The 122675-nt window shown below is 42.8% G+C and overlaps 3 protein-coding genes across 3 annotated transcripts; all 3 read left to right on the plus strand.

The window, feature by feature from the left end:
* The first annotated feature begins 6035 nt into the window (after window positions 1-6035).
* Window positions 6036-46086, plus strand: enpp2l (ectonucleotide pyrophosphatase/phosphodiesterase 2-like). The gene is made up of 25 exons (XM_069680966.1): window positions 6036-6274; window positions 10161-10245; window positions 10734-10883; window positions 12641-12766; window positions 12854-12914; window positions 13141-13238; window positions 14588-14667; window positions 14864-14983; window positions 16147-16202; window positions 17060-17125; window positions 19841-19913; window positions 20000-20108; window positions 21103-21228; window positions 21317-21348; window positions 21502-21629; window positions 22134-22212; window positions 22487-22574; window positions 22709-22881; window positions 22990-23050; window positions 24037-24176; window positions 24728-24869; window positions 24962-25039; window positions 27231-27363; window positions 27702-27855; window positions 43241-46086. Exons 1-25 carry the CDS (start codon window positions 6257-6259, stop codon window positions 43409-43411), a joined length of 2547 nt encoding a protein of 848 aa, XP_069537067.1. The 5' UTR covers window positions 6036-6256; the 3' UTR covers window positions 43412-46086.
* A 6908-nt stretch (window positions 46087-52994) lies between these two features.
* LOC138608383 (venom phosphodiesterase 1) lies at window positions 52995-90437 on the plus strand. Its single transcript, XM_069680961.1, has 25 exons — window positions 52995-53030; window positions 55354-55441; window positions 58368-58502; window positions 58677-58802; window positions 59286-59346; window positions 60618-60715; window positions 62967-63046; window positions 64114-64233; window positions 65815-65924; window positions 66125-66190; window positions 66274-66346; window positions 70525-70633; window positions 72310-72432; window positions 75285-75316; window positions 75578-75705; window positions 76827-76896; window positions 77097-77184; window positions 77709-77881; window positions 82189-82234; window positions 82397-82551; window positions 84148-84283; window positions 86363-86440; window positions 86524-86656; window positions 88919-89075; window positions 89966-90437. Exons 1-25 carry the CDS (start codon window positions 52995-52997, stop codon window positions 90137-90139), a joined length of 2595 nt encoding a protein of 864 aa, XP_069537062.1. The 3' UTR covers window positions 90140-90437.
* A 16361-nt stretch (window positions 90438-106798) lies between these two features.
* Window positions 106799-111154, plus strand: tnfrsf11b (tumor necrosis factor receptor superfamily, member 11b). Its single transcript, XM_069681468.1, has 4 exons — window positions 106799-106831; window positions 107280-107685; window positions 108815-108997; window positions 109924-111154. Exons 1-4 carry the CDS (start codon window positions 106829-106831, stop codon window positions 110247-110249), a joined length of 918 nt encoding a protein of 305 aa, XP_069537569.1. The 5' UTR covers window positions 106799-106828; the 3' UTR covers window positions 110250-111154.
* The last annotated feature ends 11521 nt before the right edge of the window (window positions 111155-122675 follow it).

Below are 122675 nucleotides of genomic sequence, written 5' to 3' on the forward strand. Positions count from 1 at the left end.
TTTCCCAGAGCTGTATATCCGATAGTCGATCCCCATCACATGTGGAGTCCCTCAGGGTTCAAATCTTGGGCCGCAGTTATTCAACCTGTACGTGCTCCGTGTTTTCATTTCACCACATGACTGTTGCCCCTTAGAATCACTCTATCGATGTTTTCAACAAGTATAAAGCAATATTTCTTATTTCTTATTTCAGTTAAACAACGACATGACAGATATCTTATTCTGTGACGAGGAGCAAAGAAAACTGTTGGTTCCCGTTTATCAAAACAAGAAAGACAAAACCAAACTTAGACTTAGATCCCAGATTCAGTAACTGCATGAAGGCAATGACTGAATAAGCGATTTATCATCTCAAAAAGAGGAACAATCTGTGGTTTCATACCCAGACGACAGTTAAAGTAACTGATTAATCCATATTATTCTTATTACTTCCTTTTGTCTGGCATATTCTGAAGGCTGTGCTGAAAAGACAGTCTGCAATAAAGAGAGTAAGAAGAAAGAAAATATATAGGATAAAAAAATATGAATACATAATGTGAAGTTTCTAGAAATGCCCATAACGTCCAAATGTTCCCTGTGTGGTGATATAAGACATTTATGTTAATTGGCACATGTGAGCGCTGGAACAGGCTGTCCGTGTGTATGTGTGAGTGTGTGTGTGTATGAGTGTGGGTGTGTGTTTGAGCATAGTGAGGCAAATATTAACTTTGTCCAAAGTACATTACTGTTCCGGAATTACGATGCACAAATGTCAGCAGAGTTAATGTATTTGAGTTCTATCCCACTCTGAACTTTAAACGCTCTGCAGAAGCACGTTTGGCTAATCACATGCAGTTTAAGCGCCATTAAAGGCACTTTTCACTGCAGAATGAGACATTAAATGTGGCTGGTTCTGATTCAAAGTGGTCAGGGCAAGTAATGCTGAGTTTCTAGAGCTCAGATAACAGCTAACAGACAAGTGAATGACGGAGATTCATCAGAAATATGACGCTGGACATACTGAGTTGACTTTTTCCACAGTTTTTATATCTTAAATTTTATATCAGAGAAGCAAAAATTCTTTTGAACACATCCTTTTTCCAATAATTCCAATTGGGATTGATTTAAAATGAGTTTCATGACAATCAGAGCTTTTAGAAATGCCTTCAGCCTAAAAGTCACATTTAAGTCACACATCATACAATCTACACGTAAAAAAAAAAGTAAAACTGAAAATAAATGTGAGTCTTACTTGCTAATTCTGTATACTGGAAATAAATCATCTTTCCACTTTTGGCCTTTTTGCTGAAAGTTCGTCTGACCCCGAGGAAATCACAAATCACTTTGCCCGCTCCAATATTTTTAGGTTTGCACAACAGTTTGTTGAATATATTATAGCAAAGAAACGCACAACTTAAAGTGTCAAACAGATGCACTAGACACGACTTTGCATCTCATACAGATGCACAAGGTAGTTTCTGTTTTTAGTTTCTGCCTTAAGGTACCCTTCAGCCTCTGTTTCTTCCTTCTTAGAGGATCCCAATCACATGTGGAGTCCCTCAGGGTTCAATTCTTGGGCCGCTATTATTCCATCTGTACATGCGTCTTTTCACAGCTATGCAGACGACATTCAGATTTATTCAGCAAGTTCAAAATATGACTGTTGTCCCTTAGAATCACTCTATCATTGTTTTAAGCAAGTATAAAGCTGGATGCAGCAATGTTCTTCAATTAAACAAAGAGAAAGATATCTGGGACAAGGAGGAAATAATGCTAGTGTCTGTTTAGGTACCCTTCAGCCTCGGTTTCTTCCTTTAAAACACTCTGTTAATGTGAATCAGTCTGGTGAAATTATGGCACAAAAACTACCAAGTTTAGGAAACATTACACGAAATAATAACTTTTTGACTTTTTGGGTCAGCACAAATTTTGATTTAACATTTATGTTCCTGCAGGCTGCACAGCGGTGCAGAGTTTATTGGCGTAGGAGGTTCCTAAATCAAATCCCGGTTCAGACGTAGTGGGCCTTTTTGTGTGAAGTCTGCATGTTCTGTGTATGCGTGGGTTTCCTCCGGGTACTCCAGCTTCCTCCCACAGTCCAAACACATGCTCGTTAGGTTCACTGGTGACTCTAAAAGTGCCCGTAGGTGTGAATGTGAGCGTGATGGGTTGTCTGTCTCTGTGTCAGCCCTGTGATTGAATGGCGATCAGCCCAGTGACAGCTGTGTTTGGCTCCAGCCCCCCAGGTCCCTAAACAGGATAAGTGGTACAGATAATGGAGGGATGGATGGGACTCACACCTTCGTTTGTGGGTGAAAGTCTTGTGCTGTTTGACCCATCCAACAAAGAGGACTTCAATAGTCTTCTATGTCACCTGCCTTCCTCGAACAGTTGCTCTGAGCATCTACTTCTGCTGTGAATGGTTCCATATTGGCTCAGGATTACGTGGGTTATATTCAAATAAAGGTGCATCACTTTACTGCAGATAGAATCATTTCATAGGTATGAACAGCGGAGGAGAAGAGCCTCCTGGCTGTGTGGTATCTTCTTAAAAAGTTACAGCATTAAGAAGTTTTTTTCCCCACCATCATCAACTTCAGTCTGAAATTCTAAGGAAGTTTAGTCTGCTTAGATTCCAGTAAAAACTATGCAGATGTAAGCATTGCTTATAAAGTTACAGCATCTGCTCCTCCCTTGTTGCATCACAGTTGTTTCTGCTTTTTTCTGTCTGACAGCTTTTTACCAGGAAATAACAAACTGTATGGCGAGCTGACAAAGGAACTTTTACTCAGAGAGGCAACAAAGCAACCGTCTTTGTGTTTGATAACGACACAGATCAGACGCTGCAGCTTGATGATTCGTTTATTCGTTTGCCAAACAGATTTAGCACTTTTTCAGTCACCATGTTCCTTGTCTCAGTTGTATGAAAAGCAACAAATTTATGCTTCAAACCAACAAAGCTACAAAGAGAAAAACTTGTTTGTATCCACATTAAAAAGTCTGCAGTCTGGCGGCGACTGAGGTCAGAGGAGAGAGGCCTAATGTCTGCGTAAGCTCGTCCTCGGGGCCTGAATCTCCTCAGTGTCTTTGCTTTGATCCACGATGACATCGCGAGAGCTTTGAGTCTGAACAAATGTGATGTGTGGAACTTGTCCGAAGCTGTTCATGGGAAAAGTATTAAAAGCTCAGGTGATTGGTGTAGATGTTTTGTTGCTTGATTTTCTCTCCTGTCTGTTTGTTTCAGAGTGAGGATGTTGTCCAGCACCTGTTGGAGCGTACTTGTCCACACCTGGCTGATAGTTTGACCCACATGGAGTCCAGGTGCATGAAACCCAAGCTGCAGCCCGACTTCCTGCCAGGATCAACCCGCTAAGCACGGCCTCAGGTGATGGGGGACACGTCGACCAATCAGATTGTCCTGTGGCTTATGGAAGGTAATCTGTGCTGGGGGGCAGAGTGTGTGTCTGCTTCACACACGCTCAGGATGAAAGGTTTTATCATTCCACATCTCTCTGTATTCAGCCTTCATGTCGGTGCATATCTGTGTGTTTGTATTCTGCATGCGGCCTCTGTGTGTGTGCGTGCCCGTGCATTGGTGAGTGTTTGTGCCTGTGTGTGGTCTTTGTAAGATGAGGATGTTTCCCCTGAGGTGGTGGATGTACAGATCACTTTCAAAGCACAGAGATTTGTCCCCCCCCCATGAACAAAATGTTCCCGGCAGAGTGCAGCCTGTCAGAGGGAGCGGAGCCTTTAAAAGCCCTCGTGTGTTGTGATAGCAGCGCTGTGAAAAGAAGCGTGATGCTGCGGCTTTCTGTGGTATTCTTCCAGAATCACAGAGCAGACAAACATCGTATGAGGGCTGGTTTCTGTCCTGCAGAGAGCTGGAGCGGAGGTATTTATCTGCTGCAGAGGCGGCTTTGAACAGAGCAGCCTTACTCACAGTGAGGTGTCTTTGTGTCTGTTTACAGAGCAAGGTGATCACATGACTCCTCACGGCTCAGCTCACTGTTAGCTCACTGCAGGCTGCAGGTATATTTCATATCATCTCATCCATGTCTCACTTTGTTTTTCACTCTTCACTTCCTGTCACTATCGTGGGCGATGGTAAACACATATTACACACTGATTAACGGCCTCAGGTCACCACCACACTCCCTAAAGTTTGTTGGGCACGTCCACCTTTATGTCGTCCAGCCCGACGTCACCACATCCGCTACAGGTTTCAAATGAGGAAGACAAACGTTGGATCTTTGTTAGCTAGCTAGCACAACAACTGTAGCAGGAGCTGGACGTTTTTCTTTCTAGAAAACTTTTATCGAGGATTCAAACTTCTGCTGCAACCTTTAAAACCAGATTGTTACCATGTGTTGCGACATCGTCGTTCAGTAATCAATGGTTTAGTCCACATACCATTCTGATATATTGATTTGTGGACTTGTGGTCGCCATCTTGTTATTTGGAACAAAACGGACCTAATTCAGACAAGACACTGGCTACGCATTGCTACATGCGTTGCTGCTTTATCCTTGTTGACAGGTCGTTGGTAATAACGTCTCAATCACAGGTTAACCAGAGCCCTGCACATCCTGCTGTATCCTCTATGTGTCTCTAAATGGGAGCAAAATTCACTAAATGAACTAGAAATTAAGACCATAAACTCATTAGGAACATGTTTACTGAGGGAATAAATCAGGAGAGAAGAAGGACCATCTTCAATGTCTTTTTAGCCTGTGGGGGTTACGGCCAATCTTGAGCCTTCATCGACACATTTTGCATTCATATTCAGATGTCAGTTTACAGCATAGACTGTATAACAAGATGGCCGACATGACAGCTCCCTGAAAATGAAGCCAAACCCTCTCTATCGCCCCCTGCTGACTGGCTGCAGTATAGCTCATAAAGCCCGCCTCCTCCATGTTAACAGATGGGACATGAGTTAAACTATGAAATCAAAATACACGTCAAATACATTTTTCTCAAACATGGTTTCTGTCATTATAGTTAGTTCTCATCATGCTGATTTATGTCAACGTGTTCATTTTTCTGACAAGTTTATTTTTAATTAGTTATTTGATGCTGTAAAAAGGATGATTGACAGCTCTGTTGACCAATCCGGCTCCTGCAGCCAATCTGTTCCGATTAGCAGAGTGGAGGAAACGTAACTAAAACAATCACAACAGTCATTGAAGCAATAATATTTGAAATTGCCGCCATAGCTGTGGAGTAAGTTCTACAAACAGCTCGTGGTTTCGCTCATTCTATATTCCTACAACACCCAGCATGCATTGCGCCCCTCCCTCTGAAAAGAACGGCCCAGCGAGAGACGCTGGAGTGAAATAGTACCGTTTTCTCTGCAGGCGACGGCTCAGAGCGGGACAGAATCTGAAATACGACGAGAAAATATCGGTGGATCGTCTAAAAAAATCTTCAGGTCTGAAGTCTACATTTCAAACCTGATGATTTTGAGGAAGTGTAGTTCAGCGAGCTCTCCGGCCTCCGCCAGATGACGTGTTTATGTAGTCTGGCGGAGGTTTTCCAGGGCCCATTGGAGAAGCAGATAGCGTCCTCCAAAGGCACGGAGTGAAATTCCTACCATAATGACATTAGCTCCCCATGATAGCATGATAGGACTGAGGTTGAAAATCGCCCCCTGCTGGTAATTAGAAAGAATGCAGGTTTTAGGCAGTTCTCAAAGGCTACTTCCTCTTCATATTATAACAAATCCCTCTAAACTTTCTAACACTCAGATGTCGCTCTTTACTGCAGTAACTCATCTCTGCATGAAGCCTGTGAAGTTTCTGCATGAACTCCTCACCCACCAGAGACATGTGGAAGGTTCTGTTGTTTTTGTTGTCAGCACTAAAACCTCCATATTCCTTTAAGACAGCCTGAACAGTGGACATTATACAACCTCTGTTCTCCCTCCCTCACAGTGCCCCCATCTCTCTCTCTCTCTCTCTCTCTCTCTTTCTCTCTCCCTTCAGTTCCTTGCTGCTGACTGTGTTGGACTCCGGAGCGTCACCCCGACCTCACTCTTGTACCAGAGCGCAGCTGTCACCATTACTTCACGCTTATTGGCCCGAGACCGAGAGAGGCAGCGGCAGAGCAAAGGCAAACAACTGGAGAGAGAGAGAGAGAGAAAGGGGGGAAGAGAAAGAGAGAGAGAGTTGAACCTCTGCTCCATCGATCCGCAGAGGCGCACAGAGGAGTTTCTACCGGACGTTGGCCACAATTTCTGCGCTTTCGCTTTTTTAAGGGGGAATGCCAAAAGTGGAACATGCTACTGGAATATCTGGTACGGTAAGACTGTGTCGGTTTGTTTGTTCGACTCGCGTGTCGCTTTGTTTTAGATTTCATTTGAAGCGTCTCCATGTCCCCCTCCCCTCCTCCTCCTCCCCCCGTGTCGCGCTCGTGCGGGGCTGACGTATCGACCTGCGGGTGAGAGAGCTGCACTTTGCCTCACATCAATGAAACCTCGAAGTTTGGACGCTTACCTGAAGAGGTGGAAATGACATAACTGTGAGAGGGGAGATGAATTATGGAGCAGCGATGACTGGCTGCTGTTAGTTCGCTCTGAATGACTGAGTGTGTGACGAGGAGGAGGAGGATGATGATGATGATGATGATGATGATGGAGTTGTTCTCTGTCAACAGTGACACATAGGTTTGCTAACCTGGGGGAGGCAGAGCACAAGCTGTAGGTTAATGGTTACACTGTGAACTGTCCGTATTAACGCTTGTCAGGGTGTGACATCATCATCATCGTCGTCGTCATGGAGACCTTGAGTTATTAGGATCAAGGACGACACCTGAGAGGGAAGATTGACATGCTAATCCTAAGAAGGAAAAATCCTGCATTATATTCATAGAATAAAATAGTCTGCCTGTGTGTAACAGAGATATTAGTGCCATGCTGATTATATCTGATGCCCCACTGTGCACCTCAGTTACCTGCATAGGTATTGTACTGTAACAGAGAGGGATTACAGTGTGCATGCAGTGTCCTGGCTATGAGGGATGTAAGACAATCGAAACTGATTCTCAAAAACAATGAACTAACTTTTATTCGTGTACATACAAATGTTCTTGGCAGAGGGTAAAAGGTTGTGAACCCGTCTCATTTCACTTTTCACCTCCTTAAAGACGGTCGAACGCATCTTTTTCTTCTCTTCTTTCTGTTTGTTTTTGTGTCGTTGCTTTTGCATGTTTCTGCTGTGCAGCACTTGTGTTGCTTGCTACGGAAGCCCTAAGCTGACATGCATCCAGTGATGAGAAGTTATGACAAGTTGTTGTTTTCCCGAGATGTCAACTTATTTATCTCGAAATAACATCGCTGCACCACCGTGACGTCAGATGATCACACCTCGTATCCCCAGAGCTGCAAGAGCACCAAACAAACACAGAACAGGCTTAACTGACCTCATCAGTGTGGGCGATGGCAGCATGTCCTGCCCTGTAATATCACAGTGAGAAGAAAAAAGAAAATGATCCCGTTATCACGAGAAAACCAGCTTTGTTATCTCGTCGAGATCTCGAGAAAACAACCAGAAAGTATAAGTAAATAAAATGTACGGACGCACACTGAAAAAAATTGCGAGTGCGATAAACTTAGCAGAGGATATTCTCAGTAAAGTCTACAAACAAATAAGCATTTAGTTTAACCAAGAACTTCTTGTGAAGAAGAATTTTACCCATGATTCATCAGTAAAGTTTACTGGGAAATTTTGGTGGCTGGACCGAGTCTTTGAGTAATATGTACTTCTAAAAAAGCTAGCTAACAAGTTCCACACAGAAAGTCTTTGTAATTTTTATGCTTAAATTCTCTCAGAAGTTTACTTACCATGGTGACTTTTAACTATGTCCAGCAAGTTAGAAGTATTTTTTAAATTAGTAAAATGTACTCATGAAAACTTAATTTTGCTCGTAGAACTTCACAAGAAGTTCTTGGTTAAACTAAATGCTTATCCGTATGTAGTCTGTATTGAGATTATCCTCTGCTAAGTTTACCAAGAATTTCTGTGTGGAAATTGTTACCGCGGTTTTTGAAGTAACTCCCACTTGTTTTCAGTGCATGTCCACTTAGGGCTTCCGTAGCTTTCACAGCTTTGCGGAGAGAAACCCCAAATCACGAGATGGCACAGCTGTAATCTACCTTCAGGCATTTGACTCTTCCACTCCAACGTACCAATGTAAAGGGAGACAAGATGACGTCCAAACTGACTGCTTTTATAAACACAGAGAACACGGGCAGAGAAAGAGGCGGAGCCGTAATGGATCCACTGAATATTCTGGTGATATATCGCGATATATTGAATCAAAGCTCCTTTATTGTGATAAAAAAGTCACTATCCCTGAGAGTAAACTCAGGAGCTCAGTCTTCTTCAGCTGATGGTTGAGTTTAAGCTGAAAGTTGTTGACACACCTCCTGCTCAGGTTGGGATGTTTGGTATGGAAGCCTCAAGATAGAAAAGTAAGTCAAGATCGCGAGAAAACAACCGGAAACTACTCGTTATCAGTGCAGTCAATAAAATGTATAGATGTACGTCCGCTTAGGGCTTCTGTAGTTTGGAGCAACAATCCAACAAGTCTCTTAAAACAAAGTCTGTGTGACCTTTTGTAAAAGGTCAAATGTCTCTCTGTGTCATCGCCCGGTTGCATTAAGTGGACTTAATAAAAAGTGATAGCTTGTGTGTAAACTTACAGCTAAAAAGGACGACGAAGCTTAACAAAGAATGAGAATTAAATAATTTAACTATTATAGAAAAGCCGACGATCCAGTTATTCAGCTGCAGCGAGGAGGTAAAGACTCTGTGACGTTTGTCTTATTGTCCACAGGACTCAGGTTAAACTAGCGGCTCTATTTTCATGAAACTTGGTAGAAGTTTTCAACACGGTCCAAGGAAGAAGAGTTCAAAATCTGTAGTGAATCAGTATCTAGCATCTGTAGTTTAAGTAGTAGTTTGTAGTAATGTGAGTTGTAGAGTTGCATATGAAGTGCTTTACGACTGGACGACCGGCCTTGGCAGAGGAGTGCCCTCCTTACTGCTCATATGAACCCTCTGATTTATCTTGTGACCCATTTGGCAGTCCTTACCTGTAGGTTGGGCAACACTGCTCTGGTGTTTTACAACAAATGATTCAGTAGCTTGATTCAGTTCTTCTGGGTCTCAAATGTGTTCCAGGCGACTCCGGGAGGTTTCTTAAGAATATTAGTTCAAGAATCGGGACAACATGTGTTTAACATCAGTTAAATGTGAGTTATAGCTGAATCTCTCTTCCTGTTAGAAAAGGCAGCGAAGGCATCGTGAAGCCCTGATCAAGAACTTCCTTATCTAACTGCAGTATAAGGCCCGCCTCCTCCATGTTAACAGATGGGACATGAGTCAAACTATAAAATCAAAATACACGTCAAATACATTTTTCTCAAACATGGTTTCTGTCATTATAGTTAGTTCTTATCATGCTGATTTATGTCCAAGTGTTCATTTTTCTCACAAGTTTACTTTTAACAAGTTATTTGATGCTATAAAAAGGAGGTGTGGCCTCATGATTGACAGCTCTGTTGACAAATGGGGCTCCTGCAGCGTTCTGTTCCCGAGTAGCAGAGTAGAGGAGGAACGGCGAGAGGAGACGTAACTAACACTAACACTACAGTCATTGAACTTTCCATCAGCGTGAATATCTGCTTCAGACCGACACGAGAAGCTGCTCTGCTGCAGACTGAGCCCACCTGAGGGCTCCAACACGCCAAGGACACAAGGTAAAGGTGTGTGTGGGTAGGAGGAAGGGGCGGGACGGGCTCCATAGTTCTTACTCTGCAGAGTTCTGCAGATCCAGGCCTGCTGGTTTATCTGTATGGGTGAGTGCAGCCCTTCTCTCTCAGAGCTATAAAAAGAGTGGACTCACACAACACTTAACTTTTCCAGGCTGCCCGCTGACCTCTGACCCCTTAGGTGAGACGTGAACATGAATGTGTCAGAGGGGGAGAAAACAAACTCCTTGTTTGTGCTGCGAGGTATCTTTCCAGTTAGCATCCTTGTGAAGTGTCCCTAAACAAGACACTGAGACGCTGCTCGCCTCAGAGCTGCTGCTGAGCCTGACCTTTGACCTTGATGTGCAGAAAACTGCATAATGAATGCTGTAAAGTCCGTTTTGTAATGTGTGCTCTGTGTTTTCTGCAGGTAGTGGTGGTTTTCTGTCTGTGGGGCACTGATGTCGGCAGAGCTGATGTTATGGGAGGAGACAACCCAACGATTCATATTAAAGGTGAGAACAGGCAGATCGAACTGACAGAAGTCAGATGTTTTTATTTGATTATTTTATCATCTTGTGTCTTTATGATATTTAATAAGAGGTGTGTTTCTCCTTCCTGCCAATGTGGGCTTTTCTTATGTGCATGTCTCTTTACCTGCCATGCAGACTGTTACAAACTCACAGCTGACCAAACACAGTTAAGAGGCTGTGTGTCGCAAACAATTTAGAAGCACAACTGAGATGCATATTTTAAATGATGTCCAGATGATGCTCCTAAAAATCAACTGATAACAGCATGTTCCAGAGTTAATGAGGCCTAAATATCAGCGTATTCTGGGTATAAGTGGAAAGTTTGTTTGCATGTTAAGACTGCAATAGATACTTGCAATGATATGCAGTTTGCAGTTATTGGAATTGAACTTGCATGTATACACTAGATGGATGGTTGTGCAGATGGATGCAGTGTGTCTGTCTAAAATGTGTCCCTCTCCTCCCTCCAGACGTCTCAGAGTGGGTCAGCTCAGCGGGCTCCTGCAAGGGGAGGTGCTTTGAGCTGGAGGAGGCCAAACCTCCAGGATGCAGGTGTGACAATCTGTGTAAGACCTACTACAGCTGCTGCACCGACTTCGACGAGCACTGCCTGAAAACAGGTCAGTCTACTGTCGCCTGGTCGCAATCCCTTCCCCCCATTTTTATCTCCTTTAACACTTTATCATCCAACGAGAAGGCTGTGTGTGTGTGTGTGTGTGTGTGTGTGTGTGTGTGTGTTCATGTTACCTGATGGCCTGCAGTGGGGACGATGTACTTTTATCTTCAAGGACAATCTGCTGTTTTTCTGTTCTGTTTTGCATGAGAAGATTAAATGTGTCATTACTTTCTTACTGTTTGTGTGTTCAGACTGAAACCCTTTCACAGCTTGTTCCTGTCAGCAGAAGAATGAGTGACATCTTTGGGCTCGTAATTTATTTGCTTTGGCCGATGTGATCGATCCCCTCCGACCTGATTAAAGTCGGGCCAATCACAACTGTTTATCCAATATGGGGCGGGGTTAAGTTCTGTTAAGGCATTTTGTAAGCAACAAAGATGGCCGCAGCTGATGTGAAACGTTCTGAATCTGCCAGTACATCAAACAAAATCACATAGACAATGTGTTAGCTCTTCCATCATGTCAGGCCAAACATCTGTGTATCATGTGCGCTAAAGCTGGGCTTACATCACGTAACTTAACCTGTTATTTTAAAGATCATTTTAAGTTTAAAGGGCCCTTTTGTTATTTTTTAACCCTTGTATCTCTAGCTATGCGACTGAGTTAAAACCAAAAACGTTCACATTTAACGTGTATCCCGCTTGAGAGTCCGCCAACTCGTTTGAATTGACGCGCAATGCATCTCGGGATACGTTGGGCCACGAAGGATGCGTCCGAGGGATCCTTCGTGGCCCGGGAAAAGGAGCCTTTGAAATGGGACAGCCTTCGACGCGCTGCTGTGACGCAATCGGCCTTCAAATACTTTGTTTGAAGGATGCAGCCCCTGAATTGGGACGCTGCGTGGATTCGTTGGGGACCATTTTCAGTGACAGATTATTTTGATTCTCTTGTGATTGTTTCGGACAGCCGGACGGTGTGTGTGGGTTCAGTGAAAATAAACTACCGTGTTTTGTGTTTATCGTTATGAGGTAACATTTTACAAAAGGCAACAGCGTGTTTTTAATGGTTTTTGGACAATAATGGAGCTGGAGTTTTATCAGGCTTCGGATACACACCGAATACTTTCTGGTGTTTGATCTTTTCATGAGATCTGTTTACAATAAGTTTCCACAGCTGGCAGGGAGGAGAACTGTGTTTGTTGTGGAATATTTTCAGATTCAGTTTGGACCCATATCCTGGCGACATCACCAACAGTAAGCAGTGGTCATGGTTACATATTTGCTTCTTAAGCTGAGATAGCACCCAGCTGTCAACAGTAGTTCCGATCCTTAGAAAGCTCAGTGTACACAACACGATAAGTGCTTTCTGCTGCTGAACAGAGGGAAGCTGCCCCAGGAGCAAATGCAAATTAGCATCTGATGCTCGTTTAGCCGTTGGCTGGATGAGAGTAAAATCTTGAAAATTGCATCTTGAAAACATTAAGCACACAAGGCCGGGACGCTTTCCAGACTGAAACAATCTGATGATTGTAGCTCCAGAGTCCTACAACCATAAGCTACTTGTGTGTGTTTTTAACGAGCTCTGCTTCCCTTCTAATCGGCTCATTTCTAACAGACCGTAGGTGCCTGAGATCTAATTAGTCACAGTTCAGTGTGTTCATTCATGCTGCTGATTATAAGGTTGTCAGCCTCACTGCGAGCCTTTTAAAGGCTATTGTACTTAAGTATCGTATCACAAGCTCTCCTCCTTCCTGTGTCTCAGCGGGAGGGTTTGAGTGCATGCCGGATCGCTGCGGGGAGGAGAGGAACGATGATCACGCCTGTCACTGCTCGGAGGACTGTCTGGAGAGAGGAGACTGCTGCTCCAACTACAAGTCGCTCTGCAAAGGTACAAATGATGTCATGCAACAGTCAGGAAGTGAGAGTGAATGTGCACACGGCAGGTAATGAGTCTGTGCTGTTGTTTCCATGCGAGGTGAGACTTCATGGGTGCAGGGAGACTGTGAGGAGATCAAGAGTCCTGAGTGCCCTGCAGGGTGAGTCTGACGTCAAACTCCGAACCATAAACACAAGAGAGTGTGTGCTGTTCAAAACACGCTGAAAGTTCATATTTAGTTTTGTTATGTTAGAGAGTAGGCTGTTGAAACTCTGTAAGGACTTTATAATGATAATAAAGAATTGAAAAATAAAAGATTTTTCAACAAATTTCCATTTTATATGCAGATGTTAAATGTTGTCTTTTTACCTGGTTGTTCTGCTCAGCTTCATCCGTCCTCCCCTCATCATGCTGTCTGTCGACGGCTTCAGAGCCTCCTACCTGAAGAAGGGCAAATCTGTCATCCCCAACATACAGAAGCTCAGTGAGTCTTTAAGTCGTTTTTTTAGTTTTGTAGGTGTTTCAGTCAAGATGTAACTCGGCTGATAACATGATTCATCTGTCAAAGTAAGACTTTAATCAAGGTTTCGTTGAAGTACTTAAATGGTAATTCTTGTTATTTTAAACTCAAGCCCTATTTTACCTGTTGGGGTCTAAATGACGAACAGGAACTAAAGGTTTTGGGATTGTTCCGGTAGATTCACTCAGCAGCTGTGAAACAGGCTGTAACGGCTGCATCGTCATCTGTGCAGGTACATGCACCTGGTCAAAGTGCGTCCACTAAATGTTCTTGCTGTTTCCACTGACAGGCTCAGATTGTGTTTGACAACATTACAGGAGGGATCCCTACAGAGAGAGACCTCTTTGTTACAGAGGATGCCGGAGCCGTAATGTGCTTTATGTCGGTGTTCACGATCTTTTGTTTTGTGTTATGGTTTAATCACTTCCGGTATTTGGCACCTGGTGTGGTTTCACCTTTATCTACCTGCTGAGTTGGGTTGTGGGAGGCAGACAAAGAGGGTGAGTGGGTTTAGACATTTTCTATTGACCGCCATCGTTGTCATCATTGTCATATTTATCTTTGTTTTCAAGTTATTTTTTGCTTTTTGATGGTCTTTTGTCTAATAAAGGTTAGAACTTATCTGGACTTTGGGTTGCTCTTTGGAAGGATACTCGTCACAGTAACAAGCCCACATCTTTTCTCTACAGAGAAAGATGCTTTGTATGACCCGAAACACCCGTTACATCGCTCCTCTGAAAGCTACAAACATCCACTGACAGTTATTTAAGTCTTCAGAACACCGGAGCTGCTGGTTTACCGCTTCCTCAGTTGGTTAGTTTTTGTTACAGTTTGATGTTGCGGTTTTAAATTGGATCCATTGCGATGTTTTTTAAAAGCCACAATAACACAAATCGAGGCAGCTGTGGATCAGCAACTTGCGTGCTCTGGGATTTAAATGGTTATTTTTGGGCAGTCCGCTGGCTTTGAAGAGCGCGATCAAACGTCTGTTTCAGGTTTCAAACAAGCAACAAAAAGCTCTCTATCTGCAGGGATCCTTTCTGTCATGTTGTCACACACTTAGAATAACAATCTGAGCCTGTCAGTGGAAACAACAAGAACTTTTAGTGGACGGACATTTAATTGGATTATGTTGCAGCCATTGCAGCCTGTTTTGCAGCTGCAAGCTGGAGAAATCTAGCAGAGCAACTCCAAAACGTTTTGTATCTTTTATTCATTTGACCCCAGAATCTGTACACAGAGGAACCGGGTATAAAAATACTTGAGTAACACTTTGAAATATGTTTTAATGCTGAACATGTGTTTGCCTTTAGGAACGTGTGGTACGTCGGCGCCGTACATGCGACCCGTCTATCCAACAAAGACCTTCCCAAATTTATACACCCTCGCCACCGTAAGTGACAAAACTCTGAATGATGGGTTCAGACCTTCAGCGTGTGATACCAGAAGCAGGGCTGTAAATGTGTACTCCCATGTTTGTAGGTTAAGTCAACACGTTATGCCATAGTCATGTTCAGCCTGCTAATGTTGTGACGCTGCTGCAGGGCCGGTGTTTGATATTTTAACTGCAGTGATATTTCCCTCTGCAGGGTCTGTACCCAGAGTCCCATGGGATTGTGGGTAACAACATGTACGACCCGGTGTTCAATGCCACCTTCAGCCTGCGTACCAGAGAGAAACTGAACCACAGATGGTGGGGGGGGCAGCCTGTGAGTAAACTCTACGCCTGTGATTGGACTGAACATTTTGTGTCATGTTTAATTTGACGTTAGCTATGATGTGGAGTGATTTATCTCAAACTTACTGTGCTGGTAATAGTTGGTTGGAAGGTTTCACAACTGTCCTAACTATGAACAAAACCAAACTTACAGTAAATCGTGGCAGACAGAATGTATGCACCACGTGTGTTACTGGAGGATACCTGTAGAGGGCGCAGCAGAGAGCTCAGGCCGTATGAAACTACCGTATGTGCGGGATGTAAACAACAGACATGGCGACACTCGAGGAGGTTCCTGTTATGTTCACTCTGAGATCACGGCAGAAACTGTGACAGAACACACCGTCTGCTCCGTCCCCGCTCCGTCTCTCCAACATGTTCCTCCGTGCTCGGACGTAACGCTCCCGGACTTGTTCCCATTTAGTTTTGCAGGTTTCCACGTCGACTTCTAAAACAGAACTTATCTGTCTGCAGCTGTTTGACAGGCATGTTTGTCTCTGTGCAGCGGCAGCGACACATCGTACAGATGTGGATCTTTGTGGACTCGGTCTATCAGCTTGTCTTCAGAACTTTCTGCCATTGTTGTCCCTGCTGCTGTGTTGACCGGGTCACATCCCCTCTGCCTCTACACTGCCCCTACTGCTCATGTGCAGACCGCGTAGCGTTAATTTATGAGGACGTGCACAGCCGACTCTCCAAACAGACGCAGGGACCGCGGGGCAGCCATCATGCGCACGCGAACGAGTAGTTAAAAGCAAGTTTATCTCCGGCTTTATAATTTGTTGCCAGTTTTGCTACCAGTTAGTGCAAATGTTTTTTTATAATGACTTGATGATAGCGTTTACCCAAATCTAAATATTTAAGTAGCTGCCCAGCGCCGTAGACTCACAGCTTGAAGGTCTCTGGTTCAGCCATGAGTTAAACTGAAAGACTGTGTTGACAAAATGACTAAATTGGCAACTTAATTGTAATTTAAAGCAATCCAAATCAATCTCAACTCATCTTAACATTTGAAGGCAGCCTGAAAACTAACATTTTACTGTGTAGTACGTAGTTATACAATCTCAGGAGGACTGTGGGATTGCACTGTGGGATTAATATATCAAAGGGACGTTAGCTTCCTGCTAACCTCAAGCTTCTTCTCTGTCTCTACAGATCTGGATCACAGCAGAGGAACAAGGAGTGAAAGCCGGCACTTTCTTCTGGCCTTGGTACTTAAGTTAGTACTGGAACATTTTTCAATAGCTTCACACGCAGCTCTGGAAACTCACAAAACCCGAGGACGCAGCGGCATAAAGACCACGGGGAGTTTAGGAGGCAAATATATGGGTTATAATATAGTGTACATTATTTATCAATCATGCTGCAGAAGATGCTCCCTGGTTATAAATGCAGTTGTTGTTGTTTTATAGATGAACAAAGCAGCATATATGAAACATGAATGGGAACTAAAACCTGTGTGTAACTTGACTTCAGAGGATTCTCAGAAGCACAGAGGGACATTTGAACTCCAGCCAAACCTGAGGCCGTGTTTACACGGACGAGGACACACCTGAAAACCCAGCGTTGCAGGACTCGATCCTCTCACACACTTTTGAAAAGTTTCCTGAACTCTGAAATGCAATAAGACTGGAAATCCCAGCAGGAATATCAATCAGTCTGCGTTCTCTTCATTTGACCACATGACAGCACAGACGGATCGCTTTCAAACACATCTGCATATCTGTGACCCCATGGTCACGAGGTTCACAGAGGCTTGGAGCTCGTCACATCCTGAGACTGACTGACAAAGGCCCCAAACACACTTTAAACAAACACACGCACACACACACGGAGAACAATACCCCCACACACTCAGACACAACAGAGCCCATTGAGACTGAAAGCAGCCGAAGAAGCAGAGTGTAGAAAAACAAAGTAAAGACAAAGTTAATTAGGCTTATATTTGTACGGGTTAGTTAACACCTTTAGAAAGGACTCTTTGATAATAGTCTGTGTGTGTTATTCGTGTCATGCAGAACATAACTTCCTTAACCTCTAAATCATCGTCGGCCATGTTCTGTTTCAGGGTGATTCCCCTGGAGAGGAGGATTTTGACCATCCTGCGCTGGCTGCATCTGCCCGATGATGAGCGGTAAGTCTTTGCACTTCATATAGGCCATACATTAACTTTATATAACATGTAGTCAATGTGAGAACACCAAGTGGTTTTTTGGAGCCAGAAGTGAACAGATGTGGACAACAAACAAATGACAATCTGTTCTTGATCGAAGATTTCATCCTTCCAACGTCTACACCACTTATCCTGTTCAGGGTCACGGTGGGGAGGAGCCTATCCCCGCTTTCATTGGGCGAGAGGCGGGGTTACACCTGGACTGATCACCAGTCAATCACAGGGCTTACACATAGGCTGGGTTCGAAATGCCGTACTATATACTACATACTATATACTACATACATACTATATACTACGTACTATATACTACATACATACTATATACTACATACTACATACATACTATATACTACGTACTACATACTACATACATACTATATACTACATACTACATACATACTATATACTACATACTATATACTACATACATACTATATACTACATACTACATACATACTATATACTATGTACTATATACTACATACATACTATATACTATGTACTATATACTACATACATACTATATACTATATACTACATACTACATACATACTATATACTACGTACTATATACTACATACATACTACGTACTATATACTACATACTATATACTACATACATACTATATACTACATACTACATACATACTATATACTACGTACTATATACTACATACATACTATATACTACGTACTATATACTACATACATACTACGTACTATATACTACATACATACTATATACTACGTACTATATACTACATACATACTATATACTACATACATACTATATACTACGTACTATAAACTACGTACTATATACTTCATACTACATATCACATACTACATACATACTATGTACTACGTACTATATACTACGTACTATATACTACTTACATACTATATACTACATACATACTATATACTACTTACATACTATATACTACATACATACTATATACTACGTACTATATACTACATACATACTATATACTACGTACTATATACTACATACATACTACGTACTATATACTACATACATACTATATACTACGTACTATATACTACATACATACTATATACTACGTACTATATACTACATACATACCACGTACTATATACTACATACATACTATATACTACGTACTATATACTACATACATACTATATACTACGTACTATATACTACATACATACTACGTACTATATACTACATACATACTATATACTACGTACTATATACTACATACATACTATATACTACGTACTATAAACTACGTACTATATACTTCATACTACATATCACATACTACATACATACTATGTACTACGTACTACATACTACGTACTATATACTACGTACTATATACTACATACATACTATATACTACGTACTATATACTACATACATACTATATACTACGTACTATATACTACATGCTACATACTACATACGTACTATACACTGCATACTATATACTACATACTATATACTACATACTATATAATACGTACTATATACTGCATACTATATACTACATACATACTATATACTATTTACTATGTCCTGCATACTATATGCTATATGAATGTTGCTGCTGTCCGTCATTTCAACTGTCGCTGTGACGTTCCAGCGCTTTGCATTGTGGGATACAATAGGCGAGGTAGACTGGAGATTTTTTCTGAATCAGTACGACATCCGGGTGTTTTTGGCATCCTGCACATTTTGCTTTTGTTTGCATACTGCATACTACACTTTGGCCAAATCAGTACGTACTGCTAGTATAGTATGGCATTTTGAACTTAACAATAGAGCATGTCTTTGGACTGTGGGAGGAAGGTCTTTATTCTCTCCTGTAGATGGTTCGGATGGCCGAGGTGATTTGTTTTCTTTCCAGTACACAAATTCTACTTCATCTCCACGTCTACCTCTTCTGTGTGTAAAGTGTGGACTTTACCACCAACTTATGACTAAACTACAGTTTGCAAAGAGCCGAGTTCATTTTTGCTTAAATTGTATTTATTTTCGTTTTTTGCAATACTTTTTAAAAGTTTCATTTGTTTGTTTTAGGCTTGTTATGTCTAAACAGTTGTGTCTTTTTGCTGTAAAGTATTTAATGAAGTGTTAGATTTGGAGCTCTGGCTCCGCTGGACTCAGAAACTGTTCATGCTCACACTCAGTGGTCTGTGTGTCGGGGTGTGTGTGCAGCTGCATGAACAAGTTATGAGCTTGTGTTAGTTTAACTGTGTGTATGTATACTTAAGAGTTTATTACTGTAATGTGTGATGATGTGATGTTCATTTACATTTTAAAGTTTAACATGGAGTGTCTGCCAAAGATCACAGAGCACACTGGTTTCTATAAGTGCAGTGTGTTTTATATTTAGGCTGTGTGTCTGTGTGGACTGAAGTGAGGACTTAAAGATTGCGGTTGTTTTTAGTCCTGAGGAGATGCTGGGTCAGTGAAGGGCTCACCAGCTGATAAGTGCTGGTGTCGCTCAGTGAGGCAGCAGATTCAGTGTGAGTCGAGGTGACAGACTCGCTGCCAGAAACAACAAACTGAGAGCAGGTTTTATCTTGTTTACTCGTCCTGCTGACCTGAAACTGTCTCACACCTGAACCATTTTTTAAGGTGAAAATCACGATTCAGTCGCCTGTGTCGTTTCTCTCCAGGCCGTACGTTTACGCTGTCCACTCAGAGCAGCCCGACACCTTCGGACATCGACTGGGGCCGCTCAGCAGTGAGGTGGGTGTGACAGTGGAGCTGCACAGAGTGTCAATCAAAGCGTGCTTTATTCAAGTATTTAAAATCTGCTGTTTGCCTGTCTCCAGCTGGACAACCCTCTGAGGGAGATCGACAACATCATCGGTCACCTGATGAACGGCCTGAAGCAGATGAACCTGCATCGCTGCATCAACGTCATCATAGTTGGAGACCACGGTAGAACAAGCATTTATTCTTTGGATTCTGCATGTTTTACGTTACTTACACCTGTTTTATTTAGTGCAGTATGTCCTGTTTTTACAAGAATGAGTAAATACATGACTTCCAATAAGAACTAGATGCAAACACAGACTATAAGAGTGTCCTCAGCAGAGTGCAGGTCTGCCCCAGCTGTCTCCGGCTGCATGATGGAGAGGACAGCGCCCTGTCTTCCTCCTTCTCCTCTCAGAAAGCACAAAAGGATGTCTGTCAGTTGTCCCTCCTGGCATCCGTACAGTCAGGACGGCTGCATAGACAAAAAATAAAGTGATTTAATCTTATTATTCCTGCCGGGTTTATAAGGTATATAAACACTGCAGGGATATGAGCAGTGGAGTGACATGTGCTGTTTTGGGTTGATTAGAGACCAGTCGCGCTGCTGCGTTCTGGATCACCTGCACAGGTTTGAATGTGCATGCAGGAAGGCCTGCCAGGAGGGAGCTGCAGTAGTCAATGCGTGATATTCTGAGAGCCTGCTCCAGCAATTGTGTCTCCCATTTAAGATAGCTTGCCAAAGCTAGCATAACTGGCTTGTTTTTAGCTACGGGAGATAAAAATCTCACCGGGTACTGCAGAATCATCACTGGGTCGAATGGAGCCACACGCTGCTGACCGAAGGCTAACCTGTGGTGGGTCCATTTGTGGGACCGCTGTCGCCACCTCATGAGATGTGGAGCGACAAACACCTCATTTCCTGTTTTTTTCATGAAGTTTAATTCGTCCATCAATGTTTTTTTTGTACTCAAGCCTGCTGGTGGTGATAAACCTAAATCTGTTGCCTGTTAAACATGTAGAAGATGTTTCTGGAGAGTAATTTTAAGTATTTTAAAAACTTGGCACATGAAAACAAAGGAACAAAACTGTCCGTATGTGCAGAAAAAAGTGTTTTTAAATGTAACTAACCCTCAATAATAATAATAATAATACTAAGAGGACCCATTCTGTCTGTCAGGTATGGAGGAGGCCCACTGTGATCGCACAGAGTTTCTCAGCAGCTACCCGCTCAACATAGACGAGATCACTCTGGTCCCTGGCTCGCTGGGCAGAATACGATCGCGCGACGCCAAATCCACCACATGTAAGACGAGAGTGACTGGACGAACATCACAGAGGAGCTGAAGTTTTCTAAAGAAGTACATCTGGTTTCATTTTGTTTTTCTTTCCAGATGACCCGAGAGTTGTGGTTGCAAACCTCACTGTGAGTACGACAACAAAACACCCACAGTCACAACACAGACACAAACCAGACTCCATTTCCTGTTAGTTCTAAAACTGTGTTTGTGTGTGTGTGAGAGAGAGAGAGACAGAGAGAGAGAGGTCAGGTCGTTCAACCCCATATCTGCTGTTTTAGTGTAAAATGCCGACTCAGCACTTCAAGCCATACCTAAAGCAACATTTACCCAAGAGGCTTCACTACGCCAACAACCGCAGGATCGAGGACGTCCACCTGCTGATGGAGAGGAAGTGGCACATCGCCAGGTAAGCTGGGAAGCACTCAAAGTGATGTTTTTATGTACATAAATAATCACTTTATCTATGCTGAGAAATAAGAGTAAAATAACAAGACACAAAGGAAACTCCTTTAGCAGTGTTTTTACATAGCATCCGGGCACTGAGCTTCCCACACACACACACACACACACACGGCCCTTTTCCAGCCTGCCAGCTCCGGCGTTTACACTGACACTGTTACTACCTCCGATCCCGGCGACGAGGAGGAACGACTTCGCCCCAGCATTCTGCCTCTGTCCGCTTTACATGAAGACGATGAGGAACAGAGGCGTGTTTGAATTGGCTTTAAGCTTTTTGAGGTCTTCTGCAGAGATTTTTTTGGGATACATTCTTAGACGTGGCCTTCTTTCACCGAACACTGACAGAATTTAAGACGGTTTGATTCTGCAGATATCTCAGCAGGAATGATTCTGCTCTCATCGTCTCTGGTATCTCAACTTTTCGGTTTATTTGTGTTTTGTTTTTTTTCAGGAAAATGCCAGAAAAAATTAGGTCTCGATGTGGTTTCTTTGGTGACCATGGCTTTGACAACAAGATAACCAGCATGAGGGTCTGTGTAGTTCAAAATCATCTTTAACTTTAAGCTTTATTTCTGTCCTGTATCGTAAACGGTGATGAGATGTACTGTGATCGTTTACTATAATACACTTGAAATAGCAACTTAAGTTAAACCTAAACTTCTTTCAAGCAAACACGGTTTCTTTCACTTTATGGAGCTCTTCTGCTGTGATTGATTAACGGTTGAAACAAGAGAAAAATGACTGATGCACAAACGTCTCTGTAACCGATCGAGAGACTGATCTAACTTTACTTCCGTCATGCAGACCATTTTCATGGGTCATGGACCGAGCTTCAAGTTCCAGAAAAGTGTGCCGGAGTTTGAAAATATAGAATTATACAACGTCATGTGTGGTAAGAATATTATTATTTGTCTTTTCAGATGTGCAGAAGAACTGCAAACTGGTCAGGACTTTAGTGATGATCACTTGAGTTCAGCCCTGTTATCATGTTGGTAGTGTTGAAGCGTGCCTCTCTCCCCCTCTCAGACTTGTTAGGGTTGAAGCCGGCCCCTAACAACGGGACGTACGGCAGCTTGAACGACATGTTAAAAGATCCTCCATACCTCCCGAGCATGCCGGAGGAAGTGACAGAACCGTCACCGGCCTTGGATACTGTTGCTACGGTGACCCATGACCTAGGCTGCAGCTGTGACGATGAGGTGAGGAGCACGGTGATCATCTCTGACTTTTAGCTGGATGGACTTTATTTGCAAAAACTTAAAGATGCATTAAATCAATTAATCGTCATCTGTGTTTTTCTGTTGCAGAACAAAGTGGAGGAGATTATTGAAGCCTTCACTCCTGCACCGGATGGAGTCTACAGTTACAGTAGGTCTCAGGATAAATAACAGTCGAGAAGTCCTGGCATAGGCACCGTGGACCTCTGACCAGCTCTGTTCATATAGCAGTAAATTATTCCACTTCTGAAGCTGGTGATATACTCGCTTTTAATGATGGAGCGTCGGCTGTGCAGCTCCTCAGAAATGTACGCTACGCGGTCGCTGAAGTTGCAGTCTGCACATGAGCAGTAGGGGCAGTGTAGAGGCAGAGGGGATGTGACAGGGTCGACACAGCAGCAGGGACAACAAGGGCAGAAAGTTCTGAAGACAAGCTGATAGACCGAGTCCACAAAGATCCACATCTGTACGATGTGTCGTTGCTACTGCACAGAGACAAACATGCCTGTCAAACAGCTGCAGACAGATAAGTTCTGTTTTAGAAGTCGACGTGGAAACCTGCAGAACTAAATGGAAACACGTCCGGGAGGGTTACGTCCGAGCACGGAGGAACATGCTGGAGAACTCACAAAAGCTGTTGCTTTGTCTGATCTCCTCGAGTGTCTCCATGTCTGTTGTTTACATCCCGCACATACGGTAGTTGCATACGGCCTGAGCTCTCTGGTGCGCCCTCTAGAGGTACCCTCTAGTAACATGTGTAGTGCATGGACGAGTATGTGAACAAGTATGTGAACTTTTAGCTCGTAAAGGAACCGCTAACAAAATAATCTCCCTGTAGAACAAGCACTGACATTCACTGCAAAACTGGGACATGACCTCCAGTTTTCACCCATAATCTGTAACTGACATCTTTTGGTAACTTAAAACAATACTGCACAGCTTTGTATCATTCGGAGGAGTCAGGTGAGAATACAAAGAATATTAAGTGACATAATCCTGGAAAGTACCTGGTTAAACTTTTATTTTATTTGGTTGTTTTTGGTTCTCTTTGCTTAAATGTCGTTCTGGGTCTATGCAGTGATTTTAGCTGTGTGTGTGTGTGTGTGTGTGTGTGTGTGTGTGTGTGTTTTTGTGCAGACAGTACTCACCTCCCATTTGGTCGCCCAGCAGTGATGTTCGACACTCAGTACAGTTTGCTGCATCATGTGGAGTTCATCAGCGGGTACAGCAAAGAGCTGGTGATGCCTCTTTGGACGTCATACGCGATGCCGCGACAGGTACACACACATACTACAGGGGACTATTAGTCTACATGTACCAAGTGTGGACGCCGGTTTCTGGTCAGTTTAGAGAAAACTCATTTGAATATAAATGTTTATTGTCAGATCTTTCCCATAATCGTACTATGAGGGGTGGAAGTGACAACAATGTAATGATAAAAACGGGGTTGAAAATGCTCGTGAATTAAAAAGTGAAGCGATGAATGATCGAGGTTTCTCTCTCGTTCCTGGACCTCTTTCAGCCGCTGCCTCGCGCTCTTTCATGCGGTTAAACTGGGTGTCAGGTTGTAAAAGTCTGATGCAGGCCGCGTTACTGACACACAATCAAAGTGTTGTTGTTTTTAGTGAGTGACAGGGCGTTTGTGTCGGGGCAGAACCTGACGGAGCCGCACAACACAAACATGTCTGACACCACAGGTCAAAACAAACTGTGTCGCTATGACTGAACATGTTTGTCAGACGTTAACGGGAATGTGCAGGTTTATAAGGTGCAGCTGCTCACACGTGGGGACACACACACAACGACATTCTAACACTGTGCTTCTCAGGAGGACCTGACTCCTGTTCCAGAGGTTTCCCCCAGCATTCAGTGCGTCCGAGTCGACTCCAGAATATCAGCTGAACACAGTCAGAGCTGCACCACCTACAGCCAGAACAACCACCTCACCCACGGCTTCCTGTTCCCGCCAGGTAAATCTGCAGCACGATAAAGCGTGATGTGATCTCGTTTCTCGTGTAAAATCTCTGCACAATAAGAGCATGTTTTGTGATTGTCTTCTTAGAGCTGGCATCTTCTCCAGAGTCCAGATATGACTCTTCGCTCATCACCAACATCGTCCCCATGTACCCGGCCTTCAAGAGTGAGTCACACACTTCATTTACACTCACAGATACAGCTCGAAGAGTCATCTCTATTTACGGATTTTACATAAAATACATTCATTTGTAGTCCGAGTAGTATTGACCAATCACGTATCAGTAGGCTTCAGGGTATTCAGGAGAAACAGTCAGTGTGGAGAGCCAAAGCAGGCGGAACGCAATCCGCCATAATAAAACCAACTGCCATCAGCTTCATCTGACAGCGACTTATCTTCCTATCGATCTCTATAAACAGACGTCTGATGAAGTTCAGCTGACAATCTGCAGATCAAACATTCAACCCGAGACAAATTCTCTGGATGCTGCGTCACGACAGCCGTTCAGCGTTCAGATTAGGGCTGTCAACGAATATTCTGAAGTCGAATATATAATCGAATTTTAATAAAAAACGGATATTCGGATATTAAAATTAATATTTGATTTGACAAAAAATCAGCACTACCGCAGCTGTTTGCGAGCTCGCAAGTTCTCGTATGTCCTCACGCGCACTCTTGGTTACGGAGCATCATTGAATGCATCACAACGTCACTAAGATACATAATAATAAACTTTAGTCTCGCTGACGATGTTGGAGAATTTAAATAAAAATAGATATTCGAATACTTCGAACATTTGTGAGTTTTTTTGAAGGAATAATCAAACGTCATTTTTGGCCAATTTTGACATCACTCGTTCAGATTTCCCGACTTCCTCGAACGCATCAGAAATGATGGATCGACCTCCGTTCAACAAACGTGTCATTTGAAAGAAAATCTGTTTGTTTTTCAGCTTCATACCGCTGAAGTAAGCCAGAGTGCAGCCTCTGTGTAACTTACTGTTTACCAATGACTGTATATACAGATGGACAACGCGTCTCCATCTGCTCCCATTGTACGAAAGTGATGCCAAAACAGCCCCTGTGATAGGCGCAGTAGAGATCGGCGGGTGGCGCCGCCGTAGCCACTTCCATGAAATGTTTGCAGTCGATCCCAGAGGACATATCGTCATCAGATGATAGTTGATGGGTTCCGAGATTGCTGAAACAGAGAGTGAGGCACACACTGTTGTTGTGTATACTGGACGCATCAGTAAAGAAAGGTGCAAAAAGTACTAAACAACGTGAAGAGAAATGAAGATAATGATCGGAAAGTTTGGACAAAATAAGACATCATGTCAGAGACAGTGTGGTCCGGGGTCTTCCCTGACCTCCAGAAACATGAACATGCATTTCCCTTACACCTTGAAGGTACCATGTGAAGCAATGTCCATATATTAACCACTTTTTAAAGACATTATGAAAAAGGATCTAATGACACAGAAGAAATGAGTCCTTCCTGGTCTTTCTCAGCTTGTTTTCTACTAAGAGAGATGAGGACGGTGTCATTCGGCTCTTTGCGATTATCAGATTTTTGTGTCCTCTCTCTTCCCGTACACCAGCAGCAGGGAGTCGTATCACATGAGACAGAGGACAGGAGTGATGTCAGGTCTGAGCGAGGACCGCCTGATACCCATTGTTTGTGTAGAGAGAGGACTTATCAGGACAAAACACTCTCTCTCTCTGAATCGCTGTCTCATGCAGATCATGTATCACTGTTGTCAGCTCTGAGTCTGTGTGGAGACTTTATTGTTGGCCTTAAACTGACTGGTTAAATCTCGATGTTGAAGGACAATGTTTAGTCATTTTATTTTGAAAAGATGATTTCAGTCTCGTGTCTTTTAATTGGAGTAAATGCAAACTTAGTGGCGGCTCGTGGAGGAGGTCACACTGCCCTATGAGGGATCAAAAATACACAATAAAGATTGTAAAGAACATTTGTGTTTTCCAGCCCATCTAAGGGAGCTCAACAGACTTTTTCCTCCCCTCTTCCTGCAGCTTTCCCCCGAGCGTACTTAAGAAGCGATTACTGGGATTAAATTTAATGGGTTGCTTAATCATTGACGTGCAGTTTTGGGAACGCTTTTAAAATAAACGTATTAAATAAAATTAAATGACACATGCTCTCTCAGGAGATTCCTTTAGAGAGGAATCGTTTTTGATGTTTTCTCATCAGGTCATTTTCAAAGTGAGTGACAAACAACCTACGAAATCAGTCTTTTATTCAATGAACAGATACTTGCAAACAGTTTGATTAACATTTTATCTTGTTTATCTAGTTTTTTTAATTGCAGCATCTCACCTCTTTCTGTCTGCAGGAATATGGAGTTACCTGCAGGGCACGCTGCTGAGGCGCTATGCAGAGGAACTGAACGGCATCAATGTCCTTGCTGGACCCATCTTTGATTACAACTACGACGGCCTCAGAGACACCACAGAGACGATAAAAGAGTAAGTGTCATGGTGGGGAACTGGACCGGAAAAGCAGCCGCTTAGCTCCGCCTACCCTCTCTGGCAGACCAACCACTGCTGGCTGATGGAAAACACGTCACTAACTGGGCGCCGCTTGTGATTTTTGAATGTCGCCACAGACACCCAGTCTGTAATAATACTACATACTGCAAATGCAAAGGCTTTCATCAGTGCTTCATGCTTGGTGTAAAATACTGTGTTGTTATTAATACCCCACCTACACCTTTCACCAATGTCTATTAATGTGCTTCTCCCTCGATATTCCAACAAAGACCAGCACCCAGCTTCTCCTCTCTCCGCCCTCCCTCTCTGTCCAGGTTCACGACTGACGCCCTGCCCATCCCCACCCACTTCTACACGGTGGTGACGACCTGCCAGGAGCTGAACCAGACTGTGGACGAGTGCGACGGGGAGCTGCAGGCCCTGTCCTTCCTGCTTCCACACAGACAAGACAACACTGAGGCCTGCAATGTAAGTTCCACTCACTACCAGCAGGAGGCAGCGCTGTCCTGACAATTTCTGCTTCTGCTGCTCCACATTTCAGAGGCAGAACATTTATCTGAAAGCTGCCAGAGTAAATTTGATCTTAAACAATTCAAATATGTTAAAATCAACAAACTTTTGGTTTCAAGAAAAGGTTGAAAATTGTCTCTTAAAACAGTTAAGCAATGAGTATTTCTTATGCATGATTATTTACAGTCTAATTCAATAATATAAAAGTATATCTTTCGCGTTGGCTGCAGGGAGTGCTTTCACTTTTGATCCTGAAGCACATTTTCTGAAGAGACCTTTTCTGGGTAACATAGCGTGTAAACTTTTGGACTTTCTGAATCCTGCGATATCTTTGTGAATGATGCAGAAAGCATCTCTGAGCGTGTCTGGCGCCGGTTTGAGCTGGCACATGCTGCTCGTATCAAATAACAGAAACAAAGTGTTCATGACAGACGACGGCGGTGAGTCACAGCTCGTTTCCTCCATGTGTCAAACTGGATCATTTGTGAGTCATTGACTCGTTGCACATTCCAACACTGTTAGTGTCAATATTATACTGATATCGACATCAGTACTGAGGCTGTACCTGGGCTTTGAATTAAATAAATAAAAGTAGGTTTCTGAATTAGTTATGTGTTATTAAAATAATCAATAATTGCGCACCTGCAACCTGCTTGGTAAAAAATCTTTAAAGCTCGGTGTGTGTTGATTTTGGCGCCCCCTGTGGACAAAGCCGTACCTCGTATCTCTCTGGTTGGTGGTTTTTAACAACAAATCTCATCCTGCTTTCTTTAACGCTCATATGTATCACTCACTTTAAACTGTTTCCCTTTGGAAAATGTAAAAAAGGCAGCGTGCAGTAAATCGCTTCGTCTGACATCTACCCCCCCAGAAGCAACATGTGTGTGAGGTGTGAGGTGTGTGCTTCAGACACACACACACTTTACACTGACGCCATTACGCCTCTGTTACTGCCTCCGATGCCGGCTCAGAGGCGGAACGACTTCGTCTTCCATAGAAGACGAAACAGAGGGGTACTAATCCTTGTAAAATGGGCTACTGTTACCTGATCCAGCTATCTGAGTCAATGACCTACTGATATCGGATATCAGTCCTGGATCAGAGCACAAGTGAAATTTCCTGAACGTATCGATGACCTCGTAGCTCTCTCAATAGTTTAACCAACATTATGAAAGAGGAGATCTCAGACTGGCTTTTGCTCGTTGGTGAGAGAGTGAACTCCACCCCCAAACTTACATAATGTCGCTCTAGGAATTCCCTGCTTTTCTTGGCTGAAGCCTCCGTGAGAGTCGAGAGTGTTGCTGCTGCGGGCGATAAACATACCGCATGTTTAGACAAATAATGCAAACATGCACACAGTGTAGATTAAACTGTTGCTCCACTTTAAAGAGAGAAGCTTTGTTGTTAGCAAACAGGAAAGCCCTCACAGTGTAAACATGTCAGGACAGGATGGATTAATTGAACCTAAAAGGCCACCATACTCATGCAAGGCTGCTGTGAAACCGGGTCATTTATTTGTCTTTGTTTAGGGAGTAAAAATAATCTCTTACATAAGCTTTTTTTCTCTGCACAACGTTGGCTTTTTCTTGTTTTGTACAAAAGATTTGATCTGCTGAAAGAGTTCCTTTCACTTTAAATGAACTATTTTTAAACATGTGGGACTATTTTCAGCGGGGGATTCATCCACATTTGGTGCACTTTGGTGACACGTCTCACTGTCATAAAGTCCCCAATCCACACGACCACACCAGGACGACTTACTTTCATTCCAACGTGTGAGTCTCCCTGTTTAGTTTCAGGTCGCAGATGTAGTCGAGTTAGCTACAGCTGCTGTATTTCTCTCTGACTTTGCCGAAAAAGAGAAAGCAAAACACGCCTACCCCGATTCCTCATGCAGAGCCGAGGTTATCTCAGCAATGACGGGGAGTGTTCTTTTTCAGGAAGTCATGATCGGAGTCACGATAAGAATGTGATCGTGGTGCCAGACAAGACATGCCTGATGACTATCTGCCTGCTGCATGCTCCTCTCTCAGCGTATTAAATACATGTTTCTTTAATGTTTCAGCGAAACCATAAAGACGTATAATATACAGTCAGTTCATGCTGAAGGAAAGCCGGACACACCTTATTTTAATTCTAAACTGTCCTGAGTTCTGCAGAACTCAGATGTGCATTAGAGATTAGAGACGCCTCCAAATGAGTCACATTTCTTATCTGTATCTTTTGAAGCCACAGACACCCACAAGTGTCTGTGAACAAAGTAGAAGTCATTTTCTCAAATTTCAAGAATTTGAAGCTGAAAGTTGCAATTTATGATACAATATTAATGCAAATTACAAACTAGTCTTTGTTCATAAGTTGGCTTGTGGTTTTTTATTCCAGGAACATGGTTTTGATAATTTGCAGCTGACGTGTTAAAGCTGAGAGAAAGCCTAAAACGCAGCATGTCAATGAGGACATTTCAGCGCAGAGCTGGGTTTTAGTTCACACGTTAGCGATTATCCTAGCTTAGCATAAAGGCTGCTTTCACATCTGACCGCTTTGGTCCGTACTTTCGGACTTCACTCACCCGGAAAGTCCGGGTCTTTTGGACAGGCGCGTTCGAACTCGAACTTGGTGCAGACCAAACGACCATCCGTGGTTCCACCAGAAAAGACGAACTCGGTCCGTTTCCAAACGAACCACGGACCGGTTTGATTCAGGCAAGACCATAAACGGACTTAAAGTAGGATCTAATGTAGGAAGCATACCAAAACACAGTGCATTGTGGGTTGTTAACGGATGTTGACTCTTGCAGAGACAGCCACGCAGCCAGGCAGCAGGATGAGGTATTCAAAGTGCTCAGTGAAAAACTGAAGGAGAACTGATCGATCTGTGGAACAATGTCCGATAAAAGTAATAACTCAGACAACATTAAAGTATGTGATTCTCTCTCTTCTTGTTCTCTCTCTGTGCGCGGTGAGTTTTACCACGTGGAAATTCTGACCAATCAGAACCCAGAACTTTTGGTCCGCTGCTCAAAGCTGCCGTGTGAACACAAACCAAACTGGAGGCAAAATGTAACATTGTTTGTTTGATCAGAATCAAAGACCAAATTGTTACAGACTCAAGGTGTGACAGCGCCGTTGTTGGATTTGTACCCAACCATCATGCAAGGTGGGAAGGTGAAAGCTATCACCATCCCACTTCATTCACAGCCAGGCTAGCTGCTTCCCCTGCTTTAAGTCTTTAAGCTAAGCTAGGCTAATGACCTCCTGTCTCCAGGGACACACTTCAAACACAGACGACAGTGGTATCAGTCTTTTTATCACATGAAGGAAAATAAGTGTCATCTGACAGAAGTGGAACCAACAACTCCCAGTGACACTTCTTGCAATCAGAGTTCAAACAAGGTGACATTCGACAGGCTGACTCAGACGGAGTAATTCCAGTATACTGCAGAGGAAACACCAGCAGAGGGAGGCCAAGGCTGCAGCTGCTCGTGTGATGAAACTCCTGCTCCTCATGGCTCATTTCTCTGACACCCACACAGTTAAATGTTCTCCTTTCACAAAGTAAGTAATATATAGTTTCCTTTTGAACTTCTGCATGCGTATCTTGGATACCAGGGTTTCCACAACACTGGCTTCAGACGACTTGTTATCTAAAGTACTTTCTCTGTGTCCCGTTACCAAGGGAAAGAGACAGGAGGGAATCCTCATGTTTCCAAAACATCTCGGCTGCAGCAGACCGAGGCATGCAGAACATAAACTGTCCTACATTTCATACGTCTTGGAAACATAGTCGACGTCAGTGATTCAGCCTGATCAGGAACATGAGGCAGTCAGATTAAAATCGGTAATCGGTTCATAGCCTGCAGCTCATCTGGAAAAGTCTGCACAACAACCATTTTAATCTATAACATCTCTGAACAGTAAGATTTTTTATATAAATTCGATTTGATTACATCTAAACTTTAATGTACCGAATCTTTACAAACAGATGTACATCACACAATGCATAAGAAGTTTTAGGCAACAAACGTCTTAAAGTCTGGCCCGCACTGAAAGATGTTTAAATTTTCACAGATGTGTAAAATGGAAGCGAGTCCACACACGACGACAGATAATGGCTGAACAGTTTTTGCGTGTGGAGAGCAACGATCTGACCCAAACAGTACACCACGCACTAACAGATTAATTCACCAACAACCAGAGTCCGACTCTCACAGCTGGAAATCTCACAGAATCTCAGGCGGTCAAACGAGACTTTAGAGTAAACAAACATGGCGGACGACGGGCAGGAAGAATCGGCGATGATAGTGAAAAGAGAAAAGAACAAACTGTGAATGAAGAGGTGGAGACGGCGTGAACACAGGCTGTACATGTTACTTTATGCTGCACGTTTGCTTTTGTTGCCATGGCTACGGTTGTTGTGCTTCCTCCTTCAGTCAGTCGGTTCCCCCCACACAACAGGATATTTTTAAATGGGTCCATGACGTTCCTCTGATCAGACCAGGGGAAGTAAAACCACTCTTAACATCGGTCACACAACAGCAACATCTGGAGAGATCATCTTTAGAGCCATCAGAACATCAGGACTTTGCTTACTTTAGTCTGAAGGGGGGAATCAGGCCCCAAATCAGCTTCATCATCTTGTAGTGTTACCCCGCATTAGTAGATTGCTTGAACCTGCAGCCATGAAACAGACTTTAATGGCTGCAACGCAATCCCTGCAAAGAATTGTCACTTACAGCCTCTCACTAGTAAAAAGAAGCACTTTTAATGGATATACTTAAATCTATTGCATTTTCTCTGAGGATTCAGGCTCTGCAATATTCGTTCTTTTGACTCAGAAAAAAAATTCCCCTACATCAACATAAAACCCACAGAGTGGAGAGCCAGCTAAGAGGTCTTCCCTGAAGCCAAGGAACGTGACCTCTGCACTTGTGTACTTAATTTTAATGTGAACCAGAACCTGCTGGATTACAGCCAGCCTGTTTGGTGACTGTCAGCTGATCTACTGTTCCAAACTGTTTCTGGGGAATCACTTCCTCAGACCCCAGGCAACAAAGCCTTTGTTGAAAATGAAACCTGGAAACTTCTTGCTGGGATTTTCCTGTGCAGCTCCCCTGAACTGGAAGCTGCTCGAACATTAACGTGGGTCTGGAAGGATAATGTGCTGCAGTACCTGCTCTGCCAGGAAATGTCAGGTCGATCAAACACTGGGTTTCCTGCCAGGATGCCTTCCAAGTACGACTGCAAAGATATTTCAGTGATCTGTTCTACGTGGGGAATCCTCTGTTTACAAGATCTGCTTGGTTGAAGTGCTCAATGACCTTCAAAGAAATGTGAGGACATTCGTGGAAGAAGTGTTGTGCAAGAGCGGGGTCTTCTACCGGTCACGGAGTCCCCTGATGGCAGAGGAGGATGCTTGAAATCTCAATCCCGTACTTTAATTTACACCGCAACGCACCCAAATGACTAAACTTGGAATAATTTCACAAAACATTTTGAGGAACATGTTTGTGCAGAAACGCTCCCATGTCTCCTGGAAACAAAACTAATACAAACAACAACCAGTTACTGCTGTAAACAGAAATGTTACTGACTTGCTGAAAATGAGAAAAGTAATAGAGTGTGTAATGACGCATAAACAGTCCTGACACTTTGTTTTTGTTAACCATCAGTACTGCTTGATTTCAGCCTGATACATGGTCTGCATCAAACCGTATTATAAATGTTTGTCCGTCGCTGTGAGATATGAAATTAAAATTGCATGTGGTCTTTTGCGAAATTAGTCAGCACGATCATGGAGGAGTCAATGCCTGACTGGTGACCGTGCATTTGTAGTATAGCTTTGACTGGGGGCTAGTGGATATTCCCAGGAAAAATACCAAGCATCCTCGTCAAGAAATGGTTGGTCTGCTGGAGATTAAGTGAAAGAGGTGTTCTGTTTTTCTCTGTGCCAAGGAGAAAGATTACTACACACAATTTAACTCAAATTTAAGTACGAATCCAAAGAAAAAGATACAAATTTATTTTTTAATTCATACAAGCTAAGCATTATAAAACTTTATTACACAGCTGTGTTAAATACATGACTGTTGCTATGAAGAACAGACCGTTGCTAGGTATGCGGCTCTAATCACACACTCTGGAAGACTAACTGTAATCATATCAATCCGGCGAAAGAAGTCCGGTAAATTTGACGTTGGTCTGTTTACAGAGGGGAAAAAAGAAAAGAGAAAAACCAGCGGAGAGAAAGCAATAAAGGTGAAACGATGCGAAAACTGAAGGCTACTACAGAGAGATCTGCAAAACTGAAGCCGGCACATTAAGTGAACATTAAAAAGAACACAGTACGGGATACGGCGGTGTTTACAGACGGGAACGTCAACAGACTCTGACAGTAAAGAGACAGAAAACCTCAATCAGGTGCTGCACTGATTCCTGCTGTCCGGTTCACCGTGATTTACTTCACCAGCGAGCTCAATTTAACATGAGTAATAACAGCTAGCTTAGCTCATTTTAACGTGAGTAATATCGGCTAGGTTAGCTCATTTTAACGTGAGTAATAACAGCTAGCTTAGCTCATTTTAACGTGAGTAGTTATGGCTAGGTTAGCTCATTTGTAGGTGAGTAATATCGGCTAGGTTAGCTCATTTTAACGTGAGTAATAACGGTTAGGTTAGCTCATTTTAACGTGAGTAATAACGGCTAGGTTAGCTCATTTGAGGTGAGTAATAACGGCTAGGTTAGCTCATTTTAACGTGAGTAATAACGGCTAGGTTAGCTCATTTTAACGTGAGTAATAACGGCTAGGTTAGCTCATTTTAACGTGAGTAATAACGCCTAGGTTAGCTCATTTGAGGTGAGTAATAACGGCTAGGTTAGCTCATTTCAAGGTGAGTAATATCGGCTAGGTTAGCTCATTTTAACGTGAGTAATAACGCCTAGGTTAGCTCATTTGAGGTGAGTAATAACGGCTAGCTTAGCTCATTTGAGGTGAGTAATAACGGCTAGGTTAGCTCATTTGAGGTGAGTAATAACGGCTAGCTTAGCTCATTTTAACGTGAGTAATATCGGCTAGGTTAGCTCATTTTAACGTGAGTAATAACAGCTAGCTTAGCTCATTTTAACGTGAGTAGTTATGGCTAGGTTAGCTCATTTGTAGGTGAGTAATATCGGCTAGGTTAGCTCATTTTAACGTGAGTAATAACGGTTAGGTTAGCTCATTTTAACGTGAGTAATAACGGCTAGGTTAGCTCATTTGAGGTGAGTAATAACGGCTAGGTTAGCTCATTTTAACGTGAGTAATAACGGCTAGGTTAGCTCATTTTAACGTGAGTAATAACGCCTAGGTTAGCTCATTTGAGGTGAGTAATAACGGCTAGGTTAGCTCATTTCAAGGTGAGTAATATCAGCTAGGTTGCTATGGACGCAGTTCTCACTGTGAGTGTAACAGACTATGTTTAACCAGAAAACAGAAATATAATCATTTTTTAATTAATAAAATCATAAACAAGCTTAGTAATAGTGTTTGATTCACATTCAAACCTGATTAAGTTGAGAGAGGTTTGGAGTATGGTTTAAATTTTGTTCAATATTTATTCTTATCATTTTTATCAACCCAAGATCTTCCTCTTAAAAATGTTTTAATGAAATCAAAAGAGGTAAAAACGAAACGCCAAAGTACGGTTTACATTTTCTACTTACCTTTGTAATTTTAAGTGCCTTCATCATTTCAAGTGTTAACATATACAAATTATTGATTTACATATAGAAATTATTATTTGGTAAGTGAAAAGCTGTGTAATAGGCGGGATAATGTCTAGTGAGCAGGTTGTTATAGCGAAATGGAACCCCAACACAGTGAGACATTCCTATTTCTGTTTTCTTTACTCAAGTAGAAGTACAGATACTTGTGTAAAAGAAGAAGTAAATGTGAAAAAAGTATCAAAGTATAAAGCAAAGTGTCCCTCTGAATGACATTTCTACCGACTGTTTCTGTGCAAAACTCACTGAACTCACTTTCTTTAATTGCTGGATGTCTGCAGGATTTGACATCATACACATGACAAAAAATATAATATAAAATAAATATATAATACTTTTCTCAAACTCTGAAGGACAGAATCACAGCTGCTGTTGATTCACTTGCAGAGCAGCTGCAGCACAGCCGGACACTTCCTGCAGACAGTCACAAACAGTGCAACTCAGTCCGAAACCGAAATCTCTCCTCGCGTTTCTGACCTGAATGAAACACCATCACAGGAGGATGTTCACTCCGTGTGTAGGTGTGTGTTCGTGCGACTGCTTGCAAAGATAAGTGCATCGGGCCACCAGCTGTTTTGATTACAGGTGGCGTGCAGACCGCGAGCGACGGTGGGCACATGTGTGGGTGTTGAATTTGTTTTGGAAAAACACATCAAATGTCACGACATGCTTTGATCCACACAGTCTTTTGTTTGAGGCTGGCTAACAGTTTGTGGATCATCATGCAGTCTTAGATCACAGAAACTCATATTGTACCTGAAGCATCACATGAGGTGAGATTAGAAAAACGTGTCACGCAAATTTTCTTTCACATAGTCGGTCTTAAAAAAAACCCATTGTATTTAATCTTTAACATCCTGCAAGTCAAACCTGAGAGAAATATTTCATTTTAAACATTAAAAAAAATATTTTAAAATTAAGTTTTAATGGCATGCAGCTCACAGCTGGTTCTTTAAAGTCCCATCAAGATCACCGAAATACAAATGTTTAAATACACATTTTAAAAAACTTTTTTTTTTGAAGATGAATCAGTCTTTGTCTGGGAATCTGTGCAGAACCTTTTGGTCGGGAAAAGAGCTGACTGTCTTCCTGTGATGGTCCTGTTCTCTATTTAAAAGAAACGTATTGTCTGTGCTGACGAGAGCTAACGTCATCACATAACAAAACACTGCTAACTGCTGGAAGGAAGCTGCATAGCGTCCTCGTCATAAGTCTCCCTCCTTGTTTCCTGTCAAAGCTTTCTGTCCAACAATAACTGTCCCTGTTTACATTTTCAACATGTGTCAAAAAACTTGTTCCCATGTTAGCATGAATCAATGAATCCAGCAAATTCCTAAAATATCACAGATTTTAGCTCTAGGCTGCAGATAAGATACCTTTTTGTTAGCAATGCTAGCTGTGTGGCTGCAGAGATTTAAATATGTGGCAGCCGATCAGTGGCTCGACCACCTCAGTCCAAACACCCAGTTGATCCATCTTAATGACTTTAGTGATCCCCTGACTGTTCATGTAGGCTAACACCCACGGCAGGTTGACATTGTTTAGTCCTGAAATAGCTCAACAACTACTGGATGTGTTAGCATAAAAGGTGGTACAGATATTCATGTCCCACTTTTAGTGAATTGTAATAAATGATACTCTAATTTTTAATCAAGGGCTTTAAACAATTCAAAATATCGTTAAAAAATTCAAGCAAAATGAGCCGTGTGTCTCGTGAAGAAGCCATAAGTAGCACAAGATCGTTGTTGCACCACAAAACCAGCAAATAAGGAGGTCTGACGCACAAAGTGTCCTGCACAAGCCTTATATTATCCAAACTTTGTAGACTGCGGTCAAAAGGACATTTTATAACTGGAGTCAAGTTCGTCCTTGTGTCATGGAATCGCAAACACGTGCCATCTTCTTTGTTCAAGCCTGTTTCTCTTTATATTTCGCTTCGTTTCATCCAAGATTTCCCTGCTGACAGGCCTTAATGTGATGGAGTCTGTGGGTTAGGCCCATGTGTTGAGGTTTCTTCTGAACAGCAGTCACATCAGATGCTCAACAGCTCCTCTGTTATTGAAGGTCGAGTTCTTCCATGGCCGGAGAAGTGCTTGCAGCAGCATAACTTGTAATTTCTATTGTTGAAACCCACAAACGTGATTATAGCCGTGACTTTTGCACCTCAGCACTACACAAAAAGACATTTTAGCTGCTTTCAGGCTGTCCGATTGAGCTTTGTTCCTGTGCAGAGTGATTCAGTAAAGCCTGAAGACCTTCCGGAAACCTCCATCTGAGGGAGGACATACACACTTAACATTAACTGATGTCAGTGCTGCAAAGGGAAAGCACGAAGTGGAAGCAGAGGCTTTTACATGTTTAGGTCTTTTTGAATGAGATAGGGAGTCCTGGGAATTTGTACGTATGTACGTAAGCTGTTCAGTTTAATTTCACTGGAAGGAAATTATCTTACAATTCAAGGAAGTGATACAAATGTGCAGCAGGTGCATCACAACACATGCTGAGTATTTATTCTAATGTCTATCTCTGGACTTTCTGCTCCGTCTTTCTAGTTAATGGAGATGAGGCTCCGTATTTACAGTCTCCAGCATGACACCACATGACTTTCTTGAAATTCTGCCACATTTTGCAGTTCCTCAGTATTTGTCTTAGCAGGGACCTTTGTTTGAGACTCCTGATGTGTAAAGCTTTATAGTATGAGCCAGTGTTCACAAAGGTAACAGACTGATGGGAAGAACTTCTCCTCAAAGTTACCGGGAAGCTTTTGGTAACCTCTGCTCTAAAGCTGCAGATGATACACATTAAAATAACTGTGCAATCTGGTTTCTTTAGAAGCTAAACAGGCCATTTGGGAAGGGAAGTCAATGAGACATCCAAATAACAAGAAGCATCAGTATTAGAGTCTTGTAGTTCTGTTTACAGGACATTTGTAATATGTTTGGAGTTTTTTCCAGGGTTTGAAAAACATTTTAAAAGATAATCCCAAATTTGGAAGATGGAAGTTGAAGCGCAGACTTTCTGGTTGTTTATTAACAGAAAGGTATCCCATGAAACAGCCTCTAATTCCAGGACCAAAAAGAAGTATAGTTTAGTCAGAAGTAATATTTCACAGAAAAAGCAGAAGCTTTCTCAAAGTGGATTTACACTCTGACCGACCTGAAGCTAGTTCTCACTTCTTCATTTTAAACTTGTGACCTTTGTTGCCTGTTAAAAACATGATGTTTTGCTCTTCTGTGTGAACTCTACAAACTTGTGTCTAAAGATCCCCTCCAGTGAAAATCAGTTTTGTAAACATCTCCATGTGGTGTTCTTCGTGTGCTACAAGTCATATCAGGGACAACATCAGCATCATCTCCATGGCTGGGCCTGTACTGTATCTGCAGTGTACCAAGGACAGGCTGAACAACACATGTTCAGATTGGCAGGTGTGAGACGTCACAAACCTAATGGACGGGGTGACGCTATGCACGCTATGTTCACTCCAGAGTCTGTTTTGTCCTGTTACGTCTGTTGTGTTATGTGGTCTGATCGGGAAGCCAAGGAGTCATCTGTTCTGTGTTATTGTCCATTTGGGTTGCAGTTGACTTGATGTTGGGAAGGCAGTGTGCAGTGCTGCATAATGAAATAATCAATGATTCCACTCTAATGCACTAAAGCTAAAAAAAATCAATATCCAGCTCAGACAAACTGAACTCAAAACCACTAAGTCTGCCCGGAACCTGGGCGTCATATTGACGACCAGCTGACCTTTAAGGTTCATGTGGCCTCGATTGCTTGGGCATGCCGATTTGCCCTGTACAACATGAGGAAGATCAGACCCTACCTGTCAGAGCATGCAACACACCTGCTGGTACAGGCTCTCGTGATATCACGCATTCCTGCATGCACATTCACACCTCTGCAGAGGATCCAGAACGCAGCAGCGCGACCCAAAACCCATATCCCTCCACTGGCTCCCAGTCGCCGCTCGCATCACATTCAAACCCTGTTGCTCGCTTAAAAAACGGCAACAAAAACGTCTCCTGCCGACATGAACGCCCTCATCCAGGTCTGCACTCCGTCCCGCCCACTACGCTCTGCCAATGAAAGGCGGCTGGTACTCCCATCACAACAGGGCTCTAAGTCTCTAACTAGACTCTTCTCCTCAGTCGTCCCCCGGTGGTGGAACGAGCTACCAAACTCCATTCGGCCTGCAGAGTCCCTTTCACCTTTAAGAAGAAGCGAGACACTTTACAGAAAGAGCAGGGCTAGGCCGTACGCTTTGTTATGTTATTTAAGGAGAGGCCCGACATGAATCACCACGAGGAGCACTTAGCAACATTCGGCACATTGGCCTTTTAACAGGCTATGCTACCTCCCACCTGTGGCTACTTATTGACACACCCACACAGATCCACAGCCGTAAATTAGATCAAACATCACAGTGTATTTATGTCTCCATGGCCGGCTCAGAACCGATGACAAAGAACGGGAGGACACAAAGAGTTACTTCAAAACAATAATTAACAAATCAACCCACATTATGAGTTGTGGGAGTCAGTGAGTCAGTGGTGCGAGTGTGTGGACATTGTTTCTTATGCACACAACACAAGATTAAGGAGCGTGGCCTAATGGGGAGCAGACAGTTCTTCATCTCCCGTCCAAGACAGATTGAGGGATGCTTAAGTAGGATCGGGAACACCGGGTCCAGGCGTCTTATTCGTGCCGTGAGAAAGCAGCCTTGTCCTCTGCCTGGCCTTCTTCTCCTGAAGCACTTATCCATGATTTATTGTGTGCCATGACTTTACCAGTTTGGACCTGTGTGGAAACATTTTGTCTCACTTTCTTTCCTGTCATCTGCCGTCACTGTGCTGCCTCACATTTAAACGAGGAGTTGGTTACTCAGTGTGTGCGTAGTTTCCAGGTTGGAAAGATACCTAGTTGCTTTCTGGCGGAGATTTACATGCAGAAAATACCACTCCTGTGTCTTAATTTGAAGCAACAGCTGCTGCCCATTAGCTTAGCTTAGTAACCAGGAGAATGTTTACTCAGCTCTGTTAAGACAAGACAGCATTCCTTAAGTTCGGTCGTTATGAGAAAACGAGAAAACCAGCTTTGTTATCTTGAGATAATGAGATAAATAAGTGGAGATCTCGAGAAAAAAGCCGTTGTCACGGGAAACAAATTGCAGAAAATGTATGGATGCGTGTCTGCGGCCGACCGGAATGTCGTGGTGAAGAAAAAGCTTTTGACTTACCGGTCGATCTACGTTCCAGCCCTCACCTGTGGTCATGAGCTTTGGGTAGTGACTGAGGTTTCCTCTGCAGGGTCTGCAGACATCCCGAGGGAGCTCTACTCCGAGCTCCCTCGGGAGCCATCAAAAGGAGCCAGTTGAGGTGGTTCTTGCATCTGATTAGGATGCCTCCTGGGCGCCTCCCTTTGGAGGTTTGCCAGGCATGTCCAACTGGGAGGAGAACCGGGGCAGACCCAGAGCACGCTGGGGCAATTTTATATCCCACCTGACCTGGGAATGCCTCGGAAATGTGGCTGGGGAGAGTGACGTCTGGGACACCTTGCTTAGCCTGCTGCCACCGCAACCTGACCACGGATAAGCGAAGAGAAAATATTCCTCTGCAGATTTTAATGATGGTTGGAAAAGAAAAAACGCCCTTCTTCTCGATATCCTCAGGGCGGGTGGTTTTTAAGTTCTTCGTGTCAGATTGGTGTAAAGGTTAAAGACTGAGGAATCATCAATGACGCATCATTGTTCCCCGAAATGACGGATGCCAAGGCTGCTGAATGGGTGCACACCAGATGGATATTGGCTGCTGTACCTTAAACAATTTCCCTGTTTGTATGTGTTGACTGGTGTGTGCAACGTGTTCAAGCTCGACTGTGTGATCACGTAAAGGAGCCATCACACTTTAGGTTTAGTCTCATTATAACTAAAGGGGAAATCCGCTATTTTTAAACCGTGGCCCCGTTTTTCTTTAGAGTCTGTACCACTAATACAGCTGTTGCATCGCTCTCTTCAAAGCCACCAGACATTAACAAATCATTTTACCCTGCAGAACAGGGGGTTTGCTCGTCTGCTGCCGCCTCTATCGCTTGGTCTGTTTGTGTTACTGCAGAGGTCTACACTCCTCTTGTTTGTGCATCAAAATAGATCCACTGCAGTAAAAAGTTTATAGTCCAGACTCTCATTTGTGTTTTGATATAAGATTTCTGACTCAAACTTTGGTCTTCAGTTTAAATCCTTTGAATGTGCTGCGGTGGCTCACGCGGTTTCCCTGGAACTAAAGACTGTTTTTATGGAATCACGCCCGCAGCCTTGTCAAACACATGTCAGATACTGTGTTGTTATAGTGTATGATTACACGGTCATTACACATCAGTTATATGTAGTTTGGTGTTTTCAAAACATCAAAGTACCAATTATACGTATTAGTAACAAGTCAAGTTGAGTCAAAGTTTATTACCAAAGTGGACCAGCTGTAGGTGACGAAGAGACGACTGATCTAAAGCAGCAAACAAGGAGTTACAACAGTCCAAACGTAATAAACAAGTGACTCTCTCAAATTCATTTGGAGGAAGAAGGGCCTCCCCTCTGAAAGAAGCTTGTCTTTATAACAGAGTGTATAGAGCCCTCATATAGAGTAATTGTAATTGTAAACTGTTTATTTCCCTGATTCATCTCTCCACCTGTAAACATCCACTTTGTTTTGCAGAAACAGGTTCATGTGCTTGTTTTCCCCACAGCCTCATGCTGGTTGCTTAACACTGAATTAAGGTCAGCAGTGTGAGCCACATGGAATTGCGCAATCCTGCAGATAAACAGACCTTTTCAGTAAATGTTAAACTCCCACGTTGCATCGAAACTGGAGCTGCCTGCATAAAGATATGATCTCAACGGGTACTCCCCATCCAAAGGAGCAACTCGCCCCTTCAAAAAGCCCCCGTCAGTCAAAGCTGCTGTTCAATAATATTTGAAATTTGCGTCATAGCTGTGGAGAAAGTCGTACAAAACAGCTCGTGGTTTCGCCCATTCTACATTCCTACAACACCCAGCGTGCATTGCGCCCCTCCCTCTGAAAGGAAATACTACCGTTTTCACTGCAGGCGACGGCTCAGAGCGGTACAGAATCAGAAATACGACGAGAACATACCGGTGGATCGTCTGAGAAATCTTCAGGTCTGCAGTCTACATTTTAAACCTGCCGATTTTGAACGAGAAGTGTAGCGTTTAGCGAGCTCCCTGGCCTCCGCCAGATTACGCGTTTTACGTAGTCTGGTGGAGGTTTTCCAGGGCCCATTGGAGAAGCAGATAGCGTCCTCCAAAGGCACAGAGCCAAATTGCATTTTTTTCTACCATAACGGCATTAGCTCCCCATGATAGCATGATAGGACTGAGGTTGAAAATAGGCGAACTGGCCCTTTAATGCACATTCTAAAGATATAACTGCACCTTAAATCTGTATGTACATTCAATTTTATTGCACACAAAATACACTTTATATAATGGCTCGTCTGTTAATAGTGTGCAATAAAAAACACAAGCTTTAAAAAAGCAACACGGTGATTGTGGTTTCTACTTCCTGTCTCTGCAGAATGCCGAGGAGGAGTCGCAGTGGGTGGAGGACCTGTTGAAGCTGCATACAGCCCGAGTCCGAGACGTGGAGATCCTGACAGGCCTGGACCTCTATCGCTCTACCAACCTCACCTACATCAGCACCCTGAGCCTCAAAACCCAGCTGCACACCTTCGAGAGTGACGACTAGACGCACAGAGAGATAAACACACACATATACAGGATGTAGCCCCTTTTTTGTAGAAGTTTTGCATTGTCACTGCATGCTCACTGGACAGTCGGCACATTGTTGTTCCACTCCTGAGGAATGGCCCCAGAAGTGCTTGGAAAAGGGAACACATGTTTTTTTGAAAATTGAAAAGATTTAAATAGTGGTTTGGCAAGTTGTAGTTTGGAAGATCACAACAGGAATATTCAAAACTATCCAACAAATCTGAGAGAGAATAAGCTAGCACAGGAATACTGCAGGATGGGACTTCTCACAGCTGCCACGACACATTACAGACAGTTCATTCACTGCATCCTCATGCACATGTAACACACCAAATCCTTGTTTCAGCTCCTTAACAATATAGGCTTTGTTTTCCTATTCAACATAATCACATGGCGGCCATTTTCCTCTGATCTCAGCTCATGGTGAGAAGCTGAAATGCTGTCATACTGTTTGGTTCCAGGTTGCAGATCATATAAATGAAGGGAATTCTCATCCTCTAACCAATTCTTAATTCACCATCAACTGAGACACAATGGACGAGGAAAATCCAGAGGGAAGACGGGCCGTATTTTAAGATAAAAACTACATATTTGATTGACCTATTAGCTAACAGCTAACGTTAGCATTCAGCCAACTACTATCATTACGCGATACAATAGGAAAGGCGCAAATTCCAAGCTAATGCTAGCTAAAGGTTAAGCTAACTATCCATCCATCTTATCTACACTGCTTATCCTGTTCAGGGTCATGGGGGGGGGGGGCTGGAGCCTATCCCAGCTGTCATCGGGCGAGAGGCGGGGTTACACCTGGGCTCAGGATCACCTGTCAATCACAGGGCTGACGCATAGAGACAGACAACCTCTCACGCTCACATTCACACATACGGGCAATTTCAGAGTCACCAATGAACCTAACGAGCATGTCTTTGGACTGTGGGAGGAAGCCGGAGTACTCGGAAGGAACCCACACATGCACGGGGAGGACATGCAAACTCCGAACTGGGACTCGAACCAGGAACCTTCTAGCTGCAAGGCGACAGCGCCAACCAATGCATCACCACGCAGCCCTTACGTTAACTAGGAGTTGGTTGAATCTAACGGGTAATCAAATATGTGTCACATTGATGTACGGCCCAAGGTCCCTCTGGATTTTTACTTTCTGTTGTCTTCTTAGTTGTTGATCAGCTGGAGACGGAGTTTTAACCTGAAATACAACCTTTACGACTTTATGACAACATTTAAACTTCGCACCCTGAACGTGATGTCCGAAGAAATGGCCGCTTGCCAGTCAATGGCTGACTAAAATCTCTGAAAGTCTGCTTTTTAAAATACTTTTTTTTTTCTAACTGGTAGTAAGATAATAACATTGACTGATATCATGTTAGCTAATGGTTAGCTTAGCTTCTCATAATGGCTGGAAACAGGGGGAAACAGTGCGTTTGGCTCATCCAAAAGTTCTTGTGTTTCCTCTCAGTAAGCATATTTTAACCTCTTTGAAACAACAATAAACACATAGACATGTAGCAGACGCTCATATAACCACAGAGGACTAATGATGCGTACACCGGGGGCAAAAGGTCCTGAAGTATGAGACATTAAACACACTAGATAATCGTTTCCTTGTGCTTCAACTCTTTCACAACGTTCATGTTGACAAAGAATATTTTTTCTGTGGGTGACCACATGTTCTTGGTCAGGACAAACTTCGGCTAACAGCAGTGTCATAGTAATAATGTGTGGCTTTATAGCCTGAAATGGGACAAAACAACACAAACTAGTGCGTCAATATCACAAACATTTGGCAACAATTCGAAGGTGAAATAATCCCAGTGGAGGGCTGTGAGGAGACGGATCATTCCTGTTTTTTCCCCAGCGGTTTCCTTGCCAGGTTTTGATAAATTGCTGCTTGAAATGTGAAGAATCAACTGTTGAAAACAAAAAGTTATCAGTTAACTTCTAACCCTGGTGCACACATGAATTTGTCCGTACACATGAAACATCCCTCTCATCTCTCTTTCCCTCCCTCTGGCTCAGCTGATCTTCTAGGTGTATATTTTTATACAATTTTTCATATTTATTACGTAGCATGATAATAATAACAGCACTTAGTGTTACAGTATTAATCCAGTGTCCCCTTTAACTGTAGTAAGACAGAAAAACACAAGTGCAGTAGGGCTTTTTTCAGGGAGGTGACGAGACTGATGCTGCCTTAAAGGGTTTTAATGAAAGGGAACCTGGGTCTGATTTTTAAACGACCTGTAATGAGGAAGTGTTGCAGCATTGTCCTGCTGAATCGTTGGCTCCCAGTTATTTTGCATACAAGCAACAAAAACGACAAATAAAAGAAGCAGGCCGTAAAACAAGAGACATCCTTTTCCTTTAATCCAACGCACCAACAGCACCGCTCTCCTCTTCACTTAGTTCAGCACTGCATCTCCTCACTCTCCTTCCTGTGTTCACACTTTGACTCTACGCAGATAGTCAGGACCTTTCATAACATTACACTGATGAGTTAACATAGCTAGCCGTCAAAGGTAATCAGTAGAACAGAGATAATAAAGCTTGCCAAACTGTAGACGAAGCCATGTTTATTCCTTTAGTCTTTCAAATAAAAGAAGTAGAGAACTGGAAAACTCTCAATGACTGGAGCTTCTTTGTCACTTCTTCTGCAGCCAAATTACAGTGGATCTGATTGGCTGCAGAGGGTTCAAAACTGCAAAATATAATCTGGTCGGAGTGTTTCTCTTCTGACAGCATCTGCAGAGTTTCTATATTTGCTCAACCTCGACTCAAAACAAAAAGGGAACCACCGGGGGACTGCAGAGGAGAAGAGTTAATGAAGCTTAGGGTCCTGTTGTGATGGAAGGTCCAGGCACCTTTCATTGCCAGAGCATAATGGGCGGGAGGGAGTGAAGGCCTGGATGAGGGAGTTCAGATAGGCAGGAGTCGTTTTTGTTTTTGTTTTGTAGTCGAGCAGTCGGGTTTTGAATTTGATGCGGGCGCCGACTGGGAGCCAGTGGGGATGTGAACGGTGGAGTTCTGTGTGCTGTTTTGGTTGGGCTGACGACAATGCTGCTGCGTTCTGGCTCATCTGCAGAGGTTTGAACCCTGACCCTGTGGATAAGCTGAGCAGTTTGGACACTTCTTCCTTCCACGATCTCCCTGAGAGGTAGGTCTTCATCCTTAGATACAGGGCTGAGAGAGCGACGGTTCACTGTGTCAAAGGCGGCCGACAGATCTAGCAGCAATCGAGCTGAGGACTGACCACAAGCCAATCACAGAGATTCTGTTCCCGACAGCAGGGCAGCCTCAGTAGAGTGGCCCTTGGCTGATTTGGAACAGATAGTTCTTGGCTCTAGGGCGCCTGTCAACCCAGAACTCTGGTATCATGGGTGAAAGTCCTGTGTTTGTTTGACCTGTCCATCGCCCCCGACCACTTACCTAGTGGATTTTCTCGCCTGATATACGTTAAAGGATCTGAATAAGGTCACAGCAGGACTGCAGCGTAAATTTTAATGTGTAATTTGTTCCTCAATTTCTTTTAAGACAGCACGTGTTCCCCATCCCAAACAACAATCAGATCATGCAAAAAAGCTTTTAGATAATAAGTATGCACATAAAGTTCATAAAGGTTGCATACAAATGCAAATGTAATGTGCAACAAGCAATGTCACAAAACAGCACTACCAGTTACTTCCCCTGAAAGGCGTCATCTCTTCACCAATCACCTTGTTTGACATGTCAAAACAATGTCGGATATTTCTGTATCCATAATAACGCGTGACTCATAGTTTATATTTCACCCTAATGGATGACTGTGTGCATAGGTTGAATGTTGTCTGTGTTTTCTTTTGCCAGTGAAAGGAATCTTAATGCTGCGCTGTACAGTTATTATTATGACAACAAGCCTTGCAGCGACAGCCGAGGAAAGACTTGTTTTAACAGTGCAATAAGCCAAAGTCATTAATCAATGTTTTACCAGTTCCAAGTTGGTGTAACTTGATACGGCATGCACAGGATCCTGATCTGTTCTTTTGTCTGAAAGAGACCTGCAGCCCTGTTCCCACATCCTGAAACCAGAAGAGCGGAGGCTTGTGTTTTCAAAACACAAGTCCAACAAAAGTTTTGTACTCTCAGTGAGTTTTAAGCACAAATCATGTCATTTAAAGGCCAGACTTCAGGACACATTTATATATATTTTTAAACTTTATGTGATGTGAAATGTATATTGTTCTAAGGTCTCTAGTATAAACAAGTCTATTAAACACCTCTAAAATATGATTACATTTACGCTTAGAAAGATGTAATTTTTGAAGCATAACTATTGAGTCAAATAAAGATCAAAAAGATTTTGAGCTCACAAACTTATATTAACAAATAACATTTTTTTGTATTTCATGTTTTGTGTGCATGTAAAGAAACTTTGCATGCAAGTATCTACATTTGTGAATGCATAAAAAAAAAGTGTCCTCACACGTGCAACTTTGTGAACTTGTCAGTAAGTTTTGCAGGTGTAGAAATATGTTGTGCTCACAGAAATGATTTGTAGCTGTAGAAACTATTTGTGTACAGACTTAAAACTTGTGCCACAATATCCTAACTTTGAGATGCAGAAACACAAATGTCCTACGTGCGTGTGTGACCCTGAAGTTGCAAGAACGAATTTTGACTGTTAGTTAGCGCCTCAGCTAACCAGCCAATCAGCTCGCCTCCACGTTGTCCACTGACCATCCAATCAGAGAAAGCTAACAGTGCGCAACTTATTCTGGCGCGCGTGTTCCGCAAATCAGCTCGACACAACGGAAGTGCTCCAGGCCTGTAAGGGCGTTTGGTGTAACAGCTTAGAGCAAGTGTATCCAATCTACGAATCTAAGTTAGCCGTGCAGCTAACGGTTTTAGTAGCATACACAACACTGCAGCATTGCTGTACGACTTCAGTGTCACCACCACCAATTTTCAACTTGTCCGTGTGCAGCTGATGATGTTTAACCCCCCCCCAATGACCTGCATAGTCTTAGTGGGCCCATTATAGCAGCCACCTTCTTTTTATGACATGTAAAGCTTCAACACTAAGGAGCGTCTGATTTACTGATGTATTTCAGGTCGTAGAACAAAACAGTGTGTCTATTGGAGATGATGTTATACCTTTCAATCCCATTCAATTTCTTTAACCATGAATGTATTCAGGTTAGGATTCCAACATAAGTGCCGAGTGTAACTCATTCATTGGCCACTGAGCACTCTCCTGAAGCAGTTTGGTGCTTTGTGCCTTTCTCAAGGGCGCATCAGTGGTAATACTGAGGGATGGCAGTGTTCTCCTTCACTTTCCCTGTGCAGAATTATCCCGACTGTCCTCGGATTGAACTGGCAACCTTCTGGTCAAATGCCTGCAGGGTTTAAAAGGTTCTCTACAGTTTTCCTGTTACAACTCAGCACCTATACATCTCTGTCCACACAGGAAACACTTTCAGTCATTATTTAAATCCTTGCATTGATCAGATTTGTCATCACATTTGCAGTGTGAGGCTAAGTGGGAAGATGAGCTGCCTCAGTAAAGCAGTTGAAACAGCAGAGGTGATCACAAGATGATTCCTGTTAAGGAGCTTTAAGCATTTGCCAAAAGTCAATAAGAGCCAGACATCATTTAGAGTGAAATATGAAACAGTATTGTCGAACACAGGCCTGGAAATAATTTCATTCCAGGAGTCACATTTCGGTTGCAGGGAACGTTAAAAACACAGAAAGCAGCAAAAAGAGCAGAGTAACTATTTATTTCACAGAGATGCAATTCAGTCACGTTTGAGCAACTTTTCCATTCGAGATATAAACAGTTTAGTCTTGGTGGCTTGGTTTGAACCTTTCTTGGGCTTTAAAGCTGTAGTAGGTAACATTGTTAAAACTAACTTTTTGTCATATTTGCTCAAACTGTCACTTTAAACATGCAATAGTACATGAGAGAGATAATCTGTGAAAAAAAGCATGTTCCTCTGGCTCCTCCTACTGCTCCTACTGGCATTTGCATGAACCCAACGCTCCCGAACCACAACAACCAATCAGAGCCAAGCAGTCTCTCCGGCTCCTGTCAATCACACGCTGCGCAGCACCACTCCTCCGCGCATGCTCACACGGTCAAGCTCAATTTCTTCAGCGTGTGCTGCGTCAGCCGGTTTGTGTCCACAGTGGCTAAAAAACACAATCACGAGAATGAACCAACTGCCCATCCCTCTATTGCCAACTAGGCTTACGCTACAAAGACCGTTGACAACACCGAAGAAGACAGAAGAGGAAAAGGCAAGCTAAAAAGAAAGAGTTGAAGGGAGACAGAAACAAAACAAGCATAAACACTGGAGCGGCATTTCTGTGGTGGAGAGAGCTATGGGACCTGAAAGGATAAAAAAGTGATACTGACCGGTAATTACCCCAGCTTAATTTCTCCTGTATTTGCTTTCAAAGCACGTATCCACGTTGCTAAGATGTCTGCGGTTACTGTGATGTTACGTTGGTGTTGCAGTCGGGCTAACGTTAGCTTGTTTCCGCTGCTGCTGCTGTTGTTTCATGGCGGAGTGGCTGAAAATATCTTTATCAAGTGCCCAGGCAGTCTTACCGTTTCTGACTTTCTCCTGATAGTTCTGTGTGCCTGTGCTCTCACGGCTAAATGTTCACAACATCAGTGTGTTACTTAGTTGGCTCTGTTTTTTCCACAGTCTCTGTTAGCAAACTAAGTGCTGGTGGTTTTGCCAAATAGAATTAGCTGTAGATTACCATTCACAGTAAAAACACTGATTTCCGCTGGTTTGATGTGTATCTGCTTCGATAGTGTTGTTGGTGTAATACAACGGCTTCGGTTGTTGTTATTTCACGTTTTTATTCATGTGTCCGCCATTGTATATCTGGCTTCTTCAGTTGCTGTGGTTACCAGTCTGCACGTGCATGACAGCTCATCTGTGGGGAGGACTGAGCGCCGCGGAGAGAGCGGAGGAGGGACCTAGAGGTGGTAATCTTTCACATTTTGAAGCAAAGTCTGCTCTCTTCGCCATCTTACCTACTGCAGCTTTAAGAAACAAAACAGGGACAAAAGTGTGAATGTAAAGATGAGACTAAATCTAACTAAAATATTACGTCTAAAAGAACAAAGAAAAATAATTTATTTAACTCAAGAGAACTCATCAGTTTATTCATTTATATGATATCTGCAAAGAAAATATTATTTTACAAACTTCTAAAGCTAAGAGTCTTTTATTGAATATGGCAGCTTTCCCTGATAATATAACAATTATCAACATACAGTTCCAAGGTAAGCATCCGCTCACAGGGCGCTATCACTATTAAAGGGCAGATAATACATGAGGTGATTATTTTACAGCCTAGGTTCAGGAGTTCCCCTCACTTGCAAAGCTGTAAAGTTCAGCCGCTAATGGTAATAAATCAACCTGGGTAAAGATAAACCAGTGAAAGTCCCTGTTTAATCTCTGTTATAGACTGTATTGTATTAAATGTGTTACTCCTTACCACTGATGTGCCCTTGAGAAAGGCACAAAGGGCCACAGTACAGTGCTCAGTGGCCAATGAATGAGTTACAGTAAGCATTTAGGTTTGAATCCATTTAAAATAAGAGTGAAAACCACATAATAACCCACTTACTAAACCCTCAACACCGAAAAAACCTAACTTAACTCTTGTTCGCTAGCTAACGTGAGCTAACGTGATTAACCCAGTAGACACGCCAACAGTTTGTCTAAGTTATATATAACACTAAGTCAACGACACAATTTGCTAGCTTAATGTCAAACTAATTCAGGTTCTGTATCTCATTTTAAGCTTTTTAAATCTTGTAAATTTGAGTCCTGGAAGACCTCCAGAACAAGTAGCCAGAGCTAGCTTGTTTAGCTAACGGCTATATTTACCTGAATATTAACTTGCCACCAATTTTCTATTAATCTGTTGAAAATTTTAATCTTAAAGAGAATATTTTTATACAAAGAGTTACACACTGAGGACTCTGTGAACTGCTTCAGTGACATTACGCCACTGTCATTAACAGTACTTAAACCTGTGAGTTGTAATGATGGTGGAGGCAGTTTTAAAAAATAGTTTTTGCTGCGTTTTGTTGTATTTTTGTTATTTTGATATTGTTACAGCGATGATTTAAAGGCAAAATTGGGCCACACTTATATTGTCAATTGAGCTTGGAGGATTGCCATGCTTTTTTCAGGCTATCGCGTTAGCATGTTATGGGATTTAGCATGCTAACATTTAAAAATAAACAGCATAATAAAGCTCCAAAGAGCATAACACAAATATGATGTTGTGTTTTCTTTGATATCCTTTAACCATTTGTGAATATGATTTAATATTGTTTACAATCATGTTAAACTTCAGCTAAATCGATGGCATTGATATTGTGACTGAACGGCTAAGTTGAGAGCATGATTTGTCGTTTTTATTGAAGTGCATGAATAAGTCATTTGTATTGAATTAAATTACAATTGTATTTGTAAGAACTGTGTTGTTTTCCAAGTGTAAGTGGGATACAACCTACAAATTCTTTGGTATCAAACTGAAAGATTGACAGAGTTTTAGGTTGGCTAGAAAGACAAAATTCATTACAAATTGTAAAGACTAAGAATACGAACCATTGTCAGCAAAAATAGTGATAGATATGACTGCTTCATACTTCATATGGCTCCATTTTATTGCAGCCAGAGACAATCAAAGGCTATCTTTCAGGGCAAAGGTCCAGATTTTTTTTTTTTTTTTTTTTTTTTAAGATTTTTTTTTTGGCTTTTTTTGCCTTTATTCATAGGATAGCTGAAGACAGACAGGAAATGTGGGGAGCAGAGAGTGGGGGATGACATGCACCAAATGGATCGGCAGACCGGGAGTCAAACCTGCGATCAGTGCGACGAGGACTGTAGCCTCTATACATGGGACGCCTGCTCTACCAACCGAGCCAAACCAGCGCCCAAAGTCCAGATTTAATATAATTATAATATAATTACAGCTAATCAAGATAAAGTAATTCGTCATAGTTCCAACCTCAAGGTTCCTGATGTAACCTGCACCATCCAATCCACTTTGTTACAGGGAAATTCTCACCTACGGGTAGCCAATCATTTGTCAACATTTCAGACATCATCTTAACACCTTGATAGCCCTTAATCTGCGAGTTTAATCTCCGTACACGCCAAATAAAGCAATCAATATCTCAGAGTTATCAGCTGTTATTGATATTCAAAGTAACAGGCTGTCTGACATCGGCAGTTTGAATCTCTATACCGTGGCCGCATGTACACAGAGTTATAGCTAATAATTACCTCCATTAGCTACCTCCTTATCTCGTGTGTGCCAGGTGAGTTTGTGGGCAGGTAACAGGTGTGAAAAGTATCGTCATCTGCGGTTTTACAGAATGAAAACACAGAAACGTGAGGTTATCTCGCCGTTCTGCTAATCAATTACTTATCCGCTGTTCCCACCTAGTCCGGAGGTCACTGCTGCGGTATCTCTGTTTCCACACATAGAGGATTGTGATTCACTTTGTCTGTGTGTCGTTCAGAGCAGCGATGGGGTTTGGGAAGCAGTCGAACAAAAAGATTTGTGTGAGTATCGCCTTTATATCTGAAATGATAGTAATGGAGGAATGCAGGACACGAGGTTACAGGCCGCCTGCTTGAGTTAGTTTTTTCTACAATCAATACAAGTTAATTTAAAGTGTGCTTTTTAAATATTGATGCATCTATAAAAAGTTTGCAGAAAGCATGAATCTCTTTTTCAGTCATAGTGAACATGTCTATATTATAATAATAATAATACTTTTTATTTATATAGCTCTTTTCATGGTACTCAAAGTCACTTTACACTATTAAAAACAATTAAAAAAAATCATCAGAGGTTAAAAGCAGTTCTAAAAACGTCTTGCAGTCTTGGATGTGTTGGGGAAGAGACTTCCAGAGGGAGGGGGAAGCTATGGAGAAAACTCTGTCACCCCAGACTCGGTGCTTGGTTCTGAGTGGCGGAGAGAGGAGGTTTGCATCAGAGGAGCGGAGGCTGTGGGAGGGAGCGTGGCGGTGGAGCAGGTCTGTGAGGTATGACGGGGCCTGGTTATGGAGGGCTTTGTGGTGAGAAGGAGGACTTTGAACTGGATGCGTTGAGGAACAAGGAACCAGTGGAGGTTCTGGAGGACAGGGTTGATATATTATGCAAAAACTTGAATTATGAGCACATAGGGGACGAACTTGAACACAAGAGCAGAGTAATTACAGACCACACTTTGAATTCACATGGCAATCATTGTCTGTAACAGTTTCTCAAATGGGGGTACAAGTACTACAGGGGGTAACTGCTGGAGCTGCTTGAGTTTTAAGGACGTGTTAACTTCAAAACATTTTAGTCATGCAGACTTCCTTAAGCAATTAGACTTAAAAGTTTCATAACGCAACAGTCAGTATCAGACAGGCTCCAACAGATGCATGAAGTGTTTTCAGTTTAAAGGTTGTTCAGCAGTGTGTTTATGCACCTCTGTCCTCATGAAACGTATACTGTGCTTTTATCAGACTCATCCCCGAGGCACAGTGACTAATCCGGATTACGTAACGCACACACTGACAAGAATAGTTTTAGAATTCAGTAATAGCGTGCACCGCAGAGCTGTTATTACCTTGCACATCTGCACTGGGCTGCACCAGCTGTGAGTTAACAGCCTGGTTTAAACATCATGTCAAACACTGCTCTGGGGTTTACATGCTTCTTACATTTAAGAAGCATGTAAAATAGTTCAAATGTAGGCATAAGTTGCAACTTAAATCTTAAAGGTAGCCCTGAGTAGGTTTTAAGTCTGCTACAAAACAAATAAAGAGGTAAACATAATGTTTACAATAGCTCCTCCATTCACTAACCCGTCACTGTTGTTTTGAACAAGCTGCACATTAAGGAAGTACAGACATCATCTTATCATCATGCTTTATCGTTGCTTATGTACCTGTTTCGTTGCTGACGTTTCTTGTTGTTTCTTTTAGCTTCTTCGCTGTTTCATTGCCAATCATTCGGTATAGGAGTTGTGCAACAAACAGCAGCACCAGCCAGCTTTAGACTCTGGTTTATGTGTGCACTTTGCACTATAATTTAATTAAAGTCATATGTAAAGCTGGTGCAACAATCTGCTGCAGTCTTTATACCAGTTAATGCCTCTTTATTTATTTTCTTATTTATTTTCACTGGAATAAAATGACTCTGGCGGGTAATTAGTTCAGGAGCCGCCTGTCAACAAGTAACAGAGCAGGGAAGGACGTTTTATAACGCATATTGCTAACAGACACACAGATGTAAAAGCAATCTGCTTTCAATTCTGTTGTTGGAAATAGTGAATAAAGATCTGATTGGCAGAACTTATTTCGGTGATTAAGTCCCCGAAAGCAAAACACCCTGACTCCTGGAACGTCATTTTATAATTGCTTCAGTCTGGGATTCTGCAGGTCAATAATTCATACAAATTCAAAGTTAGCTATTCAAAGTCAGACAGGATCAGTGAGCAGTTTGTTTCAATGCTAATTAAAAAGAGACAATCATTCCTTCGATGACAGAATGTCATCGAAGGAATGATTGTGAATGATTGCAACATTTTTATTGCCTGGATGAACTACAGACTGGGTTTAAACATGCAGCACGCACTGCAGCAGCTTTAGGTTAGGTTATGTAAGCCTATAAAAGAAACTGTTGCTGCTACAGAGACAATAAACCGCAGTGTTGACATGCTGTGAGTGTGCAGGACAGTGAAGATTGTCTGTAATCAAACTATAATGTTGTTGATATAAACCTTGGGCACTTCTTCTTTGGCTGCCATTCGACAAGCTCGAGAACACACTCCTCCGTCGCTCACAGATACGGATGTTTGCTCATGTGAGGGAATGTGTTTTTGTGTCACAGATTGGGGTCCTGGCTGTTTCCATTGTGACCCTTATTCTCGGCCTGGGACTCGGTCTTGGACTGGACTTGCAGAAATGTCGAGACAAAGGTGCAGTCAGACACACACACACACACAAACACGGACATGCATAAATGTCTCTGCACGCTCACACACAAAACATTTTCACTGAGCAGCACATGTTGAAACAAAGCGACATCCACATGCAGACTCATGTTTTACTGTAACACTTTACTACAGCATTTGTCACACACGGATCACCCCTCTCCCCTTTCACACTTGGTTCACTCTGATCATTAATATCACAGTTGTCAAACTCAAGATGCTTTAAATGCCATGACTAATGTTTCCTGACTCATCCGCGTTGTTGTGAGTCAAGAAAATCAGAGATTCATGTACAAAGAATCCATTCGTCGCTGTTAAATGTTTTAAGTCTGCATGTTTCTGTCTGTCTCTTCAAGAAATGACCACACACCGTGTCACTGCCGGTGCGTAAGGGTTGCCAATTGAAGCCAGTCATGGGATGGCAGCAGGGGGAAAACAAGCCACAGAAACGCAGGTCATTAGTGTCAGTCACATTTTGAGTGTTGACATGGGGCGTTCTTAGGACTTGAAAACATCTGGCGCTAATCTCACACCTTGTAGGGGTTGTTGAATTTGTGGCCATAATTAAATTGTTCATCTCATAAGATATAACAAATCTCTCACGCTCTGACTCCCACGCGCGGCGGATAAAGTCCCGGCTCCTGCTTTCTCTCCTGGTGTAATTATCCAAACCAGTCAGACATCAGGCCGCTAAATGCCAACTCTCTTATTAACCACACACACACACACACACACACACACACACACACACACACACACACACACTCTCTCCAGGAGCAGGGTCGGCCACCCCTGATTTAAATGATATAATGTTCTTCATTTGATTAAACTATGACACTTATTTACTGTTAAAGCTGTTGACAGTATTCGATTGCAGACATCTCGGTGACAAACAACAGGTGACATATACAAATATCAGGTGATTATTAATAAATGACAACTAATTGCATGGCCCAAAGATCTGTGGCCCTGTGCCAGATTGTAGGACAAACACAAGAGCCAAAACGGACAGAAACAACCCGTTCAGATTTCCCGACTCCCTCGAATGCATCAGAAATGATCGATCCGATCTCCGTTCAACAAACGAGCATTTTAGAAGTTGTTGCTTCTCCTCTTGATGACAGATGCTTGTGCAGAGCTTTATCACGCCCCCAATAACAATTGAAACTACAGCTAAAGTTCTGTTCCACGACAGTACATTAAAGTCAAGTCCTTCGGGGCTAGGATCAAAACATGTGGGGCTAAAGCCCCTCAGATTGTCGGGTAAGGATTTTACAGTCTCCAATCTTTAACCTTTCGAGGGGCCATGAAATCCAACATGTTGAATATTAAAGATAACATTAGTACTTCTGAGCAGGACAAATAAAAGAGAGGCAGAGATGCTGACAGTGTTTCAAAGCTGTGCAGTCTCTTGTTTCTTACTCCTGCTTTGCTGTGAGATCATATAAGATCTCATGGATCCTGTTGTGAGTGATGCCCCATTGTTTTCATATCTCGTAGTTTGTGCATCTTCACGATCAGAGATAAAAACATTGGTAAAGTTTCTTCCCCTCTCCTGATCCAACCTGATGTTTAAATCGGACTCCTGCAGTCTGAGTGCTGCTTCAGAGAAACAGGTCGGTCCTCCCTCGTGACATTTTGCAGATCATGTTTTATTGCCTGTTCAGTGTTTAACGGGTTTATAGCTGTTACATGTGTGATGCATGTTTGTGTCACATGCTTCAGGCCTGTATGACCTTTATTGCAACCTGTTTCTCATGTGAATCACGGGACCCCGGGGCTGCTTCCACATCACGAGTAAATGTTAATTATTTAACGAGGGTTCCTCAGAATATGCTGAATATTCCAGTCAATGTCTGCAGGCGATCCACTCCTTGAGGTCTCATGTGAGCCTGACACGTAATATGATGCCAAAAATAACCCTGACATTACTGAAACCTGAACGCAGAGCACATTTGTTTCCCAGTGATATCAGATGGATTAAGATAGATTAAGATAAGAGAGATGTGTATTTCTGTGCACTGATCGACACCAACCATTTGAGATTTGCCCCCTCTATAGTCTGCGTGTGCATACAGAATGATTCAAAGCCAGTCTGAGATTTGCCCTATTCCGGCCTCTTGCTTTGTCACCATCTTGCTCTTCTTAGCTTCCTCTGTAAATGTCCTCATCGCCTCTGAACATCTGAACAACACGTCTTGAGAATATCGGACAAGATCAGGGTTTTTCCAGCTGTTATGTAAAGGTAAAACAGTCGTGTAATGTTGCTTTAGCCTCACTGTCTTAATACGCAAAATGAAAACATTTTCCACCTTCTCAAAACTCTCAGGAGCAAATTTCAATGCCTTAAAGTTTTATGTTTAAAGTTGTAATCTCAAAGATTTTGTTCTCTTTGGCGCCACCTATGTGCCGGTAATTGCGGGCGCACACTTCCCAGATGTCCAGACAGTGCTGCATGTGTGACGTCCACGGTCGGCTCCGTTTGCTTCATCTGAGCGTCGAGTTTGTTTCTTCTTCTTTGGATTTTCACTTCTTGTTGAAGCTGTATCTGTAGTCATCCATCTTTTCTTTGTTTGTTCAGCCATAGTAGATTACTGTTTACTCGCAACACTTGCAGAGAGCGGAAAAGCAGCCGCTTAGCTCCGCCTACCCTCTCTGGCAGACCAACCACTGCTGGCTGATGGAAAACGCGTCACTAACTGGGCGCCGCTTGAGATTTTTTCCGCCCAGCCCATAATAAAACTATATACTGCAAATGCAAAGGCTTTCATCAGTGGGCCATCGGCTCAGTCACCATTGTGTTACCTCATTGGGCGATAGATAGAGACTTAACAGACATTTATTTACATGAAAATCTTTCAGATTATTACTTAAAAAAATGAAGGAAAAATATTTATTTTTTCAGTTCCAGTCGTCCCCCACGCGTCCTGCAGGAATCGATGCTACGAGCCCTATGATGGGGATGTACCCGGCTGCAGGTGTGATGTGGGCTGCTCCAACACCAAGAGCTGCTGCTACGACTACCACGACATCTGCACTGTGCCAAGTGAGACGCTGTTAATCGCTTTAACTGTCTGTAACAATGCACGTCTCTCAGGGCAGCAGCAAAATCTCTGAAGCTCCAGTCTCTTTGTGGCACTTTAGCTCAACTTCCATTGAATCCTAAATTATCTTTTCTATCTGTAGTTGAGGTTCCTAACTCCATATGTTCTCCCTGCAGCCCAGCAGTGGGGGTGCACGAAGCTGCGCTGTGGAGAGAAGAGGCTCAGTCAGAGCAGATGTCACTGCTCCGACGACTGTCTCTCCGCAGGAGACTGCTGCACAAACTACAACAATGTCTGCCACGGTGAGAATGTGAAGAGAGGACAGCACAGATAACATATATGGAGATAAGTGAGATAAGACAGGTCACAGCTGAGGTGAATGAGGAGTGCTACGGTTACATAACCACACACATGCAACATGTAGGTTAAGACAAGAGGCGCACACGGGCATGTTACTGATCTCAGCCTTGATTGGAGCTCGTCTGATCTTTGTCTGTTTGTTGGTTTAATAAAGACTAGACTCAAGCAACAAACTAGACTTTTAGGGACATTTTTCAGCTGCTGCTATTGGTTGAACTCGTTTTTTTAAAAGCTGGGGATAAATACGTTGTGCTGCAGTCCTGTTCAAACTCTCCTCGCCGCGTGAAGGACGCAGACATGATTGTTGAATGTATCTGATGCTTGAAATGTTTGACTTTCCCTTAAAAGAAACTTGAATTAAATGCTTTGATCCTGAAATGTGGATTAACCTTGAACACAGTCTGTGTTTTTCCAACCTGCTGCAGGAGAGAGAGAGTGGGCTGACGACCTGTGCGACAACCTGACGACTCCCACGTGTCCTGCAGGGTAAGAATATCTCAGTATACACTTACTGTATGTTACAATAACTAAAAGGTGTTTACCTGTGCTTACTATGCCATTACTTGTAATGATGGTAACTGACTCCATTTTCTGTGACAACAACAGACAGATGTTCTGATTGTGGTCCAAGTTTGAAAATGTGACGACAGATTGGTAAAAAAAAGTGTGAAAGATTAATAAGAGAAATAAAAGTCTGATATAAGACTGGATGCTGTTTATTGACTGACGTGTGGTGCATATATTTACACATTGAGCTGTGTGTATCATAGAATATTTAAAGCTATAGAGAACACATTTGATTTCTTGTTTGTTGCAAAGAAAGACAAACTCAGAGCCAAACAAACAGCAGTCCTAGAAATGTCTAAGCTCTCGTTACAGCAGTTGTTTTAGGGCGCGTTCACACCTGAAGTCCGTTTGTTTGGTCCCAATCAAAGACCAGAATGTTACAATGTCACATGTTGCCGCGAGTTCGGTTTGTGTTCACACGGCAGCTTTGACCAGCGGACCAAAAGTTTTGATGCGCGAGGAAACTGCTCTCTGATTGGTCAGAATTTCCACGTGGGAAAACTTGCTTCAGTTAACAAAGTGAGAGAGCACACTGATCAATCACACTCAACACGATCGCAAGTTTTACTTTTAACCGACATTGCTTTACAGTTCAGTTCTCCTTTAGTTTTTCACTGAACCGTTTGAACACCTCCGCATTATCATGTTTCATCAAGCATCGCTCCCACACGTCTGTCATCTGCTCATCTCGCTGCGTGTCTCTGCAAATGTCAGCACCTGTAAACACTGCAAAGCACAGCTTTATAGTTTGTTTCCTGTATTTGGTCCCACCTTAAGTCCGCCACCAGTCACCAGAATCAAAGCGGACCGTGGTTCGTTTGGAAATGGACCGAGGCCAGTCATTTCTAGCGGACCATGATCCGGTTGTTTGGTCCGCACCAGAGTTTGATTCCGGCGTTCACACCACCTAAACGAACCGCACCGAGGGGACAAATGTTCCAGGGTTCGGTTCAATCGGACTAAACAAGGCTGGTGTGAACCCGCCCATCTGCAGTCGTTTTTCCCTGTAAAAAGATGAAACAATGCTGTATAAAAAGGTCATTTCTCTCACAAAGCTCCTTTTCAACAGCATTTCATCTGATTTAAATGTCTTCTTCAAACCTCCTGTTTTTATCCTGTGGCTGCAGCTCTGTAACTCCTCTCTGCATGTCTAATCTCCTCTTCCTGATTGAACTGTGTTTCTGCCGTAGCTTCAAGCGGCAGCCTCTGCTCCTCGTGTCTCTGGACGGACTGCGGGCTGAATACATGAAGCAATGGAGCCGCATCATCCCGGTTCTGGACAGACTGAGTTAGTGTCAAACACACGATGCTATCCTGCCTTTAATGTTCATGTCCTGAGTGTAGAATAATAATGTGTCTCTTATAGGCCTCTATGGTGACCTTTCTTTAGATTTTCCTTGCTGGCAGGCCGACTTTGGCTCGGTCACAGTGCATTTTCGCCTGCTTTACTTGTTCGTGCAGTAGAGCTGACGCATACAGATAAGCTGTTTTAAGGATTTTCTTCGTGGTGCATGCTCGAACTGCTCAGCATTTCTGTGGCTTTCTGTCTTATGTGTAAAGATTCTCAGTGAGTCACACAAGAAAGATTTTCATAGTTCACACAAGCTCAAAAACAGCTGAGCTTGTCTTTGGCTCCTGATGTTATTTCACTTCTGAGGAAGCCTCTGAATCACTCCTGAACTTAAGAAGCCTCTTGGATGATGGAGCAAACCTTCAAGACAAAACAAGTCCGGCTGCCTTTGAAGAACTACTTGAGAAAAACTCCCGACTCAGCTGCCAAACAGGAGCAGGTTTCATGCAGGAGAAAACTGCACTCCTGGCTGTCGAGAAAGCTTTTCACAATGCACAACGATTTAAGAATGCAACACTCTTATTTCTGCTCACACTTGTTCTTTTTATGGACGTGAAAGTGCAGAACTTGTGCGAAAGCTCACTCACTCCCTAACATAATCTGTAAGAGTACCTCCGGCCACACCTGTGCAACAGTCACGCTGTTTGATCTGCACTTTGATAAGCTACACCTGTCGGGGGGGATGAATTACCTTGGCAATAGAGACGGATGTTTTCAGAGTGCTTTGACAGACAAAGCAAAGACAGGATCTCGGAAAGATCACAGCAGTCAGACCAAACAGAGAGTGGTCCTGAGAATACAGCAGAAGGCAAGAAGGCAATGCAAAAAGGTCAAAAGGTCAACAAGAATAAATACAAATAAAGAGGAAATAAAAACAGATAAAAAGGTTTGGAACTTTAAGAATAATAAGTAAATAAAGAAAAGACATTAGAGGAACAGATGAATGGAATAAAAGCATTTTGAAGATGCATTTAAAGACACATCACGTAAAAGAAAGTCTGTAAAAGTGAGTATTAAGGAGTCACCAATCGGCTTTCGTCTGAGGCGATACATCCTCTGGGGGCAACGCAACATGTTGGACATGTCCGGTTTAGCCAGCGTTCAGCGATAGACTTCCTTCTCTGTGCTTTACAGTCCAGTTAGCAGCTCGAGAAGCTAAATTCTCCCTCCAGATGTGTCTGCTAAATAAACGCTGTCATCTCTCGGTTCGTCCCATCCCCCGGAGGAGCGCCCGTTCATCTGTCTGTGCTGAGTCTCAGTTTCAGCGGGATGAAGCCCAAACAGAAACAGATTCTCTTGTGATCGACTTTAATTAACGGCTCTTCAGTTTGCTGAAATAACAACATCATGATGCAGATCAGGAACAACATGAAGCTTTGTCAGGTCTGTCCTCAAGAGGAGAAGAACACTTCTTTTAAATGAGACATCGGAGCCGTCATTTCTGATGCATTCAGGGAAGTCGAGAAATCTAACAGCTTTCGTGACAGCGTCAAGGGGATTGATCTCAAGTTGAATTTTAGATCTAGAACAGATTGTTAGCTGAGCTTACATCAGATGTCTGTTTATAGAGATTAATAAGAAGCTGAATCGCTGTCAGATGAAGCTGATGGATGTCATGGTATCGCCTGCTTTTGCTCTCCACACAGACTGTTTTTCCTGGTCAATACTGCTCGGGCTACAAGGATACTACAAACGGAAACCAGAACACTTCCTGTAGAGGAAAATCCACCCCCCTGCCTACTTAATAGAGATTAAGAAGTCACTGATTCTGCAGCCTTGTCTCCTCAGGCAGGTCGCTCCAAAGTAGAGGGGCCCTGACGGCAAAAGCACGATCACCTTTAGATTCAAGCCTCGACTCTCTAAGGGCGTGAGATGGCTCATAAGGAGTTAGTATTTCGGGGCAAGACCCAAACAGGCTTTAAATGTGATCAGTATAATCTTAATATCAATTCTAAAACGGCCAGTGGAGGAAAGCCAGGATAGAGAGAGAACAGATCAGTGCGTGAATAACTGTTTCCTGGTTGGAATGTAGGCAGAACTGTCCTGATTTTGACATGGATCTGTATTTGAATGTGTGTTTAAGTGTGTATGTGAGAATGAGTCTATCCAGCCCACAGTGTGGCAGTGATTAAAACATGACGCTCGTTAATCAGCTGACGTGTTTTCTCTTCCTCTCTTCACGTCACAGAGACGTGTGGAACGTCGGCTCCGTACATGCAGGCGGCTTTTCCCAGCAAGACTTTCCCGAACCACTACACCATTGTTACGGTAAAGATATGAGACACACACACACACACTGTAAATGGATCCATGAAAGCAATCAGTACATTCATCAACATACATCAATCCATTAGTTCATCTTTAGAGAACGAAACAACAGTTTGTGGGAACTTGAGTATTTCTGTTTTTCCTCATCTGCTTTCCATTTCCTGCATGCTAATACATCATGCTAACACGCTAAATTAGACCTTTCTCGTCTGTGATGCCCTGCAGGGATTCAACAAGGCAGTCATGGCCATCTGAGCGTGTAGTTTTAACATGCAGGTGTTTCATCCCCAATAGGCTGATAAGAGCCGGCTTGATAAGAGAATAAAAACCTGCTGAATTAAAGCCTGTTGGTCATTAAATCAGTTTTGTTTTTCAGATTTTGAAGGTCAAAATGCAAAGTCATGTGGGCCTTTTAATGCTTGTTTTTGCAGGACAGCAACATGCAAAAAAGTCTGTGAAGGTTCTCAGTCATCCAGTTCTTGCAAATTCGAAGCTTAATCCAAAAGGCGACAGGGCTTGGTTGAGGTTCTTGAAGCTGTTTCACCCCTCATCAGAAAGGCGGGCTAGGAATGCAGGGACCTGTGCATCTGGGAAACAAAACTACCCCTCCACACACGCATGGCCCAGCACAGACTCAGCTGTCCACCTACATCTCAAGGACAGAGGACACTCCTTTGAAGACACCTCCTGGGGAGGGAAGGGAAGACCGCTGGCTCCGTCCACCAGTCACTTTAGAACTGAAGAGGCCTTTCTGATGAGAGGTGAAACGTCTTCAACCAAGTCCAGCTGCCGTTTGGATTAAGCCTAGAATTAACATGCAAATAATCTACAAAAAGTGCATGTATTTTCTAAGAATGGAAAAAGGTGGATGGAAAATAGACATAAAGCATGTACGCACCAAGGTCGAACTAATGCGCGTCAGCGTTTGCACTCTCTAAGATATAAAAGCTGGTGTTTACTCGACTTGTCGGCAGCTTCTGACTCATCTCTACTCACTTTTACTGATGTGTTAAGAAAGTGGTTCTTATCCAAACAAATATCTCTCCTCTCCTCTCCTCTCCTCTCAGGGTCTCTATCCAGAATCCAACGGTTTGATTGACAACAGCATGTACGACCCGGTGTTTGACGCCAGCTTCAGCCTGTCCAATTCTGAGAAGGACAACCCTAGATGGTACTTCGGACAGCCTGTGAGTCTTTATAGGTTTAATTTATTTCACTTTCACGAATCTGCTGATTTCTGCAAAACACAGGGGACGACTGAGGCTCTTCTGCTGCCTGTAAGCACAGGAGCAGAGGTATAACTTCAGGCCAAGCTTGACATTGAGCTGAGCATGCCCCTGATTCTGTTATAATGAAATGATGTTGCACAATCCAAGAGCGTTTTCTTCTCTCTGAAGCAACGATAAAAAAACATAACATTTAACTTTTGAATATTTCCCATTATACAGATTTATACATTCCATCATTCGGTGGAACAAACAGATTAAGACATGGTCGAGTAAGGACACACAGTGAGTTATAAGTCATGGTTACTCAGAACAAAAACAAACACAGAAAAGTTGCGGATGACTGACGATGAAACTTTTAAACAAGTTAAAATCTTAGGAAACTAATTCAACATGCGTGTGAGGAGAAGGAGTCAAGATGAGGGAAAAACCGGCGAGGACGCCGTGTCACCTTTATAAGAGTGAGAGCTGTCAACATACCTGTCATTACTGCTTCTTACCAGAGGTGTCGCCAAAGAGAACAAAACTGGGTGTGGTAGAATTTTCCTTATTCAGGTTTCAGAGTAAGGAGATGTTAGTTAAAGCATCCGCTGAGGCCCAGACGGACTCAGAGGTCAGACGTAGGGTTCAGAGTGACCCTTTAACACTGTAGATTGTGAATCCTACTGTGTGCTGATGAAGACATGCACCACCCACGAGTTGGCCTTCAAGTTATCTGTTGTTATGGACAGAGTGGCTCCAGATTACTCCTCCTAACACTTGTTCCCGTCCCTCTGCACATTTGAGAATGTCTGTCTTATTTAACTTTAAGTGATATTGCCTCCAAGTGTGTTGTTTCTGTCACTTCTCCTTGATCGAGTATATAAACTCTTCAACTTAAGCCATCTGGGTCTCCCGAGTCTTCTTCCTCTTCTGGGTTATCAGGCTTAACGAATTCCATCCCACTGGGGTCTTCAAGTTAGCAAATTAAAGTACAGAAAAGTGTGTAGAGGTTAAAGTTCAAATAACCAGACGTCCACAGCTGGCTTCCTTTGTTCCGGTTGTAGCGCTTGAGCGTCAAGTTTGTTTCTTCTTCTTTGGATTTTCACTTCTTGTTGAAGTTGTATCTGTAGTCATCCATCTTTTCTTTGTTTGTTCAGCCATAGTAGATTACTGTTTACTCGCAACACTTGCAGAGAGCGGAGAAGCAGCCGCTTAGCTCCGCCTACCCTCTCTGGCAGACCAACCACTGCTGGCTGATGGAAAACGTGTCACTAACTGGGCGCTGCTTGGGATTTTTTCCACCCAGTCCATAATAATACTATATACTGCAGATGCAAAGGCTTTGATCAGCGGGCCATCGGCTCAGTCACCATTGTGTTACCTCATTGGGCGATAGATAGAGACTTAACAGACATTTATTTACATGAACATCTTTGTGATTATCACTTTACGTTTGATAAAGATTGAATACACTAATTATCCTTTGTCAGATTTTGGATCAGGACTGGATCATATTGACTGTACTGATCCGTAGATCACCCGTCCTGTTTGTCTCTGTAGATTTGGCACACAGCAAAGTACCAGGGGCTGAAGTCCGGGACCTTCTTCTGGCCGGGGTCAGATGTCAAAATCAACGGAAGCTTTCCGAACATCTACCGACCTTACGACGGGTGAGACGGTCATTACAACCCAAATATGAGCTTTAAAGTGACCGACTGTAGACCCAAGAACAGCAGGTGTATGTTACACACAGTGTAAAGTGGCTAAGCTGTGCTGTACTTCTTAAGAAACTGAAATTGAATATAAGACTTTTTATTTTCAATTATTTCAAACTTATAAAGAAAATAATGTTTGTGTCTTTGTTTCTCAGTAAAGTGCCATTTGAAGAAAGAGTTTTCAATGTGCTCAAGTGGCTCCAGCTGCCCGACGATGAAAGGTTGGTTGGTCCAGTGATCTCAGACCTCGTGTTTCTTCTCTCTTAGTTTGTCAAGTCTTAATCAATCTTGTCTTTTCCTACAGACCAGACTTCTACACGTTGTATCTGGAGGAACCTGATAAATCTGGACACAGCTACGGGCCTGTCAGCGGAGGGGTAAGTTCAACTGACTCACTGAAACTGTAACAAGAATCAACGAATGCGTGACGCTCTCTCTTTGTTCTCCTTCGAATAAACAGAGACAGAGCTCGGATCATTAATATCATGTGTTAGTGATTGTTTATTCAATCAGTAAGGTATTGACACACCTCACAGTCTACCAATGATCATGATTATCAAACGCCAACCAACAAATTCCTGTAACTATATGACGCACATTAGCTTCATTGTCCAATTAACACAATTACTCACAGAGGTGTGTCCATTTTAACATCTGAAGTTGTTTAAGGGGCCACAGCAATAACTGATGAAGATGGACGGTGTCTCCACCTCCTCCCATTCAAAAGTGAAGCTAAAAAACCCTCAGAGCGGGCGATGACGTCTTGCTCATACTCAGTCTGCAGCAGAACAGCTTCTCGTGTCGGTCTGAAGCAGATATTCACGCTGATGGAAAGTTCACTGACTGTAGTGTTAGTGTTAGTTACGTCTCCTCTCGCCGTTCCTCCTCTACTCTGCTACTCGGGAACAGAACGCTGCAGGAGCCCCATTTGTCAACAGAGCTGTCAGTCATGGCAGAAACCTCTTATGGGCACACATACTGACCTTTCTTGTTTACATCGAGCTCAAGTGCTAAAGACAAACTCCGTCAACCTGCTAATTGTGTGTGTATATGAAAGACAGTCCATTTCCCTCTAGCGTAATCACAAACACACAAACTAAACAGGTTGGTGGAAGATGTAAGGAGAAGGAAGAACGTCAAACGACATTTTGTGTTGTAACCAAACATGTGGAAATTGATGACTGTGCCATTATAATGACCTGGATGAGAACCTTCACAGACGTTGTTGATTTGTGTTTGTGAGCAGTCACACTAACAATGAGATCATGAGTCATCCACATCTGAGGTTCCAAATTAAGTTACATACATGACGTCAGTTAAGTGCTTTGTCTAAGTGATGCTTCGCACGCAACTTTTGACAAACAGAAAGGACACTAACAGTCATGTCCCTGAGGAAAGTCAACCTCCTGCATTCATTGGCTTTTTTATATACCTCAACATCTCCTTCTTCCTTCCTCCTAGTAATTAGGGATGCATGATATTATCGGCATCTTTATTGTTATCTGCAGATAATGGCTTGAAAATGCCGATATTTTCGGCCGATAAAGCGCTGTAATTCTGCCTAAATGCTCAATGATTCTCTAAAACAGCTTGACGTAATGCTACGCGCACGTGCACGCGCTGCCTGCACAAAGTTCTTAACATTATACGAATAAAGATTAAAAATCCCAGAAACTCGAGCCAATGAAGAGAAAGGACTTTCACAGCTCTTAACTAGCTAACAGTTAGCTCACATTCTCCTCATTTTACCGACTTAACATCAAACACGCCGAAAATACACTCGCGGCCAAAGCCGACGCTAACCGAGAGTAACATAAACATCAGAGCAAACTAACTCACATATTCCTGGACGCACACACCATTAAAAGAGTCTGTTGCCGATCAGTGATGTCTCTGTAGTAGGTGCAATAAACAGGTCCGGAAACGTCTCCCTAAACGTCTAAATTTGAAGTCCATGTGCATTTCCAGTCTTACAGAGATTACCAGGGAGTGTTAAGTAATTATCTACAAAAACATCCCTGAATTTAAAATAAATCCAACAGGAAAAAAACAACGAGGCAAGCCCCTGCACGAAATGTAGAGATCACTGTTTGTGCTTGAAGTGCTGAGCAACCTTTTACATGATTGTAACTCCCTGTAACATTTATCATTAACCACAGGCTGTCTGTGGCACAGGTGTGAAGTCAACTCACTGAGCGTGGGAGAATTCTACGCTTCACATAAGATTGCGTAATTCATAAAAGACTCTGCAGCTTAAAGCCGTAACAAGGGTAAATTGCTCACCTCAGATCTGTTTAATTTGGTTGAACAACTGTTGAGTCATAACCCCCCCGTCATTCACAAAGAGGGCAGAATAAAAGTTCGACTGTGGACACAAAAGAAACGGGATGTGTTTAGTGTAGTTTCTCTTTGTTGTTGTCCTGTTCGCTCCTGTTGTTTGTGTTCCCTTTAACCTGCATTAAATGCTGTTATTGACACCCGGCTCCACCTGTCCACAAAACCAACCTCTGATTGCCTACAGGAAATAAAATCCTGGTTCAGCTGCAACTTTCTCAAACTAAACAGTGATAAAACCGAAGTTCTCCTCATTGGCACCGAATCCACCCTGACAAAATCTGACCACTGACAACTCCTCAGTCTCTCCCTCCCCTCAGGTTAAGATTCTGGGTGTCATCCTCGACAGCACCTCATCATTCCAAGCTCACATCGATAGTGTCACTCGGTCTGCATACTTCCATCTACGTAACATTAATCTCCTCACACCCAACAGCACCTCTGTTCTCATTCACACCCTGGTTACATCCGGCATTGATTACTGCAATTCCCTCTGCCTCTCAAGTCCCTCCATAAACCTCAGCTGGTCCAGAACTCTGCCGCTCGCATCATCACCAGGACCCCCCTCCATTAATCACATCACTGCTGTCCTTCAGCAGCTTCACTGGCTCCCGGTCAAACATCGCATCAATTTTAAGATGCTGCTCCTCACTTTTAAGGCCATCCATAACCTCGCTCCTCTGTATCTCTCTGAGCTGCTGCACATCAACACTCTCAGGTCTTCTTCACCTCACTGCACCACTCGCCCGCCTGACCTAAACACATCTTTTTAGACTTCCTTATTCAGTTTGATCCCTCAACACGAAACCTCTGCACATTCAATTTCACTTCAATTTATACGACCACATAGGTTTGAGTGTTTTATTAGTTAGTGCCTCTAACAATGGTGGGCAACACCACCTCATACCAACACGCTTCAGTACAGGACAAACATGTGAAACACTTGGCTCACGTTGAGAAATGGTTGCAGTTCGGTTTATCCACAAAACTTACTTGGATATGTTTAGGAAAAGTTCAAAGTTTGTGTCAGAGTAAGTTTGTGGTTCGATTGTGCTTTAAAACCAAAGTGGTGTCACTGTCAGGGAGGCTATGCATGTAACGTTAAGTTAGTCCACTTTGACTTTTGGTTTCATCCACGGGTGACGAACTCCAGTCTCCTGGATGAAAGTCCCGTCTGTGTTTGACCCATCCATCATCCTCAATCACCACCCGATATGAGCTTTGTTGTTCTTCAAAATGCGTAACCAGACTTCCTCCTGAAGGCCACTAGAGGGCACTCCAGAAGGCCTCGGAGCAGTAAGTGTGGCTGTAGACTGTTTTGTCTACCAGATGATGCAAAAGTGGCCAAAGCCCTGACCACACCTTTTACTTCAGCAGCAGACTGTCTGAGTCGGAGTCAAACATCTGTTCCTCTAATCTCTGACAGGGCTCAATGCCCTCTTATAACTGTTCTTCTCATCATATCAGTGCCAACCACTGACAGCTGTCCAAAAAGAAAAAGAAAAGAAAAAAGAAAATATCTCCTCTCTGTATGAGCTGTTAAAGTTGATGACATGAAGAGGGATATATAAGGTTACCTTAGTTTCCTCCTGAGACTTTCCACGAGACGGTAACCTTACCTGAGACCAATTAAATCTAACATTCGACATTAACAAGCGACACCCTAAATGAATATGCCTGAAGGTCATTTTGGGCTCTGCTGTATCTTGTCCAGCCGTTATATCTGCACCTCTTGAAGGATGCCTGCAGCTGTTGGAACATTTACAACCTGTTTTTTTCCTGTAGTATTCTCTGAATGAAACGTTAATGGTCCTGGTGAAAAATCACACTTCTTGATTGCTCGTCATAGGAGTGCAGACATTTGCCATACCAATGAGTCAACGGATGAGCTGAACAGGCTGTGTTTTTGTCTGTTTGCAGAATGCCAAAAATACAGCCTTAAAGGATTACCAGGTCATTGTGACCCGTATTTATAGTTCAGCAGGCACCTCTGAGAGAAGAGGCTGAAGTAAAGTGAAGTAATACCAGAAAGTGATTTGTGTTTGGACAATGATGTCAGTATGGAAATGCTCCAGTGGGTTGTATTACCAAACAAATGACGGGTACGAACAAATGAGCTGTGTGGCTGTGGGCTTTGGAGGACTTGTTGCATTTAAGTTTGTAATTCACTGAAGCCATTCAACTACACTAAGTCTGTGTTTGTTTTGTCTGTTTCCTGCAGCTGATCGAAGCAATCCAGGGTGTGGACAAGATAATCGGCCAGCTTATGAACGGCCTCAAGCAGATCGGCCTTCACCGCTGTGTCAACATCATCATCCTGGCAGATCATGGTATCACACTTCATCACACGGCTTGGGAAACAAGTTATTTAAAGCAATCACACTGAAGTCAGGGATCAAATACACATGCCAATGTTTTGACGGGGTTGAGGAAGGAACGGGGGCATCAGCCAGGATGTGACTAATCCAGTTAGTTAGCTAACAGCCTCATTTATCAGCTGCTGAGTCGGGTTTTAGTTTGGGGCAACTTTTTTTATTCTCTACTGCTCTGAAAAAAAATTTGCAGACACTTGAAGCTGGAGATCGGAACAGGACACGCTTTGATAATTCCTTTCTTATGTGGTGCTTTTGGGAAACTCCAACATCAGACACATGAGAGTGTGCTTCTCAGAAAGCATCTCATTTAACTTCTGTGTCAGTAAATGCATTTCAAGAAGATGAACAAGAAGAGTACAATAAGTCTACAATGGAGCAGGAAACAATTCAGAACCCTCAGTTGACTTCGTATTGTGCTTAGACTGTATAAATAATGGATGTAGCCACTGTGACATCATCCATCACTGTTACGTACCCCGTCTAAACCTGTACGGATGGTGGAAAGCAGTGTGATTACTCCCGGCTCCACACCCAAACCCAACCCACCTCATCCAGTCCAGCCAATGAATTAATGTATCTGAATTAGGCTAAGTGTGAACAGGGGCCTATACTGTGAGATGTCTACACCCTACTGGTGGTTAGCGGAAAGTGCACGCTTTGCTCGACCATAACACCAGCGATTTCTTTTACATCATGTGGATGGCCAGGTGCGAGGGCGTGTCTTACCTGGGGAATACATGGTCCCCGGAAGAAGGTGAGCCGTCTGAGGAAGTGTGATGCTTTGGACAATGTTCTGCTGGGAAACCTTGGGTTCTGCCATTCATGTGACTGTTACTCAGACATGTACCACCTACCTGAACATTGCTGCAGACCAAGTCCACCCCTTCATAGAAACAGTGTTCCCTAATGGCAGTGGCCTCTCTCAGCAGGATGATGCGCCCTGCCACACTGCAGACACGGTTCAGGAATGGTTTGAGGAACAACGAGTTCAAGGTGTTGACTCGGCCTCCAGATTCCTCAGATCTGATTGAGCATCTGTGGGATGTGCTGCACAAACAAGTCCGACCCATGGAGGCCCCACCTTGCAACTTACAGGACTTAAAGGATCTGCTGCTCACGTCTCGGTGCCAGATACCTCAGCACACCTTCAGAGGTCTGGTGGAGTCCATGCCTCGACGGGTCAGGGCTGTTTTGGCGGCCATAGGGAGACATACACAGTATTAGGCAGGTGGTCATAATGTTATGGCTGACTGGTCTATTGTGGCGCTGATTATTTTCCCTTCTGGTAGGTGTGGTTTTCAGAGGATCACACATTGCACTCTGCCATCATTGGCAAACCTTGATCCTATCTGAGGTTTAAAGTTGGCTATCTTGCAGCGGACTCTCAAACCTTCCAAGTCTGATTTTTGGTAAATGCAGTCCCAACCCATTGGGGGATTCATTGTGTGAAGCAAGTTCCAAGTCTCTGCAAAATGTTTTTCATAGTGTCAGGAAACATCGGCTTCCTGTTTGGAAGTCGATCTAAAGAACTGGGAAGACTTGGGAATTTAAGTTACGGAGACATGTGGAAACTCAACCGTTAGGGAGCGCGTAATAAGATTGATTAACATAACAGCTTCTTGCTCCTGCAGGTATGGAGGACACAAGCTGCGATAGGAAGGAGGTGCTGCAGGACATGGTGGGATCCACCACGAACTACTGGGTCACTGAGGGATCGTTTGGACGGATCAGAGCCAGAAACAACGACACAGTCTGTGAGTACTGAGACTACGTACCTTAATTCACTATCTTCATATGGCGACCATTTTCCTCTCACGTCAGTCATAATGACGGTTAGGAATTGGTTAGCTAGGAGTTGGTTGTATGCTAACGACAGCTGTTGACTAAAGATGGTTAATGAGTCATCAAATATAATGATCCAGATATATTTCCTTTAGGATTTTCACTACACTTTGTTGTTTAAATGCTGATCAATCTGGAAACACAGCAGTCCAACATTTTACCAGTATTTTCGCCTCCCACCCTGGGCATGGTGTGTAGGGAAAATGGCAGCCATGTTCACATGGCGAAAGCTGCTTTCAGAGCCACACCGACCAGATAAGAATCTAGGTGATGGCTCTGATCCAAGAAACACTGAAATCATAGAAAGGATTATGAGTGGCTTGTCTCACCTCAAACATCCTCACATTTTTCCAACCCTCAGAGGATCATGTTGCTTCTCACTACAGGCAAAAACATGATGAATGGTCATGGTTACATTATTTCAGTGTAGGTCTGTTTGCTTCTGTATCCAGTGAATCAAAGGTGACGTGATTCTGCATGATCCTGAACCTTTTTTCCAAATGTTCAGCCACCATAGAAATCCAACAATTCATCCTGGCGGCACCGACATGTACCCGCCCTGATTAAAACATGTTGTGAGAAAGCTGGCAGTAATCAAACCAGTCAAGTATGAAGATCTGAGATATCATGCATTCTTTGCAGTGTTGGGAACGTGTGCCAAGATTTATCGCTATGTAACCAAAATAAGATGACTGATTGATACCAGAGGGACAATCCCCAATCTCTTAGAGACAGCAGCTTTAAACAATAATATGAATGCAGCACTTTTATTTTGCTTACTTTTTACACCAGTTAATGGGAGATGTAAGCGTTTTTCCATACGCACAAGAGGCTTATTTCTCAGTCGACCTGAGCACTTCTTCTCTGCCAAAGGTTGATCATGAAGATGCTTATTAAACAGAATCATTGGCAAACAACTGAAGTATTCCCTCTGGCAGCTATTGTTTTGGAGCAGCTTGTACATAAAAACATGAAAACTGAGCGGCACTCCAGAGAGCTAAAATATGAAATAAGATCTAAAGTTAGCACTGATAAATAAATAATACATTTAAATAAATAAAGGATCCATCTTTATAAGAGGATCAGTCCACCAACAATGTAAAAACGCAGATCAGCTGCTCTGGCACAGGTACGTGAGCCACTTCCTCAGGTCACAGAGTTTTTCACAAAGATCTAAAATGTGCAGTTTTGCCCAAAAACACTTTGTTCGCTTTTCATATCTTCAAACCAGCAGTGAAGTTTTACAATCTGTCCTCCGGTAGAACGTCTTCAGAAACCATGATGTCATGTTAAGTAGTAGATCATTTTTCACCATAAAAGGAGACCTTGCTTTCCTTATTGTCTGTCATATGTGTGATGTTACGATGTTGGATGTTCATGTGGCAAAGTTTCAAATAATGAGGTAAAAATATGTAAAAGTAATCGGGCTTTCAGAGCTCAGGTGTCTGACTGCTCAGAAATCTTCCGTCACAGCTCGGAGGCAAAGAAACCCCAGAGCATGACTCATAAGTCTGAATCAACAAAGTCCTGCTAGACTTGTGACAACAACACAAATCCAGGCAGGCAAACAAAAAGCTGAATCAAAAACCAGTTCAGGAAACAGACGAACAAACGCTGGAAAGCTAAGGCGCTGCACAAAGACAATCTGGCAGAGAGCTGCAGAGTAAGTCCAGCGTATAAACAACCCCTGAATGATGAAAATAAAATGATTGAAAACCACAGCATCTTTGAGTTAAACGTTTGTCACAGATGTTGTTCTGTGCTGTAGCTGTTGCGCCTAAACAGTCTTCCTAAAAGCTAACCAATCACAGGTGTTGGTTAGCTTGTTTATTATGTTTATTCAGGAACCCCATTAGCAGCACAGCAGTGTGCTCTCGTAAAACGTGTGCTTGTTTTTAGCGGTTATTTGTTTTGGTTGTTATGGTGTCATAGGAAACACTTTAAAGGCTTTAAAAGCTCTATATATGTGTGTTATACTTGAGGCAGGGCGGCCTTAAAGAGACAGGAGCTAAAACAGCCAGTTGCAAACAAGGGCTGAACTGAGTAACTGTAAACAGAGGCCCTATACGATATATAAAGGTTCTTTATAATGAGAATCCCAGAACAGAAGTATAGAGCTGGAGATGGGCATGATAGGTGTCCTTTAAAAACTACTAAAGATGCTATTCTACGCTTTGCTTGTAAAGGTGAAGACATGGTCACTTTGTAAACATTGTTTTTAAATAACTGCTTCACAAAAAAGTGATTATTATTCTGTCTTCAAGCTAAAGTATCACCACAGCACTGGGCGGGACAGTAAGTCAGATCAGTGAGTGAGGGTGTCGTAGTTCCTGTAATGACTCAGAAGTCATGTCTTGTATCCGTGTCGGTATCAGTATCTTGTCGGTTCTTTTATGTCCTGCCAAGTTCCCTCTTGTGATTACCTGCCCCTGCCTTTATGTGTTTCACCTGCGTCTTGTTAGCGTCTCTGTCTCTCCCTATGTAAACCCTCGTGTCTGTTCCCCTGTGCCTGATTGTCGAGCTTCTTAGTGAGATTATCCAGCATTCTTTCCTCGTGTTTCCAGTGTTTAGTGTATGACCAGTTTGGCCATTTGCCTGCCGCCTTTTATCCTGTTGACCGATACTGTTTTGATAACCCGTGTTTTGACCTCGGACAGAATAAAGAGCCTGAACTTTTCATCCGCGTCTATCTGCTCTGTGAGTCCACCAGTTTGTCTGAGCCTGATAATAAAAGGTTACTTCATTCTTCTTTCTTGTTCAACAGTGGACTCAGCTGGACTTGTTGCAAACATGACTGTAAGTATTCGATGTTCTCACCTGCCTACGTGCAGTTTTTACAGTAAGGAGTGCATTCAGAAATCTGATAGCCCCCATCCAACGAATAAGATCATTTCTTATGACTAGGTGCAAGTGAGACCTGCTCAGGGTTTCATTTTCACACACAACAAATGGACACTTAGAATAATGTATGAAAGTGTTTTTCTCTGAATTGCTGAGAAATTACAATTTATTTCTCAAATATGAGAAATAACAACGACCAATTTCCTCTGATTTCAGTGCAAGAAGGCCGACCAAAAGATCAAGCCGTACCTGAAGGCCGACCTCCCGAAGCGCCTCCACTTCGCCAACAGCCGCCGCATTGAAGATGTCAACGTCCTGGTGGAACCACAGTGGCTGTTTGAGAGGTATATCATCACGTGTCATGTCAATCAATCAACCTTTAATTATACTTAAGAGATCATTGAGAGGCAACCCATCCATCCATCCATCCATCCATCCATTATCTTCCGCTTGCTGCACCGATCCGCCTGTCAATCTCACGATCCATTTTACCCTCACTCGTGAACAAGACCCCGAGATACTTGAACTCCTTCGCTTGAGGCAAAGACTCACTCCCCACCCGGAGGGGGCAACCCTCATTTACAATCTCGAGTCCATTACAGAAGCAATTAAAAGACGGACAACAAAGTGTTAAAAGAGCCAGATGGATGGATTTTTCCATGTGTCAGGCGCACTGTGAATAAAAGCAGTTTTATGACCTAACTCGAGGAACATGTAGTACGTGTCTGATTAAACCCGTCTGAGAGATGAGTAACTTTTGTGAGGTACGATGGTAATTTTCCAATTACAGCTTTATTGACAAAAAGGTGGAAATGAAGTCATGTCTCTCCAGGAGAGAGGACCTTGTTATACGAGACACAGTGATAAGTGTTATAAACGTCACCAGTAATGAATCACAGTGCAGAGCGATTGGCAGAGTCAAGACCTGTGAGGGTTGAGGAGGGTGCGTGCCCGTTTGCTGAGCCCCATGTGTTTCTCTCTGTTTTCGTTCTCACCGTTCTCGCCTGAGGAAGCGGTTACGAGCAGGATACGACCCCTCGGATGAAATTCAGATGCCTAATTAAAGGTGGTTATGCGTTATCGGTGGTTTGAAGAGGACACAGACAGTCCTTGTTCTTCAGTAAGCAGCGTCGGGGGAAGAAAGAGCACATCAAGTCCTTTCAGGTTATACAGAATACCCACAACAATCCCTGGAATAATCATGAAGAGATCTGCGTTGTAATGAGCTCTTTATTCAAGCTGTGCAGGAGGTTCAAGATGCAATTTTCCCATTATAATGAATGTAAGTCATGGTCTCTGTAGGGGGTTTTTAGACCACTGATTGAAACCAGAGACTTAAAACATCCCCATGTTTACTGGTTACTGCTTCAGCCTCTAACCCTTTTAATCACTGCACATTTACAAATCAGTCAGACACCGATCAAGCAGGTCTTTATGATAAAATCTGTCCTGTGTTTCCTCTCAGATATCCAGGATCTCTGTCGTTCTGCTCGGGTGGCGCTCACGGCTATGACAACGATGCTGAGAGCATGCACGTGAGCGCTGACTCTTTTACTAAAAGCACAAATGTCTCATTCCTTGTATAATTGATAGCACGTCTATGTAATTGCAATCAACTTCAAAATTCATGCCTCATTATTGACAATCTTGAACTTTTCTTTAATCAACATGACCGACAAAACCTTTGACGCACTGACATGAACAGTTTCAACCCTCCCTTCTTCTTTTCTTTCAGGCCATGTTTGTCAGTTACGGACCCAAGTTTCACTCCAGAACAGAAATCGAACCGTTTTCCAACATCGAGCTCTACAATCTCATGTGTGGTGAGTTAATAGGGGTTTCTCGCCAAATTGCCGCCAGTAGAAAACCTCAGACTGACATACAGACCGTAAGACGTCTTGTTTAGAGCTGCTATTAAATCAGATACCACAGGGCACACTGAACTGAAAGCACAGATGTTATCTAGAACTAGTCAGAAGTGCCTGCAGAGGCCTGACGCTTGTTTGTGATAAAGAACAGATCACAATGAACATACTGTTTTTTTCCTTCTCATATCATCCTTTAGTAGTGACTAACGCTGGAGCCGATTGTGCTTTCACAATCTTAAACTCAAACATTTAAACGAGGTAGCAGGTTGCATAAGAACATTTACCGCGTTAGGTTTGCAGACAATCAAAACTTCCACGGGGCGAGCGTGGACATAGTGTGAAAAAGGACGTGATTGTGGAAGCTTATCAAGTTTAGATGCTTGAACTCAATGTTCACTGTGAAGTATTACTTTGATTACACAAAGTTTCAGTCTTTGAAAATGTTGATCCCTGACCGCTGAACTGACTCTTTCATGCAGACTTGCTGCAGATTTCGCCCACTGACAACAACGGGACTCACGGCAGTATGAACCACATGCTGAGGCAGCCCTACTACTCACCAGCGCCCCCGGCAGAGCAGAGCGGGCCTGTCCAGTGTCCGCTGACCAGCCTCGACCCTGCAGACGACCTGGGATGCTCCTGTCCTTCACTGGTGGGTAATGTAACACCTACATATTGCAGAGTCGCATCGAACTGGAGGGGGGGGATTAGCACGGACCTATTTCTATTTTCTGTTTGGATAGAAAAGACAGAGAGCCTCGTTCAGGATGTTTTCTTCACGTCCTCTCTTGGGGTCTCTTTCAGAGATCCACGTTAAAATCAGTGTCTAACAAGCCGACTGTAATCCTTCATCTCTGACGTGACTTGAAACACAAAGAAGTTGTCTGGAATTGTTTTGATCTTTGATCCACAGCTTTAGTGTTTGGCCAACAGCAATACTCCAATAAATGTGCTTTCTAAAGGCGAGACTCTGCTGGCTGATAGTTTGGTATCAAAAGTCTGAGCTATGTTTTGAATAGCTAATTCCGACTCGATTCGCTGCAGCCCACATCAAACAAAAGCTTTTTTTTATGTCTAATTGCATCAGTCATGTGTTCCCAAAGATAAGGCTTTTCACTTTCCAAATTGCCTCCTAAAGGTGTGATCAGATTGTAAACATGAAGTTCAAACATGCACGGATGCTCATTTATTGGAAGAGCCAATAGAAAGACGACGCATGCACTGATTCTTTGGCAGATGTGTTGATTGAATCCCAGCACGATGCCAAACTGTTGAATACACACCAGTGTTTACCCCTCTGTATACGCCAACGTCCTTGCCTAGTACCTCTTTGCAGGTTAAAGTAAGCAGAAAGGTTATTGTTGGGACGCACCGCAGCCATTGGGGAGGAATAGAGAATTTTAATCCAGGATAAAAATTTTGGGCCAAAACCGAATTTTTGAAGAGTGTAAAAAAGGTAATCCCACTCCAGCCGATCAAAAGCTTTCTCAGCATCAAGTGAAAGCAAAATCTCTGGTGCGTCGGATGGAGAGGGACTATAGAGAATATTTAAAAGGTGCCTAATATTGAAGAATGAATACCGGTGCTTCACGAAGCCAGTTCGGTCTGCTGAAATGATTGAAGGGAGGGATATCTCAAGACGTCGGGCCAAGAGCTTTGCAAGAAGCTTTACATCTGTGTTCAAGAGAGAGATTGGGCGATGTGAGCTACACTGAAGGGGATTTTTGTCGTTCTTTAAGATAAGTGAAAAAGTGTTTCTGAGAATGTTTGAAAGAATTCGGACGGATAGCCATCAGGCCCTGGAGATTAACCGCTTTGCATACTCCTGATTGCCTCTACGACCTCCTCAAGAGAATTATCATCCTCTAGCTCAGCTGCCAGCTCCGGACCCACTCTGGGGATGTCAATATGTACAAATCTAAGGTTATTAGTTGTGTTCGACAGAGAGGGAACACAGAGGTAGGGCAGTGCTTATCCAGGCGCTCTGACAATGACATCACATCTATTCAAAGGGATCTGGTGGTGGTTACAGACTCTGAACTCATCTCAAACTCAGACATCACATCCTGAGAGTAACAGACCTGTGACCAGCTTCACAGTGATAAAACCATTAGCCCCGTAACACAAACCATGGTCACAGCCTATGATGCGGGCTGGGCCAGGATTACACGTTGATTACAAAGTTTGGAATATTCCTTTGGACATTAAAAACAGTGTGGTGAATGAGCCTTTGTGTGTGAGGCAGCAGATCAAGATCACGGTCAGGTCAAGATCAAGATATTCACTCTTTTGGTTCCTAGTTTGAGCCAAAAGCGCTCCATCTTCCCAGAATGCAATCCGGTGGCTTTCATCCAGTCATTCCCGTCTGACATTTCAAAGCTGAGGCTGAAGCGAAGTGACACTTCTCAGTCTCTCCTGTTGTTGTTTGCAAACATTTCTCAATTGGTTCTTTGTCTCCAGTTTATCCCGGACAATGCCCTCTTGTATTCTCGGAAAAGGTTTTCTGGTTTTGTAAAATATCTTTTATTGTAAACCTGTAATTAATTTAGTTCTCATTCAAAGTCTCATCGTCCTGAACCCAGCCTCCGAAGTCAGCGTGGACGTTTTCTCGGTTTATCTGCCAGAAACAGTTGTGACCGCAGCGGTTACAGGATGCTTCTGTCAGAGCCCAGACAAAGACAGTGTTGCTCAGAGACGTTTCAGCTGTAAATTCCCGAAAGCCTTCTCACCATAACACATCGATGACATGTGTGACCCGTTACGTCTAGTCATACTGCTTTATTTATTAAAGGAAGACCCTCAAGCTATCTGTTTTATGTTCACATCTGCTTCCTGCTGTTTGCCAGGCAGATCTTCTGCTCTTCCCTCGCTGTGTTTGGAGCTGCAGAGCGATTCTGCAAAACCCCAGACTGTGTTCAACGCCAATTCTTTTCTTGCTGTTTTATTCTCAGCCTGGCAGCTGTGGTGTGGTGATGGTTAGGGTAAGATTACTGTAATGGAAAAGGAACTATGGCTAAATATGAAAAGTTTACGGCAAGCGCTAGTGATCATGATTTATAAAAAGAGCAAAAGGAAACACAGAAGTCTGAGGTGTTATATCTCCACCACCTCCAAGATCTCCACATCATGACTTTTCACTTGGTAGTGTAAGGACACACCACTTCCTGGACAGGCCCGGGACGTCAATTAAAAAAGAAGTCATCGTTTGAGGTGACGTCAGGGTTGCACACACTGTTGGCCTTGTGGTATCTGTAGTGACGTACACGTTGCATTAGAGCTGGGTAGTGTCAGTCGGCAGGAGTGCTCTTAGTAACTCAGCTTAGGAACGACTGACCTCATCTAAACCCATTCAGCTCTATCTGTTGAATCCAGCTCGCCTGCCGAGGAAACAGTCTCCTCTTATTCTTCTCCTCAGTCTGTTGTACTTCTGACCCTTCCCTTTGAAAACCGGCTCTGTAATAAGAAAGAAGGCAACTGTTTCTCCTCCTGCGTCTGTATCAGTCATTATAGAAGTAAAAACTATTCCTCAGTAACACAAAACAAACTCTAACACTCATAGTGTTTCCACAAACGAAACTAATACAAAGTCGCAGGGACCGCGCAGCACAGAAGCTGTTTTTATCTTTAGAGAGCAGCTGCACTTCTGTTTGATTAACCGATTGAGTTTCAGTCTCCACCGTGACACAATGACCAGGTAGAGAGGCTCAAAAGTTCAAAGAACAGCATTTATTTGACCTCTAATCGAGCCAAAGCCCTTAATAGATAAAATGATGCAGCGATGACATTTTTCTGGCCACCTTCCCCATCGCATTCTTGTGAACACCATATCTCAGGAACACCTGGAGGGAGTTTTATACGGTTCGGTTTATTTATTTATATTTTTACGGCTCCACATATGACGGCAATCTCCCTTCACTTGACCTCTCATGTACCTATTTGTTCTGCTCCTGTGAGAAGGAACCCACAGAGAAACACGCTCTCTGCTATTATGTCCCTCCTGTAAATGATTATAGTGCAGCCTCTCCTCTTTAATGTAGGCTGTTGCTTTGATGTAAATACGCTATACTTAAATAAATACTTATTCGAGCAGCAAAGTGTGGTAGCTCTGAATTTCTCAGAATCTTTATTTTTGTTGTATTTTTATCATGTTTTGTCGACTGCTGATGGCTGTTTCTGTGGGGAAGATCTTCTTTCATTGAAACGGAGCGAGTCTGGAGGATGCCGCCCACTTCCAGCCGAGATGGAGAGTTGTTTTCGTGGTTGCCGTGCTGGTGCAGAGGTTAAGAAATGGAGATGTAAGCCCTTTCTGCCATCAGTCGTCGTGGGAGGTGTAGACACTCTGCCCCACAGAGGTGATGAGCTGGAGATGTTGGTGAAGGCTCAGAAAGTATACCGTCAGACTCCAGCGTGGCTCTACCCGGCTTCACTCTCATACAGTCAGACAGAGATGCTCAAGCTAGTGGCAAGAAAAAAGGAGGGGGTCTGGCTTTATTTGTGAAACAAAGATGTTGTTATCCTGCTCGTGTTGCTTTCAAGGAGAAAATGTGTTGTCCAGATGTCAAAATATCATTTGCGTGCGACCATACTGTACCAAGAGAATTCAGTCAAGTGCTCCATGAAATAGTTGCCAGGATACAGACCAAACATCCTGAGGCACTTTTAATAACATCGGGAGACTTCGATCATGTGAAGAAGGAGGAGGCCATTTGTAAACAACACGGATCGTCCACAAACAACGGTGGCTCTGTCTTCGCTGCAGGACGGAGAGATAGAGAAGATCTTTGTACCCACAGTCGTCACACTTTTTAATTCTTCTGTAAATAGTAGATGAGATGCCAGACGAGTGAATTTCCCTTTGGGGATCAATAAAGTTATTGTGTCACATATAATCATGTAAGAGTGTACTGTGCTGCGTAGAAACAGAAACATGGAAATGAAATGGGTTTTTTCTGTCTTTAGACTGACAATGCCGTCAACAGCCGTCTGAATCTGACAGAGGAGGAAGGTGAGGACGTCTCTGCTTACATAATTACATGAAGCTGAATGTATTCTGAGGAAATGAATTGCTCTGATCAGTCTCAGTTGTGTTGAATTGAATATATTATTCATTTGAACACCCTGCTGATTGGGAGTAAAGTTCTGATCCAGCTGAACTTTTGTCCTTCAGTGTCGGCTGCAGAGAACAAGCACCTGCCGTTTGGTCGTCCTCGGATGCTGCAGCCTGATCAGAGTTACTGCGTCCTCCACCACGAGGGATTCATCAGCGGCTACAGCCACAAAGCCCTGATGCCTCTGTGGAGCTCCTTCACCATCGACAAGCCGGTAAGTGTGTCAGGGGGACAAAGTAGGACAAAGTAAACGTTAGTGATGTCAAATTTGGTAATTCAGTTGTGTAAACTACCTTGGTGACTTGACTATCACATGTTTGTTAGTAGTTCTTAAAACCGTATGTTTTTCCAATGTAATGTAACCAATCTGCATGGAATGTTGTTACACGTCCAAAACTCGTCACATGTGAAAAGTAGGAAATGTGTGCTGGTGGTGGAGAAGATCACCGTCTCCCTGAGGTTGTGGCAGTGCGATGAAAACTGGAGGAAGAACGCCAAAAGTTCAATCAAGCAGTCTGCAGATAATCATGACATATCGAGTGAGGCCAAACAGTTTCTCTTTTAAACGTTTGACAAGATGGAGCAGGGAAGAGCTGACGGAGAGAGTGCAGAGAGTGGAGGCAGCCCGGGGCGAGAGGCAGTTTGGGGAGTCATGGAGAAACATAAACTAGACGAGTAGGCGCTTAAAGATCAAAGGGCGACAGGTTGCAGGCAACAGCCCCGGATGAGAGAGCGACCTCTTGGTTCTCCCACTTCCAGAACCTCGTAGACACACACCTGACAGTGGATGCAGCCGACTAAGAGATACCTGCAGTCCTTAGTAACAGCAGTCTTGCAGCCTTCTTCTGCTGAATAACAACAAGCCTGATATGTGGCGTCTCTCAAACATCCTCCTGGTGCCTGAAGCTGGAGATCTTTCAAAACCTGACAACCATCACTATCATCAGCCCGACACGTCTCATTGCAAAGATGTACAACCAAATAACACGTTCGACCTCCACTTGAGAGAAAACCAAAATGGCTTCAGAGAGGGGAGAGACGCAGTGGCTGTGGCCCAATCCAGGCGCTGCAGAGGAGACGGAGGATGCGCTGTTCATGTAGACCGTTTAGATTTCCTGTTTGCGTCACCAGCTGTTCCTGTCGTTACCTTTGCGCCACCCAACTCCGCTCCTGTCGCCCAGCAACAGGTAGCTAGCCGGCTAACTAGCTAGCATGACTATATAGAATATTTGTTTCAAGGGCCCTTTCGATTGAGTTGAAACCAAAAACGTATACATTTAAAGGTTTATTCTTCCGCCGCGTAAGAGTCCGACATTTTGTTTAATTTGGCGAGCAATGCAACTCGGGATATGTTGGGCCGCGAAGGATGCACCCGATGGATCCTTCGTGGCACGGGAAAAGGAGGACGCATTTGTCGGCTGCATCTGAATGATAGGACAGCCTTCGACGCGCCGCTGTTACGCAATCAGCCTTCAAATACCCCCTTCGAAGGCTGCAGCCTCTGGATTGGGACACAGCTAGTAATCCAGATCCTGTCCTTGAGCAGCATCGTCGAGGAAGCAAGAAAACGGGCTGAAACGTTCATTATGATTGTTAGGTGATGATTTTATTTGGTATAAAGTAGTTCCAGTGAAAAGAGATCACAATTAGGCAGCTGCTGCACAGTTATGCTAACAGACACAGTCACTTGATCCCAGCGCTTGGGACATAAAAGCAGAATTATTTAATTGTCAATTGTCACTGGCAAAAGTTGCCAACGTTTGGTCTGCATGTGGATGTAAATTATAACCCAATCTTTCAATTCTCGTAGATAAACCTGGACCCTTTGGCACCAGTGACGTCAGACTGTTTGAGGGCTGATGTTAGAATCCCTCCATCCAAAAGCCCCTCATGTCTCCCCAACGACACTGCTGGGAACATGACCCACGCCTTCCTGTATCCACCCAGTGAGTATGCATTGTCAGCCACCTAACACAAAGTGACACAAAAGCACAGTCAGCCTGGTCAACAGGCCTCGTGCGTATGTGCACAATCACCCAGACCAAGATGAAGCATCTGAGCAGCTCCTTCACTCACTTCCTGCGTCTCTCTATCTCTCTCACACTTCTCAGACACTTTCCTGAATCCTCGCTTCCACAGAATTTCAGCCCCTCATTATTTGTGTGATAAGATGTGTGAATGTGTATTAAAGTGTCATCCTCGCAGCGGTCCTCGTCAGTGTTTCCAGGGCGCCATCGTAGTGTTTTTACTCATAACATACCCCCTCCTTTCCCAACACGACCTGACGCAACCTTCATCATTGTGAAAATGATTCTTCGCCAGACGTTTTATGTTTTAAACCGCAACATAATCAGAACACAGGTTTAGCAAATTCAATTCTGACATCATTGGTTTCTGTCAGGTGAATAGGTGAGGTCTGATCATGTGACCTGAGCAGAGAAACATTTCTGAAAGTGGTTTTCTTATTATTGTTATTGGTTTCGACGGCAGTAAAAGAGGCTTCAAACCAAACCTTAGTGGTAAATACCAGCAAACACCCACCAAAATAATGAGGAAGTGTTGTTTACCAAGAAATCTGGCATGAAAACGTTTCTTTCTGAACACAGGGTCAGGGGTCACAGGGTCACAGTCAAGGTATTTATTTATTTTCTGCCAGAAGATCGAACCGTGAAATTTCATTCCGTGTTGGTTTGACGCTGTACGCCCGATTGCTGGGAAAATGCACTCCCACTTTGTTCAATAAAGCATTTAGTAACATTTGATTGTGACATAAATTAAATAAAGGAAAGACTTGGTGGTCCAGTTTCTCGTTCATGCTAAGTCAGTGTTTTCCTGCATCACAAATGCACAGACTATCCATCCATCCATCCATCCATCAGTCCATCCATCCATCCATCCATCCGTCCATCCATCCATTATCTATACTACGTGTCCTGTCCTCGGTCGTGGGGGGGGTGAAGCCTATCCCGACGAGCAATTTCGGAGGGAGCCCACACATGCACGGGGAGAACATGCAGACTCCACACAGAAAGGCCCGCTACGTCTGAACTGGGATTCAAACCAGGAACCATCGTAAAGCCCGACCTTTGACTGACTGCTATTCATTTATTACACTTTCTGTCCTGTAGTTATATTCTTCTCCAAGTCCCAGCACAGAATACAAACTCCAAAACATTCTAGTTCAAAGTGATGTTTTGTGTTGGCGGTGTTTTCACAGATCTCACATCACACATCATTTTCATAAAAAAAAAACCCCAGAACAATTCCTCTTCAGTGATTCCTCTTCTCCATGTGTCAAAGATTATCATCGAAAACAGGGAAGAAACATTGTCAGGGTGAAGTCAAGCTTTGTAGCCTTCCCAAAAATGGGAGGTAACTACTTCCATTGAGCTGCACAGGAACTCTGCCTTTCCTCAAATTATTGGATTTATCACGCTCTGATTAGTTGCCCAGTATTTCTGGAAGGGAAATGTTGTTTTCTACAGAACTTGCAGCGGGTCTGTTGTTTTTATTGTTCACAAAAGATTTTCATCCTTTTGTAAAAAGAGAATCTGGTGCACCAAGTCAGAGTGAGAGAAATCAGTCCTTTTTATGCCAATTTTCAGAAAATGGGGCGTTATATTTATAAGTAAAGGGATTGTATCGTCCCTGTGCTGATCAAAGCTGTCAAAGGAATTCAACTAAAACTGGTCTTGCATTGGGCGCCAACGCCAAGGCTTAAATGTAATGGTAGGTTTAATGGTTTTGACGTAGAAACGGGAAACTGATAAAGTCCATCCATCCATTTTCTTCTGCTTATCTGGGGCTGGTTCGAGGTGGCAGCAGGCTCAGCAATGTGACCCAGACGTCCCTTTCCCCAGCCACCTTTTCCAGCTCCTCCTGGGGGATCCCGATGGTGTTCCCAGGCCAGATGTGATATACAGTCCCTCCAGGGATCCCACATGACCATACAAGCTCAGTGAATTCTTCCTCTCACCACACATTACCGCATCCAATTATCTTGGTCTCTTGTTGTGTTTTTGCAGATCTGAATGCATCAGCGGACCAGCAGTATGACGCTCTGCTGATGAGTAATGTGGTGCCCATGTACCCCGAGTTTAAGAGTAAGTTAATATCAATGCAGAAACTATAATTCACATATTCCCTTTAGTCCTTTCTTTTAATCCTCTCTTCTCTCATCTTTTAGAGATCTGGGACTTCTTCCATAACACACTGTTAAAGAGATATGCTGCTGTATACAACGGTGTAAACGTAGTGACCGGTCCAGTATTTGATTACAACGCTGACGGCCAGTTCGACACTCCAGAGCAGATCCAGCAGTAAGTTCAATATTCTATGGAAGATCGTAATATTAGCTTTAGCCTTTAACACTGTTTTTTTCTGTCAACACAAAGAGCCTCAATTCCTGCAAATGTGTCTTTACCTCCCCACACTGAAACAAGAGAACTGGTGGAACCGATGGACAGAACCAGTGACATCCGCACCAAGCCAAAAACTGGTCAAAGTTACGAAACCGTCAGTTTGGTAACAATTAGTCACAAAACGACTTTATTATGTTAGAAATAAACATCATGGTTTGGGTTAAAAGAAGCATGTTGGACTCTAGCTTCAGTAACATACATGACATATTATATTTTATGTTGAAGTTATAATCTCGAAGATCTCAGTTTCCTTCTCTTTGGCGGCACCTGTGGCGATAAACGGTAATAACGGGAGCACACTTCCCAGATATCCACACAGTGCTGCATGTGTGACGTCCACGGTCGGCTCCGGTTGTAACTCCTGATTTTCCTGGCTGACGGTCGCTTTCCTTTTCAGACTGTTTGCTTCATCTGAGCGTCGAGTTTGTTTCTTCTTCTTTGGATTTTCACTTCTTGTTGAAGTTGTATCTGTAGTCATCCATCTTTTCTTTGTTTGTTCAGCCATAGTAGATTACTGTTTACTCGCAACACTTGCAGAGAGCGGAAAAGCAGCCGCTTAGCTCCGCCTACCCTCTCTGGCAGACCAACCACTGCTGGCTGATGGAGAACGCGTCACTAACTGGGCGCCGCTTGGGATTTTTTCCACCCAGCCCATAATAATACTACATTCTGCAAATGCAAAGGCTTTCATCAGCAGGCCATCGGCTCAGTCACCATTGTGTTACCTCATTCAGAGAGAGACAGAGACTTAACAGACATTTATTTACATGAACATCTTTAATAGTCACAGGTTGAGATTTCCATCATATTGAAATGGTTAAGCATAGTATTGTTTTATATTGGCTAATAGTTGTCTATAAAAGAAGTTCCACTGAACACTTGAGTCACTGTTTAACACATTAATTTGCAGATTAGCCGACCACTGAGGTATAATTCATGCTTCCTTACCGTTTAATTTACTTACAAACTAAGCAAAGTGAGTGCTACCTCGACTTCAGACTCCAACAGAAAGCAATTAAAAACATAAAAAAAAACACATCTTGCAGGACAGAACAGAGAAAGCGTCTCCACCTGTTGTTGCATTGTGTTATCATGATGGCATTATCAAGTGTCGACATCCCCTGCCATCTCTTTCACCATACTGGTCTGTAAACGGTTGAACACAATTTGTGTGTATTTCTTTGGAAAAGCAGGTCGTGCATTCTTGGAAGTGGCTGTCAAGATCTCATTCCCACAGAGTGGTGAAATTCATAAGAAAATGAATGTGTGAAGTGCAGGGTGTGTTTGGTGACTTTCACAAGTGTTTCAGTTTAAACACATTTCTGACCCATCAAAGTTCAGTTTTGGCATTTGCTAAAGTTTCCCTCATGAAGTTGATTTTGAGGTCAAAGCGATTTGCTGCTGTCTTTTAGTGGAGCTTGGCCTGTTTCTGATCGATTTGGATGATTTAAATGCAAACTGTTTTTGTTGTCAATCATTATGAAGTGGTTTGATCTCGAACAAGACTACACGTGTCGAAACACCCGCTAAAAGGCTGCCAGCATTAGCAGCGTCAAATTCATTACATTTTGTAAATTGGATGTGGTGTGAAAAAATTCCAGATATTATTTTTAGGCCAAAACACAAATCAGGGCCGTCTTTGCCTTCATGGAGGAGACGGAGGGGTGTGTGTGAGGGACCATTTTGAAGTTTAAAAATGGTAATAAAAAAAAGCTTTGGAATCAGATTTGGTAAAATGATTAAAATAATAATAAACTGTGCCTAAAGTATCGTCATGTCATCGGGCCATGGGTGATTCTGCCCACATACGATGTGGAGTTCTGGTTCTGGATCTTAAAGCGTCAGCATACAATGAAAGACAGCAGCGTGCTTTAAATGGCAAAGCCTCAGTGCACAAAGCCAGCTCTGTAAAGAAATGCTTTTCCCAGTTTAATGTGGAAGAACTTGACTTGCCTTCAAAGAGCCCCAGTACTCCACCTCATTCCAGACCTCTGGGAGGAACTATGAGTCACACTGCAAATTATTAGTGTGAACACATCATGCCTATTATTATTATAGTGCTGACCTCATTGACCACATTTGGCTGGAATGTCCAAGTGGCGTTGCACTTTGAATGTCCATTGCTGTTGATAAAGACTGTTTGCTTCTGTTTGACTCCAGCTTTGTGTCCGGCACCAACATCTCCGTCCCCACACATTACTTTGCGGTGCTGACCAGCTGCAAGGACTCGGCCGTACCTGTCTCCACCTGTGTCGGCGAGCTGCAGACCGTGTCCTTCATGTTGCCTCATAGACCGGACAACTCGGAAAGCTGCCAGGTAAGAAGTCACAGGCAGAAAAGGTTTTTTGGCAATTTAAAAAGGGGGTGCAAGCTCAGCTCATTGGTTAAAGGCACAGTCCTTGACGGGTTCCCGGGTTCAACACCCACACTCAGCCCCTTAGGCCCTTGAGCATGTCTCGCCCACTCTCTCTTCCCTTATTTCCGACTCTATCCACTCTCCAATAAAAAGGCCAAAAAAATCTTAAAACAATATAAAAAGTAGATGCAAGGGGAGGAAAGGCAAAATGCTGTGCAAAACGTTTCAAAAAGTGGTGAAAAATGGAAACGGTTCACCCTCTGTGGAGCAAGAATGCATTAATAAATTCTCTATTAATCTGTCAATTAAATATTGAGATTTCTAGAGATGGACTGGAATCTTTGGTCAAAGGTTTGCCTTATAAGGAAGGTCAGGGGATCACCAACAACATTAGGATAGATCATCTGGCGACCATGAACACTTATAGATAACCTCATAGAAATGTAGGTGATGTCTCAGAGATACATTGTCTTTAGTGACGTGTGAAGCTAGAGTTATGGTTTAAGAGTCCCCAAGATCTCATGGATTAATCTGCCGGAGAACATGAATGTCAAAGTGTTCTGCCTGTCTGCCCAGTAGGAACAAAGTTTCCTCGATCAACTCAGAACTTAGATGTTATATTGGTCTGAATATTGGACAAACCAATCGGTGAAGTCAGACAGTTGTTTCTAGTTTCTAACTCCTATCGAAGGTAAGAACCAACCCTACCATGTGCGGTGTCACAAACTTAGACGGTTAACAGGAAGCAACAGAAAAAGTAGACCCAATATAAACACACATCATTAATAAGCATCGTTCCAATATTCAAATTTAAGAACAAAAATCGGTCAACTTTTATTTTGTATCGACAGAGTGCAGAAGCTGAATCTCATTGGGTTGAAGATCTCATGTGGTTCCACCAATCACGAGTCAGAGATGTCGAGTGGAGTACCGGGTTGGACTTTTATCAGGACAGCACACGGCCAATCCCGGAGCTGCTGAGGGTGAAGACCCGCCCCACGGCTGCCATTCAGAGAAAACAATGAAAGATGAATTTTCTGTAAACATGTCGTGATGTCGAGTTCGTGGTCTATGATTGTTTTATCACTTTTCAACACTGGACTCTAAGTATCTATGATCCAACACTCTTTATTTATTCGGTTTCTAATTTTACACTGTTAATTATTTTTATGTTATTTCATCATGAAGTAGTTGAATTGTCATGATTTGTATCGTGTTGATTTTTTAATCTGTATATAAGATGATTGTTTCACACAAAGCTCAAATGAGACAACATGAAAGAAGACGTTAAATCTTTTACATCTGCGGTGCAACAGACTCTAAATACACTCATCAATGATTTTGCACGAGTTTGGGAAAACTTTGAATATGTTTTTTAAGCCTTTTGTTTGTATATTGTGCAAGAATGATGTCGACTTAATTCAAGAATGTTGCTGAATTCTTTCAAATATATTTTTCGTAGCTCTGATGAGCACAAGTCACATGTCTCTCTCGTCCTTTGTTTTTGGGGCGGCTGAGGTTTCACAGGTGGATCATTTGTTTAAGACCTAAAACCAAAACTTTCTGCGAAGACGGATTCCAAAAATGGTACGTGTGGATTTTAAGCTTTTATCATGTGGATAAACTGAGTAAAGGGCTGCTCGTGTTCCTCGTGTAAAAAATAAAACAAAGCTACGCAGAGCTGTAGAGAGATGTGCAGCTAGGGTTACCTACTGTTAGCTAGCTACCCACTGGCTAACGGTTAAGTGTGGTTCTATAGCTGTGTCTCCATTCAGGAGCTGCATCCTTCGAAGGACGTGGTCTAAGGAGGATGACTCATTCGTAGCCTGTGTAGACGCTGAGGCCGAACTGAAGTGAGGCGGTCTGGTCGACGGAGGATTTCCTGTTTGCGTCAGCAGCTGCTCCCGCACTTACCCTTGTGTCACTAATCGCTGCTCCTGTCGCCTAGCAACAGCTAGCTAGCTGGCTTACTAGCTATCATAACTGAGGTCTCGTAACTTCACCTGTTATTTTAAAGATAATTTGTTTCAGGGCCCCTTTTTTAACATTTGTGTCTCAGCTATTTGATTGATCTGAAATCAAAAACTCGCTGGTTTGGCTCGGTTGGTAGAGCAGGTGCCCCATGTACAGAGGCTACAGTCCTCGTCGCACTGATCGCAGGATCAACTCCCGGTCTGCCGATACGTTTGGTGCATGTCATCCGCCACTCTCTTCTCCCCACATCTCCTGTCTCTCTTCAGCTGTCCTATGAATAAAGGCAAAAAGCCAAAAAAATAATTAAAAAATAAATAAAACTTTTATATTTAAAGTTTATCCCTCAGCCGCTTAAGAGTCCGCCATCTCGTTTGAATTGGCGCAATGAATCTCGGGATGCGTTGGGCTGTGATGGATGCACCCGACGGATCCTTCGTGGCCACGCGTTCGCAGCCTTCGACAAGCTGCTGAGACGCAAGCGGCCTTGATTTACATCCTTCGAAGGCTGCAGGCCCTGAATTAGGACACAGCTTATATGATTGATCGGGTTAGCCAGTTGTCACCAATCACTTTTGATTAGATCAGTTTATCTATCCTTCTTGAGATCAAGATTAACATTCAAAAATACTTTAGTTTAAAACATCAAGAAAAGAGACGGACTTTGATATAAAAACTACCTTTTTGAAGACATATTTAGCAGGAAATAAAACTAACACCAGAACACAGGTTAATGTGTTTTTCATTTCGCTGTCTTTAAAGAAAACTTCAGATGTCAGTAAATCTATTTTTGTTTTGGTTGAGTCTTGGGAATTCCAATTGTTTATTTTTGTCGTTGTCGGAAACTCGATCTATTTTCCTCGACTGCATTTCTGAGATTTGGGGAAGAAGCATCAATTAGACAAAATCCAACATGGCAACGAACCCAAGGTTTTACTCGAACCAGAATGAGGCCTGTTTCTTGTTTTATTCCTGACCATGGATTCAGAGTCTGGGCCGAGAAGTCTGGGAGGATGTCCGCTCTCTGTCGCAGTAGGAAAGAAGATTTTTCTTTGGTTCACTTGCAGATCTGCGTGTGATGCCTTAGGACAGCCATGTTTTCTGATTTGTGGAGCGATTTGAAATTGAAAACTGTGTCTTCTTCTTTTTAGTCTGTGATGGAAAAATTAATTTTAACTAAATTACTTTAAGTGTAAGTCTGAGATCATTCAAATGTCAGATTTAGTTGCTTCTATTTTCAACCATATCAGATATACAGTAATATAAGACTTTAATGAACCTCCCTCAGTCACGCAGCAAGCCAAGATAAAGCCTTTCTGTGAGGCAGCTACTGAGACTTTGTTTTGATAACATGATCCACCTTCATTTAGATGGAAATTAAAGCTGATCCAAAGCCTCAGAGAACTTTGAATTCTGCTTTTATTAGAACACACTGGACACAGTCTGTCTGGAAACAAAAAGGCTGTTCTGGGAGAGGATCCAAGATGAGCTGTTGTGAGGGGAATTCTCCTCCTGAAGAAGAAGAAGCAAACTCAATGTTATGAATCTCGTCTCTTTACTTACATTTTACATGCAGCATGGAGAGAAGTACAGCAGTTCTGTCTCTTTCAGTCAGAGTGTTCAAGCTTATATACAGAGACAAAACCCCCTACCTCATCCCCACATGGTGCTCTAAACAGGTGACTTGCCCTCGTAAACAAGATAAGATAATCCTTTATTGGGAGGAAAGTCGGGGGTCATAAAATAAATTGCCCCCCCCATGTAACTTTAAATTTAAACAAGTTAACCTTTAATGATCCCCGGGAAATTCCCACATTCCCTCCTTTTGACAGAGAGTGTAAACATATCATATTGGGAATTGTATTAAACATTTTACATCACACATTCAATTTGAGTTAAACTGTATGATTTTACAAAAATAAAAAACACAATACACCACAAGAAACTACAATTACACCACAAATAGCACCAAAGAAAGAGTACACCGACAATAACACCATTCGACCAAAACAGTTCTTTTGACATAATTTATATTCGTCTTCTGGGGTCTCCGGACCCTGCGGTGGTGACATGCCAATGCCACTTCCCTCCGTGCCCTCTTGCACCCTTAGTGACATCAGTCCATTACTGCCCTCCTTTGATGGGTCGGGTGTGTGCGTATCATGAGGACGTTTGAAGTCCAATCCTTATTAGTCTGAGAGTAATAAAACTTTCTTAAGTAAGTCAATGTTTCTGTCAAGTCAAGTCCAAGTCAGTCTTTCCCCATGAGTCATGTCATACAGGGGTTGGGAGATCTCCACAAAAAAATCCATGGACGGCAGTAGCCTGCTATGCCTAAAAAGGATGTCATGTGGTTTGTCGTGCACAGTTTGAGAACATCCAAGATATCCTGGATGCACTCTGGACCCAATTTACCCTTGGGAGTGATGATATGGCCGAGGTAACACAATGACAGCGCAACAAGCTGCAGCAACAACACTGTGTCAGCTTGATGATACTCTTGTGTAGGGAAAACACACCAAGAGGTCATCAACATACTGAACAAGTGTGCTGCCACACATTGGCTTTCAATATATAACACGTAGCATTGAATGTGGAAGCAAACCAGAACTGTGAGTCAGGACAAACAGGAATGCTAAATATGCCAAATCAATCACAGACAAACATCATGTGTTTGCTAACACCTGTGAAAGACAAGGAAGTGAATTAGGGCATTCCACAATGGCACCTTGATAAGCTGCTTATAAACCTATATTATAAGTGTCACTGATGCTTGTGTGTGTGTATTCTGCTCAATGCTCTGACCTGCCTCCGCTGTCTCTTATGGCTGTGTCAACGGCAATCCTGGGAGTGAACAACAAGTCCAATCATGTGACATGTGGCCAAAACCTTCACATCTGTACCACCTCAGCTTGCAGCCACACTTTCCTTGAAGTCTTTGATGTGGACCCCATCTCCTTCTGTCTCTCAGCATGCAGGACGTGTGTCCTAACAGTTGCTGCCATGGACTGTCCACCAACACTTCTGGATCCCAGTGGCTGTGTGCTTCTCCTCCTGTTGGCCGTGGCTTGAGATTTAGACACATCATCATGAGCAGTTGTTTGCACAGTCCCTTTGTCCCATAGCTCCGCAACCAATAATCAAACAATCAAATGAAGTTTGGACAGGTCAGGGTATACTGTTGCCCCTTCCCCTTCCTGCTCAGGGTCATCATGAGTCGGCTCAGCTGTTGGGGTATGTGTCTCGTTACCAGGAGGCCTGCAGGCATGGAAACAGCATATGGAGGCAGGAGAGCCCTATCTCTTACCCTACATTTGCTTTTTTCTCTGTGTTTTCTACATACACTTTCATCTTCCATCTTTTGCTTTACCATCACACCAGCTATTGACCTCGCTCCCCTTACTTCTGCCCACTTTTGGAAACCTTGCCAATCCATCTGTTTCTTCCCCACTTTCTTTCCCTGTTCTGTTTCTTCTAAACACACCCTACATCTTCTTTAACAATCATTACTCAACGGAAACACCTGTACTTCTCTCCATGCTGCATGTAAAATGTAAGTAAAGAGACGTGATTCATAACATTGAGTTTGCTTGTTCTTCACAAATTATCTTCAGGAGGAGAATTTCCCTCACACTGCTCAGAGATGGTAAAATTATATGATTAAATCTGAAGACTGTTTAAAGGTAAACAAGGAGAACCATCAGAGCTCTTATCACAGGACGTCATTTATTTGAGCCAGCTTTCTTCTTTTTATTGAACGGTTTTACGTTAAAAGTCAGCACAGAATGAATGCACAAAACATACAGTAATATGACGGCGTGGATACATGTTGAGAATGCTCATTTTTGCTTTTTAATAATAATAATAATAATAATAATAATATAACTTTTTTAATGGCGTGTCATAAGTTGGCAATTCAATGTTCCCCGAGAAAAGATGCCAGACTGTTCCAAAATTACCGCACAAAAAGGACAGTGACACAACAGAGAACCAACTGTAAGTGATATATGAAGTGTTTATGGGTTACATGCAAATACACGGTGCCTAATGGAATATCAATAGCACAGTAGAAAAGTAATGACATTTGTAAACCCACATTTTCCTCCAGATGTCCCCAACCTTCCTTCCAGTTAAAGATCTGGATAACATCTGTGTCCCAAGTGATGCATTTGCACAGGAAAAGCCATCGAGCGAGAGAGTGGCGTCATCGCAATGGCAGATCATGGAGCATACTGGACCTCCACTGACGCGACTCTCTGTCTATACGTACTATATACTATATATACTCACCTACATTCAGCCTCATAAGGATGTCCTTGTAACACATTGCCCACAGAAGCGCACACTGATGCGGTCAGCCACATACGAGGTTTTGACCTCGTCTTGTTAATGATTGTAAAATGTCCCCCATGGCATGCTGCAGGCATCTAATCGTTTTGGTATTTCCCTCTACGGATGAATTTGAGCTCGTACCCGTCAACTTTTTAATCAACAATAAACTACATGCAACATAACAACTTCAACTGCAACATCAGAACTGTTTCATTAAAACTAAACTAAACGTAACCCCAAATCCAAGAGATGCCAATATTGTCCCATGGCCTCGCATGTAACTAAGAACACAGACAACCTCTAATATTACTGCAAATGATTAGACACCAGGTTCTACTAGTCCTGTAAGAATAGGACTTCTGTCATGCATCTATCGAATGCACATTGGATATTTGCACATATATTGTCGATAGCGAATTGCCAGCAGCTACCATGAAGCAGCAATAACACAGCTGAAAGGTTGCAGATGCAATAAATATGGTGATTTGGGATTTCCACAGCAACCCCAGCTTTTACAGGCCCATCAGATTAGCTGCATGAGTAACTGTAAAGCAGGAAACAGCTGTGTTTTCAATCTCTGATTCCTGAAGAAAAAAAAGAGAAAGAAAAGATAAAAGATATAATGAAAGGCCATTTCATTCAACAGACACAACAAGCAAGCCAGACGCCAAGAACAGTGTCTGAAGTCAGCCCAAGGAAAATATCTGTCACACAGGTGTCTGTCAGAGCAAGGGCAAGGAAGTTTGAAAAGAGTCCAGAGAGAATCAAAACAACATGAAGCAACAAGAGCTGATAGTACGTCACGTTGGTTAAACAGAAACCACCTTTCACAGAGTCTCAGACTGAAACTGGCAGCCTGAAGAGTTTCTGTGAAAGGCACTCTGATTTTGTCTCTCATTGTACTGGTGGCCAATTGGTCCGTCACTTAACTACTGAATTGCTTTATAAAAGGAACAGATATTCATGCTGCCCTGTATGGCGCAGGGAAAAGGACAAAATGAAGACCATTGAGAGGCAGAGGGAGGCTATATCATTGCAAAAGCCAGCTACTGATGTTGTGGCAAAAAAGTTCCACAAACTCTCTTCTCTGCAACATAATTTCAATCTCCAATAGATAATAAAACATGGTTGAAAAACTCTTAAAAATACGTAATAAACTGGGTTGAAAATCTCTTAAAAATAGGTTATAAAACTTGGTTAAAAAACTCTTAAAAATATAATCAAAGTCTTCAAAAACTCAGACAAGCAAACACTAGAGACTGGCAGAATCTGATGCAAAAACAGTTTATTCTCCTATAAATACAACGAAACAAACCCGAGCCTTATATACTCTAAGCCCCTCCATGGCTTGGCTTCAGTTTTGCCCGACCCATTTCCAACTTTTCCGCAGACCTCTTCTTCACTCCGGCCAATTAGGCACGTTCATGCACTGTACAACAGAAAAGGGAGGGGCTGGGGGCGGACGCCTGTTTCTCTTGGCCAGCTGCCAACCCTGCACCTGACTTTCATACTGAGCCCAGCGAGTTTCTCAGCTTAGGATTCTATTTTAGAGTTTTAACACTTTAGATTATAAAAACTTATTATAAAACATTAGAATATAAAACCTTAACTATAAAACATTTGACTGTTAAACTTTAACTTTAAGGCCTTAGACTATAGAAAAGTTAACTTTAAGGCATTTTAACTATAAAAACTTTAACTTTAAGGCCTTAGACTATAGGAAAGTTAACTTTAAGACATTTTAACTATAAAAACTTTAACTTTAAGGCCTTAGACTATAGGAAAGTTAACTTTAAGGCATTATAACTATAAAACCTTTAACTTTAAGGCCTTAGACTATAGGAAAGTTAACTTTAAGGCATTATAACTATAAAACCTTTAACTTTAAGGCCTTAGACTATAGGAAAGTTAACTTTAAGGCATTTTAACTATAAAAACTTTAACTTTAAGGCCTTAGACTATAGGAAAGTTAACTTTAAGGCATTATAACTATAAAAACTTTAACTTTAAGGCCTTAGACTATAGGAAAGTTAACTTTAAGGCATTATAACTATAAAACCTTTAACTTTAAGGCCTTAGACTATAGGAAAGTTAACTTTAAGGCATTATAACCATAAAACCTTTAACTTTAAGGCCTTAGACTATAGGAAAGTTAACTTTAAGGCATTATAACTATAAAAACTTTAACTTTAAGGCCTTAGACTATAGGAAAGTTAACTTTAAGACATTTTAACTATAAAAACTTTAACTTTAAGGCCTTAGACTATAGAAAAGTTAACTTTAAGGCATTATAACTATAAAACCTTTAACTTTAAGGCCTTAGACTATAGGAAAGTTAACTTTAAGACATTTTAACTATAACAACTTTAACTTTAAGGCCTTAGACTATAGGAAAGTTAACTTTAAGGCATTTTAACTATAAAACCTTTAACTTTAAGGCCTTAGACTATAGGAAAGTTAACTTTAAGACATTTTAACTATAAAACCTTTAACTTTAAGGCCTTAGACTATAGGAAAGTTAACTTTAAGGCATTATAACTATAAAACTTTAACTTTAAGGCCTTAGACTATAGGAAAGTTAACTTTAAGGCATTTTAACTATAAAAACTTTAACTGTAAGGCCTTAGACTATAGGAAAGTTAACTTTAAGGCATTATAACTATAAAAACTTTAACTGTAAGGCCTTAGACTATAGGAAAGTTAACTTTAAGGCATTATAACTATAAAAACTTTAACTTTAAGGCCTTAGACTATAGGAAAGTTAACTTTAAGGCATTATAACTATAAAACCTTTAACTTTAAGGCCTTAGACTATAGGAAAGTTAACTTTAAGGCATTTTAACTATAAAAACTTTAACTTTAAGGCCTTAGACTATAGGAAAGTTAACTTTAAGGCATTTTAACTATAAAAACTTTAACTGTAAGGCCTTAGACTATAGGAAAGTTAACTTTAAGGCATTATAACTATAAAAACTTTAACTTTAAGGCCTTAGACTATAGGAAAGTTAACTTTAAGACATTTTAACTATAACAACTTTAACTTTAAGGCATTAAAACATTTAATTTATAATTCTTATGGTTATAAAACTTCAACTCTAAAACATTTGATTATAAAGCTTCAACATTTTTTCCAACACTGATGTGGCCAATGATAAGCCAGCGCAGGTTACTGAGAGGCCGGCGGTGGTAAATGAGAAGCCATCTATTAGTTCGACCAGGGCGGCAAGTCATGCGTCTAACATAGCAACCCATTGGATCGGCTACTTGCTAGGTTAGTCATTAGCTTCCCAGGCTGGCGACTAGCACGTTTTTCCTGCATACGCCGCAGCCTGCTGATACGTGATTGGTTAACATTACTCGGGCTACAAGCGTAGTTCAAACGGAACACTTGCCTTCCCAAAAATCCACGTCCCTGCCTACAGATTCTACATTTCTATGAAAAAAAAAAATTTACATTTTCTGCTATATGTCAGTATCTTGACTTTAGCTTTTTCGGTCGCTGTCCTTTCAGCACCTCAGGAGACAGATGATCCCGAGTCTTTGGGTTGACAGTCAGTAACACTCACACACCGGTTTCCAGTCGTACCAATCAACAGTTTCTATGGAAAAATGTCCACTGAGTATAGAATGGTTTCTCCTGAATACTGATTTTGGTTATGTCATGTATGATCCGTCTTTTGTTATATATTTGGTTGTTGAGTTAAATATTTCAGTGTTCAGATATCATTTCCTTTTCCCTGTTTCAATCTCCTCTCTATACGCACCGAACCCTCGCGGCCTTTAATGAGGTCCGGTTTCTTTGGTTCAGACTTTATTTTTTTAAATTTTACTTTGTTTACATTTAGTGGGGGCTGGACAATCACGTTTGCATACGTTGCCAAGTTCGCTATGAACTCTGGGTAAATCCTACAGGAAAGTCTGCAGATATGCGGGCTCACGGAAAGTCCGTAATTTGGCGTTGAAAAGTCCGTATCAGAGCCCTCACACACTCTGTGATCTGACGGTGTGACAGCACTAAGCACTCACTGTCTGTGACTCCGGAGACTGGGATTGGGCTGGAGTCTCTCATGTTGATCCACTTCCTGCCTTTGTGCGTTCTCCTGCTTGTTTTCACCTGCCCCTGGATTGATTCACCTGTGTCTTGACTCACCTGTGTCTGATTAGCCTCACCTCCCCAGAGTATTTAGTCTGTGGCTGTGTTCAAAATGCCGTACTACATACTACATACTATACACTACGCTCTATATACTGCATGCTGCGTTCGGCGGTAGTCTGTAGTTTGGAGGAGCTTTTCAAATAAATTTGGCAGTATGCTCCGCCAGGCGGAAGTAGACTGCCGCTGCTTTAGCTATAGCGCCCCCTTCTGCTGGAATGCTGCTACCTGTTGTCAGTACGCCGTGTTTGCTCTTCTCTTATGGATTCTCCTCGAGGCTCCTCGTGTTTTGGACTTTTGTTTCCTTTTGTTAGTGTCATTAATGTAACTAGTATCATCAATCATTTACATGCGCTGTGGTTTTTCTCCAGATAAGGGACATTTACCGGAGGTGAAAGACAAAGTATTTGCAGGGGCTTTTTCAGTCTGCCCTTGCTGTATGACTCAGTGGTGTTTCTGATAATCCAGTATGACCAAAGCTTTTATCACCCTTTATTTATGCCACCAGCCACATGGCTCAATCCTAATAGCCTGGAATGTTTGTTTTGACTGTAAACCTGTGTAATTGTGTTGTGTTTGTGATACAGGAAGGAAAACCAAAACCGGTGTGCTGGATTGTCGTGTGTTGATTCATTGCGTGACTCCTGCCGTGTTACGGACAGTATTCCCCTTTCTAAGGAACAGCAGCCACAGGTGATGCAACAGAGTCTTTATATTGTGGGCTTCGGAGAATTATTAGTCCTTCAAAGTATTAATGACAAGTCCAAGTCTTACGTGCGTTTTATTACAGACCTTACAGCATCACAATGTTTTTTATTGCATACTGTACAGAACACAGATTAGGCTACATTATAGTTTCTACTTAAAGAATAAAAATGGGCATTGGTAAATTGGTACCATGAATTGGCATTTATATATAAGTTATATTTTCCAATGAGGATGAATTAATAAATGACCTGATAGTAATAGATGTATGAGTTTCTGAGTTTCATCCATTTTTCTTTCTTTACAGCTTCTACATTTATATTTTTACCTTTTTTATAAAATAAGAAGAATTTATTGGAAACAATGTATAAAAACTTTAAATAAAAAAAAATTAAATGTCATAATAATAATCTCATAATTAATAAGTAGGGGAAAAAATGATGATTTTGTCTCTTTTGGGCTTCCGTAGATCTAAAACAAAAACAATACACAGAAATAATCCTGTTCACTAATAAAGTAATCCTTGTTTGCCGTAAAGTACAATAATGTATTTACTTCCTTGTCCCTTTTGTACGACAGCGTGTAAGGGCCATTGGGGGGGGGAAAAGAGCTGGTTAGCCGGAATAATATTTTCGGAAAAAAACTTTTTTTCCCGCGACGTCATTTGATGTTCACGGCCCCCTCCCTCTGATTCACCTGTTCCTCCCCCCTGTTGGCTCTGCTGCTCAGACGGGCGTGCATGGCACACAGCGCGGAGCACATGTAGCCTCTCTGCACACTTCATAGAGGAGAGGGACTGAGCGACCCTCTGCTGCAAAAACACACGTTTCTTTGACCCCCCGTTTGCCCCAGGGGTTACTTCACATTGTGGTTTCAGTTTCCTGTACGGAGGCTTATACAACAAACGACCCGAAGGTTGTGGCTCACGGCTATATGAAGTGCGTTACATGCTTGGGTGGGGGAGAAGATTTTAGTTCTTGGAATATTACTCCTTTTCTACAGCTTTGTTTTTGGCCCTAATACACCATCATACTTTTGGGCCTCCATACGCACCACCGCATCATACATGATAATGTCTGACTGTGACGTTTACTTTACCACCATGTGTTTCCTCTGAAGGGGACCATCTGAGGCCTGTCACACTTCCTCTCTCAGCAGCTAGTTTAGCAGGAAAGGGATGTTTTCATCCACCTTGAAACCGCTCATCACCTCTAGGTCACTGACTCACAACACAGACAAGCTGCTCACAACACAGACAGCGATGTCAGCTGCACGCCATCTGAGATTACACATCAGGGCTAAGTGCAGAGTAACCCAACACCTGACACGAGTAGTCAGTCATGTTTCCATCCACTTATGGCTCCCCTTGGTTTCTGTTTATTTGGAGATGATATCAGGGAGAGTTTCTTGAATCTCAGCAGATGATTTACAGTCAGGTGGATTAGGCCTCTCAGTGACATCAGCAGGAGTTTTCCTGGATCATTACTTTCATTTTATGTTTGCTATTCCTGGCCGTTAGCTGGGTTTCTCTTTTAACTTCAGAGAAACCATAAACAACAATGACGCTGAACCAAAACAGACTCTGTCAAATCTGGTAACAATCGATTTTCTTCAGCCACATGTTTCGTGGTTCTTCCACCACTAATCTTTTATTTGTCTTCCCAATTAGCACCACAAAGCTACCACAAAACCCATCCATCTTTGAGAGGGGGCATTTGTTAAAATAAAAAGTGACCAGGACTTGAGTTGGCTGTGAATGTGGGATTATGGTTGGAAACTTACAGAAATGTGATCAACTTTCTCCAGCCACATGTTGTAGGGGGGGTTTGTTGGTTTACCAGATTAAAAAGCTTTACGGGTTTATGCAGCAGGTAAACGTAAAACGTTTTTTTCCAGTCCTTCTGACACAGTTCATCGAGTTTTTAAAAACTTTGTGCTGCATTAACACACCCATAAAGCACCCAGTGTTCCCTCCAGACTGCCTCGTCACTCAGTAAAAATAAAGCATTTCCAAATGATTCGGCCGGAGGATGAAAGAGGGGGGCAGAGACATGCTGACAGTGCAGAGGGTCAGAGGGAAAGTTTGAAAGACGGTCAAATCTACCATATGTGTACCGCTGAGGCTGAGGGGTCATAAATGAGGTGTTAAAATTGTGACGTGAGGGTGGAGCTGCATGATAAGTCACCTAAGTTACTACAGTTCTTCCTATGGGGGAATTTTACAGCAATGATTCAGCTGTTGAGCTGTTCGTTCCCCAGGGGTCCAAGTTTGTGGACGCATACAAGGAATTTCACTGGCATTAGTCTAACTCTCAATGTACAGACACATTTCTCCTGAAGTCCACCGTCGTCTCTGCGCCCACGACGGTTTCTCACTTTTATTTCAATCAGGAGAGACTTAAGATGTTTGATATCGTGTGCTGGAGGGGTGTAGAGGCCGAGAGCAGGATAGGATACCCCCCAAAACAATGAGAAGAAATAACAGGAAGCATATACTCACTTTTGATGAAGCAGGCCTTACCTTACCGGGTGGTAACGGGATTCTAAGAAGAGTTAAAGAATTAAGCACAGAGAGCGTGAATAATTGATATGCATTATGAAACAATAATTAGACATTTACATTCACATTAATAGCCAGCAATTGGCCGTGCAAGATGAGGTCACGATAGACCTGGACCAGCGATTGGCCGTGCATGAGGAGGTCACGATAGACCTATGTGAGGTGTATGCTGGTCCGATGACCTGATCGCGCCACTAAGGCTGAGTGTTAAAGGTCATATGACCCTAAGCTGACGGTGGCCGAATAGCCCATACGTGAGGTGCGTGATGAAGCCTATGTGATCTACGCGTAACACCGCACGTACCATCACCACCAGTTAAATGAAAAGCTTACCAGAATTCAGGGTTTCAGAGATCTTTGATTTGCAAGAACGGTGCCGATATCAGGGCGATTATAAGAAGTGTAGGCCGAGGAAGACCACCGCCCGAGTTGTTGCAGAGAGGATGATGAGATGCCTTGATTGGCAGCAGTAGTGGCAGCACCTATTCTAAAAGAATGCCCTGAATAATGCTGAGGGGATAAATTGATTTTGAGGAGCACTTGTTTTAGATGAGGATTAAAGATGTTGAAAGAGGGGAGTTCCCAGGTGTTAGAAATAGAGGAGACTTGGCGTTAGTAGGGGGTCTGACTAAAAGGTATTTAATCATGGATTTAAAGGGGCAAAAGAGTGTTCCTGTGCGAGCCACAATGACTGAACAGGACCCATTACATTTAGCATCCTTAAGATCTACACAGTAGTGACTAGAATGAAAGGCTAAATCAGAGAAAGAAATATTACTGAATTCACCAGCTCTGAGAAATGCATAAAAAGCCATGGAAAATACTGCCTCGAGCAGAGCGTCAACGTAAAGAGATGAGAACCCTTTTCTAAGTACAGATAACGTGCTATGAAGAACGGACAAAGTAACAGGCCTCCTGCGCTCTGCAACGGGAGGGGAGACTTTATTTCATTTCGATAGTATCCAGCGTGATACCAAGAAACTCAAGACGTGTGTCGAGACCTAAAGTTTTCTCTTCTGAGAGAGGAACACCAAGAACCTGGAAGCAATGTTTTAGTTTTTCTAGAGAGGAGCCTGAGCCATCGTGAGGAGGATCTATCAGGAGGAAGTCATCAAGCAGATGAAGAACGGAGGGAACCCTGAATTGGTTGAACAGGATCCAGCAAAGCGCCTCAGAAACAAGGTTGAATATACATGGGCTACTTCTACACCCGAATGTCCGGCGCACGGCGAAGTAATACTTTGAATCCCACCTGATGCCGAAAAGAGGCCATTGAGACGGATGAATGGGGACAACATATACATCATATACTACATGTAGATCATATCTTAGAAGTCATTTCCCATAATATTTGCAGAAATTAATTATTCATTATTATTATAATTAATTATTATTAAATTATTTAATTTAAGACTGATTAAGGGGATAATCTGGAAGATTTTTTATGTAAATAAATGTCTGTTTAGTCTCTATCTATCGCCCAATGAGGTAACACAATGGTGACTGAGCCGATGGCCCGCTGATGAAAGCCTTTGCATCTGCAGTATATAGTATTATTATGGACTGGGGGAAAAAAATCCCAAGCGGCGCCCAGTTAGTGACGCGTTTTCCATCACCCAGCAGTGGTTGGTCTGCCAGAGAGGGTAGGCGGAGCTAAGCGGCTGCTTTTCCGCTCTCTGCAAGTGTTGCGAGTAAACAGTAATCTACTATGGCTGAACAAACAAAGAAAAGATGGATGACTACAGATACAACTTCAACAAGAAGTGAAAATCCAAAGAAGAAGAAACAAACTCGACGCTCAGATGAAGCAAACAGTCTGAAAAGGAAAGCGACCGTCAGCCAGGAAAATCAAGAGTTACAACCGGAGCCGACCGTGGACGTCGGGTTATCTGGGACGAAGGTGCCTGTAATTGCCTTTTATCGCCATGAGGTGCCGCCAAAGAGAACGAAACTGAGAACTTTGAGATCATGTCTTTAAATTATCATACAAAAACCTCCACTTTCATTTATTTTAGGGACCTTAAAAAGGCTTTAATTTGCCTAATTGCATTCTATGATTAACATGTTTTTTTGTGTCATAATCTTTATTACCATAAATAGGGTTTAAATGTTTTGATTTAGTTTGTAATAAAAGAGCATTTTAGAGAGAAAATCCTTCACTGAATATTTTCCAAAGGTTTCATGGACCAGATCCTGACAGGTTTAACTTTACCTCATTAAACATCCTGCTTACAGAAACGTTGATGTTTAAGACATTATTTTGTCTTATCGCAGAGGCTGCCTCATACTTCTTTTCTATAACTGTACCTGATTAAACCACTTACAACCTAAGTAAAGTTCGAGCAGTAAATCTTCTCTTATGAGACACGTAAACCTTCAATGATCACCTATAAACTTACCATGTATCACCCTGGTCTTTGAAGTGGGCAAACATGTACTAATCCTTGCAACATATTTGGAACTTCAAATCTTTTAACATAAATATTTTTTAGTTGTTTTCAAATGAACTGAAGTTATTACACATCCAGAGAAACTGTGAAAAAAGACAAAGCTTTTGTCCACCAGATGTCACCACGAGCCAAGAGGATCAGAGATCTCAGCAGGTGGCCACCAGCGGGCCAGAGTGAGAATGAATGAACTGACTGAGGTACGAGTGTTCTGTTGGGAGCTGCTTCACATCTGCACTGGGACAGTCAGGACTTTGTTATTCAGCAGGCGCCTGTAGAAACAGAAAAGAGGAATGCAAACAAACGCTTTAATGTGTTCTAGAGCGCCTCTCTAAATCCTCCTTGTGGACAATATTTGCATTACAGCATTTTAATTTCAGAACATTACTATGACACAGGTTTAAGTTTGGTCATAAAAGAGGGAAAATTCAGATTTCGGGATTTCATAACTTTTAATAAGTTTTAATACTACCACTAGGATTCACCAAAGTCTTTAAATCTCTCACAATATATGAGGAACTAATGTACCACTCTGAGCAGCAGCTTGATGACGGTGTGGGGAGCAGTGCAGTCCGTGTAATTAAACGTACAGTTGAATTAAAGCGTGCAGTGGCTTTCTTTAACAGATGCAGAATGATCAGTGAAGTTAAACATCTTTGTGCTGCTTTAGTTAACTTCTGAAATCACACACATTTCTGGGCTCTAAAAATGAAACTATATAATGTATATGATTTATTCCTTCTTGCTTTGCTCCTCTACAAGCCACGCCCCCTTTCTTAAAGCATTACAGCTGTGAAGGCATGTCCGGGCAACAATGTAAATGAGTCAGCTGTGACACAGTTAAAACTGTGAGAGAAATTAAAAGAGATTCAAATAATAAACATTGTTTCCTTCAACGTTAATGAAAATGCTTTTTAGTATAATTTGATTATTCTTATTCTTATTCTTATTCTTCTTCTTCTTATTTTTTTTTACAAATAGGACAAAAACAATATAATCGAGACACAAAAGAATCTAATTATATAGCCTACTTACAGCACTCTCAAAGCTGTTCCTCAGTAGTAAATATCACCTTTCCTGCCAGGTTTGACACAGAGTCTGTCTACGCATGTCAGAGATCTAGAGAAATTTATGAATGAAAGTGTGAGTATTATTGAAGACGACCCGCGCCGCAAAGTCACAATGAGGATTTACTCTGAATACCAGGTGTGTTCAGATGAAGGTAATATTCTGAATGTGGATGATGTTGAACTGTTTGAAATGTGACATTTAATGTGCTTTAGATTGAGTCCTAATGAAGACGCCCACGTGCTGAACTCAATTAGCTCCCCCATTTATTATTAACAAAAAATATACAAACTAAAACAAAGAGCGATGACTCCTAACAGATGCCATTCGCGTGACAGATTTCCGGGGAAACCTGGAAAACTGTTTTTTTTTCAGCTCGTATTGAATGTGAGGGATGAGAGTGACTATAAATAGAGCAGCTCCATCCTTCTCCTGACAGAGAGCTGCAGCTGAAACAGCACACGACAACTAACTCACCATGGTAGGTGGAGAGAGAGAGTGCAGCGGGAGGCGCAGACATGCCCAGACCTCTTATTGCACGCGTCTGAGGGAACTCCTCTTTCAGCTTCTAGTTTACTGACGATCAGAATGTGTAGACTGACTTTTTGTCATTTAGTGCTTATGGATATTTTATTTGTTATTTTAAACAATTCGGCTGATTAAGGGAAAGCTGGACAACGACATGATTTTAAACTGGAAAACTGGTGGAAATTGGCGAAAAGAGCGGACAATTATATCCAGAATGTTCTGCATTTACCTTGATTAGATGGATCATTTAATTGGATGGCGTTCTGGCTGACGCGCATGTCCCTTGTTGTTTCGCACGTTTCCTTGTTTATGTCGCTGAATTTTTCCTCTATTCCTTAATCATCCGTGTAGTATTTCCATGGATTTCCCTCTTTCATTTCCTGTCTCTTCCTTCCTTCCAGATGTGGACAATGCTCTTCCTCCTGGTGGCGTCTCTGTCCATGCACGCCGCTGTAGTTGACGGCGTCGCGGGGCCGCTCCTGACCTTCAGGGAAACGGACCCGATCACCGGCCGGTCGCTGGAGTGTGACCGCTGTCCACCTGGGGAGTTCCTGCGCGCGCGCTGCACGGAGACGCGCAAGAGCGTTTGCGCACCGTGTCCAACGGGCTCGTTCACGGAGCTGTGGAACTACATCGGGAAGTGTCTAAGATGCGGGGTGTGTGGACACAATCAGGTGGTGAAGACGGAGTGCTCGGCGGAGAGAGACTGCCAGTGTGCGTGCAGGCCGGGCTACTACTACAAGGAGAAGTACGACATGTGCCTGCGCCACAGCGAGTGCCCGTCCGGACAGGAAGTGCTGAGCATAGGTAAGATCCATCCACCTAAGCTGCGAGCCCTTGGGGTAATATAAGATAGGAGGGCTGGCAGTCTCCATCAGAAGATATTTCGAATATGTTGTCAAACTGACTGAGTGTATGGATATGGCACTAATGTAGGCAAACATTCTGAGCAGGAACATTGATCACTAGTTAAAGCAGAGGAGCCTGCTTACTTCAGCCAATCCAGTGCTGCACTTGACGCTCTGCTACATGTGCAGGTGACAGTGCTGAGAGAATATAAACTACATTTAGTCGCAGCACGCAATGCTGCACAAATATATCGGCCCAGTGATATATCGGTCAGGCTCTAACTTTTAATCCGGCTGGACTAACTTCTTCTGCCAGCATGAAAGTTTGTCCCATAATGCATCAAAGTATTAAGTCCACAACGCTGTTGGAAAATTACAAATTCATCATCTTTTGATGTTTGGTAACACCTGACACTCACCATGGAAGCAATCCCAGGTCATGTAGCATCGTTGTTATGGAAACCATTATTGTTCTGGCTATTTTTAGATGTGATCATAAAGAATATAAATCTTTCCAATGTTTTACTCACCACAACGCCTGATCGATGACTCACAAGCGTCACCAACAGAGTGGGACTGATGTCACGATGTTGCTGTAATAACCCCATAAAGCAAAGGGCACTGGGACCGAACAACACATTTGGACGTTTCCTAATAAGTCAGCATGATGACAAAGACTCTTCCCACCTTACCCACAATGCCTTTAGCAACTCCAGTTGCTAATTTAAATATTTTTTTAAAATGTATTTCCCTAAAACAACTTTTGATTCAGTTTAAAAGAGCTGCAGCGTCACAGACAGATTCATATAACCACAGTAGTTTATAGCAGGAGGCCACTGGACTCATTGGACTGAATGATGCATGTTTTAGGCTGAAGGTGACTGCCCCTCAGAGGCTAACAATGGTAACTGCAATTACATTTAATGTATGAAATGATGTTCGATGATTTTGGCTGATAATCTACAATTTCTCACAAATATGTTTATTTAATTTGCTGGACGGAAAGTTGGCTTTTGGATATTTATCATATCACATCGCCATATGTTCTCCTGTCCTCCATCTAAAACAAATGCACCTGTCTCCTCCAGGTACGGCCGATGACGACACAGTTTGTCGCGCTTGTCCCAACGACACCTTCTCTAACATCGTCTCTGCTAACAAGAGATGCACGGAGCACAAAGTCTGCAGCGCCGCAGGTTCGCAGCTGGTGCTGAAGGGCTCCACGTGGCACGACAGCGTGTGCACGAGCTGCGAAGAGTCGACTTCAAAAGGTAAGATCATGAAGAGTTTGACTGAAAGGGGGAAGAGGGAGAAGCGCGTTGTTGGTTCGGTGGTTTTTGACAATCTATTTATCAGTTTATAAGCTGATTAGTTAGATTCAGTAGAAAACACCCAGGTGCATTGCTGTTATCTACAATATGAAAATAAATGTGCAGACTGAAAACAGACGTCGTTCATGTTCAGAACTTTTTTTTTTGACATCCAGTGCAGCACTTCATACCCTGAAAACCAGATTTAATGGAGGAGAAAACCAGTTGCAGATTGTGGCGCTAAAAACATCAGATTACATGTGTTTAAGGATTATTATAGCGCCCTATGTCCAGAGGAAAAGACAATGACAAACAAGTTGTCCGCCTGTCTCTGTCTCTTCTCCCTACCATGTTTTTTTTTGGAGTAATGAAGTTAAATACTTCAAGGGAATGAAAAGGTACGATCATCATTTAAACTCACAGAGGTAAATCCAGGCCTTTCATAGTTTAGCTTCACACGTTCTTCCTCACGAAGCCTCGTGCCTTGTTGCCTGTATCCTCTTGATTTTTACGAAAGGCTCGGTGTTTTTGTTTGTGCGTTTACAAACTGAATTCCCCTCTCTGGGCCCCGCTGTTAGTGCCTCCCAACCACAGAGCAGCTTTTAGGCGATTTTCTCTTCGGTGTGGGCGGGACTTACTTGCGCTCTGTCTCTATTGTGGATGTTAGACACTCATGCAGGAAGTCATTTTTAGGTATATGAGGAAGATCAAAGTCAGGAATAAGTGGACACTTGCTAAAGACTTCCTTCTTGTCCTAATGAGGGCAAAGACCTGCCAACAGCAAAGACTCTAAATTGTACTCATTGAATTGTAATGCTTTGTTGCAAATACTTGTTCATTACTTTCTTCATCAGTTGCTGATTGATAATCCTCTCTTTTCCCTGCAGATGGAGGCGACTACCTCAAAGAAATCATCCCGTCGTTCTTCGTTCACCACAAAATGTCTGTCAGGCGGCTGCGTCAGATCCTGCGCAAGCTGCCGACTGAAGATGGCAAAAAACATGAAGGAATTCATAGACTCAGCGTCTCAGATCTTCACAAGCACATTAACGCTTGGGTCGCTTCTGCCACGGCGGCGCAGATTCGGCAGCTTCCTGCCATACTGATAAAAACAGGTGCAAACAGCGCTGGGGAGAGGCTTCAGTACAAGCTCAACAGGATCGACTCTGTATCCACTCTGTGTGGTGCGGATAAGGTGATGGTTGTACTTTAATGTCAGGGTAGGCTGAAGTAGGAAATAACTTGCTGTAGATGCCAAAGAGTTTGAAAAGCGCGGAGTTCAAACACTGTCACCCCATTCAAAAGCGCCCAGTAGCTTTCAGGATGGATTAGTGGTCAGTGAGAGGAATAGTTTATACTTCTTTCTGCATCCAAAATAATTAACTTCCTTTTTCAGTGCATCTTGTTCTTTGCTGCCTTTTCTTCCTTCAATGGACCAAAACTTCAAACTTGATTGTGTCACCTAGCTTGAAATGACCTGCTGTCCTGTGTTACCCAAATTTGGAAGAAAAAAAAGCAATTAAAATTGTGATAAAATATCCACTGCAACATGTTCTGGAAGACACTCATTTCAAGTCAGGTGACTGACAGGGATGATATAATCTTATGTAAGATTCTGCCGATCTAACATCAGGAAGACGGCGTCTGTTCAGTGTCAAACATAATGTGTCGTTTTTCCTCTCAGGTTTGAGTACATTTCTCAGTTTTGGTAGAAATGTGACCTTCAAAGTACAAACGTGCTGCATGGATACTACTGTGTGAGACGCTTGGGTATCCAAAACGCAAACATTTCTTTTGGGGAGTTAAAACAGAGAGAGAGAACCTGCACAGCAACAAAGATAACACAACCCTATATATTATACCCATTTAAAATTAAAACTGCTGGCCTACCGTATATCTACCTCTTCTTATGTCTGTAGTTACGTGCCGCTGTAGGTTTAATTTTGTGCAAGAGTTTTTCTGCTGAGACATTAATTTATTATTTATTTATAGGAGGTAGGATGAGAGGAACAGGGTGGTGGAGCTCTTGTGTTTGCCATTCATTATTTTTGTACATTAAGGATGAACAGATTTTTTTGCAAGTGAAGTTGCTTCAAATGACGCTGAAATAAATATGATCATAAATCTCACCAATGGTTTCAGTGTTTTGTATCACTTGAATGTCATCATGTTAAGGCGAAACGACTCCATAAGGCAAGACTGTAATACAGACACACGTCAGATCAGAGGTCACATTTGTTAGAAGTAAAATAAAGGCTCCACTTACAGACTGGGACTTAGTTCTCCAGAAACATTCACTTTAAATGTCACGGAAACCATTAACGGAAATCTTTAATGAACAGAGGGCATCTTCTTTTTGCCAGTTTACAAAACTTAGTAGAGTTGCTCATTCACTGAGACAATATTCTGTTATTCCATTTATAAAGAAACCGCAGTGAAACATTTCTTTGTGCTGAGGGCAACAAAAACCTTAAAATGTCACTATTATAAACAGAAATACATCATAAGTTCACCTGTGTGTAAAAAAGAAACAATTACAATGAAAGGTAAAGACTGTTATCGAAGGATAACAGACTCAATCCTGAGTTTGAAAATGTGAAGGAGAGGGCATTCCTCCTTCTCCATCAGCTAAACTAAACTAAACAGCTAAACTGCAAACAGGCTATCTGCTAACAAGACCATCAAGCAGACCCTCACCTGTACCAGTAGTATTCATGCGAGTCTGTCTCTAATATTACCAGTGTTGGGTAACGTTACCTCCGGACGTTTCTGCAGGAGAAATGTAACGTGTAAGACTTAAGTACTTTTGCGTTACCAAAGATTAAAACCCCTTTGCGACGCATTACGCACCTTAACCAGTACCTGAACTACTATCCACTAGTATTCAACTCAGACCTTTACAAGTTCATTTTCACATGCAACTTAAAGAACGCATTAGACTTAAGGAGTTCCCCAGGGCTCAATACTCGGGCCTCCTTTATTTAGCACTTACATTTTTCTATACATATGTTAAATATACAAAAATTAACTTGACCCATATCCCAATTCTCTCTGCAAGTCCACTGAAGTCTACATATTGTACACAGGAGAAAACTTTCAGAAAATAAAACCGGACTTTGACTTAAACCAGGATAAAAACCTTGTGGATGTGTAAAGGTGTTATTTAAAGCACTTTAGTAGCAAAAGCAATTTTATTTATGAAACACAAGAAAGAAAATCCAATCAAAACCTAGAGTGACTATTTGTACGCTCGGGTTTTGAGCTTAGACAGTTTGTTCCAGAGACAAGGATCCCCTCCCCGGACTTGGATCTAATTCTGGGTACAGCTAATAGACCTCCACCTGATGACCCGAGTGGCAAAATGTGGTTGTAGTCTGTGAGCAAGTCAGAAATATTCTCAGGTGCTGAACCATTGAGTGCTTTGTGGACTCATAATAGGATTGTGAAGGGGATTCTGTATTGTGAAGTGTTTCGAGGACCGGAGCGATGTGCTTAGGCTTCACTCAAGCTTTCCTTGGCTCAAATGGAAAGCGAATCAGTTGAGCTACTTTGGATTGAGGCTTCCTTAAACTAGGAAAAGTTCGTATTACTTTATTTTAAACCTGTATTTACTGCAAAAGTGTGCTTGAAAAAAGATCGTAATATCTAATACCCCCTTCCCACCTAAATGTAGGTGTTTCAGACCTGGGAAGACTGAAAGCTTTTCCTGTTAAGCATGTGATTAACTGTGGATAAGTAATGGGTGGAAGAGTGTTGTGTCTGCCATGACCACAATGAAGGCGAAGATGTTGCATAAGAGCAATGTTGTTGTTTGACATACCCGTCTGAGGTCAGATGTCTGTATCACTCCCCACAAGCTTTCCCACTGTGTCGAAGTTTGTTCTGTGTCAGACTAAATCACCAGGACGTATCTTATTCAATATGTCACCAGGGTCCTATGTTCTCTTAAAATAATCTATTCCTGTCAGAGATTGGTGAGGGCTATCTGTGTGGTTCAAATTGCAAAAGAACAAAGAGAGATCAAGGATCCAAATTTAGTTTGAGTTTTAAAAATCTGTTCAGTTACATTGTAGATGTAAATGTCTAAAGTCAAGTAAACTGTCTTACCAGCAAATCAGAGAGTGTAGGTTTAGAGTCTAATGTCAGCAGGCGGTCAGAAGAAGTTGCTTGAGTACATACAAACCTTTAAAGGTCTCCTGCACATGTCACATAAAGCGGATATTCATCTGAGGAACATAGATGTGTTCCCACTTAGGTTCCCTTCTGCATTCAACCGCAGAAAAACCATGACATTAATCATCTCGTCACCCCCAGCTCAAATGTGACTTCTTGTTTTCTCAAACAGCAGCATTTGGTCGACTTCCTCAAACACTGTTCTTATGGAATATGGTGATTAAAGGCCACGTGGTGCAGAGCAGCAGCAAAAGTTGAGGCAGAAAGATGTGCTCTGTAAAAATATTACTCGATCTGGTCATTTCGACTATTCTGATTCTGATAATGGCAGTGAATTTTAACACTTTCCAGGAGCTAGAAGCTGTCAGCACGCAAATCCAGTCAAATTGGCACCATAATCAAGATCTTGAAGATCCTGAAGCTAGTGTTCACACCAACAATCCCATCCCTGCCGTGTTTTACCACTTCTTTCTTCACTTTAGGAAAACCTACTACATCGTTTTCAAGATGCTTGTATCATGAAATGTTTCTACCCTCACAGATGATCAATCTTTCAGAGCACCGTTTTGTTTTCTTACTGGTCTCTTGATTTGACGAAGCAACACATTCAATACATATTCTATGTTTCCATTCAAAGGGGAGGAGCTCACCTGTTGTGGAGTTCGGCAGCAGAGTTCCTTTGTTCTTCAAAGGGTAATGCATCATAAGTCACTGGTGCTTAACATCTGCATGAAAGGCACTGTGCTGTGAACTAACTCCAGTGTAAACACATCTGCAGCTACCGATCAAGCTGTCCAACATGTGGCAAGTTAGAGGACCAGGTCAGTCTGTTTGGGGTGGTGTTCAGGGTGGTGGATGGGTTAAACTACGCGAGACTTAAGCTCAGTACGCTGGAGTTCGAGTCTCGTGTCAAGTCAGTGTAGAGTTACCAAACAGTTTAACCACATCCACCAAAAGAGGAAAACAGACTGCTGCGGGATTGTGGCTGTGACAGCGCGGCAGTATTTGACGTCCTGGGACGAGCATGTGTTGGACATTTGCAGAATTACGTTTGGAAAATAACTCCTAACTGTTTGTGTGATGTTGTACAAGCCGTCGCATGAAGGTAGCGATTGCTGTGAACACAAGGCTTATGCAGATGTCATGCTGAACCTTCTCTTTAGTTCCCTGCAGCCTCACCCTAAAAAATCACAGTAATTGGCATATTTATAGATGTGATAACCCAAACAAGTAGTGAGTTACAACATCCGTCTCAACTGCTATGCCTCCTGCACATATGACACATGAACCGCGCTGTAGATGCAAAAATGCAGCAGAGAAAACATCCTCCACCACAGTGTAGTAATCACTGCGCTGGTGACTCCCACAGATTCGGTCTCCAAAATACTCACATTGACTTTGGTTCGGTTTCGGGCAAGACACCCCACACCTCCTCCTTTATTTCTGTCTCTATTCTAAGAACAGAAGAAACACTTCGGTCACGGTGAGAGGCGGAGCCACAACCCAAACTGAGGGCTGGTGTAAGTCATAGATCCATCAGCTCCACATGAAACTGACAGACTACACAAACTAACACAGTCTCTTTTATCAGCAGACACACACACGATACGCTCTGACATTTTCAGAGGTCAGGGTTGCAGACAGGGTGAACGAGTGGGTGTGTTATTGTTGCTGTGATTTGTGTTTTTATGGGTTCTTGTTTCACGGGAGACCTTTAGTTTCCCGTAAATGAGCTGTCCCGTACATTTCCCCTCCTACTGATACGTCGTGGGAGTACTGCACATATACTGTGACCGTTGACATGAAACGCAGTCAGAAAGTTCCTCATGCCGTTGTCAAGCCTGGAGCTGCTGAGCAGATAAGCTAAGAACCTTCTGGGGAGTTCTTCATACAAATATGCGACAGATAATATTAGGGATGCAGCGATACCCCTATTTTTAGACATTTGGGTACTTGCTGATACCAATGACTAATATGAGTTTCATTTTTATCAGATGTCGCAGGCTTGTGTGTGTGACGATCAAGGCTGAGTGAGGTCAGACTGTCCAAATTAGCACCCCGAAACCTGATAAAAATGGTGCTGAGTTACAACAGTAACTCAGAGACTATCGAAGTGTCAAGACAGTAAAATATGGAGGCAGAAAACAGGAGTGAACCAGCTCCCACTGAATGGAGTTTGAGTCATCATGTTGGAGTTGGAGAGAAGCGGTCGGCTTGTTTGAATCAGGAAATGAGATGCAACCAGGAGGGGGAATCCACCTCCTGACACTACTGTTATTGTAAGAACAGTGCCTGCTCACAAATGTGCACATGCACACTTCCTGTTTCCCCGTTTCAGGGATTTTAAATTAGTAACTAAATTGCAAAGTGTGCAGCCAGGAAAACAAGTGGAGAAATGTTGCTGCTGGTTTCTGCATTTTTCTGCTGTTCAGGTGAGTCAGGAGTCCGTGTCAGCATTCCAGCTAATCCTGGAGGAGGCCTGGAGATGAGACAAGACTTCATGGGAAGATATCATTGTAGTATTACTTAATACTGACGCACCTGATGATGTTGAACACCTCTGTTTAACACAGCCTATGATAGCTTAAGTGAACCAGTCTAAGGGATAAAAGGCGATAAAACTGTTTAAAAGAAGATTCACAACTTAACAAATCCAGTGGAGGGTGACTGTATTTGATTTGTCAATGTTATCTCAAAGCTTCAATAATTCCTGAATATAAGAGCTGTTGAGCCGTCTGAGATTCAGCTAGGTCTGATGTCGTAGGTGTTTTCGTACCGTCTGAAGACCCCGCCCCCTTTTTAACTGTGTAAGAACTGGGAAAATGAAGTTTGGGGCAAACCATAGACTGTATAAAAAGATGGCCAACATGACAGCTCCCTAAAAGTGAAGCCAAACCCTCTCTATCGCCCCCTGCTGACTGGCTGCAGTATAGCTCATAAAGCCCGCCTCCTCCATGTTAACAGATCGGACATGAGGCAAACTATAAAATCTAAATACATTTTTCTCCAACATGGTTTCTGTCATTATAGTTAGTTCTTATCATGCTGATTTATGTCCAAGCGTTAATTTTTCTGACAAGTTTACTTTAAATTTGTTATTTTATGCTATAAAAAGGGGGTGTGGCCTGATGATTGACAGGTCTGTGGACAAATGGGGCTCCTGCAGCGTTCTGTTCCCGACTAGCAGAGCAGAGGAGGAACGGCGAGAGGAGACGTAACTTACACCAACTGGGAATCTACAGCGACACTGTAGAGTCGGATGAACGTGTGAAAGCGTCACGGCAGCGTCACGGCAGCGTCACGGCAGCGTCGCTGCAAAGATGAGTCTCAAAGTCAGCCGATGGTAGCTGCGATTCCTGGCCATAAATAGGGGGTGGCAGTGACGCCAAAAAGAGTGCAGTCTGCCGGGAAACAGTAGAAGAAGACGACAACTTTGCAGCCGACTTGAAGACTTATTTCTTAATTGTGCATAAATTCAGATGAGAATGAATTAATAGGATTGGTATACCCAGATGTTGGGGAAATGTACATAATCTTGCCTGCTCATCTTGCCGATCAATAACTCCAATTGGAAACTGAAATTGAAGTTGGCCAAAATGAAGAGATCACATCGTCTAACGTGGATTCCCTGTAGTGGGCATGTGTTTACATGGCAGTCAGTAGCTTTCTACGCTTCACTGACGCGCCGCAGCGGGGACAAATAGTCAGCAGAGAATCACTCGTGCACTACCCCTGCCTCCCGCGCAATATACGAGGCTGGTGGAGACTGCAGCATTGAATAACATTGGAGCGGCTCTGTCCCGGCACACGCCTGTCAAAAATACACTTCATATACATGTAGATTTCCCCTAACACTACGGTCACTGAGGGCTCCAACACGGCAAGGCCATAGGGTAAAGCTGTGCGTCGGGTAGAGGAAGGGGCGGGACGTCCACCAGCCGTTCTCTACTGCACACACTGCAGGCAGCTGCCGCTCCGGGGGGGAGTTTTGGCTTCATTTTTGTACCATGAAAGGTGATGGAGACGCGTATCATCTCGATATACAGTCATGGCCCAAAATTAGGCTGATGATCAGAGAGCGCAAATCAAAGTTTATGATTAAAAAAAGGCAACTACTAAAGATGACGTGCCTTCTCCACTAAAAGATATCACTGTGAAGGCTACGAAGACAAAGGCTCAGAAACAGGGAAAGGAAAGGACCAAACATGCCCGAGACGTGAGGCCCACAGGCACAGGAGAGAACTATCAGGGCGGGGCTTACGCTCACATCATAACAGGAGTTACTAGTAAAGACACATGAGTACAAACGTGATCAAAGGAGCAAGATGAGACATGACAGATATTCTTAGAATGCGTTAAATGGAACATTTTTTACCTCCTGACGCAGGATAGGAACTGTCCCAGCAACCTGTCAAATGTTCCTGCCGATGAGCATTTATAACGTCATCCATGAACAATGTACACTGGAACCACACCAACCTTTACACCACCGTGAGTCCATTTACTACATCACACACACACGTGCGCACATAAAGCGTCCCCTCAGGGGTCCACAGAAGGGTTTGGCTCAGAAACACGTTCAACAATCAAGTCAATCAGATGTTTTAGATCTCGTTCTTCCTGGTGACAGAATACACGTGAATGTTACATTACAGATGAAAAGCTAGCAGGTGTTTGGACGCTCAGTGGTTTAATCGGCGTCCATATACAGAGGCCATAGTCCTCGATGTGGTGGCCCTGGGCTCAACCCCCGCCCTCGGCCCTTTGAAATAATAATAATAGAGGCACAAAAAGCCAAAATAAATATAATAAAAATAAAAAAGCTGGCTGGTGTTTGATTCCCAAAGATCTCTTTTGCAGTGAAAGACAGGAGGAGGGCAACACCCTCCAGTGTGTCAGTGCTAGTTTGGGAAACGCTCCAATGTAACCGCATAGTAATGAAGTCATGATGTTTCCATGCACTGCTTTGGTGTGGCCGTTTGAATCCCTCATGATGACTGAAATTATACTCATACACCAGTGAGGTGGAAAAAGATCATCGCCCCAACCCTTGTGTGATCAATCAGCCTTCTTTATAAAATGATGCATGAAGATATTTCTATCTATTCTTAAACCCTTTTCGCTTCACACAGACACGTAGCCTGATTTAACACAAGTGGGATCACAGTCAGGCTTTCTGTGGAGAGGCCAGGAAATACTTTCATCTGATTGTGTCTGACTGGTTCATGCTTTCCTGGACAGACTCTCCTCGAGGCGTGTCTCATAGATTTAAATTCAATCGGATATTGTAAATGCACTTCTGTGAAATTCCAGACGCTCACATAGGTGGTTTACACAACAGTCATAGGAAATATGAACCAATTTAAGCACTTAAATGCATCACAAGGACTTAACAAAAGTTCACTGGAATAGTAGTGTGACAGCAGCACTGTAATGATTCCCAGTAACTCCCTGTATTACATTTAAACACACCCAGTAAGCCTACAGATTAAATGAGCTCCACTTGAGCAACGTGGGTAATAACTCCCTTGCTCAAGTCATAATTAAAACTCGGCTGGGTTATTCAAAACAGGAAAACTACAGTCTGAAATCTCTTCTGCTAAGCCCTGATTTCCTCCTGTGTCAGCTTCTGCAAAGTTCATGACTTCACTGAGCCTCATTTCTAGGAAACCAGCTTGACTGTAACTCAAGTGTAGCATGGAATTACTTTTTAGGTGGGCAAGGAGAAAATCTGTTGAAAGAAGCAGTCACGTGCGATGTTCTGGAAATGTTCTGAGCGGGAGGTTTTTATTTGGTTCCCAGAATGTTCCTTTTAATAGCAGGAGAACGTTTTATAAATCACGTTCTGATAGTTCAGGCCGTACTAACATCCTGAAAAGATCCTCAGAATGTTGCAGTGAGCACGTTCTACCTTTTTATGCAACGTTGAGCAAATGTTTTATAAAAGGCGTTCTGACGATAATAACATCCTGAAAATATCTTCAGAATGCTGACGTTTATCTTTTAACGATACTGGAAATGTATTTGAAATGATAAACATCCTTTAAACTTTGGATATTAGATTAAAATATTGTCTTTCAAACGTAATTAGAACTTGTTGGTAATGTTAGCCAATGTTATGGGAACGTACACAAACACGGCCCAGAGGTTAAAGTGATAATCTCAAAGATTTTCATCTACACAAATGTCTGTTAGGCCACCGTCCATCGGCCAATGAGGTAACACAATGGTGACTGAGCCGATGGCCCGCTGATGAAAGCCTTTACATTTGCAGTATATAGTATTATTATGGACTGGGTGGAAAAAATCCCAAGCGGCGCCCAGTTAGTGACACGTTTTCCATCAGCCAGCAGTGGTTGGTCTGCCAGAGAGGGTAGGCGGAGCTAAGCGGCTGCTTTTCCGCTCTCTGCAAGTGTTGCGAGTAAACAGTAATCTACTATGGCTGAACAAACAAAGAAAAGATGGATGACTACAGATACAACTTCAACAAGAAGTGAAAATCCAAAGAAGAAGAAACAAACTCGACGCTCAGATGAAGCAAACAGTCTGAAAAGGAAAGCGACCGTCAGCCAGGAAAATCAAGAGTTACAACCGGAGCCGACCGTGGACGTCTGGTTAAACTGGGAAATGTGCTCCCACAATTCCTTTTTATCGCCATGAGGTGCCGCCAAAGAGAACAACACTGAGAACTTCGAGATCATGTCTTTAAGTTCAGTGACTGAATTAGCTGAGGTGACCCCTAGCAGACAACTAGCAGCTCCCACCTGTCACTCGAAAAGGCCAAGCCCCTTATTTCTAACTGAGTTATATAACAACTCTCCCGTACAGTACAAGTTTTTGCACCAGGCTGTAAACATGTTGGTCTATGGGGACTGACCAGGTGGCACCTCCTGTGTTGAGAAATGCAACCTGCTGGCTGTCTGCTGGACGTCAACACAGACACGCTGTCACTGCACTAAACTTCACCTGTTTGTGTTGTTGGAGCCTTTTGGGGATTTTTTCATTCAAAATTTGGACAACCGATCTCTCTCTGTGGGATTTATGGAACTTTCTGGCCGTGCAAGAAGTCTGAGCTCCAGCTTTTGGGTGAGTTAAATGCTAGCGTGAAATATTTTTGCATCGCTAGCTGGCTTGTTAGCCTGTTCAGTGTCGGCCAGTAAATAAGAGTCAGTTGTTGGCCGCGGAGAGATTACAGCTGACCGTAGTGATGAGTTAAGTTTCCCTTTAAGTGTCGTTCCCCCACCACTATCTAACCGGGCGAGCGAGCGGTGAGTCTGCTACTTTAGTCTGAGAAATAAACACCTGCAGTCAGTCGCCACCACCAACAGAATCTCCTCTCTGTGAAGTTAAACTAGCTCCTTCACGAGCTAATGGATCAGCCACAGACACAGACTGCTTAGCTTTCGTCACTTGGCATTTTTCAACCACTCGCTTTTCTGCAGCGCCACCTCTTCATTCGAATTTGGTCGCTTCAGGCTCCTGTAAACCAACATGGTGGCGGCCATTTCTCAGCTTCATTTTCGCATTTGGCTACGTCCATTAATACAGTCTATGGGACTGAGTCAGCAGTAAGCATGAGTAAGCATTCCTGCAAAGCCATGCACATCCTGTTTCTTGTTTGAAACTTTCAAATTTATTTCTGGTTCACACCACGTTACAGGAAGTGGTTCTTGTAGAGCCAGCAGCCTCTTCCAGGAACTGGAGCATGTCAGGTGAATGACCTTGCGCCTCCTTAGCGATAACAGTTAGTGGAACCACTTGAAAGTCAAGAATGTGAGAGGCCTGCTAAACCTGCGGAACTTGCACAAACCCACCCATGCTAAATATACATGCAGTTAGACTCAGCGGGCCCAGCCAAACTACACTCTGTGCTTGTTAACAGCTTGTATGATTGTCTCACCACTTGTGGTTCTCGCCCCATCAGTGATTTTCGCCGCATTTAGAGATGTGAGAAACTTCAGGTTAAATCTTCACAGGGAAAAATCCTGCCTCCATAATCCAGATGAGAAGAGAGAGGAGTTGATAAATAATCAATCAATAGCAATCTAGTGTCATTTCAGGACGCTGTCCTCTCAGTAAATTTCAAAGGAGCGTTACTCTGGGTACTCCGGCTTCCTCCCACAGTCCAAAGACATGCTCATTAGGTTCATTGGTGACTCTCAAATTGCGTGAATATGTAAAAACATCATGAACAGATAAAGAGTACATTACCTTCCTTCTGAAGGTTTTATCCTCCATATTCCTACATGTGTAGCCGTTATGAACTCACTTTTAATGAGAACCTCCTATCGCCTAGAAAATACGAACTATCCCTTTAAGTTCCACACACACTGAACAAACAATTCAGTCAAGTGTTTGTCTGGATTCTGTATCAGAGGAAGACATTCCATTCAGAGAGGCCGTCTTCCTGCTCGGTAAACCTCTGCTCTACCTCGTCAGCCGTCTTTCCCCTTCAGCACACTCATGCTCTTGTTGCCACGTGGAATGACTTTGCAGTTTGAGCTGTTATCGGTGTGAGAGGTCGCTCCGAGATTAAGATACATTCAACAAAAAGATTCTCAGATTTTAAACCAAGCTGACAAAAAGAGGTAGTAGAGGTGTTGATGTGCAAAAGAAAGAGCTGTCCAATAGTACTCTCCATCCGTCCGTCCTTGCACTCATAGTTCAGGGTCACACGTCTCCCATAAGACCCACAGAAAGAGACACATTATCTATCACACGTCATTACATGTCCGTCCGTGGGTGTTAGCTTCTTTATTCCCGACACAATGTCACATGAAGGCGAAGTTGTTCAGCTGCTGACGTGGGAGTCTGACTGTCACATTGTTCAGCTCTCACCTACAATGGTCACTGGTCTTGTGGATGTAGACCAAACAAACATGGAAACACAGAAAGCAACTGGCTTGCAGTGTTTCGTAAAACCAAGAGGCCAAGAAAGGAGGCGCACGTGGAGTTCAGATTCTGTCCTCACACACTCAGAGGAGGTGAGGGGAGCTGCAGCCCCCCGCACCGGGGAAATCAGAGGAGTCTTCTAGAAGTGGCAGGTTATAAAAGCTGCCCAGAACACCTGTGTGGACACGTATGCAGGAAATGACTTCTGTCTATTACAAGTTGAAAAGGCAACATCAGCAGCTGTTTGGGAAGTGAACATAGCAAAAATAGACGGGAAAGGCAAATAGAAACATGCAAATAACGTTAGTATATGGACACAGCAAAGAGATGGAACTGTTCTAGATATGCAGGCAAGAGGCACGGTGCCAAACAATGACACAACAGTGCAGCCTGACTAGTGCTCATTAAACAAAGTTGGATTCAGATGAAGAATTCTATTTTGAGCAGCATGCAAAAAGCACTTCCAAGACATGATGCAATAAAGACACAGATACTATTGTCAAGTGGAAACATTTCCTGGAACAAAGGAGGCATGAAAACTTGCAGATATGAAAACAGGTAAACTCGTCTTTAT

This window comes from Semicossyphus pulcher, unplaced genomic scaffold (genome assembly GCF_022749685.1).
Source record: "Semicossyphus pulcher isolate SPU_LCO1_2020_fin unplaced genomic scaffold, fSemPul1.0.p SCAF_5, whole genome shotgun sequence".
Classification (NCBI taxonomy): Eukaryota; Metazoa; Chordata; class Actinopteri; order Labriformes; family Labridae; genus Semicossyphus; species Semicossyphus pulcher.

Excerpts from the sequence above, each read along its gene's own strand:
- enpp2l (XM_069680966.1), top strand. Across the intron at positions 12,767-12,853 it reads CTACAAGTCGCTCTGCAAAG|GTGAGACTTCATGGGTGCAG; the intron begins GTACAAATGATG and ends TTTCCATGCGAG. Across the intron at positions 27,364-27,701 it reads ACCACAGAGACGATAAAAGA|GTTCACGACTGACGCCCTGC; the intron begins GTAAGTGTCATG and ends CTCTCTGTCCAG.
- LOC138608383 (XM_069680961.1), top strand. The coding sequence starts at position 52,995 with ATGGGGTTTGGGAAGCAGTCGAACAAAAAGATTTGT. Across the intron at positions 77,882-82,188 it reads GATGCTCCTGTCCTTCACTG|ACTGACAATGCCGTCAACAG; the intron begins GTGGGTAATGTA and ends TTCTGTCTTTAG. Across the intron at positions 82,552-84,147 it reads CCTTCACCATCGACAAGCCG|ATAAACCTGGACCCTTTGGC; the intron begins GTAAGTGTGTCA and ends CAATTCTCGTAG.
- tnfrsf11b (XM_069681468.1), top strand. Across the intron at positions 107,686-108,814 it reads ACAGGAAGTGCTGAGCATAG|GTACGGCCGATGACGACACA; the intron begins GTAAGATCCATC and ends TGTCTCCTCCAG. Across the intron at positions 108,998-109,923 it reads CGAAGAGTCGACTTCAAAAG|ATGGAGGCGACTACCTCAAA; the intron begins GTAAGATCATGA and ends TTTTCCCTGCAG.